Raw genomic sequence first — 118,089 nt, 5'->3', positions numbered from 1 at the left:
AACACCATTTCATTATTTACCCATCGTCACCACCCACCATTGTCACCATCGTCACAATCGAGTTGCAACAGCAACACCTTTTTACCCCACCGAGGATTGTACTAATGTCAGAGTTGGCAAGGCCTTTGTCAATGAACTGCGAAAACAAAGGATAAAATGACCTGTAAATGCAACTAACATGCTCGTCCACACATCCACGGACTGGGCATGAAGAACAATTGTAGGAATCATCCTCATCAAAACCCCATTCTGATCTTGTTATTCTCCATTCCTTAGCTTTACTCTGTCTTCCCGGCAACCCTCCGTGCCTACTATTATTTGTTATTAAAATTCCTCAACATAACTAAACAATTGGACTACTATAAACTTTCATCAATATCACGGTAGCCAGTAATTCACTTAGGCACCGCAAGAGCCATACTTCTTCCTGATGAACAATCAGCTGTAGCTTGTCAAACCAACAAGAACACCGGCCAAAGAATCGCGCGCGTAGGATGTTAGCACCCGCACCCTTGAACAGAGGCTTAGCACCCCATTTTTCCAGATATGAGAAAATGCATTCAACGGACTCCTTCTACTTCACAGCTTCACCAGATAACTAATAGGCCCAAAACATCCCAATAAGCAACTGAGGTAATTAAAAAAGCAATCTATTGTGAATGCTTACCTCTTAGAACGTTTGTGCATTAGAGTTTCTACTATCTTGGACCGAGTTTGAGTTTGAGAGGTGTGTGAGAGTGGAGAAGAAGGAACTTTTCTAGCCATCAAAATTTGGCAAGCTCGCGTGGGAGAGGGTAGGAGTAGCCTTTTTAGAGTTTGTTCAATTCGTCGGTTTGCAATAACTCTCCGCTTTCTTTCCAATTGCCACCAGCATCACTATACCAATTATATCCGAAAATATCAAGATTAAAACAAAAACTTGTTATATCATCGAAATATCGATATATATATCCACAAATATCATCGATAATACACTGATATTTATCCAAATTAATATCGTGATATTTATATACCCATTTCTAATTTCTCAATATTTATCGCGATATATCACAATATATCGCAATGTTTTATACTATGCGCGGATGAATATAAACAATTGGGCGTCATGGACTATGGACACATGGCTAGATATAAGATTGGAGTTAATAATTGAGCACCTTTAAGTAGCTCACATAGCAGTATGTGTTTGAACTTTAAACTGAACATATATTAGTATTCATTTCTCTAGCATCTCATGTGATTTTGACATTGGTTTTTCCCAATTAATTTGCAGTTCTAATATATCCAGTTACGCTATGTGGTTGACCATTGCTAATAACACTTTTGAGATTTGACTGCTATTAACACCTGGTTACCACTCTGGTCTTAGGATATGCAACTGATGAAAACTTTATATTTTGGGTTAATTAGTATTATTCCCCACTAGATGAGCCAATTAGGATTTCCCCCCTACTAGATAGGAAATTAGAGTCTCTCCCCTAAATACACACAAAAAAAAAGTTAAAGTGGATTGACCAAAAAAAATTTGTGTGTATTTAGGGGGGCGACCCTAATTTCCCATCTAGTAGGGAGGAAATCCTAATTGGCTCATCTAGTGGTGCATCAAAATATCAAATAGGATTTTTTTGAGTCAAATGGAAATATAAAAAAAAAGTATGATAGGGTTTGTTTTGAACTTTTGCTTTACAGGACATTGATGAGAGAAAGGAAAATCAATTGTACATTACTTAATAAAGACGTCATTTCTCAAAAGCATGCATATGCGTATAATTCTCATCCATGCAAACCATTGAAGAGCTTGATCGAATTAACCAAAACTCAAGAATACAAAATTTACAAGTAACTCGTTACGTTATATTCCGATTAAGACTAAGGTTCACATTAAGTGGACATTTGGAAGCCACTGCACGCATGATTTTGACTTCAACGAAATAAAATATATAGGATTAATTGCTATATCTTCTGGCTTATATTTTTCTGGAGAAAGCCGATGATTGGTAAGGATTTGATTTGCAAATTTATTTTGCTCAACTTGTAAATCTAGGAGTTCAATTGTCACAAACTGATTAAGCAGCATGAAATGAAGTTTAGACGTTAGATCATTAGTGATTCACTGGTTTAATAGTTAAATGTTAAGATTCCGTGGACTTGGCCTGTAATTGCTTAAAAAGATTTTCAATTGGATCTACAGACATAATTTCAACTGAATAACACGAATGTATATCAAGTATTCAAGGACGATACCAGATGGTTGTATAGTTTAGCCATGATGTCTTCAGTGCAGTCAGTTTAAAAAAAAAGTTATAACTTCGGCTCTATAAAAAAAGAAGCCCTATGGAGTTATAGTAGATCGTAATAAATTAAATAAAACTAATAAGAGTTAAGCTTGTATAGAGCAGGGCCGGCTCTGAGATTGTCGGGGCCCAAGGCGAATTCTTAAAAAGGGGCCTAAGTAACCTATTGTTTATGCTACAAAAGTATTTTAAATGCCTAATAAGCATCCAAAATTAATTAGTGTAGTTGGTTGCTACTCTAATTTTTCTACAATTACCCCCCAGAATCGACTTTGACTCGGGGGCCCTAGGCGGCCGCCTAGTTGGCCTTGCCCCAGAGCCGGCCCTGGTATAGAGTATGAACCATTGAGTACCTTACTACTAATTGACATTGGCTATTGAGTACTAAAACTTGCAATGGGCCTATTAGCATCATGTTTTCAGTGTTTTCACTTAGTTACTCCTACTTTGCTGTCTAGAAAATTAAAAGTGAAAGAGAAACAAAAAAAGGAGGTTTCTTTTTCTTCAGTTTTCGCGTCAATCAATCATAAGAAAGGTGGGAGTGTGGGACTCAGTTAGCATACCTAAATAATGAGTTCTGCCTAGGCTATATGTATTTTCTTAAGAAATACATTTTCAAATTAATTATCTGAAATCCTGGTGTGTGTGTGAAATCGAACGGAAGAGAGCTAATTAAGCAAACTGACATTTGTTCTCAAGGTGTACGGAGCCTGTTGTATACTTGTATGCATAGTACAAAATATCTCGATATATCGTGATATTTGGGGATATCTATCCATATTTCAGAAAAAGATATTTAAATATCACGATATGTTTAGAGATATATACGATTGCAAATATCAATTATATTTCGATAATATTTGCGATATTTGTAATATTTTGTGATATTTGGCGATATTTTGTATATATAATAATTTTATTTAATATTTATCATTATATTTCAAATAAATATAAATAATGTATCATGATATATCAAGAAATATCCACAATATTCACGATATTTGTCGATATTTTAGATATATCCACGATATTTGCATGTGAAATAATGTCAAATATCCTCAAAGAGAGAGATATATCCACGATACATATCCAGAAATTGAATATCGATAAATACCCATATCATGATATTTTGTACTATGCTTGTATGTGGTACCGACTGGGAAAAGAGTAACATTAGATTAGTGAAAGCAAATGTAATACCTTAATCAATCATAATTCATAAACACAATTTTGGACAAAGAAATCCAGGTGAAGCCAACTATTGCATTTTTATCTAAAGGCCGACAGTGAACTTGATGGCCGGGGTATATGAGAATCAATTGCGTTTTTATTTTCTATAAGATGACAAGAGCGATGTAGTACATCATGGCGATGTAGTACATCATAGACTGCCGTGCTAACCTCTTCCTAGTGAAGGCCATATAGCCTGAGCTTGATATATGTTCTCTGCGTTCATGAATCATGTTGTCCTTAGTTATTCTTTCCCATCCGAGAGGGAAAAGTTTCGAATAATTTGTCTACGACCATGATCCCAATGAATTTACTTCTTGTGGCATACATGTTGTTATACTAATAAATGTATCAGGTGGCTGGAGACGCTGTCAACACTCATCGCGTTTTAGGACATGTGGAGGACATATATTGTCATCAATATATTCGCGACACGTATCATTGTCATTGATCATATCTTGAGACTAACTTATTGGATCATTACAATTAGTCATTTCAAGAATCAAGAGTTACCAAATGGTTACAAAATGAACATGAATATATGCATAGATCAATAATAGCTATCAATGCAATATTAAATATCATCAATGAATAAAACACTAAAAATAGATCTCATTCATGGAACACCAAAGGAGGAGGGAATTCTATATATTTCCTCTCCACTCTCTAAACAGGGAGAGAGGATCCTATTCATCTTCTCCACTCTCGATCTTCTCCGTTCGCCATCAATCATTCGATCACAGAATCCAAACAATGAACTACGTTCGACTTGATTCTAAGTTGTCAGCGAACTTGATACGTAGGCAGTTCGATCCTTCGAACTCAGTCGCAACATCATTCTCTCCAAATTTCCTACACACGTAAGGTTCGCCCAATTAGAACTTTTATATTGGAGCCGTCTGTAAATCGAATTACTTGGGAATTCATCTACTCAATCAAAGTTCTATTGATACAATCAATATTTTTATTACTTTCAATTTCCAAGCCCACAAAACATGGTGATGGTTGTTCAGAATAGATCAATCAAAAAGCTTGTTTGCCTAAGGAGAAAATCAATACAATACCAACTTTCTTATTCATTTGGCTTTGTTTCGATCTGATCAAATATAAATTCCAGTCTAGTCATGAGTCGTTACAATTGTTGCCTATTCAATATTGCTTGAGTCACATGAATAACAGTTTAAGTGTCATCTGCATATTAAATTGAAATAGTCTAAAGATACTCAATTTATTTGTTGTCGACATCTCTTAATCCACACACAATTGGATAAGTACGTAGAGAACAATCAGACTGTTGGGGTTTATACCGATACCAATCGATTCCCCACTACATAGATAACTTGTATTTGAACTCAATTCAACTCCAGACAAATTCTAAATATCAACTACAACCTAGCTAACATGCCCAACTCGCTAAATAACTATTAACAATAGATAATAATGTAAAGTAGTAAAAGCAAACCACAACACAAAGATATACCGTGGTTCGGCCAATGATGTCTACTTCCACAAGAGCTAATCATTTTATAAAGTAGGAAGGAAGATTACAATCACTCCTTGCAGTCTCTCACCTTACTAGATCACTCCTCTCTCTTTACAGGCTTGTATCTCTGTAAAGGTTATCTCTCAATCTTGATAGCTTTCAAGATTGGGTTTTATTTTACTTCTGTGTTGTCTCACATGTGTTAGGTTTTACCAAAAAACCCAAACCTATAATGCAAAACTTGCGGTTCCACAAAAATAGAATCCTACCAAAATTAGGCATAGGGGGGCGACTTGCTTTTGCCTCGACGATGTCCAGCGCTTTGAGCGCGAGATTCAGATTAGGTTGTGGAGGCGTGGGCGGCTGTCTTCTTTCCACACAAGTTGAACTGATTTCTCTCCTCTCGTCATGTGAGGGATAACCCCAACAATCTCCCCCTCCCGAACAGTGAGGGGGGATACCTCCATGCAATTTCCAAATCAACAGGAGGAGTCTACTACCATTCCGGCAGTAGCACAACAAACATCAAACTTACCTTTTGGTAAGACTTTGGTCATCATATCCGACCCGTTCTTGTCGGTATGAATCTTCTCGATACACAAATGCTTGTCTTCGACTACTTCTCTAATCCAATGATAATGCACATGTATGTGCTTGGATCTAGAATGAAAACTCGAATTCTTGCTCAAATGGATGGCGCTCTAACTGTCACATAGAACTACAAACTGTTTCTGCTTTAGCCCTAGTTCGTCGAAGAACCTCTTCATCCATAGCATCTCTTTGCAACACTCAGTGGGTGCAATATTAATGTAATACTAAGTGCGTTAGCTCACAAACAATCAAAGAATCGCTCTTTAACCAAGAAACGATGAAATAATTTTATAAACTCAATGAATAATCCTACCACAATTCTTCTAAGCCTTTAAATAGGCATCCTAACCCTAAACTAAACGAGCGGTGAATCCACCGATCCAATCCTACCAAAAATAAACAAAACAAGCGATAGTTCGCATAAAGCCAAAGAGCGGCGTCTTGTGAGTAAACCGAAGCGGCCGCCACGCTTCATCAGTAGCATACTCTAGCTTTGAGCGTGCCCTGCGCTTGCATCAAGGCAAAACTGAGCGCGTGCACCCTCGTACCATTTAAAGCAACTTCTCATACTTTGACGACCCTATCATATTCATCAAGGTATTCTTCATCAAGCATCTATACTGCATCAATCCCCCCTGGTTGGAAGGAATTCCTCCTCGAATTTAAAGCATCCTCATCGTCAGACGAGTCACCACAGAATGGAATGAGATGTCGAACATTGAAGACATCCGAAGTCCGGATATGACTAGGCAAATGCAGGCGATAGGCATTCACGTTAATCTTTTCAATCACCTCCACAGGACCAATCTTGCGATGTTTCAATTTATTATAGTCACCAACGGAAAAACGGTCTTTAGTAAGGACATCCCAGACAAAATCACCCACCTCAAAATGAACATCACAACGGTGGCGATCAACAGTATCCTTATACTTTGCATTGGACTCTAATAACTTCTGACGAACAGTAGAATGAGTATCCTGAAGGTGCTGAGCAATCTCAGAAGCAGTAGAATGAATAGGTTGTAAACCAGGAATAGGCACCAGATCAGCCGCAACGCGAGGATTAAACCCATAGAGAACCTGGAAGGGACTAAACCCAGAACTCCGATTAACTGAATGGTTAAAGGCAAACTCGGCTTGGGCAAGAAGATGAGAATCCCACTGCTTGATCTTAGTACCCACCAAAGAACGTAACAGATTACCCAAGGACCGGTTAACAACCTCAGTTTGGCCATCCATCTATGGATGATAGGCAGTACTAAATTTCAACTCAGTGTGCATCATCTTCCATAAACAGCACAAAAAATGACTAAGGAAATGAGTATCCCGATTAGAAACAATTGAGATAGGCAAACCATGTAACCGGTAAACATCGTGAAAGAACAATTGTGCAATACTGACAACTTCAGTAGTTTTCTTGCACGCAATGAATGCGCCATCTTAGAGAACCGATCTACCACCACAAAAATAGAATCATGACCCCGTTGAGTACGAGGAAGACCAAGAACAAAGTCCATACTGATATCACACCATGGACGACTCGGAACAGGTAAAGACATATATAACCCTACATATATTAGTAGCATGGCCCTTTGAGACTTGGCAAATATGATAACGAGCAATAAATTTGTGAACATCTGTGCTAAGACCCGACCAAAAATAAGACTCAGAGACGAGCCTTAGTGTCTTGTCACACCCAAAATGGCCCTCATTATGCAATTCAGTGATGAGGCGGAGACGAAGGCTGCAGGCAGGAACACAGAGACGCTTACCTTTAAACAAAAACCCCTCCTGTACAGAAAATTAAGATAACTGGCCCTCCTATATATCAGTCAGAACAAGTGAAAAATAGGGATCACTAGTGTACATCTCAAGAAAATAGTCAAACCCAAAAACCGAAGTACGCAAGGACAACAACAACAAAGAACGCCTGCTAAGAGCATCTGCCACACAATTTTGAACCCCAGATTTGTGGCGCAAGACAATAGTAAAATCCTGCAAATAACTAGACCAGCACAGTTGGCGGGCACTAACGTTATCTTGGTTACCAATATGCTTAAGTGCTTCATGGTCAGTATAAAGGAGAAATTCGGAGTGAATCAAATAATGACGCCAATGTTTAAGGGTCTGAACAATGGCATAAAGTTCTAACTCATAAGCACTGTAGTATAACCATTTAGTACCATGAACTTTAACTTTTTTTCCTAAATGGTACTCGAACTTTGAAACTCGCCTATTCATACCACGAACTTTCAATTTGTTTCAATTTAGTACATCAGTTAATTTTCCGTCCAATTTCACTAACGGCGTTAGTACTATTCACGGTTAGCACTATTTACATAGCACTATTCACGTAAATAATGTTTTCACTATTCACATGAATAGTGTTTTTTCAAAAATTCTAAGTTTAAAAACAAACAAAAATACTATTCGCGTGAACAGTGTTTTTTCAAAAATTCAAATTTAAAAAAAACCAAAAACACTATTCACGTGAATAGTGATTTTAATCAAACTTAAAAACAAATTAATTTTTAAGATTGATTAAAGATTAAAAAAATAAATAATAAAAAAAAAACACTGTTCACGTGAATAGTGAAAAACACTATTCGCATGAACAGTGTTTTTTTAAAAAAAATCTTTAATCAATCTTAAAAATTAATTTATCTTTAAGTTTGATTAAAGATTTTTATTTTTTTTAAAAAATCACTATTCATGTGAATAGTGATTTTTTTTAAAAAAAATCTTTAACCAATCTTAAAAATAATTTTTAAGTTTTAAGATTGAAAAAAAAAAACACTATTCACGTGAATAGTGTTTTTGGTTTTTTTTTTTTTTTTAAATTTGAATGTTTGAAAAAACACTGTTTTTGTGAATACTGTTTTTTTAAAATTTGATTTTTTGAAAAAACATTGTTCATATGAATAGTGAAAAACACTGTTAACGTAAATAGTGCTGTGTGAATAATGAAAATGTGAATATTACTGTGTGAATAGTACTAATGCCGTTAGTGAAATTGGACGGAAAATTAACTGATGTACTAAATTTAAACAAATTGAAAGTTCGTGGTACGAATAGGCGAGTTTCAAAGTTCGGGTACAATTTAGGAAAAAAAATGAAAGTTCGTGGTACTAAATAGTTATAAACTCTTCTGTTTCGCACCTGAGAGTTTCTCACTGAAATAAGCGACAGGGTGAGTATGGTGACTAAGAACAACCGCAATACCAACTTTAGATGCATCCATGGTGACTAAGAACAACCACAATACCAACTTTAGAAGCATTAGTACACACTTCAAAGGGAGATGAAAAATCCGGCAGTTTAAGAATTGGTGCCGAAATAAGCTTAGTCTTGAGAAACTGAAAACTCTCTTCAGTTGCCTGAGACCAAAGAAACTTACTACCATGCAATAGTCAGTAATAGGAGCAGTGATAGTACTAAAATGAGGGACAAAGCGGCGATAAAAAGAAGCAAACCCATGAAAACTATGGGCTTCAGTTAAGGTCGTCGGGCTAGGCCAGGAGCGAACCGCCTCAACCTTAGACATATCCACAGAGATACCTACTTGAAAACCACATAACCCGAAAGGCGAACTCGAAGTCAAGACAGAAAACGATATGGCGGCAAAGCAGCAAAGAGTTGAGCTTGGCATAAGACAGACAACACCGCTTGGAGATCCTAGAGATGAGATGATGTATCCTTGCTGTAAATTAAGATGTCATCGAAGTAAACCACCACACACTTGCCCAAAAATGGCTTCAACACCTGGTTCATGACTCACATGAAAGTACTGGGTGCATTAGAGAGACCGAATGACATGACCAACCACTCATATAGGCCCTCCTTAGTCTTAAAGGCGGTCTTCCACTCATCACCAAATCGGATGCGAATCTGATAATAACCAGATTTTAAGTCAAGCTTGGTAAAGATGACATCACCATGTAACTGATCGAGAAGATTATCTAACCTTGGAATAGGAAATCTGTATTTGGTAGTGATCTTATTAATAGCCCGACTGTCAACAGACATACGCCAGGACCCATCCTTCTTGGGAACTAACAAAGCAGGAACCACACATGGGCTTAAACTTTCCCGAATAAATCCTTTATCAAGAAAATCGGTAACCTGTCACTGTAACTCAGCATGCTCTTTCAGACTCATCCGATAATGCGGATGATTTGGGATTTTAGAACCTGGAACCAAATCGATTTGGTGTTGTATATCCCTTATAGGAGGCAAACCAGCCGGTAACTCATCTGGAAAAAGGTCCGAGAATTCTTGTAACAATCCATGCACACACGCTGGCACTGCAATCTTTGGCGTGTTAGGTTCACACATTAAAATAAACACGTGACTAGCACCAAGCATTTTGGTCTTAAAACTGCGCAAAGCCAAACAAGAACATTTTGGCACGGTTGAGGCTGTGGGCACAGGCTCTCGAGTTGGTACTAACACAATTTTAACACCCTCAAACTGAAAACTATGAGTATTCTTCCAACCATCATGAGCAACCCGCCGATCAAATTGCTAGGGGCAACCCAATAACAAATGGCAAGCATCCATAGTAACAACATAACACCACACCTTATCAACATACTTAGAACTAATATAAAAAGAAACCAAACAATGTTTAGTCACTGTTACCTCTGTGCCTTTCTTCAGCCAAGAGAGAGAATAAGGCGCCAGATGTTTCTTAGTGGCCAAGTTAAGCTTACGAACAACTTTAGAAGAGATGAATTCTCACAGCTACCTTAATCAATAACCAGCTTGCAGACCTTTCCAAGAATGGTACAAGTCGATTGGAAAATATGATTGCAGAGCCAACCATCACCCTCAGTCTCCTTAGGCGTAAAACACGGGCAGCGCACCACCAGAAGTTCACCCCTGTCACCAGTGACTAGTTCTTCTGGAATGTCGTTCGAGCCCACATAAAAAATGGGAGCCCCAATAAACCCACCCACGGGATCCTCATCAATATCCTCATTCTCAGCAAAGAAAGTTTTACTAGGAGCAGGCGGTTTTGGACATTTGTTAGCATAGTGACCAATCTCACCACGACGAAAACACTTAACCGAATTAGTGCCATGACCAAGAGCTTCTGGACCCTGTGGCCTAGTGATAGGAACATTGGGAGTGCGGGGAACATGACCACTAACCCTGCGGTTCTGTTGTTTTTCCAGAATTAAGGCACGTTGATGAGCCTCAGAGACTGAAAAAACATCAAACATGTTCAAGGCATCCTGCAGGTTAGAACGAAACCTCCCAATATAACGGGCCACCAACTGATCATCAGACTCTGTCAGTTCGACACGAGACAATAACTGATAAAAGTCCTAGGTTTAGTTATCCACAGATTTAGCACTTTGACGCAAATTCTGAAAGCATTGATATAATTCACACGTATAATTGAATGGTAAAAAATTAGCACTGAGATATTTTTTAAGTTTACCCGAATCCACGATTTTAGACTTACCTCGTTTGTGACGAGTCGTTTTCAACTGTTGCCACCAAGCCATAGCACGACCACGAAAACGAGTTGCCACAAGCGCCACCTGTTTGTCGTCTGGCACTTCTTTGAACTCCATAACTTTTTCCACAGTCCCAAGCCAATCAATCAGTTCGTCTAGTTGTAAGCTACCATGAAACTCGGGCATATCAATTTTCAAACCAGATTCCTAGCGTCTGTTGTCTCTATGTTGTGGAACACGCGGGAAATTGTCCATCTCTTCCAAATCGGCAAAGGGGTTATTATCCTCTGCCTCCAGATCGTCCTCCACCAGCTGTGGTTCACGGTCTCGTGGTTGGTCAGGTTGCCGATTAAGGGCCTCGACCTGGCGGGTTAGCACTGCTACCTGCCTTGAAAGTTCAGCCATTCTATCACGAGCATACACATCGTCCATATTAGCTTCTCTTTGAGGTCTACCACGTCTTCTTCCTGCTTGACGATGCATAATACAGATCGTAACTGAATCTGATACCAACTAATGTAATATTAAGTACGTTAGCTCACAAACAATCAAAGAATCGCTCTTTAACCAAGAAACGATGAAATAATTTTATAAACTCAATGAATAATCCTATCACAATTCTTCTAAGCCTTTAAATAGGTGTCTTAACCCTAAACTAAACAAGTGGTGAATCCACCGATCCAATCCTACCAAAAATAAACAAAACAAGTGATAGTTCGCATAAAGCCAAGAGCACGTGCGCGCTTGCGCGAAGGCAAAACCGAACGCGTGCCGCACTCACTCTACTGTAACATTCTCTAGCTTTAAGCACGCCCCGCGCTTGCATCAAGGCAAAACTGAGTGCGTGCGCCCTCGTACCATTTAAAGCAACTTCTCATACTTTGACGACCTTATCATATTTATCAAGGTATTCTTCAGCAAGCATCTGTACTGCATCAAATATACTTGACTTCTGTAGTGGAGAGGGCAACACACTTTTACAACTTAGATTGCCAAGAAACTGCTCCTCCTGCAAAAGTAACCAGATAACCGGAGGTGGACTTCATCGAGTCAACATCACCTGCCATGTCTGCATTAGTGTAGCCTTCAAGTAAGGGCTTACTTCCACCAAAACACAAACACAATTTGAAAGTGCCTTTGAGATATCTTAATATCCACTTAACACCTTCCCAATGCTCCTTACCTGGATTTGACAGAAATCGGCTTACAACACCAACGGCGAAAGCAATATCCAGTCTTGTACACACCATTGCATACATTAAGTTGCCCACTGCGGACGCATAAGGAATTTTTTCCATTTGACTCTGCTCATGCTCATGCTTTGGACACATCTCTTTGGTCATGCAGAACTAGCCACCAAGCGGACAACTGACTGGCTTCGCTTGATCCATGTTGAATCTCTTCAACACCTTCTCAATGTAGCTTTCTTGAGAAAGCCAAAACTTTCCACTCTTTCTGTGATCCGCATCCCAAGTATCTGCTTTGCTTGATCCAAATCCTTCATCTCAAAGGACTTACTCAAGTCTTTCTTCAGCTTGGATATCTTATTGATGTTTGGGCCAACTATCAACATATCATCCACATACAGCAAGAGCACTATGAAATCCCCATATAGAAATCTTGCCATAAAGGAATCAAACTTTATGTACCACTATCTCGGTGCCTGCTTCAACCCATACAAGCTCTTTATCAGCTTGCATACTAGGTGCTCCTTGCCTTTGACCTCAAACCTCTCTGGCTGGTCCATGTAGACATCTTCTTTAAGGTCTCCATGAAGAAAGGCTGCTTAACATCTAGCTGCTCAACCTCTAGGTTCGTACTTGTGGTCATACCCAATACCACCCGTATAGAAGTCATCTTCACTATAGGAAAGAAAATCTTATCAAAGTCAACACCTTTCCTTTGATCAAATCCCTTCACAACAAGGCGAGCTTTGTGCCTTGGGTGTGGATTGTTCTCCTCATGCTTGACCTTGTAGATCCACTTATTCTTGATAATTTTTCTTCCTTGCAGTTTCTCAACTAACTCATAAGTGTGATTCTTATGCAAATAATCCATCTCGTCATGTATGGCCTTCAACCACTTCTCTTTGTCTGTACCTTCAAGTGCCTCTTGATAGTACATAGGTTCTCCACCATCCGATAGTAGAACATACGTATGTGGTGGATACCTGGTTGAAGCTAGTCTCTCTCTGTCTGACCTCTTTACCCCATCTGCTGGTGCCTCAGGAGGATGCACTTCTGCTTGCTCTGGTGGTGGTTCATGCATTTCATCTGCATTTTCAATACCAATAGGTTCTATCCCATCATGAGCAATATGATTCTCATCATGAGCTTGAAACTCATGGTTCTCTGCATTCTCAATGCCTTCTACACATTCCACAGTAGGAACTTCTAGATCTGAATCAACAAGATCATTGGTGAAAGCCTGTAGCTTCTCACCCTCCTCAAAGTTTGCTATGGTTTGGTCTTCCAAGAACACAACATCTTGACTTCGGATTACCTTCTTATTAATCGGATCATAGAGTTTGTAACCAAACTTTTCATCTCCATAACCTCAAAAAATGCACTGCTTGGCTTTGTCATCAAGCTTGGATCTCTCATTCTTTGGAATATGCACAAATACCCTACACCCAAATACCCTCAAGTATCTATTATCAACATCTCTGCCTGACCATACTCTCTCTAGATAGTCACTATTCAGAGGCTTTGACGGCGATAGGTTGATCACATGCACAACTGTACGCATTGCTTCTACCCAGTAGGTTCTAGGTAGCTTAGAGTGAGACAACATGTATCTCATCCTCTCTATAATGGTACGGTTCATTCTCTCTGCTATTCTATTTTGTTGCGGTGTCTTGGGAACGGTCTACTTATAACGAATCCCATGACTCTGGCAATACTCTCAAATGGCCTAATGTACTCACCCCCATTATCTGAGCGAATACACTTCAACAACTTTCCTATCTCTCTTTCCACCATGCTATGGAATTTCTTAAACACGACAGTACTTCATCCTTGGTCTTCAGACTATATGCCCATACCTTTCTTGACGCATCATCAATAAAGGTCACGAAGTATAAAGCTCCCTCGTGGGACTTCACTTTTATAGGACCACATAAGTCTGTGTGCACTAGTTCAAGGACATTATCCTTTCTGTAAGATGGAAATCTTTGGAAAGACACCCTGTGTTGCTTTCCTACCAAACAATGAGTACATGTATTTAAATGTGTACCTTTAATGTTTGGCAAGACCTTTTGCTTAGCAAGAACTTCCATCCCTTTTATGCCCATATGACAGAGTCTCTTGTGCCACAGTTCGGAGGAAGCTTCTTCTTCTGCCGCATTCACTTCTGCTTTACACAAACTAGCCTGTCTTTTGTAAAGAGAGCAAGTTTTCTTCCCTCTAGCTGCTACAATGGAACCTCTGCTCAGTTTCCATACCCCGTTACCAAACGAGTTTACAAAGCCATCGTCATCTAACTTCCCAGCCAAAATTAGGCTTAGCCGTATGTCAGGGACATGTCTTATATCCTTAAGTGTCAAGGTGTAGCTGACATTGGTTTCTACATGAACATCTTCAATGCCTATAATCTTTGAGACACCACTGTTACCCATCTTCACTTCACCATATTCACCATAGTTGTAGGTAGTGAATAATTCACTGTGCGGTGTGACGTGATAGGATGCTCCTATATCTATCACCCACTTTGTATCCTGGCATGAGGTACTAAGACAGCACATACCACAATCTGACACAATTCCCAATAGGTTGTCGACTAGTGCGGTAGTATCTCTGCCTGTGTTTCCGTTCCTCTGCACCATGTCTTTATGTACACAGTTATTCTTCTCATCCCTCTTCAGTGTTCTGCACTCATACCTAAAGTGACCCTTGGTGGCACAATAGTAATATTTTGTCACCGCCCGAATTTCTAAACAATTACAAAGTCAATATTTGAAATAAATATCTCAAACATTACTATGTTCAATTGTCTAAAACCCAGGCTATGACGGGGCTACAACACATGCCAAAACCTAAAACCCAAATTTTAAAAGAATAAACCCAAGAATTTCCACCATCACTTTATTAAACTATCTTCTGTCCAAACAAAACATCAAACAAACTCTAAGAATAAAAGTCTTCAATATCTTATTCTCATGTTATGCTAAAAATGTAAACTACATCATTACATCCTTCCAATAAGAATCAGACCTAATAAAAGCACTAACGGATTGCTCCAAGCAAGAATCCAGATCACACGCCGCGGTTCCACTGCTATCCACCTATGTTCCCAAGAACACACCCATGTTGCCAAAAGAAAGCAAACATGGGTCAGCAAAATGGAATTTGTTGGTATGAGTAGACTAACCACATAAAAACATTTCAAATCTTTACTTATCCAACTAACACTTTAAATATATCATAATTTAATCATTCTCAACTTGGAAGACAGGTAGTTCCGTCATTTCAACCGGCATAGTTTCTTCCCAAGCAAGACTTCCATCTTATTAACTCGTTATAATAACTTGTTTTAATAACTAAGTAATTGAACTAAAACTTACCGATATCCACTGCTGTATTAGGATAGGACCACGTCCCTGCACAAAATATTATTAAGTCCTACCCTCCTGTAAAAGAAAGTTAGAAATTTTATATAACATATGTAGATATCCTATAGGTATTCAAATGTAACCCCAAACACACTCGCACACTCAAATCAATTTCTCTTATCAATTAATCAATTACTTTTCTTATACACTCACCCTTTAGTACCTACTCCACGATTTGCACTCCACACATTTGCCAAATCACACATTTCTGTGTGCCTCTCTCCCACCGAATACCACAATATCACAGATATCTCTGGGCTTTCATACACATATTTCACAGCCTCTTCGGGCACAAAAACTCAGTTCATTCATGACACATTCAATGAATACCTTAGGTCATTCCCGCCACATTCAAGGAATACCTATCATATCACTAACGGGCCATTCATGGCACATTCAATGAATGCCCTGGGTCATTCCCACCACATTCAAGGAATACCCAACCTTACATTCCCGTACACTCAAGGAATACAACTAACCCGCAAGGCGAATACCTTAGTTCCTCTCTAGGACAGTCCAAACAATCTGGTCATTCATGGCATATTCAATGAATACCCGAGTCATTCATAGCACATTCAATGAATACCCTTTTATAACGCTAATGGGCCATTTATGGCACATTCAATAAATGCCCACCTAACATATGACATCATCAGTCATAAAACTCATTTCCAAAACTTGAGGCGTGGAGAGTTCTAAAAGGGTGCGGTAAATTTGTTTATGCATTATTGAACTTTATTGCATATTTTATTTCAGAGAACTAAGGAGTATCTTGTTTCTTGTATTTTTGGTTTACGCGTTATTAATTATATGGATGTCTAAGTGTCATCGCGTCGTATATAAAAACTGAAATATCACATAGTAGTTAATACACGTACACAAGTATATATAGAAAGGTCTTAGCCTAAAGCCAAGCATGCTAATAGCCCTAGACCTATCCTAATAGCCCAAATCATAATCCGAGTTAAAAATCAAACTGGGTCAACTGGTCAAAGTCAACCCTGGTCAACAATCAAAGTCAACCTGCCAATGGTCAACAGCAGTCAACTAGACCTACACTCCTCTAACCCAAAAGCCCAAAGACTAAGGCCCAAAGTCTAACACTTAAGCCCAAAATGAAATCTAAAACTTTAAATCACTCAAGCCCACCCATTAATATCGGCCCAAGCCCAACAACCAAAAAAAGAAATGAACAAGACGTTCTTCTTCTTCTTCTTCCTCACAATTCGTCATTTCCACCAACTGGCCATCACAAACCACCAACCTAACTCCAATATAAACCCCACGGTTTCACTCCTCACAAAAAACCCAATCCACCGATACCCTCAAATTTCAATTCCCTTATATTGCGAAAATCGCAATCGACGCCATTAATGCTCTGCAAAAGCTTCACTCGCCCCCTCTCCAGCACCCATTCAAACATCAAATACTACCTCAAATCAACACATCTAAAAACCCAACAGCAAGAGTTCAAATTAAACAAACAAGACAGGCGACGCCATTAATGCTCCCTCAAAGCTTCGACAGCCCACATCTCAGGACACCAATAATCGCCGTCAATTCAAATCACTAAAAACGCATAGATACTTATCTAGTTCCACCAAGACATTTACAGTAATCATAATCAATTTATGTACTCATTTTATTTCAAAGGATTGGGGCAGATTTTCTGTAGACAATTTCGAACCAATGAAAACAGTAGTTAAACCACATAATTTTTAATGTAAAATTTATCATGTGAACACAATAGGTTTTCTCCAATTCCTCCGCATACATACAGAGTGAGTAAACACAGAAACTTAACATGAGCAGTAAAGCAGAAAACTGATAGCATTATAACTTTGTCGGTAAACCCAAAACATGCTGTAAGAGTAATAAGAGTAAGAAATTTCATGTTTAAATGAATTGAGGTATTCTTTACTCACCTGTAACGCGCTCCGACTATTAGCTAACTAACAGAAAAAAACTTCCTTTTCTTTCCTCTCTATAAAACTCTCGCTGTGTTTTTCCCTCGAAAACTCTACGTGAGAAAACTCCTTTTTTATTAGTTTTTAAAAACCTCACCGAAAAACAAGGATAACACTTATCTATTTACTTACGTGACTTTTTTCCCTAAGCTGATAGTTATCATATATCTAGTTTAACCTATTATCATTATTCTTATTCTTATTATTATTATACTAGGAAAATAAAATAAAAAGACGGGGTGTTATACATTGCCTCTCTGCCTTAGGAGTTCTAGCTTCACCCCTAGGTTTACTTCTGTCATCACCTCTAGAACGAGATGGTTTTCTGTTTCTACCTCTCCCCTATTTCTCTGTGACAGGGATCTCTGAGTGAGAAGAGCTGCCTTTTGAACTCCTTCTAGTCTCCTTATTTAACAAAGACACGGTAGCCATCTCCATGGTAACGATTCCATCCTTGCCTACTCCGTGTAGAGAGACTACCAATGTCTCCCAACTTTCGGGTAGAGAGCCTAATAGAAACAAAGCCTCAACTTCATCTCCCAAATTAATCTTCATCAAATGCATCTGATTGATGGTATTCTATACTTTGTTAAAATGCTCAGACATTGAAGAACCTTCTTGGTACTTCGTGTTGGCAAACTTCTTAATGACTAGCACTTTGTTTCCGCCCGACTTCCTCTCATAGAGGTCTTCGAGTTTCTTCCATAAGCCAAAAGTTGTAGTCTCTTGGGATACATGGTGAAAGACGTTGTCGTCAATCCACTGTCGAATGTACCCAATTGCTTTTCTGTCAAGCTTGCTCCACTCAGCCGCAGCAATCGATTCCAGTCTTTCTCCTCCATTCTTAATGGGTTGCCAAGTCTTTGCAATAAAGCAAGTCTTCCATCTTGGCTTTCCAAATGGTGTAGTTCTTCCTATTTAGACTTGTCATGCAAGTGTTCACGGAATTGTCCATCTCTACAAGTTATTTAAACTCAAATCTTCTCCCAGGAGTTTTGTCAAACACCTTCCGACCAAGATTTAGATTACACCCAAGGCTAATTGAAACCTGGCTCTGATACCACTTGTTGGGGTTTATACCGATACCAATCGATTCCCTACTATACAGATAACTTGTATTTGAACTCAATTCAACTCTAGACAAATTCTAAATACCAACTATAACTTAGCTAACATGCCCAACTCGCTAAACAACTATTAACAACAGATAATAATATAAAGTAGTAAAAGCAAACCATAACACAAAGATATACCGTAGTTCGGCCAATGGTGCCTACTTCCACAAGAACTAATCCTTTTATAAAGTGAGAAGGAAGATTACAATCACTCCTTACAGTCTCTCACCTTACTAGATCACTCCTCTCTCTTTACAGGCTTGTATCTCTGTAAAGGTTATCTCTCAATCTTGATAGCTTTCAATATTGGGTTTTATCTTACTTCTGTGTTGTCTCACGTGTGTTAGGTTTTGCCAAAAAATCCCAACCTATAATGCAAAACTCGCGGTTCTGCAAAAATAGAATCCTGCCAAAATTAGGCATGGGCGCGGGCGCGCTCGGAATTGTGCTACAATGGGCGCGGGGCAAGCTTTTGCCTTGGACGATGTCCAGCTTGGCGTTGAGCGTGGGTGGCTTCAGATTAGGGCGGGGGGGGCGTGCTCGGCTCTTTTTTCCACAAGCTGAACTGATTTCTCTCCTCTCCTCATGTGAGGGATAACTCCAACACAGACTTCCTCCAGTTTACATCTTACGTGATTGGTGGTTCAAGCACCCGTAAGAAGGAGAAGTAATTTAATGTCAACAGTTTCATTATTTATTAGTCTTGCTTGGCATGGAATACTACTTCATATGAGATATATTGCTTTTTGACTTACCATGACTTTAGTGTTCTTACACCATGGCAATGAAGCTTGTCCTAAAAAGGATGAAAAACTGTGCTGAACAGTTCTTACAATTTGCAAGATGAAATCAGATCACACAAAGAGTCCGTCTGGGGCTTAAAGTCACTACCCTTGCAAATGGGTGTTAATATTTCAACAGGGGTAGGTTTAGTCATTTTGAAGTTTCTTTCCAGTTCCTCATCTTCCTCATCGCAGGTCGTTAAAGACCCCAATTTAAGAGCATGCATATATATATATATATATATATATATATATATATATATATATTTAAAGGATAGAATAACCTGCAGAGTCCATTGATATAAGCTTTTTACTACGTTAGAGATTTCACTCTCTAATTTGGCGAAAGAGCAAATTCAAAGTTTCCTTACTCACAATTTTCGTGTTCGTAAAGTTGAAATAAGGATTCGAACCAACCTAAAGTCTAGGACAACTACAATTTGGTTTTTACTTTTAGGGAACTAGTGAGTAAGTTAATACAAATACTAAGTTTCTTTCCTGCACAAACATTAAAGAAAAACATTAAGATTAGAAATCATGAAACTAAGACAAAATACAAATTGCTAAAGAAAAGGTGGAGAGCTAATCCTCCTCATGTGAAAATAACTTTTTGTTGTTGAATTGAATAGGTTCATTTGATTCTTCCTAGACTCATAGACAAGCCCTAATGGAAGAAAACTTGATCCCTAACATGTATGACTCATCTCTAAGCTCATACATGTTAGCAAATGGAACCAAGCAATGACTTATCTCTAAGTTCATCACTTTGATTCCTAACTAGACACTACACCAACTATCATTTTGGGATAGGATGTAGGTCTAGTTGTTCTTCCTAAACAACTTACCAACCTAACAACAAATATATTCCCTCACATGAGTTGGATTAACTCCCCAAAAGGGAAGTTAGCTCATGATCCTTGGGATAAAGGATTACTAGTTAGAAATACAAAAAGAGAGAGAGAAAGAAGAAAAAGAAAAGTAACTATCTAAACTCACTTGATTTTTATTTATTTTCTAGAAGAAAACCAAAGTTTCCTCCATTAAAACTATTACAAGCTTTTCTTACAAAACTAAAACTAAATTATAAAAATGGCTAAGGAACTAAAATAATACAAGGTAAGGAAAATAAGTCAAGGGAGTAAATGGAGTGTCCCCCCCCCTTGTTTTGTTTTCTTCTCCATTTGAGAGACATCTCATTTCCTCCAATGTGAAACATCAAACCACATTTACTTCATTTTTATCCACCACATTAAAACAAAGTGACACCTTGCCTTTTTTTTACTATTAACACCTAATCTAATTAATTATATGCAAGGTGTCAACTTTGCACCAATAATTTGTCATTTTTGTCTTGACATGCTCCATGATTGATGACTCATCCAATCTTGTGGGCCCATATAGTGGGTCCTATGTGTAGTCTAGTGGCGGTTCGGTCTTTGGGCAATTTTACAACTTCCCGCCTATGCGTAGAGTTCATCGCCTTGATTGTCTGAGCAGCTCACTTGTCGCATTCGGAGTCCTGGTTCAAGAGGTAGGAGCTTCGGAAGTTTGATGCTTACGTGAATTTGGAAGAATTATATATATGTCGTTCCTCGTGCTTTATCGCAGGTTTAAACCATATTTCCATGTTTATGCGAATACGCAAAAGTATGAAAACATATTTATTTCATGATTATTAAACACATAGTTAACCAAATTTATATGTCTCAACGGGGTTTCATAATACACTTTTGGGTGCTTATCACACACTACCCCCAAACAAAGACTTTGCTTGTCCTCAAGCAAAGAAGAGACATTAAAACAGATAAGTGTCCAAAATGTGTAGTCCTAACTAATTAATTCGTTACAGAGAGAGCGGTTGCATTGACCATATGCAACAAGGCCTTAAACCACTAGGAATTCCCTAGTGGTCGAGTTATAGCCTCGTGAGAGTTTTCCAGAGAAGATACTCACAAACTTCATTTATACTACAACGACTCAATGACAGAAACTCGTTTCCTAAATTAATCTCAGATATCCATACATCTCTTTAGCAGGAAACGAGGATTGTTTTCTTTGAAACTCAAGTTAATATGTATTCAATAATTAAAACATCTACATATGATCATGTATGCAGTGAACTTTTCATTGAAATATACTAGCAGGGTTGTTCTTGAATCCTTTGGAGAGTGTACCTAAATGGGTTCTCACAGGTATGTGTCAAAACATAATTTCACTCAAAATTTTTCCACTCAGGTTTTGTTAACTCCAGTGTGCAGTGGGCACACGTTTCCTCACATCTCAATGACAGTCAGAGGAGCCGATGTCGATCAATCACGTCTACTACTTATTATCACACCACCCTACTCCTAATTGAGTTAGAGGTCTTTATTAGGTATTGTGGGGCTTAGGTGATAGTGTACAAGAAAATGGAAATGGATAATCAAAAGTTACGAGTATGAGAGAATAGGGTCTTCATATATTTACACTAGAGAAATCCTTGTTTTCTTTCCTTCTTCCAACTGAGTTTTTCAACCTTGTTCTTAAGCCTTTCATGGATATATATATATATATATATATATATATATATATATATATATATATATATTTTAGATGGCTTAAGAACATGATTCTATTTTTCTTTCCTGAAACAAGTAACAGACTTTTATTTAGGACAAGTCTTTCTATTTATTCTTTCCACATTTCATCATATTTCTCATACTCATCACTTATTTAGGTTCTTTTATTTGGTTTAATAGATGGGCAAGGATTTTTTTTTTTTTTTTTTGGTGAAAGTGAAAGGTTTGATGAAAGGTTCAGTGGAGTGACTAGCGATAAAATTTGTAATAGGTAAGAATTTTTAGCTATGTCGATCCAAAGATGGCCTAAATTCTCGCCTAGGGTTCGGGTGGTGATCAAGTAAGTATATGCGTGATTTTCTCTAATCGGAAAAACTACTTCTCTATGCCATCACACACAAATCACTCATGTCAAGGTTTTTGGTTAAATTCTCACAGGATTTATAGTTTAAGTAACTAACCGTTGGTTCCAGAACTTATCTTGCTATGTACAATCGATGATACTCGATTACATGAATGTTCATAAAAAGATGTATAAACTATTGCATACGTATTATCTTAAGTTTCTTAAAAACAAATCCTAATTCGGATACTAATGTGAGATTTCTAGACAATTTTCATCATTGAAAAGGAAACAAAACTTTGTCACTAAGTTCAATTATTAACATGAAAATAAAAACTATATACATGTTACAATTTGCCTAATATTTGCTGCAGGGTTAAAACACCCCCAACAGAATGATGCTTAGTCCTCGAAGTATCAATAAGTAAAGAGAGAAAGTACCTGAGAACCGTGAGAAAAATTAGGGCTAGATTGCTGGAACAGAAAGGTTGGAGAACATAATATAATATATTATTCAGAAAGAACAATAAAATGTTCAGTAGCACACTAAACATAGCACACGAAATAATGAAAAACAAGAGCATACGAAACATGAAAAACGATAACACACCAAACATAAGGTTTAGCTAGATATGTACAATAGCAGCTCAAGTTTACCATCCAGCAGGATGTAAAGTTCTGGCGTCCTCTTGAAGGAAATGCATTTCCTTAGCATTGCGCCAAAAGATAATAGTCTGCCAAATTTCTGCCCATTCTTCATTTCCAAATTTCCTCAAATGTGTCTTCATATTTTCATCCTTCGGGTAACAACAAACATGCCTCAGGTACCGAGCGGGACGCTTCCATTGCCGAAACCTCAATGAATGAATGATTCTGTTTGCTGGGCACATAGAATCTACCTTGACCCAGTCATGAAAAGTAGCTGCAAACTGTGGGAAATGTGTCTTAATGATTCGGCAAGCGGTGACCGGTAAAAGTATATACTGATCCTGAAAAGTGCGAGCTCGTTTCAGGTTGGAGATAACACAACCTATGATGTTAAATAATTTATGACCTTGAGCTAGTGCACCGAATACGACGCAAGCGGCCTCATTGGCGGTAGAAAAATGCCAATCTCCCATAATGTTGGGGGAGCACAAATAACATCGCAAATCCCCATGTTCATGATCATGCTTGCTAAGGAATGGTGACGCGTCACACCATGCCACATGGCCATTTCTTTCTCGTTTAATCTCAAGACCATCACCGTAAGTTTCACGAAACGCTTGCCACTGAAAGGAACGGTAAAAATTATGATAGATGTAATACCATGATGCAACAGGTTCGTGATATGGAAGATCCAAAGTTAGTGCAAGTTGTTGTTCAGAAAAGATATGAGGTGTGTCACCAACTAGGATTGTGTACCCGTCTAAGTAGAAACCATGCGCATGGTTGAATGCTGGTGTGTCTTCCATATTAGCATAAAAGTATGCAGCCAAACTCGGAGAATAAGTTTGGTTAGGTTGAAGAATTAGGGAAGACCATCCAATGTTTGTAATGTAGTCACGGAAGAGATGGCCATAGGTATTGGAATCCAACATAGACTGAAAAGATTGCTCAGGAATGAGTTTGGGAGATACCATGTTTGATGAAGATGCAATTGATGAAGATGCCATAGTGGATGAAGTAAAGAAATAGGTAACGACAAAGGCAAACTGGATGGATAAATGAGTATGTAAGAGAATAGACCCTCCTGTAAGCACATGTTAAATTATATTAGTTACAACGCAAATGATGACAATCCTATTAAGCATTTCATACAAAAGAAAACACAAAGATAAGACAAAATTGATAATACGACGAAAAATGTAATAACTGATACGAGTATTTATTTATTGACTTAGTAATATTAGAAAATTATGGATTGTTATGTTGATCTTGGAGACGCATATCGTGCACCAGACTGTTTAGTTCTTCCATTTGTTGGCCGAGCTGCATCTGAATGTCCCCTTGGCTGGCAGAGAGTACAGTTTGATTTTCCATTAGGAGAGCGTGATTTTGCAAGGACTGAGAATGATTTTCCAAGATCTCCTCTTGTTCAACATCATGCATTACTTGACGTTCTTGGAAATCCTTAAGAGTTGTGATGATGATATTCAGACGAGCGTGTAGTTCCCTCAAACCATGATGAAGAAGTTAAATGCCTTCCATGGGATTAATAATGTTCAGCATGGCATTTTCATCAAATAAATGGTCAGAATTTGAGCTTGGGTCGTTTTGTTCATCTATCAGAGTATCCGGAGTCCAAAAACCAACGGAGTAGTCTGTTTGGAGTACTTTTATTTGTGCTCTTTGAAGGGGTGTCTCTGGAGAAATTACTGGATAACCCCAATGCATCATAATCTGCGTGACTAAAGTGGGTAGGGGTGCTGACCTTCTTGTTTTTTTGGTGATTACATTCCAGAGGTGTTGGATTAGACAAAAGTCATCTCTTTGAGTCTGCAAAATCCAAAGTAGGTGAAGTTGAGGCTTTGTGACTTCTGATTGGTGTGATGTACCTACCACATTGTGTCCCAACCGGTGGAGCACAACACGTTTGATTCTGTTTCAAAGAGAAGAACAATGTGATGTGTATTTCCGACTTCGTCATGAGATCTGTAGCTCGTAGTAAAGATTTGGCGGAATCAAATGATGACTCTTGAAAAAGGGACTCACGGTATTTATTGGGATTTGAAGTATGTTGGAGATCATTTCCTTAGTCAATTCCGATAGTCGTCCATAGGCATTGAAGTAGAATTTTCCATTTTCAGATCCGCTAAATTGGTAGAACATTAAAACCAATTCTCGGGAATAACCAGCTGCTGAATGATATAGAAAAGGCGTCCATCCGCGACGTATGATTTCGGTGTCAAAATAAGGAGAAAACCGGCCATCTTCGAAAGTTTTTAGGTAGTCTTTCTCAGCCGTTATTTTTCTTGGTTGATCCATTGGTAGTATTACTGAGGGAAGGATAGTGAAAATTGTTTGAATACGAATGACTGAAAAAGACGAGATTTATAGCCAATCTATGAGTCTGTACCAATCTGGATTCTAAGTGTAGTTAATGACCCATGTGATTATGAATAGCATCAATGGGGATCCATAGTAAGTCTTGTCATGTCAGATTTCCAAAGACAATTAATGAGATGGTTCAATGTTAGAAAATATGGAGGAAAGTTTTACAGGGTAGTTAGACTTACACGTAATTTCAGAAATGATGATCATAACTCAGTAATAGAATATGGATAGGATAATCGAGCTGCATGTGTGACAAGTGTTATGCGTACCTTGTAGTGTGTGCGATCTTCTCTGAACACCATGTGTATCAATTAATTAATTATTTTGGTGAGTTTGGGATGGTGTTTCTTTATTATGGTTTTCATTTTTTTTTTATTTATTATTTTTTTTAGAGAGTAAAAGACAACTAATATACATAAACATTTAATACTAAACTTCTCCATTTAATACGTAACCCATACAAATGTGTGAGAATTATTTAACACACCATACTAATATACAAAACGACAGACGGAAAGAGAGATAGTTACATAAATCTAGATGTTCTGGATCATGTTATGCATGAGTGACAACAGAACAATGATAAACACTGTTATCACGAATATTGTGATAGCCCATTCGCGTTGCTCCATCACTCTATTTGATTCATTATGTTTAAGAAATTGAGAATTTGTGAAGAGGGAGAGAAGGGAATGAGTGAAAGTGGAAAAGGAGAGTTGTATTTATAACTTGATTTCTGACCGTTTGGATCAGTCCGTTTGGTTCTGACCGTTGGGCTTTTAGAGTAGGCCCAATGCATCAAGGGACAAACTAATATAGTAGGAATTACAATAATTGCATAACATAAATAATTTCTCATTCAAACCGTCTAGAGATACAAAATTATGAGAAATCAACCGATATATAATGTTTTTATCACAAGAAAACTAAAAATGCAATGCATAAGGGAAATAAATAGCTACTGGGAATCCTCCGGGTTAGCAGAAGATGAACCCGGGTTTCTACGTCGTCGGCCACGACGAACATCTGGCTGAGCTGCTATTCTCTTCCTCGCAATTTGCCTAATATCAAAATGGCGCCGCTGCTGTTCTAAAGGCATATGACTTGTGCTACATATTGGAAGTTGCATCAAGGGGGAACCCCCACTCTCTTCCTTTCTTCCCTTTCGTTCATTTTACGTTTTTTTTTTTGTTATTTTCGAATTTTCTCTTGTAAACAACCTGTTCGCTCACGGATTTTTTGCTGTACTTCCAGGTACCAAAAGTTATGACTGGGAAAGTACACTTCAGGTGATTATAAGAGGTAGGGATCATCCCAGAAATAAAATTTCACAGTGGATAAGAACTTTTTCCGGTCATTACGAGACCAAGATGAAGGGACTTCTTCGGTAACTAAGTAATTTACTATGTCAGCGTACCAAGGGGACGAAAAAATAGAGTACAAGTGTTCATCCGGAAAGAATCACGATAGGTTCGGTATCGGTATCAACATCAATCGACAAGTCGCGGATAAATGGTCCATGAACCACATTTTTCAAACCTTTTTATCTCTAATTTCTAGAGTAAACTCTTGCAAAAGGAGAATCCATCGGATCAACCTTTGTTTTGCATCTTTTTCACTAATAGATAACGGCGCCGCATGGTCAAGATAGACAATAGTTGGAGAACCCACTAGGTAAGGATGAAACTTATCCAAAGCATATACAACGGCGAGAAACTCTTTCTCAGTGGTGGTATAGTTACGTTGAGCTTTATTAAGGGTTTTACTCGCAATAGTAAATGACAACGGCTTATCTTCTCGGCGTTGCCCTAGTACAGCTCCAATAGCATAGTCGCTCGCGTCACACATTAATTCAAAAGGTTTAGACCAATCAGGTGGTTGAATTATGGGAGCGGTAGTTAGTGTGGTTTTTAAAATCTCAAAGGCTTGTTTGCAATTGAAAATGAAATAAAAAACGACATCTTTAAGCAGGAGATTAGTTAAAGGTCGAGCAATCTTTGAGAAATATTGATGAATAAATCTCCTATAGAAACCTGCGTGTCCTAAGAATGTGCGAATGTCTCTGACTGTTTTTGGTATAGGAAGTGAAGCAATTTTTTCTATCTTAGCTTTGTCGACTTCAATTCCGTCCTTTAAAACGTTATGGCCTAAAACTATTCCTTTTGTAACCATGAAATGACATTTTTCCCAATTAAGAACAAAGTTTTTCTCTTCACAACGTGTAAAGACTTTTTCAAGATTTGATAGACAACTATCGAAAGAATCTCCATATATGGAGAAGTCGTCTATGAATACTTCCATAAAACGTTCAACCATATCACTGAAAATGTGAAGCATGCAGCGTTGGAAAGTACCAGGTGCATTACAAAGGCCGAAAGGCATTCGTCTATTTGCAAATGTACCAAATGGACACGTGAACGTGGTCTTTTCTTGATCAGCAGGGTCTATGACTATCTGAAAATAACCTGAATAACCATCAAGAAAATAGTAATATGCATGACCGGATAAGCGTTCGAGCATTTGATCGATGAATGGAAATGGAAAGTGATCCTTACGAGTGACGGCATTAAGTTTGCGATAAGTCAATGCATATTCGCCATTTCACTGGGATACGAGCGGAAATGCATTCATCTTTATCATTTCGCACAACTGTAATGCCAGATTTCTTGGGAACAACGTGTATTGGACTCACCCAAACACTATCAGAGATAGGGTAAATAATACCCGCATCGAGTAATTTTTAAACTTCATCTCGTACCACATCTTTCATGGTAGGGTTTAGGCAACGCTGCGGTTCATGCGACGTCTTAGCATTTTCTTCAAGGTGTATGCGATGGGTGAACACAGTAGGTTCAATGCCTTTAATGTCATCGAGGGACCATCCAATAGCAGAACGATGTTATTGAATGACATTAATTAAACGAGCTTCCTGATCGTCAGTTAATTGTGAAGAAATGATAACTGGGCGGAGTGGGTATTAAAGATTCTTGAGGAAAGTCATCATCCATGCAGTAAACAGATTGATGTTCATCCAGTTCTTGGACATCGGTCGTAGGGTCAAATAATGGTATTGACTCTAATAACTCATTTACTTCTTGTGTATAATCATCGTCCTCAAACTCGGATTCGCTAAAGGAAAGAAATTGGTACACTTCATCTTCTGGAAACGAGTTTGTTAAATACTCTTGCGGAATGCTGTCAACCCTGTTCACCTCACCATCAATATCAGGCTCTGGAATTTGTTTCATCAACTTGAACACATTCACCTCGACCGATAGATTTCCGAAGGACATGGTCATTGAACCATCCCTACATTTAATAAGAGCATTAGCAGTTGCTAGGAATGGACGTCCTAAGATGATAGGAATGGAATCACATGCAACTTCTGTATCCAAAATAACAAAGTCTACAGTATAGAAAAAGTCTTGGACTTTTACGAGGACGTTTTCCACAATTCCTTTTGGATACTTTATGGAACGATCGGCTAACTGTAGAGTCATGGTGGTAGGTTTGAGCTCATGAAGACCTAGTTGTTTAAATAAGTAATACGGAAGTAAGTTCACACTAGCTCCTAGGTCTAGTAGCGCAGTAGCCGTATATTTGTCACCTAAGGTGCATAGAACCGTTGGTCTACCAGGGTCTTCGTATTTGACTATACCATTGTGTTCTGTGATGGATGGAAACTGTTCGGTGAGGAACACTTGTTGAGGAACATTAGTTCTCCTTTTTGTGGTGCACATATCCTTCAGAAATTTTGCATGTTTTGGTAATAGTTTTAAGGCATCGAGAAAAGGTAAGTTGATCGTCAAATTTTTAAAAGTCTCTCGAATTTCAGCAAAATTCTCATCAGGTTTATTCTTTGCTAAGCGTGTAGGAAACGGTGCCTTAGGGCGGAATTTGGAAAAAGGGTCTTCTTGCTTATTTCCTAAATTCTGAGATGTTGACTTTGTTTGATCTGGTGAATCGTCCGTAGGTTCATTATTGGAAATAGATTCACTTTCGGATTCCTTTGGTTGATCATCTGGCATACGTATTTGATTGTCTACCGTTTTTCCAGATCATAGAGTAGTGATTGCATGCACCTCACCTTGATTGGAGGTGCTTGTACCAGGTGCATTAGTAAGTTCAAAGGCTGTGGTTTCTTTGGTTTAGGGTTTGGAACCGCTTGTCCAGAAACACTTCTTCGACTTTTTCTTGCCAATTGTTGAAGTGATTGTTGGATAGACGTTAAAATTTGAGACTGTTGGTTCATGTAAGCCAAGAAAGTCTCGTTTGTCTTATCCGTAACGGGTGGCCCCAGTTATGCAACAGGTAGTAGTTCTCGACTATTGCTTAGAAGTTGCTGATTATAGTTGGTATCTGGATTAGCTGGAACAAGGCTGCGGTTGGTTTGATAATTAGCATTGGAATTATTTTGAAATTAACCTTGTTGGTATTGTTGATTATTTCCTTGGCGGTATGGAATAAAATTGTTGGTAGGTCGAACATGTGGATTAGCGAAACCTGGAGGAGCCCCCATTTGTTGGTTATTTTGGCTTAAGTTTAAATTCGGATGTTGTCTCCACGGTGCATGGGAATGTTGAATGCACATGCCTCCTCCGATTGTTGAGTAGGGGAAACATATAACAAGGGACAATATGCATCGGGATGGTCGGGGACTAAGACAAAGGACACATGGGCGGTGTCAACGTTCATTTGGTTTTGGTAGTTGATCTTTTACTTGAACCGCAAGGGCATCTACTTTTTAGTTAAGGATTCTATCAAATTTTTATTTCGGGATCGGGTTTTACCTCAAAAATAGATGTGGCCTTTGTAACATTGTCCTTCGATGACCTAGACGACTTCGGTGTTACCCGGTGTGTACCTTTTTGCTTGTTTTTCAAGAAAAGTATAAGCTTCAGTAGCTCCTTTGTCCATGAAGCAACCTCCGTTCATTATATCATGAGTTTCTTTTTGATGATCAGACAGACCATTAAAGAGTGAACGAACAAGGACAGGTTTGTCTAGTTGGTGGTGAGGACATTCTAACGTAAGATCGATTGAAACGACTCCATGCTTCCATAAAGGATTCATGAGGATTTTGACGAAAAGAATTGAATTTTTGAAGCATTTGATCGTTTTCTTTTCGAAAGTGTAAAATTGAAGCATGAAAGCTTGAACTAATTTATTTCATGTGTCTATGGATTGTGGCTGTTGTCCTGCTAGCCAAATTGGCGCTTTCTCCGCTAAAGTGAATGGAAACAACCGAAGCAAGAGTTGTTCCTTAGACTTTGGATGGTGAAATGTTGTGGCCACTTGTTGCAGCCTACGAAGATGATTGTAAGGTTTTTCGTGCTCCAAACCATGATATATAGGTAACAAACTAAAAACGTTTGGTGGGATACGAAAATCACCGACAATGTCCTCAAGTTTGATGCAGGAAGAAGGTCCTTCCTGTAATGCAGTATAGAAGTCCGAGAGGGGCTTCTCAGCTGGTGGAGGATCGTCGGCCATAATGACAGAAGTTGATGGCGACGAAGGATCGTGATGAAGGTAATTAACAGAAGAAGAACAATTTTTAGGTGTGAACTTACGCAATTGCTTATCGTATTTTTTTCGACGATAGGTATGTTCGATTTCTTTAGTGGAACCAGACCTTAATCTCATGCAAGCCTAAAATTAGATCTAATTTACAGAAGGAATTTAGTAGTACTCCAATTTTATTATTATCTTAAGCATTAGAGTTGCATCAACGTAGGCCTAAGCTGCTGCTAACATAGCAGTGAAGCTAGGAATACGTGTGCATAAACCAATAGCCAGGTCACAAGAGAGATATGAGGGAGGCTTTCCGTGCGAGCACGGTTCTAATTAAGTAACCTCAATCTTTCAAGTTTCCTAGACACCGTTGGAATATGATTAAGATTTATGGAATTAAAATTTATGCAAAGGCGGTATTAATTTTAACTTAATTTTTTTTTTTTTTTTCTTAAAGATTTATGCAAGGGTGAAAATACAAACATGAAAATACGATCTACTCATACAATACTAGGTGCAGTAGCATGTGAAGATACTCTACTCATACATATATCTATACGAATAGGCAAGCTTATGTCATCGATAAATACTTCCATACGTACAGGCAAATATACATCAGTAATACGTATATGTACACAAATTTGTAAATCGATATTACGTAAACGTATATCAACAAGTAAATTGAGGCAAATTTGAATCACTCATAATGATCGAAATACATTAGCATGCTTAATACAATATAATGACGCAGATAAATATGACAAAACTAAACATGCAAGGTATTATACATAAACTAAAATACGACTCTTGTATTGCATAATAATTCGATTTCGACAATACTCATTGAGATTGCGAGTGTCATATAGAGAGCAACTTTACCCCGTAGGGTTTAGAAACAACTTACCCAACTCAGATTTTAACCCTTGTTGGAATGTTCTCCTCTTTCTTGACAAAATCGACTTATTAGACAATGCCGGTAACGATATCGTGAGAAATACTAAACATGCAATAATAGACACTTATACATATAAATATAGATAACCATGCAAAATAGTACCATTGGTATGTACATATACATTAATATGCAATTCATACCCACTTAATCGCATATAAATATTTATGGGCATATTAACATGATTCATGCATATTTCTAGCCTAAGACATAAATAATAATCCATAAACTAATTTATAATAACTACGTACATGGCATTCATGCAACAAAATAAAAAATTAAACTTTGGAACCTGTAGCTTCCCGCTAGTCCGCCAAAGAAATGAAACAGACGTTTCAAATCGTCGACGTGATTAATCCCAATAGAATAGTCGAATTTGCAGTTACAGGTCCAGAGATTTAGGCCTGGATATGGATCAAGATAGATCAGGGGATGCTGGAGGTAAATTATTAGCACCAACAGAACAAATACACCCGCGGACGCGGGTTAGACCAGCGGACGCTGGCGTGTCAATACACAAGCGTGTCTTTGATGTCACAATGAGTTCAACTTTTCACGTAACTCTTATAATCGCTGAAGTGTACTTTCCCAGTCCTAACTTTTGGTACACGGAAGTACAAAGCAAAAATCCGCGGAGCTTAAGCGGGTTGTTTACTTAGAGAAAATTGAAAATAACAAAAAAGCGTAAAAAGAGCGAAAGGGAAGAAAGGAAGAGAGTGGGGGTTCCCCTTGATGCAACTTCCAATCTGTAGCACAAGTCCTATGCCTTTAGAAAAACCAAGCGGCGCCATTTTGATTTTAGCTTTTACTACGTTAGAGATTTGACTCTCTAATTTGGCTTAAAGAGTTTAATTCAAAGTTTCCTTACTCACGATCTTCGCGTTCGTAAAGTTGAAATAAGGATTCGAACCAACCTAAAGTCTAGGACAACTACAATTTGGTTTTTACTCTTAGGGAACTAATGAGTAAGTTAATACAAATACTAAGTTTCTTTCCTACACAAACATTAAAGAAAAACATTAAGATTAGAAATCATGAAACTAAGACAAAATACAAATTGCTAAAGAAAAGGTGGAGAGCTAATCCTCCTCATGTGAAAATAACTTTTTGTTGTTGAATTGAATAGGTTCATTTGATTCTTCCTAGACTCATAGACAAAAAGAGAGAGAGAAAGAAGAAAAAGAAAAGTAACTATCTAAACTCACTTGATTTTTATTTATTTTCTAGAAGAAAACCAAAGTTTCCTCCATTAAAACTATTACAAGCTTTTCTTACAAAACTAAAACTAAATAATAAAAATGGCTAAGGAACTAAAATAATACAAGGTAAGGAAAATAAGTCAAGGGAGTAAATGGAATGCCCCCCCCTTGTTTTGTTTTCTTCTCCATTTGAGAGACATCTCATTTCCTCCCATGTGAAACATCAAACCACATTTACTTCATTTTTATCCACCACATTAAAACAAAGTGACACCTTGCCTTTTTTTCACTATTAACACCTAATCTAATTAATTACATACAAGGTGTCAACTTTGCACCAATAATTTGTCATTTTTGTCTTGACATGCTCCATGATTGATGACTCATCCAATCTTGTGGGCCCGCATAGTGGGTCCTATGTGTAGTCCAGTGGCGGTCCGGTCTTTGGACAATTTTACAACTTCCCGCCTATGCGTAGAGTTCATCACCCTAATTGTCTGAGCAGCTCACTTGTCGCATTCGGAGTCCTGGTTCAAGAGGTAGGAGCTTCGGAAGTTTGATGCTTCTGTGTGGATTTGGAAGAATTCATATATATGTCGTTCCTCGTGCTTTATCGCAGGTTTAAACCATATTTCCATGTTTACTGCGAATACCTGCAAAAGTATAAAAACATATTTATTTCATGATTATTAAACACATAGTTAACCAAATTTATATGTCTCAACGGGGTTTCATAATACACTTTTGGGTGCTTATCATCCATCGCTTCACATCTTTTATAAAGTTATTGTTGAGTTTTACCTCAAATTCTTAGTGCCTAGCAATAACATGAGTGAGCTACATCAGTTCGACTCAATTTCATTATGGTTGATCAGTCAATCAAACAAAAATTTAGCTCACTCATGGAATCAACAAGCTCTACACTTTGAGTAGCCATTACATACCAACTCACTATTGGTTCAGGCATACAACATGTTGATTACAAGTAACTCACACTAGCTAGTTGGGAGCCTACCATTTTTGTGTTCAGGAATGAGCATTCTAGTTCGTAATTGCTACCGCTTTACCAACTTAATTCATGTGGCCACTAAGTTTACACTCAATCAAGAAAGGCATTAATCATTTTAATCCTTACACATTGCGAGCTCACAATACTTGACATCTATTGTTACTTTATGGTGTAGCTGAATCTTTCGCAGGTCGTTCCATTCTCTACCCATTGCAGGTCGTTTTCACAGTTGCAAATGATCGACTTGCGTAATTTATTACAATTAAACTAGATTGACCGAAAATTGTTGCCATCAAGTGCGTATACCGGTTACTCCAGTCACAATCCAAGCTGGGGGCTACAACAGTTGTGACAACCATGCTTCCGGGCATAGTCAATACAGCTATGATTTGAGCACAATGCCTCAGATGCTAGAACTATTCTACTAATTCCTTTTTGATAGTAGGCGAATTTATAGCAGATCATCAGTTCACTGGAGCTTGAACGGACACTGTTACTTCAGCTCAACCTACTGCAGGTTGATCAAGGTCTAAATTGGGGGCTAGCCAAAACCATCTACGAGATGGGGCTAGTTATTGTCATCTAATCATGTTCAATGTAGTTATTATTTGAGCCCAATTAATGCTCTATGCATCTCCAGAATTACTATCGTTAGTTCATATTAACTCTTTTGTGCCAGCTCGCATTTTTACGGGTAAATTAAACTTCAAAAATAAGCTAGGGCTAGCTATAGTCACGCCAATTCAAGGCTAGCTATCAATTGCGCTCTCCAAATTAGGAGTGCTCACTAGAGCAGGCAGACTCACTCGGGTCATGACGCCTACTTGGGTATAACTCTCACTCAAGCTCAAATGCTACATAGAGTCACCACTTCACACTAGTTGGGGACCTATACTTCTAGAACCGACTTAGTGCAGAACGCTCCCTAGTCCCTTGACCTATGCTCACTCGAGTAGAACGCTTACATAAGCGCTAAATAATCCTTTGACCTACGCTCACTCGAGCAGAATGCTTACTTAAGCACTAAGGGTCCCTCGACCTACGCTCACTCGAGCAGAATGCTTACATAAGCGCTAAATGGTCCCCTAACCTACGCTCACTCGAGCAGAACGCTTCCATAAGTGCTAAAAGGTCCTTTGACCTATGCTTACTTGAGCAGAATGCTTCCATAAGCGCTAAAAGGTCCCTTGACCTACTGGAGCAGAACGTTTACATAAGCGCTAAAAGGTCCATTGACCTACGCTCACTGGAGTAGAATGCTTACATAAGCGCTAAAGGGTCCTATACCTACGCTCACACGAGCTCCAGCATACTCACTGTTCTACTGGGACACGTGTCAAATTATTTCTCTCGATAGATCATTCTTAAGAAAGCACGACCTAACGAGAGAGGGCTGTGTGGGGGACATATATTGTCATCAATATATTCGCGACACATGTCATTGCCATTGATCATATCTTGAGACTAACTTATTTGATCATTACAATTGGTCATCTCAAGAGTCATGAGTTACCAAATGGTTACAAAATGAACATGAATATATGCATAGAGCAATAATAGCTATCAATGTAATATTAAATATCATCAATGAATAGAGCACCAAAAGTAGATCTCATTCAATTCATGGAGCACCAAAGGGGGGAGGGAATTTTATATATTTCCTCTCCACTCTCTAAACAGGGAGAGAGGATCTTATGCATCTTCTCCACTCTCCATCTTCTCTGTTCGCCATCGATCATTCGATCACAGAATCTAAACAATAAACTACGTTCAACTTGATTCCAGGTCGTCAACGAATTGGATACGTAAGAAGTTCGATCCTTCGAACCCAGTTGCAACATCATTCTCTCCAAATTTCCTATATACGTAAGGTTCGCCCAATTAGAACCTTTACAGGACACATCTATGTTTCTGGTTTCTTTCCCCATCCAATACTATACCCGCTCTGAGATCAAACCCACCCCACCACACCCCACCCAAAAAAAAAGGGGGAGAATTAGTTAGATATATACCTGGACATCCAGGCATCCAGCATTATGTGTGGCCGTGTGGGGGATGGGAAGATGTATAGCCACCTGCCGCCTTGGTTGGATGAGCAATATTTTGATTTGCATAGTTTGGGTTGCGTTGAAAGTTGAAACATCAAATAATTGTCATATTTCCTTAGTACTGTGTGGTGCACACTCAGCTTCTGGAAAGGATCGAAGGTGTTTATTCCTTGAAAAAATACATAGCAAACCCTTTCACCTTGTACATTTACTCGTACTTAGATTGCCTCTTTCTCTAGTAACATATGCAAGATGGAAACTTCGGAGAAAAATGTCAAGCGATTGAAAAACCCTAGGCAAGATAGGGCTTGGCTGATTGAAATGAAGGGGATAGTTTTTATTGACTGATAGTATATATGTGTAATTGGGTAGTGCCACAATGGGTGAAAGGACACTTGAGTCTTGACAACGCTTAGATCAGTGGGCCTAATACTCTCAATCCTAAAACTAAAAATTGGTCCCAAGGCCTATTTTCAGGTGAAAATCACTTTTAGAACCAGCATTGTTTTGCAATCACTCTCAAGGACAATTTTCAGGTAAAATAACATTTATTTTTGCACACAAGTAGGGATATTGTATTAAAATAATAAAGAATGTTACATCGCAAGAGGAGAGCTTACAACTTGACAAATCTAGGTGTAATTAAAATGGAAGTAAGGCATGTTCGGAGTTTCTAATCTTGTGATATAGCTTGGTCTAGTAGAACTACATAGCCTCTCTCCTTGGTTCATAGTTGCTCCCTTCTTCGCTGCTAAGTCTGCACCAAAATTGGCTTCTCGGTATGTGTGGGACAATCTCCAAAAAAGAAGATATCGGGTTGCTCTAAGCCATCTTGCTTTAAGTATCCAAGGATAATTGTCCCTACTAAGAGCCATGACAGCAGCTATTGAGTCGCTTTCGATCCATAGATGTAACCATCCCTTTGATACTATTGATTATGCTGCTATTACAATGGCAAAGCATTCCACAACAAAATTTGTGGTGATTCCAAGCCCATGGGCTATAACTCCCATAACTTGGTTCAAGTGGTCCCTGAAGATGATGCCAGCACCACCGATCCCTAGATTACCATTGGAGGAACCATCGGTATTAGCTTTAACTATTCCCGACTCTGGGGGAAACCACATGACTTCCTGAATACGGTTTGGTCTAGCTCTTCCTTTTAAGTTGAGAGAGTGTAAGATAGCCAGGTCATCAACAGTGTTGTACATGTACCCTATGGCTACTTTACCCAAGTTTTTACTTCCTCTAATCACTTCTTTTTTGATAAATGCACTGTTCCAGCTCTTGTCCTCAAAGTATATTCGATTTCTCGTCTTCCATATCTGAGACATGAGGTGAGCAGCGGCAGAATTCCATAGCTTTCTTCTGATAGGGCTAAGAAGTTTAGGAGCAGAGATGATACTTTGAAAATTGATGAGTGGTTGCACCTTGTGAAGAGAAGATAGCCATTCCCATAGTTCTAAAGTGGCTTCGCAGCCCCAAAGCATGTGCTTTACTGACTCCCCCTCTTTTTTGCAGAGTCTACATCTTGATGCCAGGTGTATGCCTTTCTTTTTGATCCTATCATCTGTGGGTATTGCTTTATGGATGAGTTTCCAGGTGATGCTTGTCGTTCTAGGGTGCAAGTATTTGTTCCAAACCCATTTATGCCAATTCACTGCTTAACCTCTGTGTCTGACAGTGTCATAGGCCGATTTAACTGTGAATCTTCCATCTATTGTGGGTTTCCAGATTCTAGAGTCCGCTTCATCCCCAGAAGGCGGTAGCAAAGTGCTAAGGTCTATGCCAGCTCTAGCGAAGACTTGTTGAACTTGGACTGGAAAATTCCATGTGCCCTCAGTAATAACATCTGAGACCTTGGATTTTAAAAGATTCCAGTTGATGCCTTGGATGGATCAATACCAGCCCAGTTATCTTTCCACAATCTGATGTTCTTCCCTTGGCCCACAGACCAGCCCAAGTGAGGCATCATCTCCTTAATAGCCCATCTTATACCCGGCCAAATAGAAGATTTTTTGTAGTAGGTTAGCCAATCTCCTGACGCCATTATGAATTTTACTTGTATAAAGTGACTCCATTCAGTGGATCCTGTGATAAAAGCCCAGGCAAGCTTCATGAGTAGAGCTAGATTGAGCTCCTTGAATTTTCTGAGGCCTAACCCCCCTTCCACCAAAGGTTTACACACCTTTTCCCATTTAAGGGTGACGCCTTTTCTTACCGTAGGATTGCCCGACCAAACAAAATTTCTAATGGCAGCTTCACAATCCTTGATACACTTTGAGGGCCATTTGTACACTGACATGTTGTACACTGGTAGACTGTTAAGGATTGACTGAGTAATGACTACCCTTCCTTGAAAAGAAAGCATTATGCCCGCCCAGTCGCTCGCTGTTCTTTTAACTTTGTCCACCAATCCCTGAATGTTGGCTCTAGTTACCCTGCCTTTAAAGATCGAGGCACCCAAGTATTTCTCAGGAAGGGATCCTTCAGTGACTTTGAAGAGTTCAGCTACTCTTGCTTTCTTGCCTCTATTCATGGCATCTAAGAACAACTTGCTTTTGGATGCGTTGAAATATTGGCCTGCTAACTTTTCATAGGAGGTGAGAAGATTTTTGAGCTGTCTCAGTCCACGGATATCTCCAATCGCAAAGATGAATACATCGTCCGCAAATAAAATGTGAGTGGGACTAGGGCACTTTCCAGTTGCAGTCACGTGCTTAATCTTGCCATAGTTAAATAGCCAGTTAACACCCCTGCTTAGCACATCTTCCGCTAGATCGAAAAGAATGGGTGATGGAGGATCACCCTGTCTAAGGCCTCTACTAGCCTAAAAAAATCCACAAGGTCCACCATTAATCATAACTGAGATGTTAGCACTTTTGAGAAGAGTATAGATCCAAGAGCACCATTGTTCACAAAACCTGAACCTTTTGAGTACCTCAATTAAGAACTCCCAGCTGAGAGAATCAAATGCTTGAGTAATATCTAGCTTCATGCCTACATTTCCTCATCTGGTCTTCTTGTCCAGTTCGTTGATCATTTTCGAAGCTATAGCAATACCCACTGTGCCTGTTCTGCCTTGTATGAAAGCCATTTGTTCTCCGCTAATGATTTTGCTCACTATAGAGTTAATTCTCAGGGAAATAATCTTAGTGATAATCTTGAACAAAAAGTTTCTCAAGCATATTGGCCTAAACTGATTTACATTAATAGCATTTGTTAGTTTAGGCACTAGGACAAGAAAGCTAGAATTCATACCTTTTGGGAGAACATTATCGCAAAAAAATGATATAACTCCATAACTTACATCCTGTCCAATGATACTCCAGAAGGTATGAAAAAAATGCCTTGAAATCTATCTGGGCCCGAGGCACTGTTTGCATCCATGGAAAAAATTGTTGCTCTCACCTCTTCTCTAGTAGGAATGGCTGAAAGAGTGGCGTTATCTGCCTCTGTTACCAAATTCGAAATCAGGTTCATGAGAGCTTCATCCATTTCCACGCCTTGGAACTTATACTTTTCTTGGTAGGCTTCAACAATGTACTCTTTGATGCGATCTTGGTGCTTTAGTAAAGTGCCTTCCTTATTTTTTTTATTTCTGTAATCTACGCTTTTGCAAGACGCATTTGGATAGTGGCATGAAAGTAGGCAGTATTACGTTCTCCCTCGAATGCATCAGACAATCGGGCTTTCTCTTTGGCCATGGCAGTGGAGACCTTGACAGCTTCTTCCATCTCCATAGCATTATAGAATTCCATTTGTTGTAAATTAGAGTTAGAGGGGTTATTTTCTTAGTCCTTGAGAATCTGGACCATTTCTTCTTCAAGTTGCTTAAGGTGCTGAGCATGGTTGCCAAAGTCCTCAAAGCTCCAGGATTTCAGCTTCTGCTTGAGTCTTTTGAGTTGTTTTACCACTTTTCTAATAGGCACATCATAAAGAGGTTCATTCCAGCTTGCTTCAACCACATCCTTAAGAGATTTGTGAGATATCCAAACCTTTCTAAATCGAAAGGGGATGTTATGTGGTTTTGGGATTCGAGTGTTCCAACCCACAATAGGGTTGTGATCTGAGAGCTTTCTAGTAAGAATTTTACTCCTCCATCCAGCATTCCCCTCCTGCCATCCTTGATTAGCCAACATTCTGTCCAGCTTCTGAAGCAATCTTTTTCTACCCCATCTGTTGTTGCACCATGAGTACTTAAAGCCCAATGAGGTAGAGTTGAGGAGAGCATTCGAGTGGATGAAATTGTTAAAGTCATTCATAGCCGATATACAGGGAGAGCAACCACCTTTTCTTTCTGCTACTGAAGTGACAATATTGAAGTCTCCAATAACTGCCCAAGCTTCTTTATTTAACCCAAACTAAGAGAGATCATGCCATAGTGCTCTACGGATACCATAAGAACTGCTAGCATGCACAAAAGAAACGAGAAATTTATTTACTCTTATTGTAATCTGCTGATGAGATAGGCTGACAAGAGTAATGGCCCATTCATTCTTCCAAAATATCCAAGAAATTGCTGACCCTTTAAGGGGTGTCATTATGCAAGAAATGTGCACAAAAGCCATACCTACTTAATATAGGGGGAAGTATATTAGGTGGCTTTATAAGAGGTTCTGCTATACAGAGAAAATCAGGGTTATGAGTTGAGACTAGCTCCTCAATGTGACACCAAGGTTCTTGTCTTTTAACTCCCCTCACATTCCAGTATAATATTTTCATTGCTTTGAGAAGGAAACAGTCCTAGCCCTTGTATTCGGTATAGGCAAATCCTAGACCTTCCACTTGGGCTTGTATCCCTTCTTTGAGCTGACTTGCCATCCATCATTTTTTACCTGATCAGCCCAGTTGCCTTTCAACAGAGTGTCTGCTTCAACAAGATCTGAGACCGATTTAGAGAGGATGGTAGAGAAGTAGCATGGTCAGCTACGCTATCTTGTTGACTGGTCATAGAGGTGCCATTCTAGAAAGCATCATTTTCATGTGCAGGGTTGAGAACCACTAATGCTGAGGAGGAAACTGTATTAACATACCTCTCCTGGGCCTCAACACATCCAAGCTCATTCTCATCTTCTGCTATTATTTGTTCCTTATCTCTTGCATTCTCCCCATAAATGAAAGTGTCTTGAACCTCTTGGAAGCCCTGATCCTCATCATTTTTTTCTTCTGGTTCAACTCTAGTCTGTATAGCTTCAACCTCTACATCAATCATAGCTATGGCTACAGTTGGGGATGCTTCTGGTGGAGTAGAGATGTAGTTTCCATTTGAATCTTTAGTGCCACTGGTGCCATTGGACTGGTTGTTTTTTGTTTTGTTTCTTTTCTTCTTTTTTTGCTTCCTTGTTTCAGGGGATGTCTCTGGAAAAGCAGGTTCCTTTGTGGTTTCTTCTCTTCTAACAATTTTATGGAGAACCTTGCATTCGGCTACCAGATGGCCCACTGATTTGCAATGTCCACAATACTTAGGCATTTTAATTACTACAATGTCCTGCACAAAGGAGATTCCCTCTTCCTTTTCCACCCAAATTTGATTTGGTATGGGTTTGGAGATATCCACATCAACCATAACACTGGCGAAGAATCCAAAATCTCTCTTTAGAGTGTGCTTGTCCACTCCAATAAGGTAGCCTAAAGTTTTGGCCATAGACATTAGAATCTCATAGTCTCAATATTGCTGGCTCAGTTTCGGAAATTTAATCCATAGAAGGGCATTCGTTTTGGTGTGGACAGTAGGGTCGAAATCCGGAGTCCATTTTGAGAGTCGAAGAGTCTGTTCCCCAAACTTCCATGGACCCCCTCCCCATATTTTCCTCCAGTCAGACTCACTTGTCAATCGAATCATGAAGAATCCTTTCCCCAACGAAATAATTTTCCAGTCTCCTTGAGGGCTCCATTTAGTTGCTGCTATGGAGCGAATTTCATCCAGCTTGATTTTTTGCATATCTAAACGCCCCACTAAGCAATACTTGCAGTAAAGGCGTCCCCTTTCCACAACTTTCTTGGGAAGTTTAATTGATGGCATGTTTCCTTTTATTTCTGGTACAGGTAAGTCCTCAACATCAATGTGTTGAGGTTGCACACCTCGCACTTTGTTAGCAAAGGAGACCATACGTTGTGGTTGAGTCTTAGCACAGATTGGGGCAGAAACAACCGACCTTTTTTCTGTTAGAGTTCTCACTTTAGCTTCTCGCACTCGAGGGTGTGGAGGACACTCAAATTCTGACAGGTCCATCTCCAGAGATAGAGTTTCCAAGCAGTCGGGAAGAAACCCCCCCCCCCCTGAAGGGGAAACTTTTAGCATCGTTTCCTTATTCTATATGTGTGAAAGGATAGAATATAGCTAAAAAAAAATTTACCTGATTATGCTTATGCCCTTGAGAGAAATCACTCATAAAATCGCCTCTCTAGCTTCACTCTTGTCACGCTTCACTGATTCTCGAGTGAAAATAACCTGTAAGGACAAATAGCCTGGATTTGAAATAAATATTTTCTGATTTTATCCTTTCAGTCGTTTTGGTATGTTGTTGTATAAACAATGATTGTTCAGACCCAGATAGGTGAACATACTTCATACACTATGTTGATGTATGAACAATGATTGTTCATAGTTCATGTTGAGAGGTATAAACAATTATTGTTTATACCCCAAATATGTATGAATAATGATTGTTCATACTCCAATATGTGTTCTTACTGATTATACATTATATTGAGGTATGAACTAATGAACAGTGATTGTTCATACCCCAAATAGATATGAATAATGATTGTTTATATGAACAGTGACTTGATTGTTCATAACTCATGTTAAGGTATAAACAATGATTGTTCATTGTTTGTACTCCAATAGGCTGGTGTTTCTATTATACTAATATATTATGTTTAAGGTATGAACAGTGATTGTTCACATCCCAAAAAAGGTATGAACAATGACTTTGATATTATAGCATGTAAAATTAGATCGTAACTTTTAGATTGTAGTAGGTAAGATTATTGTAACTTTAGATTTTAGTAGGTGAGAAATAATCTAGACCACCCATGCCATTTCATCACATTTCAACTATAAAAATGGAGGGTGGTGCTCTCATTTGAAAAATGGAATTTGCAATTCATTAATTGTTAGTTTTATAAATTAGTTAGAGTAGTTTTAGTTAGGAGTAGGAAATCAAGATTAGAAAATGGAGGCTTAACCTCCATTTTTCTTGTTCTTCATGTTCTTGAATAAAAATAATTTTTAGTTCTTCATTCTTCAATCTTTCTTGCTTTTTAATTTAAGTCTTCAATCTTGTTTAAAGTTTAAGTTTAAGTCTTCAATCATGTTTTAAAGTTTAAGTAGAAAAATCAAAAATCAAGGAAAAAAACCAAATCCTTTTTCTCATCAATCCAATTCAAACTCCAAAGTTTTAATTCCATGTTTGCTTTTGATTCCACAAGAGTCTAGAGGTGGGAAAGACACCTTTGCTCCAAGCTACACAACAATCAAAGAGAGAGTAAGGTTAAAAAATAGGTTGTGTATTTGTACGTGTCAAAATCATATGGTTCGTGCGTTAAATGTTGCACGAATTAATACGAACAATTTATCATGTGTTATTGTCTAATAATTACACAAGAGCTTCTAGCTCAATTGTTTGTGTACCCCTCTCCTCTTGGGAGAGGTTGCAAATTTGAATCCCACCAAGTGTTGGTTTCCCTACAGGGTTGATGAGCCTTCGGGTAATGTAAGTCATCAGACTAGGGTGCGCTACTCTCAACAGCTACTTCAATATTGTGACAACAAATGCTACTTTTAGCTAACCTCCAGTTTTCTCTTAAAGATGTGCAACTTGCACTAATTGGGATAAGAAGGAAACTCTAGATCAACCTACAACCCTCCTGAGATGCAGTTGTAATCCCAGAAATATAGGCGCTTAATGCAGTTAGAAAAACAAAGGGTTAGATAGACTTACCCCATTACTAGTTGCCAATTAGTGTTACCCCATTTGTAAGATGCAACGGTCAGATTTCTTCATATGAAAAAAAAAAATCATCTCAGAGCGTTGGATCTTGCAATTGGGGGGGTATCACTAATATTTTTGAAAATGGGGTAACACTAATTGTAACTATTAATGGGGGGGTAAGTCTAACTAATCCAAAAACAAATAAGTGACTGTCAGAGACTTCTTACAAACAATAAGAAACCTTGTTTCTCTTAACTGCATTGTGCTTCCAGCAGAAGTTAATCTTTTAACTTCTCTTATTTCGGTGGTTTGTAATCTTCCCGATCACCTGAACTCTTGGATAACAAATACTTGTTCTTAAAGTTCAACTAAAGCTACGTTTTGTTCTCTCTACTATTGCAATTTGGAACGTCACTAGCCTTCTCCCTCTTTCAAAACCCTTAAACTGCAGATCTTAAGCTAAACTTATAGTTCAAAAAATTGGAATAGTCATAATGTGCTTCTTTACCCTGTAAATTTGCAGAAGTTAGTTACACAACCACACTACAATAAATGGGACTTTTTGCTACAATACGTTTTTCTACGCCCTATATATTTGTAGCAAATGTTAACCTTTTGCTACGCTACATAGCGTTGCTAATCTTGTCTAGAAGTACAAATTATTTGCTAGTTTTGACTACACTTACTGGCGTTGCTAAAGTTATTTTATATTAAAAAAAAAATTGTTTTTATATTCCATTAAATCTCACCAGCTACACCTCTGAGCATAGCAAATACTTATTTTTTCTTGCTACGCTTTCAAGCGTTGCTAATATAGTCATCACCCACGCTTTCTAGTGTGGCAAATACTGGCTTGTTTTTTATATGGCAATAAGCGTTGCTGATACTTTGAGGAAAATGTGATTATGCATTTTATGAGCCACCATTGTCTGCTATAAGTTGGAACCCATTTTCTACCGCGCCCTATTATACTTGGCGCTGATTTTTCAGTGACCCTCCCATATTTTTCATGAAAAATTAGAATCAACCACCCAAAATTTCACGAAAAAAAACAATAAAACAAACAAACCCAGAAAAGAAAAGAAAAGAAAGCCCTTTGTTCTGCGTCTAACACCGGCTCCCTTCTCTCTCTCTCTCTCTTTACCCAAAATCTAAACCCAAATCCTCCCATGCGTACGTCTCTCTTGGTAAATGAAGTATCTCCCTTTCTCTTTGCTCTAAATTTCCCCATTTCTCTCATTGTTGTGTGGGGATTTGTTAGATGAATTTTGTTTTGTTTACATTGTTGGGTTTGGATTCAGGAATAGGATTGATGTTGACTTCTGTTACCAGATTTGGGGATTTGATTGTGGCTCGAGAAGTTACAAGGATGGTTAGTTTTTTTCCTTAACTTTTTTCTTAAATTCAATTACAAGCTAATTTGGGGTTGGATTATTAGTTTTCTTGTGGGGGTTTGCCTGTGGGTTTGTTTGATGATTTGTTTTGTTACAAAAGCTCTGCTTTTGTTTTGTTTTAATAGCATCAAATTGATTTGTTTTGTTTTAAAAGCTCATCTTTTGTATACTTTGTACAAATTAGATGGTGTAGCCATATTCCGTTGTTTGTTTGTATTATTGGACTTTTTACTGCCACCTCACTATTTTGTCTTCTTAAAGTAGGACGCAGGAGCTATTCAGGGCACCTTATAAATTGAGAATGCTTTGAGAAATCTTTGGGATCAAACTAGGAAGGTACTCGACACTAGCAATCCATTTTATTTAGATGCTAATATCTAACTATATTGTTTTTTAGGCTGTTTACACAGACTTGGTATTGTTCGGCAGATGTTAGTAGTTGAACCAGCTAAAGGAAACAACTATTCAATTGTATGTGTTCTCTTGAACTAATTAAACTTTAGGCTGTGTTTGTTTTTTTCGGTTTGGAAATATATTTTTGTTCTACGACTTGCTATTGTTTATGCTTTGCTAAAAAAGGCTTGATGTAATGCAACATTTATGAAGATTGGAATTGGATGCACTATCACTATAACTGCTTTTAATTAATGTGACATAGTTCAATGAAGATTGGATGCACTATCACCGACACTGTGAGTCTGCGACACGAATGTACATATTCTAATTAGTAACATATTCTTCTACTCACGAAGCATAGATGTTAGTGTTTTCTATAGGTCTATCAATTGAAGGATAAATCTTGTAAGCTTTTTGGAGGTGTTAGTTATGTTGTGAGTAGGTTAAATAAGTTGTTAGTTTTATGATCAAGATTCGTGAACTTGCTTGGCAGACCATTTAGAAGCACGTCAAGATTCAAAATATTTTTGCAATTACTTAGTTTTTCGGTCAAGTTGTTTTTGTGGTGCAGTTTCATAGTATATACGATTTAGGTCATGTAATTCTAATAGAAATATGCCATGCCTGGGATCTTGTCCTCTCATATTATAATTCACATTATTCTAGTACTACTTAATGTTACATTATATATCATTGTGTGTCCAAAGAAATTTGATGGTAATGGAAGTAACTAGGTTCAGAATTGGATCAAACTAGAAAGCCAAAGTTGTAATGAAGGTAATTTGCACAGCTTGCACTAATGTAGTATATATCTAATCATATTAAACATTGATGGGGCAATGTAATTACCTTGTGTGGAAATACTTGGACTTGGCAGAAGTTGGAATATGGGGCTATATAAGGATGGATATTGGATCTGTATGTGGGTGCTTTGGTTGATCTTGGGGTGTTCTGTAAAACCCCAAATCTTGGGATTTGTTTGGGTCGGATTGAGTTGGGCCTCTACTTTTAATAATGGGTCAATGGTGGACTAATGCATGGCAAGTGAAACAACCCATGAGATTGTGCTTGAAAAGAAAACATACGTTCTTTCTCGAGAACTCTCTGTTCGGTTCTCTCTACGTATCATGAAAAAGTCCAACACATGAGGTTTGTACTTGAGTTTTAGTTTTGGGTTGTCTTTGGATTCTGTTTCTTAGTTCATTTGTAAACCAGGTGAATAAGGATTGGGCAAATACATTTCTTTTGTTCAAGTTGTAGGTTAGAATGTCATACAAGGGTTGTGTAGATGGTACTTTTTTTTTATAATGATAAATAGACTCTATTGAAAGAGTAGTGCAAACCACACAATTGCAAAAAGAGGTATATAATGATTGAATTCGATCCTATGATTTTGTTTAATATAGGAAAAGGATGGGCTAGTCATGTAGTGGGATGGTTATATGTCTCGGTCATGTAGCTGAAGATAGTTCTATCTCGGTCGTTTACAACGTGCTGAAGAGCTCACCGCTTGTTTACATGATACTAATCTTAAGGTTGAGGAGTTGCAGAGCTGGAAAAGTTCTTCTGAAGCAAAACTGGATTTTCTTATGTTGCAGTGTGCCGGTGTTCATGTGGTATGAATTTACCTATTATATATTTTATCATCCATATTTTCTGAAATTACAAATGGAATACTAAAGCTTAAATTCCTAGTCTTGGAGCCGTTATGGCTTTAGGTGTCCTGGTTACACTAAGGTGTGCCATCAGACTCCTAGAATGATATCACTTGGACCTTTGTTGATTAAGGAAGGGTATGCGCTGATAGGAATTAGTTCGAAGAAGATAATTAGTAGCTAGTGATGAGGTTTGGGGCCTACGAAAGGTGACCAAACATTGCCTTTGAAGGCACCATCGGATGCTAGGAACACAAAAAAAATTAAACAGTTGGTTGTATGTCCCCAGTTTGCCATATTATTTTATGCATTTGTATACAATGGTTTCCAAGCTTGTATAGTTGGTGATAAGGAATGTTACATGGCCACACCTGTTTTCTCCCTTTTGTTCTTCTCTCCGTTCTTGAGTTCGACTTGGTGTTTGGTGACATATTTCAACACAAGGTCGTGACTTAACTATGATAACTTTGTGTGTGTGTGTGTGTGTGTGTGTGTGTGTGTGTTGGGGAGTGCGGGTGGTGGTGGTTGTTGGCGGTCTAGTTCACTGCCGGCCTTCATGCTCTATGATACCTAACTCCTAACTTAACTAAGTGATCATGATACCTTGATGGTCTAGTTCACTGACTTCATACTTTATGACACTTTCATGTTCTCTGGCAATGTGACGCTGCTACTAACCTTTTTGTTTTGGTTTGTTGGTCTTATTTGCCTTTGACAAATTGTTTATGTCAATGTCTTTTTTTATGATTACACTAGCGTCAATTGTCGTAGGCACCCTGTTTTTGACTTGCAGGTGCAATAGCCTTGTAACTTTGCATGGGCAGGGAGATCAAAGGAGTTTCCATTAACATGGCCAACTTTGTTACCTACACCAATACATATATACCTTGGTCTATTCGTTCTAGGTTCTTATATATTTCACATTCATTTATCATACTATTGCCACACTTTCTCAAAAGTCATAAAAAATTTCTTATGTATAATAATATGTCCATGCATGCCTATTACATGATTACCGTGTAAAGGTGTATTGTGCATCTACTCTCTATTTCATATCTACTTATAAGAATCTCACTACATTTTTTCAATTGCAGAATTCAAGTGGGCTATAATGTGTTAAAGATGTGGGGGAAATGTTCTGGGTTTTCTTGAAGTGCAAATGCTACAAGTTGGTCAAAATGTGTGCAAGCAGTACGTTTTGTATGTAGTTGATCTATTTGTATGATATGACGGTGTATTTTGGACAAGTTTTTTTGTACTCAAATTTGGATAAGCTTTTTTGTTGGATTTGATATGTTTTGATGGTTTATTATCTTGTGTTGTTTAGCTATTACCAATTTTGAAGCAGGTCACATTTAAAACAACAGTACAAAATTATAAAAGTTTTTGTTGCGCTAAGAGTGTGGCCAATAACAAAAGCAATAACTAGCAGATCGCTTTTAGCCATGTTTGAAAGCGTTGCCAAAGCTTGAATGCTTGATACTGAATTGAATCTTCTACCATCTTTTGCTATAGCCAAAAGTGTTGCCAAAACTAAACTAAATATGAACCTAAACCAACTTACTGCTATGCCTGCAAGTGTAGCTAAATGTGATACTATCAGCAACGAAAATTGAAGTGTGGCAATTGCTCTCTTTTTGCTACACTTTTGTTGTAGCTAATGCCTTTTTCATAAGTAATTATATATTTTAGAAAAGAGAACTCAAAATATTACTTGCTACACTTTTAGAACTTTTAGCGATGCTTCTTCGAGTGGTAATAAGTCAAAATATTAGCAATGCTTTTAGCGTTGCCTATTCTCTTTTGCTTCGCCATTACCTGCAACGCCATCTCAACGCTTCTAAAAGCGTGGCAAAAAAGATTTTGCCACGATTTTGCTATTTTTAGCTACGCTTTTAAGTGTTGCTAAAAGCCTCATTTCTTGTAGTGAACCAAAATCCTAGCGGAGGGGATAAATCTAGTTAAGACTTTGTTTCCATTTCAAAAGGCAAAGTTTTTGAAAACACCTACCAAGTCCTTGAATTCCCCTGTTGGTTCAAAATGTCTTAGAGTAACGTTTACAAATTGGCATGATAAACAACTACACCAAATGATTTTCTCTACTCAGGGAATGAAGCTCAATTAATCTTCAAAGTTTCTATTGCCGAATCATTCCAAACTTTCATACAGCATATTGGAGAACTCGACAGAGTTCCTTGCCCTTTCTTTCTCCTTTAAAATCTTCAAAGAGAAAAATCCATAGTTAGATGCTTTTCTTTCAAATTTGAGAAAGGGCAAAAATGATTTCATCAACTATAGGAAATGAAATCCTGTTGATGATCTTTACATTTCATATTATTCTTAAATTATTTCATATTTGCAGACAGAAATATTAGGAACTTAAGTTATCAATGCAAACATAAATATGGGAATACAATCAATTGATTCAACCGGTTATCAATGGGGACTAAGTGTTGGGCGAGTAAGCGTGAGATAACTTAAGTTACTCTTATGATCCTGTGCTCAAATTTTTTGCCGCTTTTAGTTAAAACTAGTAAGGAGAAACTCTCTTATCTTCCTAATTCTAATTTTTCTTCCTATTCAGGTAAAATCCCTCACTGGTTAACAGTGTGTGTTCGGGAAAGATTAAGGAATTAGATCTTTCTTCTCAATTCTCTTTTTCCCTCTGTTTTGGGTAAAATCCCTCACTGACTAACAGTGTGTGTTCCGAAAATCTTAGAGAATTTGGCATCTTTCTTAAATTCCTTCCTTTTGGGTAAAATCCCCCACTGCGTTACAGTGGGTGTTATGGAAAGCTTAAGGAATTAGTCTTCTTTTCTCAGAGCTCATGATTACTTCCTATTTCGGGTAAAATCCTTTGCTGATTACAGTAAAAGTTTCGGAGAGGAAGTTCCAATCATGGATCTCTATGAGTTTAAGAATCCATCAAAAAAGACCAATGAGATACAGCTACAACCATCTCAATCCAACATAAACGAGGTTCGAGCTGAAGAATCAACACAAAATGAAACGCAGAGATTTTCTTATGCGGATGCTACAAAGCAACAAATTAGGCCGCCAGTGGAATTCCAAGAGTTGCCTATTCCTGAAAAAATGGGGGAATACTCCGCTATCACCATACCGAAAAAGGCTTATGAGAAAGGGTTGCTTTACTGCAAACATTGTTTGGTAGGACGCATAGATCTGCAAAAAGTCTCACTTGATTGAGTTCGAACTATAGCAAATCAAATATGGCAACCAACAGGTGAGTGGCTCATTACACCTATTGGTAAGGGGTTTCTATTTTTAAGATTCTCGAATGCAGATGACCTGAATAGAGTTTGGGCAAAAGGATCTTGGGACTTTGATAAAAATCCTATGAGAATCAGCTAATGACTCCAAATTTCAACCCCGACAGTCAAAGACAATCTCATGGCTTGGTCTAGATTCGTTTACCGGGACTTGGACATGAATACTAGTAGCCTGAATCCCTTATGTCAATTGCTCATGTAGTGGGTTATCCAATGCAAATAGACGAGAACACACTCAATCGAGATTATGGATACTATGCTAACATTTTGGTGGATGTGGATCTGTTGGAGCCAATTCTGAATCAAATCTACGTCAAGGCTAAGAATTTCAACTTCTGGCAAACAGTGGAGGTTGGGAAATTACCAATAATGTGCACGCATTGCAAAATTGTAGGCCATTTGGTCATGGAGTGCAGGAAGCTTAGAAGGGATATGCAACATAACAAGGATAAGGTAAACAAGGATAAAGAGGTGGTTGTGGATGCCACTTCCCCTCCGGAACCTAGTGGAGAAAACATTTACAGGAGAAAGGGGAGGAAAAGAAACTCAAGTGAGAGCAGCAAGCAAGGAGAGAGACTGTTTGGAGACCAAAAGATTCGGAGAAAAATAGAGGGGTTGATGTCCAGAACAAGTTTGAAGGGTTAGACGAAGTGGAGGAAGTTCACGTTATAGAGGATTAGGAACAAAATGTCTCAGACCATGAAGATCTTCGAGGTATTCCTAATGAGCAAGTAGTTACTTATACCCTCCATAATGGAACTGATCAGCACACTGAAATAGAGCATGAGAACTCTTTCACAGGATAAGTCATGGAGCAAGCAATTATGGAATCTGGAATCGAAATCTTTGGCTCTGGGCAGATTCGAGAGGAGGAAGTGATAACTCAAAAGGAGCTCTTAGCAACAGTTGAATCACCACCTCATACCAGAGAGGAGACTCTGATCATCTCGCGCAATGGAGACAGTCCTATCTCTCGGATTCGTACAACTCCAGTGGGAATCACCATAGCAGACACTGAAGCAGAGAATGTTCTGCACCTTCTGGCTCAAAAGCAACAAGTTAGGGGACTAGAGTCTAAACCACCAGATCCAAACTTTCCGCAATCATCGAACTGGAGTGATATGATTGAAGAGGAAGTTGAAGATCAACTTCAAATTAGCAAAGACAGATACAAATCACAATGGCAACTCCAGCCACACACTTTGCCAGCCACTAGGTTCAGATCAAGATCTCGGACTGGGGGTAAGGAAGAATAAGGTGACTTTCATCATCAAACTGAATAAATATCCAATATTCTCAATGAGGTGCATATATTGGAATATTAGAGGTATAGCAAATGACAAGTCTCAGAACTGTCTGTCCAAGATTATCAATAAATGGGAACCAGACATTGTGGGTATTGTAGAACCAATGATTAATCCCAATAATCTTCCCATTAATTTTCTTCAATCATTGGGAATGAGTAGTGCTCTTTACTCCAATCCCAGCTCAGATCCAAACAGAGTTCCTAATCTTTGGCTCATTTGGAAAGATTCAGTTCTAACTCCCACCATGATCCATTTTTCGAATCAACATATTACAGTGATGGTTGACAGTGCTCTCATTACCATAGTGCACGCTCATTGTCTATATGTTCAAAGAAGACATCTCTGGTTAGAACTATCCACCATCAATTCATTAAATCTACCATGGTTGATTATCGGGGACTTCAATGCATACTTAAGTGTCTCGGAAAAGAGAGGAAGGAACAATCCCACGATAGCTTCCATGACTGACTTCAAAGACTTCATGAGCAACAATCAACTAATGGAAGTTCCTAATAGTGGATTTCAACTTACTTGGTGGAATAAGCAAGTTGGAGAATTCAAAATTCTGGGCAAGCTAGATAGGATGTTATGTAATGCGAACTAGGGATCCACATTCCCGAGGTGGAAATATAAGGTTGCTAGCAGAATTTGCTCTGACCACTCCCCTCTAATGGGTGGCAGTATCAGTATCCCTCGACCCAATAACATGCCTTTCAAGTTCTTCAATATGTGGTGCTGCCATCCGAATTTCAGAGAAGTTGTGATGGACAGCTGGCAGGCGCCAATTATGGGACACTCAATCTACATCCTCACACAGAAACCTAAGAGGCTGAAGGGAATTCTGAAGAAGTGGAATAAAGACACTTTTGGTAATATCATATTCAAAGTAGAGGAAGAAACCAAGAAGTTAAAGCAGATGCATGAGCAATTTGAAAATGGGAATGTGACAGAGGATTTCACGATGAACATGGTGGATCAAGAAAATCAAGTGGAGTTTATGTTATAGCAGGAACAAGTGTTTTGGAAACAGAAATCAAGAACAAAATGGGATAACAACAATGACAGAAATACAAAATTCTTTCATGTTATGGCCAACAGAAACAAAATCAAGTCCTTGATTACAGAAATGAAGAATGAGGAGGGCATCACTCTTCACTCCTAGGAGGAGATTGGAAGACATATTGTCAAACACTACTCTGACAAATTCAGGAAGGTGGATCATATCATGGACTGGGAACTCATTCATAATATGCCTCAGGACCTGCAAATTGAGGATAATGACTTACTCACCTCCATTCCAACACCAGAGGAAGTGAAAGCGACAGTCTTTCATTTGAACCCAGACAGCTCTCCTGGCCCAGATGGCTTCTCCAGTTATTTCTTCCATTACTGTTGGGATATAGTAGGGCATGATCTAATAAGAGCCATCTGCTACTTCTTCATAAAATCTAGATTGCCCTTTGGTATTAATACCAACTTCATTGTTCTGATCCCAAAGGAAAAAAATCCCAACCATTTAGGCAAATTTCGGCCTATATGCCTCTCTAACTTCATATTCAAGGTCATCACAAAGATTCTTGCCACAAGGTTGTGTCCAATAGCAGAAAGAATCATCATCAAGGAACAATATGGCTTCATCCCTAACAGAAATTCTCAACAAGCCATTGGTCTAGCATTGGAGCTGGTGAATGAATTGCAGACTCTCAGACATGGTGGAAGCATTGGAATTAAACTGGACATCTCACAAGCCTTTGACAAGATGGACTGGGATTTTCTGTGGGCAGTTTGCAGACATGTGGGATTCAATGAAAGATGGATCATGTGGATACAAGCACTCTTCCAAAGCAACACAATGTCTATCATGCTAAATGGAGGTCATCAAGGCAATTTTTTTGCAGGAAGAGGTCTAAAACAGGGAGACCCTCTCTCTCCATTGCTCTTTGCTATTGTGGAAGATTGCCTAAGTAGAAGCATCAGTAGATTGGTTATGGATAAAAAGATTCAACATATGGTGGTAAATTCCAAGTATTGTAGTCCCTCACACTTAATGTTTGCAGATGATATCTTTCTTTTATGTAATGCTAACATGAGAAGTGTCAAGCAATTTGTCAAGCTTCTTAACAGGTATCAAAACACCTCTGGCCAGCTCATAAATAAGGAGAAATGCAAGATTTTTCTAAGCCCAATGCAAAATAGAAAGAAGATTTTGATCCAGGAGATAATGGGAGTCAAAGAAGGGAGCTTACTAGAGAAATATCTTGGAGTGCCATTGATCATGGGTAGAGTGACAAAAGCGGCATTTGCACCATTAGTGGACAAGATTAGAAAAAGAGTTGCAGGGTGGGTGGGGAAAATGCTATCATTTCAAGGAAGAGTTGTTTTGGCGAGACATGTTCTAAATAGTATTCCAGTCCACAATATGGCAATCTACAAATGGCCACAATCAGTGATCAAAGAATGTGAGAGCATCATCAGGAATTTCATTTGGAGTGGTAATCCTACGGAAAGAAAATCTTTTATGGTGTCCTGGGAAAAAAACATGCAAACCTTTAGAGGAAGGTGGATTAGGCATACGGAGACTGAAAGATATCAATCTCTCAATGCTCATGAAACAAGCTTGGGGACTTCTCACTGAAGAGAATGACTGGTTGAACTTTATGAGAGGAAAATACACAAATCGGTCAGGCACATGGACTGATTACAAGACCTCGACAGTTTGGGGGGGCATCAGATGGGCCCTAAAGGAAATGACCGAACTTCATGGATGGGTAGTGGGTAATGGCTCTTCAATAAATATTTGGCAAGAGAATTGGCTACACCAGAAACCTATTTGCAATTTCTTTCCAGTAGAAAGTAAAATTATCAGGAAGTTTCAAGGCCGACTCCATGAATTCATTCAAGGTAGGCACTGGGAATTTTCAAGCAACATTACACAAGTGCTACAGGCAATCGGTATTAATCATCTCTCTCTCCAACAACCTAATGACTCCAATTAAGGTGGATGAAAGAATATGGTTATCTGATGGCAAAGGGATATTCTCAGTCGCAGCAGCACAAGAGAACATCAGGACAAAAGCAGCGAAACATATAGGTTGCAGGTTCATCTAGAGCACTAAGATACTCCCCAAAATGCAAGGCATCGCATGGAAATTAATAAGGGGGGCTTCGAGAACAAATGATCAGTTACAAAAGAGGAAGACGCACCTTGCCTCTCGATGTTGTATCTGCAAGCAGGAAGAAGAAACCCTCAACCACATTCTGTATCAATGTCCTCTGGCAAAGAGAGTTTGGAATCATGCCCGACAAATTTTCAGCATTCGACCATCTATCGAATCCTTCAATGATATTATGTAACAAAGCAAGCACCATAGCTCATTGATCCTTGATATGTGGAAAGCTTGTTCGCTGACAAGCCTGGTTAGTTTGTGGAAAAATCAGAACAAGGTGCTCTATGATCAAAAGAAATCCAGTTTTTCTACTATTTGCTTTCTCACCAGGAGAGCCATCATCAGAGCTTATCACAATTCATCAGGTACTATGAACAATTGCATGACCGACATGAAAGCTCTGCACACCTTCAATCTTCCACATAAACACAGAAAAGCCCCTCAAATTATTGAATGTTATTGGCTTCCCCCAACCCCTGGGATCATAAAAGTTAATGCAGATGGAAGCTCAAGGGGCAATCCAGGAATGGCAGGTTGGGGAATAGTTCTAAGGGACTACAAATTAAAGGGAATTTTTTGGGGGCAGCAGCAGGGGGTTTAGGCATAACAACTAACTATATGGAAGAAACTTTTGCTATTATAGGAGGAATTCAGAGAGCATTGGATCTTGACTGGAAATATATATGGGTTGAATCAAACTCTTCCTCGGTGGTTAAAGCCTTTCAAGAGGACACAGTGCATTGGAAAGTTAGAGGAAAATGGAAGCAGCTGAAGGAGAAAGCCACATGGATAAATGTAACAGCAACATGGCGAGAAACTAATTTAGGAGCGGACAGTTGCTTGAGACATGGCGCAACATTACAAAGGGGTGAAAGTAAATGGCGGGACACAAGGCCTCTATTCATGAGAAACTTGGAGAACCATTTTACTACCTACTTTCGTTTCACTACTTAATTTTGGGATGTAATAGGTGGGTACACATATGATGTTACTCACAGTAGACAACTTTTACTCTTTATATTCTTTTTTCCTGAAACTTTTCAATTTATTTTTTAATCAATTACCTTTTAGCAAAAAAATATATATATTAGGAACTCAACATAGCTCCTTACAGAGAAACCTGAACCCAACCTCTTAGTTAGTAAGCACTGCTAAACTCCAAGGAATAAAACATCAAACCCATCTACAGTGACTAGACACTGATACACAATGGGAACCTTTTGACACCACAAAAAAAAAAATTATCAACCAATTGCTTCTCAAGATTGAATATTAAGTTTGGACCCGTAAACAGAAACAATAAACCTAGGCCTCCTATGTCTCCCTACTACACAATTGATCCATCTCCTCAGCTTTATTATGGACACAGAAGTTTTCTCTTTTCTCTTCCATTAGGGAGTCTATCAAAAAAATTTACACTCGTTGAATAAATTGTAAGAGATTCCATTTACGAACTTTAACTTTGATGAGAATGTAATATGGGTTTAATAAATTTAATTGATCAGCAGTGGGGGGGAAACAAAGTAAAAGTTGGGCACTTTGAACTGAATTTAGCTCAACTACATGAAGAATTCATGGTCATACCTTTTACTGCCTCACACCTTATATAAACTTCTACGATAGTACAAGAAAAGATTCAACAAAGTAACCAATTTCTTTTACAATTTTCTGAAAACCATCTATTCCCCAAACAACCACATGAGAGGATGTAAGAGCTCATCGAACCGGGAAACAGTTACTTCAACCACTTATGAAACTTACAAATTAGCTCAGGTGACCTTCTCCTATCAAAATAAAAAGAATAAAAAAGAATCATTATAAACAGTTGGCACGATTTATGGCCTCAAATACAAATTCACACTATAGGTGACATTGTATGTGGAAACACTCTAGCTAGCGTGTCTAATGAGATGTCTTATTATGGGCTCCAAAATAGAAAATCATATTTTTCCCACCAATGCTTTGTCCTGGAAGTATTAACTCGGATTCTATGTAGCCGAGGCTGTGATCGACCATTTAATTCTAAACGAGTAAAAGGGCTGTGTTATTTATTCATCTATTTTTTTCTTGGAATGCATTCATATAAAACAGAAGTAGCAGTATAAGTGGCGCAAAAGTGACATACCTAGCAAAACAAAGCTTCCATGAAAGTGGCAAATCCAAGTTCAGAATACTAGAACCATAAACCTCACCAAGTATTTTATCAGAGGCATCAGGCAATACATAACACGGGTTACTAAGGCTTGTATCAACCTTCAAGACTGATGTCACGACCAGTCTCTGGCATCCATACTCTAAGAAGCCGGTCATAAAATGAGCAAGTAGCCACTACAAACCTTTCTCTTTCACCTCTTTGCCAATCTGCTCCATACGCCAAAGAGTTGTGCTTACCATAAGTCTCCATCAATAGAACATTATCATTTTTAGCGCTCATAACTGCAAATCCATTGTGCATACAGGCTGCCAATATTAGGCCTGGAATTGAAGGGTGGTGCTTGATTCTCCACACTCCTCCCCCTAAGCATATTGAACTTTCATTTATGGGCTTAGAGATAGATCTAACATCCCAAACCCTTAGGTTCTTGTGAGGGAGTAATATTCACATCCAATGAATATCAAGCACGTGTCCAGCACAGACATGAAGGCAGATTGACCCTCGATCCTCGTCCTCTCAGCTCACTTCATAGCGACTCAACTATGGCAATCGATCTGACTAATCAGTAGTCAACCGACCTAAAGTCTTCGTCACACGAGCTCACTTCATAGTGACTCGCTACACATGAACGACCTCACCCCAACAGTGATCTCCCAGATTCTCGCTCGCACCAACGGACAATAACGTAAGTCTTAAATACCATCATCAAGACCGGAGCTTCAGGCACGCTTCACCATAAATGTTCTTAACTCGTCATCATGGCCTGGAGACCTGGATCTGACCGGATGAGAGAGAGCCGGAGGTGCAAACCCCTTGCCTATATAAAGAGGATGAGGAACTACGTCTGACCTGTTTCAAGTCTCCCCCCCCCCAGCAGAGAGAACTTGATACGTAGACAGTTCATCCATACGAACTCGGTCAACCATATCTAATCATCCCAATCCCTTCACTAAACTTGTATTTGTAAGGATTACCAAAAGCATCCTTTACATTGGCGCCATCTGTGGACCGAATTTCTTGAAAATTCATCTACTTAAAATTTACATTTCTTCCAACCATCTTCCTAGAACTGCTAATTTTCAAGCCCACGAAGCATGGATAGCCTCTAAGATCAACTGAAGGCTATGGCTACCCAGATGGAAGCCATGAACGAAAGCATCACCCTATTCTGATAGGAGAACGCCGCTCTCAAAACCCAGGTCGAATCCTAGAACCCAAACAGGGTTACCACTGAGGACGGGATCAATGAGGTCAACCAGCAGATTAACAGCCTCTCCCAGCGAATCGACCATAACACCGGGAGGAAGGGCGCCACTCAAGTCGTCCATAAGATGTTGAAGACGTACCGGGCATCACCATTCAAGCTCGAAGTTCTCAATAAAGCTTCCCCTCAAGATTTCATTCAGCCTCGGTTCTCAATATACGACGACAGCACGTGCCCTGGTCAGCATGTAGCTCGCTACATTCCGAGCCTTACACTCTACAATGCACATGAGTTCGACCACTTGCAATGTCGCTTGTTCCCAGCAAGCTTAAAAGACGGAGCTCTCAACTAGTTCTACTCGCTAGGACCAAACTCAATCGACAGCTTTGAAAAGCTCACTGACTAGTTCGCTAGCCAGTACATCCATAACAGACGTAAAACAGCTGACCTTAATTCACTCTTCCAATTGTCTCAGAAGAGTGATGAACCAATTCACACCTTCCTGGGACGTTTCAAGACAAAGCTACTGTCCATGGAGAGTGGTTTTAAAGAGTTGTTCGCCATAGTAGCCTTCTCAAATGCGATCAGGAAAAACACTGATCTCTCTAGGTCGCTCATGAAAGAGCACCCTGAAACATTGGCCAAACTGTACGCACGTGTGGAGAAGTACATTAAGCTTGCTGAAGGCATTAAAAAAGAAAGGTTAAAGGCGCGAGGCAGGTAGGTCGCGATCTCGGATAATGCCCGATCCTCCAACAAGCGACCGAGGCGATGACCAAAGAACGAAATCAAGCCAAAAGAGAGTTCATTGTGCTTACAAGATCTCCAAGTTACATACTGGAGAAAATAAAAAACACAGCATATTACCGACCTGAGGTAAAACGGCCAGAGGACACACCAGGGAAGCCGTACTGCATTTTCCATAAAGCAAAGTGCCATGAGACCAACGAATGCCGAGGGCTCAAGTACTACCTTTAAGACCTCATCGAGGCAGGGCATTTACACCGATATACCCGTTGGCGACCTGCGTCACAAACTCATGGCTTGCAGAGAGTGAAGCCGAACTCCACCACTCCCAAGCAGCCGAGCTCATTCTCATGTAAGAGGACGTTCAAAGGAGCGATCGTGTCACAAACGTCGCCAGCACTCCTCTGACAGAGACACCAATAGAACCATTAACATGATCACCTTCCAAGACGATTCGGTCACATCCTCCAGAGAGAAAAAGAGACGAGTAGGTGCCCTCCAAAAAGTCTACTAGTTTTCCTCACAAGCGGCCCCCATCCCAAATGGCCACAGCTCAGGAGACATCACCTTCACTGAAGCTGACCTCAACAAGGTGTGCCTCCCACATAATGATGCCTTGGTAGTCCACATCAAAATCAACGATTGGACTGTCAAACGCATCTTGATCGATCCAGGCAGTTCGTGCGATATCTTGTTCTATCGCACTCTGAAGGAGATGAACTTGCCCAAATCAGTCATGGTCGATCCCATAGCCCCCCTTTATGGCTTCAATGGGTCACAATCTGACCCAATAGGTGACATCATTTTACCTGTCTTAGTGGGATCATATGAAGACAAGGTCAGCATAAGCACACGCTTCAGTGTTCTAGATGTCAACTCGTCCTACACTGCTATACTAGGACGTCATTGGATCCACAAGATGCAAGCAGTCCCATCAACACTTCATTAAGTGTTGCGTTTCCCTGGCCCCAGAAGCATGATAGAACTCCACAACAACCAGCTCGATGCTCACAACTGTAATAAGATCCACTCAGTTAGCAAACCCGCTGGGGCTTCACTCAAAAACAAAGGCGAGATCGCCAAAACCAAGCTGGCAGAAAACTTCATCTTTGAGGTCAAGACCTTGACCAACACCAACCACCGTGACCTCACTAAAGAGCACACTGGGGGCTCAGTCAAAAACATCCCTCCCAAAGTCTAGACCCCAGAGGTCGCCCCACCCCTTCAAGTGCAAGAGACGCCGCAAGAAACCAAGACCCCAGAGGTCACTCAGCCCACTGAAGCCGTTACTCCGACCGAGATGAAGGAAAAAGTCAACCTAGGAACTGAGGACGGCCCCAAGTTTGTTTATGTAGGAGCTAACCTTGATCCTACTCTCAAAGCACAACTTGTAAACTTTTTATCATTAAATAAAGATGTTTTTGCTTGGTTGCATATCGATGTGCCTAGAATTGATCCCAATATTGCATGCCATAAGTTAAATGTTAACCCTAATGCAAAGCCAGTTCGCCAACGACCTAGGAAGCTATCTCTTATGTTCGAAAAAGTAATAAACGATGAGATCGACAATCTCAAAAAAGTAGGCTTCATTAGGGAAGTGGAATACCCCGAATGGATTGCTAACATAGTAGCAGTCCCAAAAAAGAATGGCACAGTTCGCCTATGTGTCAACTTCACCAATGTCAACCAAGAAACCTCTATAGATGGCTTCCCCTTACCAAGAATCGACCAACTCGTGGACCAAACAGCTGGCCACGAACTCATGTTGTTCATGGACGCCTACAGTGGCTACAACCATATCCCACTGGCAGACGAAGACCAAGAGAAAACATCATTTGTAACAGAATAGGGCATCTACTATTACAATGTCCTCCCATTCGGCCTAAAGAACGCTGGAGCGACCTACCAACGGTTGGTCACTGAAATGTTCTAGGACATGTTAGGAGACACCAAGGAAGTCTATATAGACGATATGGCCATAAAAAACAAGAAATCTGGAGATCACTTAGATCATCTCGAACAAGCGTTCTCCAGACTCAAGCGAACTCAGATGAAGCTCAACCCAGAGAAATGCCTCTTCGACATCTCCTCTGGGAAATTTCTAGGATATCAAGTATCCCAGTGAGGGATAGAAGTAAACCCAGACCAGATTCGAGTGTTCTTGGATATGCTAGATCCAAAAACAAAGAAATAGATACAAAAACTATCAGGAATGGTGGCAGCTCTAAACTGATTCATATCAAGAGCGTCAGACAAATGCCAACCCTTCCTACAGATTCTCAAGAAGGGCGAACAGTTCTCATGGAACAAGCAATGCCACTAGGTGTTCTCTACCCTCAAAGACTACCTTACAACACCACCTATGATGACCAACTGATTGATGGTGAAACGCTAGGGCTGTACCTAGCTATATCTGACTTCGCTATCAATTCAGTTCTCTTCAAAGAGGAACAGAATGCAGAGAAACCAATCTACTTCACCAGCAAAACGCTATTGCCAGCCGAGAAGAACTACTCACATATTGAAAAAGCAGTACTGGCACTACTTTTTTCAGAAAGAAAGTTCAAGCCTTACTTCCAAGCACACCCAATCAAGACAACTCGCATGGCAATATGGGCAGAAGAACTCGGTGAACACCACATTGAATTCACTCCAAGAACCTCCCAAAAGGGGCTGCCGTTCATGGCTTCCATCTGGGTAGCCATAGCCTTCAGTTGATCTTGGAGGCTGTCCATGCTTTGTGGGCTTGAAAATTAGCAGTTCTAGAAAGATGGTTGGAAAAAATGTAAATTTTGAATAGATGAATTTTCAAGAAATTCGATCCACAGACAGCGCCAATGTAAAGGATGCTTTTGGTAATCCTTACAAATACAAGTTTAGTGAAGGGATTGGGATGATTAGATATGGTTAACCAAGTTCGTATGGATGTACTACCTACGTATCAAGTTCTCTCTGCTGGGAGGAAACTTGAATCAGGTCAGACATAGTTCCTCATCCTATTTATATAGGCAAGGGGTTCGCGCCTCCGATTCTCTCGCATCCGGTCAGATCTAGGTCTTCATGCCATGATGACGAGTTAAGAACATTTATGGTGAAGCATGCTTGAAGCTCTGGTCTTGATGATGGTATTTAAGACTTATGTTATTGTCCGTTGGTGCGAGCGAGAATCTGGGAGATTGCTGTTGGGGTGAGGTCGTTCGTGTGTAGTGAGTCACTATGAAGCGAGATCATGTGATGAAGACTTCAGGTCAGTTTACTACTAGTTAGTCAGATCGATTACCATAGTTGAGTCGCTATGAAACGAGATGAGAGGACGAGGATCGAGGGTCGATCTGCCTTCATGTCTGTGCTGGACACGTGCTTGATATTCATTGGATGTGAATATTACTCCCTCACACAGCCCCATCTCAGTAGGTCGTTAAGCTCGTGTTTATCTGTTGAGAGTATGAAGTTAGCATGTGTGTGGAACATGGTATGTGTGATTTGAAAGGTTGCATGTGAGACGCCTCATTTTGCGGGAATACGTGACACGCTAAGGTTAAATAAAATGATTGTGTTTTTTTTGAAAAAAGAACCGGTGGGTGGCTTGTGATATACACCTGGAGAGGTGAAGAGTCATCATTTGCTTCCTTTGAGAATGAGAGCTAAGGTTAGTTTCCGCCATTTTTGTTTCTTGTACTTTCATTTCTGCTCATTTTACTTTTGCTCGATTTCTAGTTTTTGTCTTGGTTTAGTAGTTGTTGTGGGCTTGAAGAGAGGAAGAATAATGTCTGATTCTGATGATACCCGTTGTAACGCCCGTATTTAAAATACGTATTTATTTATTTATGATAAGAGCCCAAAACTGTAGTTTTAACCCCTTAATAATCATACTGTTAGACCAATTATGTGAATAATAAGTAAGAGTTAATACTGATTACGTGTTTTTATGCATTTCAGGGCTTCAAAGTCCATTATGCGAAATGTGCCACTTTAGCGCGAGATAAATGAGCAAAAGTCAGCAGAACTTCCGAATGCCATATCTTTGGACTCAGACCTCGGAATTGGGCCTACCTTATGTCAAAACGACCGGCTCGAAAAGAGCTTTGCAATGGTCTAAGCCTTGACCCAATTAGAGGAGCAAAAGTGGACGAAAAGTCTGTTGAAGCCGAATCTAGCTGAAGAGGCCTTTTTGGACTGAAAGAATTGGGTTTTGGGCCTGATTCTCCGGCCCAAAACATGGCTCCAAGCCCATGCACGATTTTTGGATCTGGAAGTACAAAAACAAAAGCTTGACTCTTTGTTAATGGCAGTTAGGTTAGGAAGCTCATTGTTAATGGTAGATTTTTTAGTAGAGAATTAGGGTACATAGCTTAGAATAGAAAGTAGCCATTAGAATAGCTTCTAGATCTAGATTTGATTGTTTTAATTAAGTTTAATTTCAAATCCAATTCTTGTTTAGATTAAACTATTAGAATCATTACTCTTAATTAGTTTGATTAATAAAATAGCTAGTTGTTAAATTTAGATTCTTGTCATTTACATTTGTGTTAGATCTGATTTCATTTATTGCTTGTCATTCAATTCTTAGTTAGTAATTAGATTTTAATTATTGTTTAAATTAGATTAGTAAATTTCAATTCTTTATATCATGTTTAGTTTAGATTCAATGGGAAATGTTAGTTTGATGAATCAAGGCTAAAACCTCCATTAGAGGGGTTGATGAAGCCTTGATGAAAACTTAGTGGTTAGTATAGAAGTGGTTGTAGAATCTATTCCACTCTAGAAGGTCGTGTTTCGCCATGAGAATGGGTGGACGACCTCACATGCTAGTTAGTATCCGGTAGGAATGCCATGAACACTAGGGATTAGAACTTCGAAATTCTCGCCCGTAAGAAGCGTGAGAATTGAGATACAACATTCTACGCTAGGTTGTTAAGTTGGATTCGAGGTGGATTCAATTCCCTCTAATTTCTTTATCTAGATTCAAACAATCGTATTTCCGTAGCCAGTAGATTAACTTTAGTTTATATTTTATCTTGTTATTTATTATATCTTGTTATTTAAATTAACGTCTTCTTGTTAGCATAACAGTTAAGTAAAGCTCTCATTGACTTAAGATCGATTTCTTAGACTTAGAAAACAATCCATGCTAGGGAACTAGGAGTGGAGCGAACTTCCTACTCCACTTAGTGCAATTCGCGAGAGTAGAAGCTTTGATAATTGAGATAAAAAGATTAGTTTTAGTTTACTTACGTTTTGAATTCATCGTTCATTTCAGTAGGTAAACTATACATTTTGATTATCAAAATGAAGCGCGCCATCATCTTAGTTGCACTTTAGCATTGTTTTCTTTGTAGAAGTAGTCATTTTTAAGTCCCATTAAACCCACCCACCCTTGTTTGATTCATACTGTGGTTGTCCATTTCAAAGTTGAAAAATTCCGGGTAAAAATTACAGCGGCCTTATCCTCTTTTTGACCTGACCATATAGCACTGGACACGAGCCGACCGCCCCATGTGGAGCGACCAGCGCTAAAAAACTTGTAATTTGAAAATTACTCGAGCCGAAGCTAGCATACGTGTTAAATTTTTCGGATTTCGACAGTTTTGATTCGAACTTTAATCTTTCATATTTTTCGTTGTGTTCTTTTGCTCTATACTTTGAACAAGCGTAAACAAGACGCTATTCATAAGCCGAAGCAAGGGCGCAATCAGGTATTCCTTTCTTCCACACCTCGCATCTCTGTTAGAGGTTTATACTAGTATATCGAGAATTGTTTGGAGTGTTGCATGTTTAGTTAAGCTCGACTTAGTCTTGCATGAGATTAAGGTGCGGTCGAACAAAACACCTAACGTAAATACACAACAACGGCAACAAACAAGTCTATCTAGTATACCACACACTACACCTCTAACTACTATTTCACACACACCACCGATATAATGGGGAAGAAAAAGAGACTCCTTTCTCGGACTTCTACAAAGCCTTGGCGATAGCCCCAAATCTTGCATCGTTCTAGCGGAGACCAGGGGATTTGAGAATCCTCTAAATATTTTTAATTTGTTACCCGTTTTTTCATGGTTTAGACCATGAAAACCTTATCGGCATTATCGTAGGATTAAACAAGTCCTAACAACATTCCACCATCCTACGGTTTGGTGCGGAACAAATTAAATTAAGGGTATTCCCTTTCACCTTAGCCGATAAAGGCGTCTTGGTTAAGCTGCCCAAAGCCTAATTCTGTGGACTCATGGGCTAAACTTGTTCAAATTTGTTTATGGAACATTTTTACCCACCCCTAAAAGACGGATTAGATGCTTTCCAAGATTCATTTCTTTTCGACAAAATCCTCATGAATCATTTTCAGAGGCTTGGAATCGTTTCACCGATCTCCTTATAGAGTGTCCACATCATAACTTAGCGAAAAGACACGTTAGTTCGTGCCTTTTCAAAGGACTTCTACACCACCATAAAGAAGTCCTTGACATAATGAATGGGGGTAGTTTCTTAAGCAAAGGAGCCTCGGAGGCTTATAAATTTTAGAGGACCAAACTAAAGTTTAAATAATAATTGGGGGGTAGTGGCGATTACTCTCGCCTCGCTAGTTCTTCTTCAACAGATTAAGGCTACCGGTATGTTTGAGGTTAAATCAGATCGAGCTTAAAACTCTAATTGAATCCCTCACAAAAAGGTAGAGGCCATTTACGTACAACAAAAGCCAATCCCCCGTCATGAATGTAAATTCAAACCCATGTAGTTTACATTTGGAGTCCCGAAAGCATCCCGACTCCCATCGTCCCTATAGCCTATGAGCGGGCTTGTTCCATTAATAGTGAACCTAACGCCCGCTTGGAGACAAAATCCCAACTCGGTTGGAGAAATAACCAACAAGTCACACCTCGAGGGTACAATAATCAATATGTTAGGCCAACTTACGCGGCTTTAACCAAGCTCCACCACGACAAGGGCGTGGGGGTAATTTTAATAATTATAACAACCAAGTGCAACCTCGACAAGGTCAAGCACAAGGTCAAGGTAATTATAATAATTATAATGCTAATAGAGGTATCATTCGGTCAATAATAATTATCAAAATCCACCCATAAATAATTCCGTGAAATAGTTCCAGTCACACCACCCGTGACTACTACACCCACACAACCGGATCGCCTTGACACCTTCATACAAGTGAGCCAAAAACTTTTCCAAACCATGGCTCAATCTAACCAACAGCTTCTACAATCCGTTAATAATTTAACCCAACAGTTGGCTCAAGATAAAGCCCAAACCAAAGGTGTGTTGCCAGGTCACGCAATACCTAATCCTAAAACAACAAACACAGCCTTTGAGGTAACCGATAATACTAGTAATGAATATGAAAATGTAGGTGAGATAAATGCCATCACCACTCTCCGTTCTGGAAGAGTGGTTGATAACAAGGTAACTATGCCTATAGTTACCCCACCAGTAGCCCCTACACCTACTATTTTACTAGATGCGAAATAGAACTGAAGAGCCTACCACCGTAGAGGTACCGATTACAACACAACCTAAGGAGCAGAAAAGCCACGGTTAAACATCCGGTGATACCATTGCTAAATATAGACGAAACCACCGTTTCCACAAAAATTAGCCATGTTAACTAGGGATACAAATTACGAGGAGATTAGGGACGCGTTTTCAAGAATCTAACTATAAACCTTCCCTTCCTCGAAGCTATTAAAAGCTACCACATCATGCTAAGTTTCTTAAGGAATTGTGTACTACTAGGCGTAAGACAAATATACCAAAAGGCGCCTTTTAAGCAGAACAATTCCCAACCTTATCTGAACATAATGGAATTGTTAAGTACAAGGACCACCGGTCGCCCTATTGACAATGCACCTTAGGAGATTCTATACGACGACGGCGTTATTAGACACGGGGGCTAGTGTTAACTTACTCCCATTTTATTTGTATAGACAAATAGGTCTAGACAAGATGCAACCCACTAAAATGGCGTTGCAATTAGGCGATCGGTCTATTAAGTATCCTAAGGGTGTAGTCGAAAATGTCTTTGGTAAAAGTTCGAGGATTTCTACTATCCGGCTGATTTTGTAGTCCTCGATCTGAGGAAATTAAACGACTCTGTCCGATCATTTTAGGGCGTCCTTTCACGGCAACTGCCAATGCGCTCATTAATTGCCGTGATGGTTCAATGTCCATGTCTTTTTGCCATCTTCTTTGTTGAAGTCAATGTTTTTAAAACAAGGACACAGTTACCCGATTCGTCTATGGATGGAGAGGTTAGCATGATCGAAAGCGTTGCTCGAGATTATTTCAACAACACGTTCCTTGATAATCATATGCCCAAAATTCTTTCCTTTGGAAAGTCAGACTCCAACATCTTCATTCCTACACTAGTCGATACACATATTATTGATGAGGGCGGGATAGATGACTTTCTCAAAGATGTAGAGGACTACCATAGTAATGTGGATATGACAAATCTAGATGAGGAATTGATGAGTTTCTTCGAGTAGGTGACAATTCACCCTATCAAGAACTAACTTGCACAAACATCCACCTCGACTCCCCTCCTTCTACCCTTTCAAGGGAATCTCGAGTTTGCACTTTCGATCCTTTTGTTTCTCCCCATGCTTCATAATTTTTTAAATCCTCCTAGCAAAAGCAGATACTTGAGGAAGGACAAACTATTTGACACCTTCATTTGCAGAGTTGAGGCAGTCCCTACACACACAATGAATGAGTTCGATGCTAAAACCACATCCTCATTTGTATGCAGGCTGTCTTTCTACAACTTATCCATATCCACCATATTCTCCACAACCATTCACTTTTCCACACTTATTTAATAGAACACCCACTCATTCAAAATGAAAAAGAAGTCGCATGCTAGGTTAAGTAAGAGGGTTATCCGACCGTTTTCATTCCACTAGGGCGCGTCGTAGGAAATCTTGGTGCTTGATTGTGTTTGGATATGTTTTCTGTGATATTTATTTATGGAATGATCCACAACTGTTTAGGTTGTTGATATATGATCAAGCTGCATATTCATACATATGTTTTAGATAAAGTCTCGAGTATCGACTATAAAGCGACTCAATTTCTGTGTTTGGTGCACTTCCTTTCACATTAATATATTGGTGAGTGCACCATTAAGGTAACCGGGCCCTCCCTATGGAGTGTGTGGCTGTAAGTACCGGATCCTAAGTCCACGGTTCACATAGTTCACGTTTTCCACTCTTGCATGTTTTTCTCGGATTTTTGAGTCATGTTTCTCTATGGTGTGAATTATGTCTTTATTGCTTATTGTTTTTCCTTCTAAAAATTAAAAATAAATAAAAATAAAAAAAATAAAAAATAAAAATACACATAGTAATCTAGGAAGTCTTGGGAATCTGACTTTAAAAGACCCACTGCTAAAAACAAATTTTCTAAGCTTCGTTGTAAAAAATTTGTTTTGGGATGGGGTGTTCGTGTTTCCGTACTAAAATGTTTTATGTCCCATTAGAGTTGCTTAGGCCGTTTTATTGTATTACGATTCGGATTGACATAATCTATTAATTTAGAGTTCATTCGTTCGCATAACTTACGTCATGCACGCACTTCGAGGCGTTTTCCACTATCTCGTATGTCATCTGAAGTCGGAATAGAGTGTTTTATGGATCATTGGATAGGAAATTCTCTCTGATCATTTTCATATCTCATTCTTAAAAATCGGACCCGATAGCGGCGGCAATTTTGATTTCAAGTTAGCGAAAAAATCGAAAAAAAAAAATAATAATAATAATAATAATCAAAAATTTCGATTTTGGGCTTGGGCCCAACCAGCCATGAGGCGGTAGCGCCGCCTTACCTCCACTTAAGCAGTTCGCGTTTCTTCTTCCTCCATTCCGCCATTAACATAAAAGCTTAAACCAAAACCTAAAACAAAATAAAAATTAAAAAGAAAATACAATAAACCGGCCCAAAATCAAATCCAACCCAAATCGACTCCAAACTCCACCCACCACAAACACCACCAATTCAAACCACCAAAACCACCGAAAAATTCGAAATTCAAAACTGGCGCCACCACTCCACCACCACCACTGTTTTGTTGCTTCAACCGGCCTATTAAATCCCACCACCACATCACATTTCAACCCTCACTCCATTCCAAACACTAGATGGCTCAACAACGCCGAATTTTACCGGACAAGTTTTCTTTGCCGACCACTTCTTACCGTTTTTACGGTGACAAAATGGCTAGTAGAGACTGGAGTAGTTTATGGTACTTTCGACCGAAGCCTTCTACCACGAAGACTTGGTCCGGCGGTTCTACAACACCGGGGAGTTGGAGGGAGTAGGATTTTTGTGTTGGTAAGGAAGAAGAGGAAGGAGTTGACTACGGGATTTGTTGGGTGAGATTCTAGGCATTCGCCTAGAATCCATCTGATGCCACTTTACGGGGAGCCCCGGTTTGGCGGGGGTAGAGCCTTTGATGGGCGTGGATCTGTCATCAATGGGAGCTACAATACAAACTCCCATTGTGTTCTCGGACATCCTCGGGACCAACCGGTGGCTACATTTCGGTGGATTGGGTCGGAATGTCCTAGGGAAGGACAAGGTCGGTGACATCAATCTAACCTGCCTCCACATCTTATAGGTACTCGAGGGAGGAAGAAACGATTTTGTATCTTGGAGTTTTTCTTTGAGCATGATTAGGGGGTCGGAAAGTCTTTGGCACCTCTTCTGTGTTAATTACCAAGATCATCTTTGAAGATGAAAGCGACTCCGACGTCGATAGGATTTACATTACCCGCGCACCGTAACCAGCGTATCTATAGGGAGTGTGTCCAACAATTTGGACATTGCCGCGGATAGGGAAACAGGATGAGATAGAGGAGGAGGATGAGGATGAGGAGGGCGTGACTTGCTTTGATACGGATGCCTTCGAGAGGTGTTGGTGCGATGCGAACGCATGGCTGTGCTTCATAGGGGCATCGTTCACTAAAACACTATCTGTGCGGACCTCCGGACTCGACAGGCGACTATTCATCACAACCGAGATCCGCACCCCAGAGAGAGGATGAGAGATGGGAACGGCAGGGCTGAGATGGAAGCCCGGCCGGTTTAGAGTGGATATGCTGCAGACGCTTCCCACCTCATCAGACTCGACTACGAGGAGGACAGACTACGAGGCATGGCGTCGTCGATGAAGGACGACTCTTTCTTTGGACCCCGGGGAGCCGAGCCACCACCACTAGAAAGTGTGCCCTCCGCCACCGATGGCGAGGTGTTTAGAAGTGTGAGGATTGATAGTGGTTGTTATTTTATTTATTTTTGTTGTTTTATTGTAATGTAACTTTTATTTTTCGTAATTTGAATTTTGTAGTGAAAGGTACTCGAATGAAAATTTTAATATAAGGGGTTATTTTCAGTATGTGTGGTTGTTTCATATTGATCCCACCTTCCCAACTTGTTTGGGGGTGGTTTTATCAATTCAAGCTTTATTTTTATATAACCCTAGTGTTAGAATTTATTCATGAGTAAGGTGAAATTATGGCCGTTTAGGCATATCTATGATTGAGAATCATTGTAGGATGAAATCTAGATTAAATAGGTACATTCAATCATAAAATCAACCTACAAGATCTTTGGGTTTGAATTAGAATCAAGAAAATGAGTTGTTTCCGTTTTGGGTTTGGAAATTTTAGGATTTTCGGAAAGCGCCGTAAATACTTTTTGGCAACTTCGATCCGTTTTAGCAACTTAAAACCTATATAAACTTCATACATTCTACACTCACAACTCACACTACATCTAACTTCCATCACGCACCCTTCACACCCGCGATTCCCGCGTTTCGTCTCCATTTTCGCAAATCACCTTTCGGGCCTTTCGGCGCCCTACTCTTCGGACAGAAAATTTTGCTTTCGAGCGCCAGCAGCAAGTCAAAAGCGCGACTTCGGCTCAAACACTGGAATTCCAAAATACAAAGCGCGACTTCGCGCCTAGTTGGGCTTCGGCGCCTAACTTCCTTGGACAGAAAAATTCCAGTTTTCCGCGAGTTGTGCCCATTTGTTTTGCGGTATTGTTCAGGCGTAGTTTTGAGATGACATCTCCTATAATAATATCGAACAGTCTTTCGAAGATTTTTCCAAAGCACTACTACGGTGCTTGGTTTGTGAGGTGATCACATACGTTGGTGGGAAAATCTTATGGTAAGACCGGTGAACTTTATTCTCCAAAGACTTGCATCTTATTTTTATAATAAGCGCATTTTCTTTGAGAGACCGGATGGAGAACAAGTGTTTTCCATCAACATTGACGATGAACCAATGGAAATTACCGGGTTCTTGCTAGCATTTGTTCTTGGACTTGCTATGCATTTGAGATACAAGACCCATGGTGCTATTGGATTCGATAATATGCATGTCTACACTTATGAGTTTTTGCACGCGAGGCTTATGGGGCGGGCATTTTCCGTATTGAGGACCAAGGGGACTATAACGCGTTGCCCTTGGTAGCTTTGTCCATGAACATAGGAACTGTTATGTTTTGGATTATGCTAAACATTTTAGGGAATGGCGTTTTTCTTACGTGAATGGCGCCACTTGCGCCGTTTTCCTTGCTTTAGCCACGGACGCCGGTTCTATGACCTTCCCGAACTTTGATGTCTAGTTTAGCACGAGCCCATACCATGAGGCATAAGTACCTTCTTATGCCTGTTCTAATTTCACGTATTATGCTATGTTTCTTTCCTATTTTTTTGTACACGTTTCGCGGATTGGATTAGGGTAGACACGGTCGCGACCCACCAATAGTATTATTCGATCTTTCCGTGCAATGACTTGGCAAGGGTGGCGGATACAACCTCACCGGGTTGCACCCTACACCCCATCGGACCAAGTGGCACTTAATAGGTTAGCAACCATAGATGATAAATGGCGTGAAGCCCCGGCAAATTATCATAGCATGGCAGGGGCTTGAAGGAGCCTCACTTCTTTATAGAAGTAGAGGATGATGAAGATGACGAATAACAACGGAGTGGAGGTAAGTTTTAGTTTACTGTTAGTGTAATGCATTTTATGTCCCAAGCAATTTAATTATGTTAACCCCATAATGGGTGGAACTCTTATAGAGTTCGTCGGTTTTATTTCCTATATTAGTACGCGTTCTAACCTTGTTTTGCGGATGTTTACTGAATTTCCGCGCGTTCAATGGTATTTTTCCTACCCTCTTTATTTAAATGCTTTGAGGACAAAGCATGCTTCTTGTTTGGGGGCATAGAAACCGCGTGTAATTAAGACATCTGCTAGGATATAAATATGTATAATATGCATTTGTTTTCTAGTTAAAATTTCAAAAATTCAAAATATAAATAAATAAGTTATGCTATACACTTAGGAATATTGGTATTGTTTCTTTCTCCATGCTCTTAACAATCTAGAAGTCTCACGTAGGCTACATTTGCATCGAATAATTGTTAGAAACTTAGGTTAATATATAGGTAATAATCTTTACATCTATCTATAAATATATTACATGAGTATCTATGATTGTTAGCGATAAGTTTGAAATCTAGGCTAGAGTACTTATTCTACAAATCTGTGAGAATATAGCCTAAAGCCTTATATGAGCGAAAACATTTGAGAAATGACACAAGGGGAAGTAAAATCCGGATAGAGAAATCACACGTCCACTTGTTTGATCACTTAAACCATATCCTAAGCGAGAATTTAGGCCCTTTTGGATCGATATAGCTAGAAATTCTGACCTAAGTATATTTTTAAGCTAGTTAAGCCTAATCGAGCCTTTCATTAGCCCTTCCATAAACCACAATTCCTTTACCTGTTGTTACAAAACAAAACAAAAAAAAAAATAAATCAACCTACCCAATTTAGAATAAGTCCGAGAATAGAATGATGAAGAAAGAAGAAGAGAAAAACACGTGTAAACAAAAATTAGTTAGTTGCTTGGAAAATAAAGAAAAGAAGTTTCCATCCAAAGAAAAGAAAAATAAAAGTAGAAATAAAATAAAAACTCCAAAAATAGAATAAAAGGGAGTCAAAAGCCAAAGAAAAGAAAAAGAAAAATATGGCTAAGGATGGAAACAAAGTGTAGAAGCAAAAAGTAAATAACAAGGTTTTCTCTAGTTACATAATATGAAGACTCTATTATCTCGGACTTGTCCTTTTGAATATCCATTTCCTTCCTTCTTAAACCATCTCCCTAATCCCCCGTAACACCTAATAAAGACCTCTAGCTCAATTAGGAATAGGTTAGTGTGATAGTAAGTGGCGGATGTGTTTGATCGACTCCCCTTTCTGTGTGTCATTGAGATTGTAAGGTAAAGTGTGCCTTGCTTGTACTTTGGAGTAGCTTAAACTTGAGTGGAAAAATCAGAGTGTTGTTTCTTGACTATTATTGTGAGAACCTACTTAAGGACGCTTATTCGAAGTTCTCGAAAACAAACCTGCTAAACATTTTATAGTACTACTCATCATTGTGTATATGTTTATTGTAGATGATGATTATTATGCATTTATTAACTTAGGTTTCTGACTTGGTTATTCTTATTCAATTGCTAGAGAGATGTATAGATAGTTGAGCATGAATAAGGAAACAATAGTTTTATTTTCTTAGTCGTTGTAGTATAGATGAAGTTTGTGAGTACCTTCACTGGAAAACTCTCACGAGGCTATAACTCGTCCACTAGGGAATTCCTAGTGGTTTAAGGCCTTGTTGCATATGGTCAATGCAATCGCACTCAGCGAAACGAGAGTAGTTAGAATTCCATTTTTGGTCACTTATTCTAATTTCTCATCTTTGCTTGAGGACAAGCAAAATGCGGTTTGGGGGTGGTTTGATAAGAGCCCAAAACTGTAGTTTTAACCCCTTAATAATCATACTGTTAGACCAATTATGTGAATAATAAGTAAGAGTTAATACTGATTACGTGTTTTTATGCATTTCAGGCTTCAAAGTCCATTATGTGCAGAAATGTGCCACTTTAGCGAGATAAAGGAGCAAAAGTCAGCAGAACTTCTAAATGCCATATCTTTGGACTCAAACCTCAGAATTAGGCCTACCTTATGTCAAAACGACCGGCTCAAAAAGAGCTTTGCAATGGTCCAAGCCTTGACCCAATCAGAGGAGCAGAAGTGGACGAAAAGTCTGTTGAAGCCAAATCTAGCTGAAGAGGCCTTTTTGGACTGAAAGAATTGGGTTTTGGGCCTGATTCTCCGGCCCAAAACATGGCTCCAAACCCATGCACGATTTTTGGATCTGGAAGTACAAAAACAAAAGCTTGACTCTTTGTTAATGGCAGTTAGGTTAGGAAGCTCATTGTTAATGGTAGATTTTTTAGTAGAGAATTAGGGTACATAGCTTAGAATAGAAAGTAGCCATTAGAATAGCTTCTAGATCTAGATTTGATTGTTTTAATTAAGTTTAATTTCAAATCCAATTCTTGTTTAGATTAAACTATTAGAATCATTACTCTTAATTAGTTTGATTAATAAAATAGCTAGTTGTTAAATTTAGATTCTTGTCATTTACATTTGTGTTAGATCTGATTTCATTTATTGCTTGTCATTCAATTCTTAGTTAGTAATTAGATTTTAATTATTGTTTAAATTAGATTAGTAAATTTCAATTCTTTATATCATGTTTAGTTTAGATTCAATGGGAAATGTTAGTTTGATGAATCAAGGCTAAAACCTCCATTAGAGGGGTTGATGAAGCCTTGATGAAAACTTAGTGGTTAGTATAGAAGTGGTTGTAGAATCTATTCCACTCTAGAAGGTCGTGTTTCGCCATGAGAATGGGTGGACGACCTCACATGCTAGTTAGTATCCGGTAGGAATGCCATGAACACTAGGGATTAGAACTTCGAAATTCTCGCCGTAGAACGTGAGAATTGAGATACAACATTCTACGCTAGGTTGTTAAGTTAGATTCGAGGTGGATTGATTCCCTCTAATTTCTTTATCTAGATTCAAACAATCGTATTTCGTAGCCAGTAGATTAACTTTAGTTTATATTTTATCTTGTTATTTATTATATCTTGTTATTTAAATTAACGTGTCTTGTTAGCATAACAGTTAAGTAAAGCTCTCATTGACTTAAACTGATTTCTTAGACTTAGAAAACAATCCATGCTAGGGAACTAGGTGGTGGAGCGAACTTCCTACTCCACTTAGTGCAATTCGCATCGAGTAGAAGCTTTGATAATTGAGATAAAAAGATTAGTTTTAGTTTACTTACGTTTTGAATTCATCGTTCATTTCGTAGGTAAACTATACATTTTACAGTTATCAATTTATTTATTTATTTATTCAATATCGGCTGGATTGGATTTGGGATATGTGGGCCTGGTTTCTGGGCCGGAGTCTATATTGGGATTGGGTTTCAAACCCAAGTATATAATCACATTGTTCTAGAGAATAGGGTTTTTAGAGAATAAAAAAATAATAAAAATGGAGGCAGAGCTAGAAACTCGTTTGCCAGAGGGTGGAGCGCGACGATTCGGACTAGGAGGATTCGTGGAGCTTGGGATTAAGGTGAGTAGATAGTTTTTTCTATTTTACGGAATCCAGAGTTTTACTGGTATACAGACAAAATTCTACTGTCAAATGTTTCCGTTCATTTTCCTATTTTATTTGATGTCGTGTATGTCGTGTTGTAAAAACTTGTTAAAGTGTAGTAGTATTGAAACTTTGAAATCGACATTTAACTGTCGAAGTTTGATTGGGTTGTTAATGGCGTCGTCGCGAGCCCAAGATAAGGGAATGGTCCTGCCATACTGCCTAATTGTTTTTTTTAACTTTTTATGTTGCGGTGGGTTTGAATTGGTGGTTGGACTGTTGGGATGGGTTGTAGGTGAGGGCGTGCTGGGAATTTGGTTGGATTGTTGAAGCTATGAACAGGCGTTCATGGAGGCCGACCCATGAAATCTTGCCTTTATATTATGTTGTTTTGTTTTGTTGTGTTATTGTTGTTTTGTTTTGGTTGAGGTCGGGAGTTTAGAGAATGGACGTCGGGATTGAGGAGTGGGGCTATTCTAGTTAGTCTGAAGCTCTGTAAAAATCGTTAATGGCGGCCAGAGAAATCGCCCCTTTAGATTTGATTAGGTGAAATGTTGTCGTTTGGGTTGGAATGGATTGTGGATGATGGGTAGCTAGTGTAGGGTGTGAGGGGTGTGAGTGCTGTTGAAAGCTCCAAGAAACTGTTAATGGCGGTCTGAAATTGTTTCCAGATCTAGTTTTGGGTGAGGTTTGGATTGAATGATTTGGGGTTTTTGTTTTCATTAAGGTTGTTTGGGTTTTTATGGGGATCAAAACCGATTTGATGAAGTGAGGAGTGGGTGGGTAGCGATTTGGTGGTGGTGGTGGTGGAGAGAAGCTTGAAGAAGATGACCTTTGTTTAGTCGGTTGGGCCTTGGGCGAAAAAAGTTTGTTTCATTGGCGGGCGAAATGTTTAATTTCAGTTTTTAGGCCTTAGCTTGTTAGTTGGGCCAGTTTATTTTGTTTTGTTTGGGCCCGGTTTTGTTTTAGTTTTTGGGCAGGTTTCAGTTCAATTTTTGGACCGAACCACTTAACTGTTTTGGGGCCAGTTTCTAATATTGTTCGGGGCCAGTCCATAAGACTTAATAGAGATCCAAATGGGTCTTTCACCATTTAGACTTTTGGGTTCTAAGGTTTGGGCTTGGCTAGTTGGGTCCGAACCGTTTCCTTAGTCATGAGCCCATGAGCCATGCACCTTGACCTTAGCCATGAACCATGGTTATGACCATGAACCTGTCGAACATGGAAACGACAGTTTGACTTTGGTCATTGACCGTTGACCATTGACCATTGACCTTTGACTCTGACCGTTGACCGTTGACTATAGAATGTTGACTTTTTCCAGTTTTTCCCATATTTAAGAATATGGACAAATATAGTAATAAAATATTGTCGGAAATTATATAACATTGTTTGTCATTATCTAATTAAGATCTGACGTGAGTAGTGTGTAAAACATATATATATTGGGCTTTGATTGTGGATTGTTGACTGTTTAATTGTGTTACGTTTTTATATATTAAATTGCATGTATGGACAAATCAAATGCTAAAATGCTGTGGAAGATTGTATAACTTTGGTTGTCATTATCTAATTAAGATTTGACATTGATATTGTGACATTATATAATATGTTGGGATATATATATTAAATGCAATAGTTTTGGAGAAATAAATGTATAAACGCTCCATTATTTTATATGTGAGATGCTACTATGAGGTAGTATAGTATGTATTGATATTTTCCCACGGGATTATGGCTTAGTGCAATAATATATTGGCACGTGAAAGAATGAAAGTGGTTATGAGATATAATCGAGATATTTCTAAATATTGTGGCTTAGTGCAATAAGATATTTGACCTGCACGTGATATAGTGGAATTATTATGAGTCATAAATGTATGACACCTGAATAAATTACGTAACGAAAATCCTATAACTTAGCTACCACAACTCATGTGATCTGCCCTGTGTGGGCGTGTGCAATTTGATTAGCTCTTATGGCGTTTCAGTGAATCTGAATGGCCCTTCTGGCGTAAGTAATGTGATTGGCCCTTCCGGGCGTTTCAATAAAATTTGAATGGCCCTTCCGGGCGAGAATAATAGTGGCTTGATTATTCCGTTCGCAAAAATAGAACGAGACGCGCGATATTTTATACCGAATAGTGGCCCAGTACTTACATAATGGCTTTCATGTGAGGGTTACCTGGTGTGCGGCATCCCGCTCAAGGTAGTTACGCATGGAGTGGTTCATTATGTAAGGGGAGGCATGTGGATGTACATGTTCGGCGTTGGGAAGCGATTGTGGTAGCCAGGGAAACTAGGTAAGACATAGATACGACGTGATTTTAGGGACACACAAAGAAAGCCTTAATTAATATAACTATGGTAATATGTTGGTTAATGATATATCTTTAGACAGATGATTGTATATGGTTTGGCATAAGGATGGGTCAAACTAATTACTTGGGCAGAGACGACCCACTCTGTAATTGAGCATGAAATGCGGTACGGATATAATATGCTTGGTTGGTTATTTGTTTAGTTAGAACCTAAGGCGCCTTGATGGAGGAACTACATGCCTTATTTATTATGAGTATAGTTTGTTGTGTGGTTAGTGGGAAGTTAAGGCGCCTCAGTGGAGGAACTACCTGCCTTAGTTATTGAACTTAAGGATGTCGTATTAGTCGTGGAAAGTTAAGGCGCCTCGGTGGAGGAACTAACTGCCTTATGGATTGTGTATGTATATGTATAAATATATGTTGTATTTTAGAGCTACTCACACCAGCATTTTTATAATGCTGACCCGATTTGCATGTTTGCTTATCGGGTGTGTTCATTAAATGAACATAGTTGATAAGTCTTGACAGGTTTAGTGTTGAAGAAGATTGGTTGCTGCTTGTGGTTTGCGTTAGCGTCGCATTTCAAGATAGGCTTTGTTTTCCTTTGAGGTGATATAGATTTTCAATTGAGATAAGGTTATTTGCATTTTCATTTGTAAATTTTTGTAATGAAGAGGACTTTTGTTAATTTGAAATCTTTACTGGTTTTTAAATTATCCGCATATTTAAACTGTTTATGGGTTTTTTTGGGAGTTGAGAGTGCGTCATACCTCGAAGATCGAAGAGTCGGGAACAAATATTGTTTTTCCGAATTCTGTCGAAATTTGGGGTGTGACGCTCTGAGGAGGTTAGGGAGGTTGATTTGAGTGAGGAGATAGAGGAGGTTGGTTCTGAAAGTATGGTCGCAGTGGCGAGCAGTTCTGGTGCATCATCATCTAGTGGGTTACCTCCTAGGGTAGTAGATAAGTGAGCTTTGAAAAGTTTTGGTGATTTGAGGCGTGCTTATGGTATTCATTGTAACGATCTGGAGATTCACGAGCTGGGTGAGGACGCTGATGTTTTTAGTAGCGCATTCGTCCCTCGTGATCATAGTGTGGTTATCTGGGAGGGGCAACTGAGAGCGGGGTTGAAGTTATCATTTTCTCGGTTGACGTGTGAGTTTTTAAACTTTTGTGCCTGCCAGTTTATTGGGAACACATGGCATTTGCTAAGGGTGTTCAATCTTTTAAATGAGAGTGGAGAATACAACATTAGTGTTGTGGATATTGTTAAGCACTTTGTTGTGAAACGATCTAGTGCTAACAACTTCAACTTACAGACTTTGACTAGAAAGTCTAGCGTTCTTGATGGAGTTAGTAACGAGCCTTGGGAGAAGAGGTCGTTTCTGATAGTTGGGAATTTTTGCACCCCTGGGTTTAGTGTGGACACTAGGGTTTGTAATTTTACCAGTACGTGTTAGGTTGTATGGTTTAACCACGCCTTTGTTTTGTATGTTGATGAATTTGTGCAATAATGAACTGACCTTTGACTTTCTTATGTGCAGAGGTCGCTATTGCCAGAAAGAAAGGGCGTAGTGTGATAGAGAAGTTTGCTTGCCTGACTCATGCTGAGAAGCGAGAGAAGTTGCATGAAGTGGCCAACTACTTTGTTGAAAGAGGAGGTCGTGGGATTAGGGTGAAGAGGAGGGAACAAAAGAAGAGGTCTAGGGGTGAAGACATTATGGGGCTTTCTAGTGATCAAAACATGAATCGTGAAGATAGCATGATAGCATGTAGGGAAGAAAGGAAGAAGAATGGCGATAGGTCAGTACGACCTAGTGGAGGGGCTGGTGGTAGCGGGAAGCGACTTGAAGTGGATAGGTCCGCTGCTGGTGGAAGGGGGAAGGGGCAGGAGAGCTTCCCCGTTGATGTGGAGGGCATCTCTTTCGTTCCTCGTGAGCGAAAGAGTTCCCTGAAGAGGAAGGCTGAGGAGCCTGTTTCCAGGGCTGTGAAGGTCGCTAGAGCAAGTGAGGTTGTCCTCGGTAGCAGTTCTGGCGCTGGTAGTGGGGAGCGAACTGGTGGGAAGTCAGCTCGTTCTTCCAGATCTAGGCTAGACTTTAGCGTTCTGGGTCTCGGGGATGCTGGTACTGCTGCTGATAAGGTGAAGGAAAAGCTCCTATTGCGAAGGTTAGGAAAGTTCATCTTAGTACTGGTGGGGATGACCTTAAGCGTAACCTTGTTTATGTAAACGAGCGCACTGGCTGGGAGGTGACTGTGAAGAGGTCGAACTATAGTTATAAGTCCGCATCTATAACGTCGTGCTTGCTAGAAAGGATTACGCTGGACTGTGATCGGCAGGATCTAGATTCGAAGGATCTGGCTGAGAACCTGCGAACGTTAGACCGGGCTCACTGCTTGGTAAGTGCCTAACCGCAACCTAAAGATGAAGCTTTGTTTGTATGAGCTTTGTTTGTGCTTCTAACCGTGTTTACTTGGCTGTAGATTATAGCTGGGTACCATAATATGAAGACTGCTGTTCAGTTTGCTGAAATGGAGAAAATCGAGCTGGAAAAGCTGAGGGACGAGCTTGCCAGTGTTCGGGTGGTGCAGGAAGCTGAACAGGGTGAGTTGAACGACTTCAAGGGGCAAGTCACTAACCTTTCCTTGCAGAGAACAATTGCAGAGAACCGAGTGACCGAGCTAGAAGGGAAGTTGACCACAGTAAATGACTTTGTTGATAAGTGCAAGAGGGTGGCAGTAGAGGCTATGGAGGTGTATGAGCGAAATTTCACTGAACTAGAGGAGCTGGAGGAAATGCATGAGCAGCTAAGGGTACAGCATGAACCGTTTAAGGAGGAGTATGCTCGTGTGGTTGTGGGCCAGAAGGAGGTCGCTCCCCCCGTAAATGTTAGTGCCGCTCTTGCTACGGTACCCGCTGCTACTACTCCTGTTGTTGATTTTCTAGTGGAGGCTGAGGTGGTAAAAAACTCTAAAGTTCTTCCCGATTTGCCCTCGCTCCAGGTCACTGCCAGATCTGTACTGGATGCATTTCAAGTTGGTAAATTTAACCTTCCATTGTAACAATTTTAAGTTTCTTTGATCGGTCGTGGGTCTGATACATTAGAACTGATAACTTGGGGAGACCTGGGCAGTTCGCTTCTGTGATGTGTTTAGAGCAAAAAACTAAATGAACTGGTGTCCCAGATTGTTCTGGGCAGTTCAATTGTGACGAATGCTTGCTAGCCAAGTTGGTGTTCTGGGACGTCCCAGCAGCTCGGCTAGTAGACAAACTGGTTTCCTGAGCCTGTTTAGGCAGTTCGTTTATTTATCTTTATGAAATGCATGCTCTTTCTCGTTGTTATGTTTCTTGATGCCTTGCATGCATATTGCCTGATGTTGTTGCATTTGTATAGCTTCTCTAGTTCGGTGAAATTTTGCTTGTACGCCTCCTTAGCCTCTACAACCATCTTGCAAAAGAGTCACCATACAACATTTTTTTCGGGACGAGAATCACCACGTTGACAGCTTGGCGTACCTCACAACTCAAACACCGAACTGTGACCCTAGGAAACTACTTATTGAAATGGTCGACCGACCTGCTTACCAAAATGAGCACGTCCTAGAAATTACCGACCTATGCCCAATCTCTGACACTCAGATGAGTCAAACATGGATGCAACCGGTCATAGATTACATTCAGCTAGGCAAAGCACCAGAAGATCGCACAAAGGCTAGACAGGTTCAATATCAGTCAGGTCGCTACTGGCTCGTCAACGACAAACTTTAAAGAAAATCAGCTGGAGGACCCCATCTGAGGTGCATAAGCCCAAAACAAGGTCAGACGATTTTTGCAGAAATTCACGAGGGATGCGGAAACCACACAGGAAGTTGCTCTCTAGCTCATAAAGCGATCTCACAAGGATACTTCTGGCCATGAATGCAGATCGATGTCAAGAAGTATGTACTCAAATGCATTAAGTGCCAAACATTTGGCCACAACATCATTCAGCCAGCTCAAGAACTGATCAACATTGCTAGCCCTTGGCCATTCCACATGTGGGGCTTGGACATCATGGGTCCATTCATTCCACAGAAGAGAACAGGCTTTTGGTTCGTCCTAGCTGCAACAAACTACTTCACCAAATGGGTGGAAGCGATTCCCTTGGCACATGTCAAAGAAGCTAATGTCAGAAACTTCATTTGGACCAACATCATTACCAGATTTAGCCTCCCCCACACATTGGTGATGGACAATGGCTCTCAGTTCAAAGGAAAACGGTGAAAGAATTCTTGGCTAAGTGGAAGATCGTTCACGCATTCTCCACTCCCCCAGTACGCCCAGAGCAATGGTCAAGCGGAAGCTAGTAACAAAGCAATCTTGGAAAACTTGAAAAAAAAAGAACGAAAAGAACAAAAGCCAGTGGCCAATGCAACTAGAAAACATTCTATGAGTTTATAGAACGACAGCTCGTTCTAGTACAGGCGAGTCACCATTCTCATTATGCTACGGTACTAAGGCCGTCATCCCTATTGAGCTAACAATTACAATGACTCGATCAGAGATCGTCGAATCTAGTCAGAACGATTCCATTCTTGTTCGTGAGGTCGATTTACTTGAGGAACGATGTGACCTAGCAGCCATTCGAGTGGCATCCTACCAGCAAACCTTGAGGAAGACATGCAACAAGCAGATTAACCCTCGAAGTTTCCAACCTGCAACCTAATCTTGAAAAATACTAAGGATGACTCGAAATTAGCACCAACTTAGGAAGGCCCTTATATAGTGGAACGAGTCATTGGCAATGGAGCATATTAGATCAACACCCAAGATGGACATGCACTTCCACGCCCTTGGAATACTTTCTTGTTAAAAAAAGTTTTATCAATAAAGAATGCCATTCCCATAAGTTCTTACTCTTAGTATATATACACATAGTTTTTATTGTGCATCAATGCTTTACAATCTTTCTATGTTATCAAGTCGGTGCACCACTTGCTCTCTAAGAACAGAACGTTCATGCGAACTCAAACGCACTCCAGAGCTTAAACATTCTCCACATTAAAACGCTCACTCGAGCTCCGGGTTACGTAGCCCATAGGCTGCATAGCCTTAACACTTCTCGCTAGTTGGAGACCTATATTTCTAGGGTCAACTAAGTGTAGAACACTCTCTAAGAGCAAAACATTCAAACGAACTCAAATGTTGTCCAAAGCTCAAACGTTCTGAATGACAAAAAAACGCTCACTCGAGCTCAAGGCTACATAGTCCACATGCTACATAGCCTTAACACTTCTCGCTAGTTGGAGACCTATATTTCTAGGGTCAACTAAGTGTAGAATGCTCTCTAAGAGGAAAACATTCAAACGAACTCAAACGCTGTCCAAAGCTCAAACGTTCTGAATGACAAAAAAATGCTCACTCGAACTCAGGGCTACATAGCCCACAAGCTACATAGTCTTAACACTTCTCGCTAGATGAAGACCTATATTTCTAGGGTCAACTAAGTGTAGAACGCTCTCTAAGAGCAAAACATTCAAACGAACTCAAACGCTATCCAAAGCTCAAACGTTCTGAATGACAAAAAAACGCTCACTAGAGCTTAGGGCTACATAGCCTTAACACTTCTCACTAGTTGGAGACCTATATTTCTAGGGTCAACTAAGTGTAGAATGCTCTCTAAGAGCAAAACATTTAAACGAACTCAAACGATGTCCAAAGTTCAAACGTTCTGAATGACAAAAAATGCTCTCGAGCTCAGGGCTACATATCCCATAGGCTACATAGCCTTAACACTTCTCGCTAATTGGAGACCTACATTTCTAGGGTCAACTAAGTGTAGAATGCTCTCTAAGAGCAAAACATTCAAACGAACTCAAACGCTATCCAAAGCTTAAACGTTCTGAATGACAAAAAATGATCACTCGAGCTCAGGGCTACATAGCCCACAGGCTACATAGCCTTAACACTTCTCGCTAGTTGGAGACCTATATTTCTAGGGTCAACTAAGTGTCGAATGCTCTCTAAGAGCAAAACATTCAAACGAACTCAAACGCTGTCCAAAACGCAAACGTTTTGAATGACAAAAAATGCTCACTCAAGCTCAGGGCTACATAGCCCACAGGCTACATAGCCTAAACATTTCTTGCTAGTTGGAGACCTATATTTCTAGGGTCAACTAAGTGTCGAATGCTCTCTAAGAGCAAAACATTCAAACGAACTCAAACGCTGTCCAAAGCTCAAACGTTCTGAATGACAAAAAACGTTCACTCGAGCTTAGAGCTACATAGCCCACAGGCTACATAGCCTTAACATTTCTCGCTAGTTGGAGACCTATATTTCTAGGGTCAACTAAGTGTAGAACGCTCTCTAAGAGCAAAACATTCAAACGAACTCAAACGTTGTCCAAAGCTCAAACGTTCTGAATGACAAAAAATGCTCACTCGAGGCTACATAGCCTTAACGCTTCTCGCTAGTTAGAGACCTATATTTCTAGGGTCAACTAAGTGTAGAACGCTTTCTAAGAGCAAAATATTAAAACAAACTCAAACATTGTCCAAAGCTCAAACGTTCAAAATGACAAAAACGTTCACTTGAGTTCAAGGTTACATAGCCCACAGGCTGCATAGCCTTAACACTTCTCGCTAGTTGATGACCTATATTTCTAGGGTCAACTAAGTGTAGAACTCCCTCTAACAGCAACACGCTTACTTAAGTTACAACACTCACTTAAGCTCAAAACGCTTTGTAGTATCTTATGTCTTCCTAAGACAACAGGATATGCAGTTCTAGGTCAAATTCGTACGAAATTATATGCAACAAACATTTTAGACAAAAGTAAGATCATACTTCAAAGTACACATGCATTTTATAAGTGCAAATACGAATTGCCTGAACACACTCAGGAAACCAGTTCTTTAAAGCTACCGAACTGCCACTTATGTGGAAACCAGTTCATCCTGACCTCAAAACTAAAGCGATAGATAAGCGAACTACCCATGTTATCAGCTCTTAATGTATCTGGGCCGAGCCCCAACCATTTCAAGAAACGAACTGCCCAGGCAGACCCAGGAAACCAGTTCTATTATTTTACAACCACTTACACACTCTAAAAATTAGATAAACATTTAAAGAAACCTCACCAAGGAAGAAAAAATGCAGAAGCGATGGTCAAGCATCAGGAGTAACATGCTTATCTTCAGCAGGCACGACAGCTCAGTCAGTAGGAGCAGTACTGGTAGACAGAGCGTTACTAGCATCTCTAGGTACAACAAGCACACTCGTACCTAGAGCCCCGCATTCACGCTCTCTTTTCAATTCAAAGTATGTCTCCTCCAGCAACGCGTAATCTTGGCATACTCTGTCATATGCCTTTATAGCATGACGAGCAACCGACTTGCATTGCTTGGCGTACTCAATTACTGCTCCCAGTCTTTCTTGCACGACAACCATCAAACTGACCAGCAACGACCTCTCGGACACAACGTCCTGATGCAACTTCCATAATTCAACCAGTTCCTTCCTCTCAGCCTCTCGAGCAAGCTGCATTCTCAACAGGTCCTGCTTTATCCTACCCACATCATTTTCCACATTTTCCATAACTCAAGCAGAGTGATTCAACTTATGATACCCAGTAAGAAACTACAACAAAAACATACATGTTACTCTTGCCAATAAAATAAAAAGGGACTAGAGAATAGTAAAATAAAGCTTACCAAACAGCAAGCCATATCCATCGTCTCCATAATCATATCCAAATCTTGGTCTTCTAGCATCTCGTTGTCACCCTTCAAGATAATCCCTTCCAAAAACAGTTAGCTATGGGTGCCGACCCGAAGCTGCAGTCAGATCGTTTTACTGCACGCCTCTTCCCCGTCTTCCCAGCGTAGATGAACTGTCTCCCCAGATCGCCATCCTACCCCTTCCAACACACCAGCCCCAGAGCTCTCCCCATCAACAGCTTTTCCCTTACTGGCCACAGCACGATCGCGAGCACCCAGGTCGGCCCCACCCCTTGAATTCGGGTCCCTGAACACCACACCTCCAGTTTGCTTGCGCGAACCAGAGGTAGAGCGACCCACATTTTTAGATCATTTCGTGGCCCTCGTTTCAGAAGAGACTGCCTTCCACTTACCCAGATCGCGTGAACGGCGTGGCACAAATTCAATCTCCTCCATGACGAGCGAAGAGGTCTCCGTCACCCCTCCCATTGGAGGAACCAAATAGTCAAAATCATCACCATCTGCCCTAGACATTCTACACACCATTGAACAACACAACTTTCAGCAAAAGACGCACGTAACGCTTACATATCACAAAAGAAGAGCAATAAGAAGAAATCGGAAACTAACCTGAAGCACGCAACAACTTTCGTAAAAACTTGGACAAGAGCTTTGGCAAGAACTTTGGCAAATGGCTTGAGGAAAGTGATGAACCAGTACCCCTAAACCTCTCACAAAAAGTCTTTTAAGGTAAACCATTTCACTTCTCAAGACATACCATAAATACATTGGAACCCTAACCGACGTGCCGCGTGTACCGCTATCCTTTCAAATTCCAAAAATCAGGGAGATTACCATTTCTGGCTCACTCAAACGGTTCGCATCCTCACGGGTGCCACACACGTGCTAATGCCCACTCTAACCAGAATGCTCTAACATGAATGACACTCACTTGAGTTTAGAGGCTACATAGCCTGGACACTTCCTACTAATTAGAGCATGCAAAGCTATACAAATACAACAACATCAGGCAATATACATGCAAGGCATCAAGAAACAAAACAACAAGAAAGAGCATGCATTTCATAAAGATAAAGAAACGAACTGCCTAAACAGGCTCAGGAAACCAGTTCGTCTACTAGCCGAGCTGCTGGGACCTCCTAGAACACCAACTCGGCTAGCAAGCATTCGTCACAATTGAACTGCCCAGAACAATCAGGGACACCAATTCGTTTAGTTCTTGCTCTAAACACATCACAGAAGCAAACTACCCAGGTTTCCCTAAGTTATCAGTTCTAATGTATCAGACCCACGGCCAATCAAAGAAACTTAAAACTGTTACAACGGAAGGTTAAATTCACCAACTTGAAGCGGAGCCAGTACAGATCTGGCAGCGACCTAGAGCAAGGTCAAATCAGGAAGAACTTCAAAGTTTGTTACCACCTCAGCCTCCACTAGCAAATCAACAATAGGAGCAGTAGCAGTGGGTATCGTAGCAAGAGCAGCACTAACATCTACGGGGGGAGCGACCTCCTTCTGGCCGCAACCACACGAGCATACTCCTCTTTAAGTTGTTCATGCTCTACCACTAGCAGCTCATGCATTTTTTCCAGCTCCTCTAGTTCGGTGAAATTTCGCTCGTACGCCTCCTTAGCCTCTACTTCCACCCTCTTGCACTTATCAGCAAAGTCATTCATTGTGGTCAACTTCCCTTCCAGCTCGGTCACTCGGTTCTCTGAAATTGTTCTTTGCAAGGAAAGGTTAGCAACTTGCCCCATGAGATCATTCAACTTGCCCTGTTCAACTTCCTACACCGCCCGAACACTGGCAAGCTCGTCTATAACACCCCTATTTTTATTCTCCTTTTTAATTAAATATATATATAGTTAAATAATAATAATAATAATAATAATAATAAAAATAATAGATAAAAATAAAAAGGATAAAGATTAGAAAGAGATAAGGTAAAGAGGATAAACTCCATTCCCTATTTTTAAGGGGTTTTTGAAAAAAAAAAAAAAAAAAAACAAGGGGTTTTACACAGGAGTTTATGAGAGTTTTAAAAAGGGAGAGAGAGAGAGAGAGAGAGAGTTTTACACAGAGTAAAAAAAGGAGAGAATGGCAAAGATTATTATGATTTCTTTCTGACGATTGTTACGGGGCGTTATTCGTTCTCAAGTTTTTATTCCTTCACGCCGCTCGTAAACACAACAAAGGTGAGTGGACCTAACTTAGTTAGATTTTCACATTAATTAACTACATTAGTGAGTGGTTTATTTTTATTTATTTCTTATTCAGATACATTCGCACCTAGGTTTTGTTCTTGTGATAGTCACAAAGTAGTGATTGTAACAGATGGTGTGAGTATTTCTTGATATGGTTTTCACAGGTAGAAATTAATGTGGGTATTCCACACTGGTATCCTGTTGGCTAAATTTATGTGTATATGTATTGATATGCTTACCTGGTGGTTAGACTTTGTATTATATTGGTTGATTTTATTTGCATTGCTAAGAATTGGTTATTTGAAATGGTGAAGTTGAACATTCAAAATATAAGAAGTTATGACACATGACGTCTATGGATGGATTATAATGAAACTCTAGAAAGGGTACGGTTTTGATTATACAAGAGGTATGATACACCCTTAACTTGTTGCTCGCTTAATAATTATACAAAACTATTAGTGTCAGATTTAGTGTAACCTTTATATATATCGGTTTTGAATGAACCTACAAGTCAGACTTATACAAGGCTATAAGCCTAACCTCCACATTGGTTTTAAACTTATATCTTGATTTTCTTTTAGTATAAAGGTCTTACCTGAGCAATGAACTCTTCTATTAAATTAGATAAGTACTCATATATAGGTGTATACTTTGTTGCAAAACTGATGTGTTTTGCTCATGTTCATGTCATGAATTTTGTCTGATTTGGAGACGAATTTCAGTGTGTTTAGAGATTGATTTTGGTTTTCTTTAAAGCATGTTAAGTAAGTGTTATCCACCCTCTTTCAAACTCAAAAAGCCCCATAGCATTTCGGTTTATGTAGAAGGAAGTACACCCTTGGGAAGTTGGCACGTCAGAATTTTCTAACTACAGAAATCCGGTCTGTGTCTGGTTTGGAATCGAGTTTTCACATAATTAGGGTCAAATTCAAACTCTTACCAAAACATGAAAAAGTGATTTTTCTGAGTCTTCTTTCCAACCCAATTGGCCTCGTTGCATTCCGAGGACTGTGGTGGTAGATATGATGTCTGGAAGTTTGGTTGACAGAAAACGGTGCGTCAGAAATCAGTTTCTGCGCAATGTGTTCAAGTCCAGTTTTAATTTAGTTAGAGTTTGAACTAGATTTTTATGAAAACTTGAAAAAGTAATATTTGGAAGTCTGTTTTCTATTCCAATTGGCCTCATCGCATTCCAAGTCTTGTGGATTTAACTATGGTGTCTGGAAGTTTGACTGACAGAAAATAGTGCGTCCAAAATCAGTTTCTGCGCACTGTGTTCGAGCTTAGTTTTCAAACATTTAGAATGAGATTGACTAATTTTGTAAAACATAAGAAAGTAAATTCTGTGTGTTAGCTTTTCAATGCAAAAAGCCTTGATGCATTTAGACACTGGTGGAAAGCGTTGTGTCATTCAGAAGATAGTCCATCAGAAATCTAATTTGTTGAAAATTAGGATTTTTACTAAGTTTGAACTATTTTTACTCCGAGATAGAATGACATTGGGACTTTGAGTTCTACATAAAAAAGTAAGTATTTCTATCCTAGTTTTCAAATAATCAAGTGGTGTATCATTTGGATGGCTATAGGAAACGTTATTGTTTTGGCAAGTTACCTAGATAACCTACCATGTTTTCTTTTTAGGGGAGCTCTAATTAACTTTTATTATTGCAATGAGATAAATGATTTTACTTAGACATATGAGTGTCTTGAATCTTGATTGCTTAATTTCACATTTGTATTATATTCCAAGTACAATTGTTGCATATACACTAAATATTAATATAGATTTATATTATCACATATGACATGTTACATTAAAGTTGTGTTTAATATATATATAATTGAGGAATGAAAGGGAAATGAAGTGTGCAACCTTAAAGCATGAATTCTTATTGTTATTTGACTTTGACAATGTGGCTGATAAGAACTACGAAGGCTTGATTCTAATCTTGAAAGATTTGGATACATAGGCAGCTTTGAGCAAAAGTGCAGCCACTATATTATATTATATATTATATATTAGTTTTGTGATAACTATATGTGAACAATGTTAGTACTTAATTGTGTACGTGATTGTGGTTGTTTAAAATGTATTCACGAGATATTTAACTAATGCGTTATTCCTTATTGAACCTTTTGATATTAATAATTTATATAATTGATAATGAGGTGAGTTGATTAGTTATTATGTTTGGAATCTTTAGTAATGAATTATTGTTTGAGACAATGTCTATTTTGTAATGAAAATATTATAATAAATGAGAACTCTTGAGTGTTAAAATCCGGTGTAAAAGTGTCCGATGAAAATTTAATGTGTCGCCCATATTTTTAGATCTCTCCACGCCTCTTTGATGAAAAGAAATGTTTATGACTAATGATGTCATGTGAAAAGCCGGCTTAAAGAGGAACTAAGGCATTCACCTTGCGGGTGGGCTGTATTCCCTGAGTATACGGGAATGTAGGTATGGATATTCTTTGAATGTGGCGGGAATGACCCAAGGTATTCATTGAATTTGCCATGAATGACCTATTAGTGTTATGATGGGTATTCCTTGAATGTGGCAGGAATGACCCAAGATATTCATTGAATGTGTCATGAATGACCTGATATTTTGTTATGACCAAAAGAGGCTTTGTGTATGTGTATGGAAAGCCCAGAGATGGCTATGACTCACAAGTTACGAGTTTACAAGATGAAAATATGTTTCCTAAAGGTGATATCCCCGCTTGGGACATATGTCTTGTAGTGGTACTCAATGTGAGTGAGGCACACGGATATGTGTGATTTGGCAAATGTGTGTAGAGCAAATCATGGAGTAGGAACTAAAGGTTGGGCTATGTCTTTTAATAAATGAGTCATCGAGATAACTAATAAGCAAAGTAAAATATTGATTTTACGTGTGCTGGAGTTATTACATATGATGTATATGATTTCTTATGAGAAATGTCTATGTGATTTGTGTGAGTTGATACTCACGAGGGATGAATGTACTCCCTAGTTGTGACTTTTTTCTCGTTCTCATAAGTAGACGAGTGATATTAAAGTAAAACATTGATTTTACATGTAACTGAGTTATTGCATTTGAATATTTATGTATTATGATGTACATGATTTCTTACAAGGAAATGTATATGTGGTTTGTGTGAGTTGATACTCACGAGGGATGAATGTACTCCCTATTTGTGATATAGTTCCTCATTCTCATCAGTAGACAAGTGGTTTTTAAGAAAAATATTGGCTTTAAGTATGAGCGAGTTGTTGGATACGATTGGTGATATATTATGATATGATGCATATAATTTCTTACGAAGGAATGTGAATATGGTTAGCGTGATATGATGGATATGGTGGTGTGATATGCATATTAGTTAATATTGGTGATATATTATGATATGATGGATATGGTGGTGTGATATGAATGTTAATTAATATTGGTGATATATTATGATATAATGGATATGGTGGTGTGACATGAATGTTAATATTGGCGATATATTATGCCAGATTATATATACCCATGATGGTTGTAGTGAGAGTGAAATAGATGCATACTATAAATGATTACGTTTGGAAAATCTAACTTTGTTTTGCAGGAGGGTACGACTTATTAACTTTTTATGCAGAGACGTTGTCCTACCCTAAGACAACGTGCTGGCTTAAAGGTAAAGTGTATCAAACTCATATTTAAATAAGTTATCATATGTGTATGTAATAAGTTGAATGTAAGTGAAAATTATATTGTGAGTTATTTTGGAAAGTGAGCATGATGAATATAATACTGTTATATGAGATTTCTTGGAAATGTATATTGGGGTTGAAATTTTACTTGGGAAGAAACTGCATGCCGTTTTGAGAATACAGAACTAACTTGTCTTCCAAGTTGAAATGATTGAATAGTATATTTCTTTATTCGAAAGATATGAACGTATTGCTATTTTATATTTAGTCTTACTCATATCAGCAAATTCAATTTGTTGACCCATGTTTGCTTTGTTTTGCAACGTGGGTGTGTTCTTAGAAAGAAAAAATTATTGATTTGGGTACTGAAGTATAGTGGATTTTACAATATGGGTACTGTATTATTGTTTTTTGCAAAATAGGGTACCGTAGATTTCAAATATTGCTAAAATAGGTATCGTCTACGTATACTGTAAAATATGTATACGTATTTGATGATTTGGCTAACAAAGTGCTGATGTGGCAAATAGAATGCCTAACAGAATGTCTACACACTATACACAGTATTCACTCACGCACGTCTCACGCATAGTTCAAGATTTTGGAATTTGTGGAATTTCGATAAGTGGAAAAACCAGACCATGATCACAAGGGATGAACGCGCTACTAAAAACATCAACGTCCTCACCCAGCTCGTGAATCTCCAGATTGTTACAATGAATACCATAAGCACGCCTCAAATCACCAAAACTTTTCAAAGCTCGCTTATCTACTACCCTAGGAGGCAACCCACTAGAAGATGATGCACCAGAATTGCTTGCCACCACGACCACAGATTCAGAACCAACCTCCTTTATCTCCTCACTCAAATCAACCTCCCTAACCTCCTTAGAATGGGTATCATCAGAATCTGACATTATTCTTCCTCTTTTCAAGCCGACAACAACTACTAAACCAAGACTAAAACTAGAAATCGAGCAAAAGTAAAACGAGCAGAAACGAAAGTACAAGAAACAAAAATGGCGGAAACTAACCTTAGCTCTCGTTCTCAAGGGAAGCAAATAAGGACTCTTCACCTCTCCAGGTGTATATCACAAGCCACCTAACGGTTCTTTTTTCAAAAAAAACACAATCATTTTATTTAACCCTAGCGTGCCATGTATTCCCGCAAAACGAGGCATCTCACCTGCAACCTTTCAAATCACACGTACCACGTGCCGCACACGCACTAACTTCATACTCTCAACAGATCGCTAAACACGAGCTTAACAACCTACTGAGATGGGGCTGTGTGAGGGAGTAATATTCACATCCAATGAATATCAAGCACGTGTCCAGCACAGACATGAAGGCAGATCGACCCTCGATCCTCGTCCTCTCATCTCGTTTCATAGCGACTCAACTATGGTAATCGATCTGACTAACCAGTAGTAAACCGACCTGAAGTCTTCATCACACGATCTCGCTTCATAGTGACTCACTACACACGAACGACCTCACCCCAACAGCAATCTCCCAGATTCTCGCTCGCACCAACGGACAATAACGTAAGTCTTAAATACCATCATCAAGATCGGAGTTTCAGGCACGCTTCACCATAAATGTTCTTAACTCGTCATCATGGCCTGAAGACCTAGATCTGACCAGATGCTAGAGAGCCGGAGGCGCGAACCCCTTGCCTATATATAGAAGATGAGGAACTATGTCTGACCTGATTCAAGTCTCCTCCCAACAGAGAGAACTAGATACGTAGGCAATTCGTCCATACGAACTCAGTTAACCCTATCTAATTATCCTAATCCCTTCACTAAACCTGTATTTGTAAGGATTACCAAAAGCATCCTTTACAGTACTCATCATAGCTTCCAGTAAGTAGAGTATTAGGATCTGCAGGACTCTTTGCAATGCAGCAAATACCCATCTTATGAGTCTTTTTGTTTTGAAAGGCCGAACTTGAAGGACTCTCCCAGAAATCCCAACAACTGAATCTACAATCATCTGATCCAGTGTACACCAGATGGGGTGTTGGAGTTATCCCTCACATGAGGAAAGAAACTGAAGTTCTGTTTGCGTGAAGAAGTCGGAGTGCACGCGCGCTCAGATTGGTCTTGCCCAAGGCGCGCACGCGCCCATGCCGTGAACAACTTCTAGTACTTTCAGGGCGCGCGCGCTCGACATTGGCCTTGCCGAGAGCACACCCATGCCCATGTCTATATTTGCATTCTAATTTACTACAGTAATCGCAAATTTGGAAGGGCAGTATATAAACAGAAATAAGGTTTTGGAAAACCTAAGCAATACAATTGAAACCCAATTTTGAGAGCAATCAAGATTGAGAGAGATAACCTTTATAGAGAGACAAGCCTGTAAAGAGAGAGGAGTGATCTAGTAAGGTGAGAGGCTGAAAGGAGTGATTGTAATCTTTCTTCCCACTTTATAAAAGGATTAGCTCTTGTGGAAGTAGGCACCATTGGCCGAACCACGGTATATCTTTGTGTTGTGGTATGCTTGTTCTTCTCTTTACATTTTTATCTGTTGTTAATAGTTGTTTAGAGAGTTGGGCATGTTAGCTAGGTTGTAGTTGATATTTATGGATTGTTGTCTGGTGATTGTTGTTAGTCCTACTACAAGTTATATGTGTAGTGGGGATCGATTGGTATCGGTATTAACCCCAACAAGTAGTATCAGAGCCTTGGTTAGATTAACCTAGGGTGTTATCCAAACCTAGCCCAGAAGGTGTTTGAACAAATTTCTTAGAGGAGGTTTGAGTTGAAAATAACTTGTAGAGATAGACCATTCTGTGAACACTCGCATGACGAGTCTGAATAGGAAGAACTACACCATTTGGAAAGCCAAGATGGAAGACTTGCTCTACTACAAGGACTTGGCACAACCCATTGAAAATGGAGGAGAAAACCCACAATCGGTTGCTGCGGCTGAGTGGAGCAAGCTTGACAGAAAAGCAATTGGGTACATTCAACAGTGGATTGTCGACAGTGTCTTTCACCATGTATCCCAAGAGATTACAACTTTTGGCTTATGGAAGAAACTCGAAGACCTCTATGAGAGGAAGTCGGGTGGAAACAAAGTGCTACTCGTTAAGAAGTTTGCCAACACGAAGTACCAAGAAGGTTCTTCAATGTATGAGCATCTTAATGAAGTACAGAATACCATCAATCAGTTGCATTTGATGAAGATTAATATGGGAGATGAAGTTGAGGCTTTGTTTCTATTAGGATCTCTACCCAAAAGTTGGGAGACGTTAGCAGTTTCTCTACATGGATCAGCTAAGGATGGAATCATTTCCATGGAGATGGCTACCGCGTCTTTGTTGAATGAGGAGACTATAAGGAGTTCAAGAAGCAGCTCCTCTCACACAGAGATCCTTGTCACAGAGAAACGGGGGAGAGGTAGAAGCAGAAAACTATCTCATTCTAGAAGTGATAACAGAAGGAAATCTAGGGGTGAAGCTAGAACTCCTAAGGCAGAGAGGCAATGTTACTATTGTGCCACCAAAGGTCACTTCAGGTATGAGTGTTGAACACTGAAGAGGGATGAGAAGAATAACTGTGTACTAGAAGACATGGCAAAGAGGAACGAAAACTCAGGCAGAGATACTACCGCACTAGTCGATGATGGTCTAGTGGGAAGTATGTCGTCAGGCGTGGTAATCTTGTCTTAGTACCTCATGCCGAGGATCTGAGTGGGTGATAGATACAGGAGCATCCTATCCGCCACAATCAAGACGGGGATTTTTTCACTACTTACAGCTGTGGTGAATATGGTGAAGTGAAGATGGGCAATAGTGGAGTCTCGAAGATTGCAGGCATTATGGATGTTCATATAGAAACCAATGTCGGATACACCTTGACACTCAAGGATGTAAGACATGTCCCTGACATTAGACTAAGCCTAATTTCCGCTAGAAAGTTAGATAATGATGGCTTTGTAAACTCGTTTGGCAACGGGGTATGGAAATTGAGAAGAGGTTCCATATAGTAGCAGCCAAAGAGAAGAAAACTTGCTCTCTTTACAAAACACAGGCTAGTTTGTGTAAAGCAAAAGTAAATGCGGCAGAAGATGAAGCTTCCTCTGAACTATGGCACAAGAGACTATGTCATATGGGCGAAAAAGGCAAGGAAGTTCTTGTCAAGCAAAAGGCCTTGCCAGACATCAAAGGTACACATTTAAATAGATGTACTCATTGTTTGGTAGGAAAGCAACACAAGGTGTCTTTCTAATGATTCCCGTCTCATAGAAAGGACAACGTCCTTAAACTAGTGCACATAGATTTATGTGGTCCTATAAAAGTAAAGTCCCACGGGAAAGCTTTATACTTTGTGACCTTCATTGATGATCCGTCAAGAAAGGTATGGGCATATAGTCTAAAGACCAAGGATGAAGTACTTGGTGTGTTTGAGAAATTCCATAGCATAGTGGAAAGAGAGACAAGGAAGCTTTTGATGTGTATTCGCTCAGATAATGGGGGTGAGTACATTGGGCCGTTTGAAGAGTATTGCCAGAGTCATGGGATTCGTCATGAGCAGACTGTTCCCAAAACTTCGCAACAAAATGGTATAGCCGAGAGGATGAATCGTACCATTGTAGAGAAGATGAGATGCATGATGTCTCACTCTAAGCTACCTAGAAGCTACTGTTAGAAGAAATGCGCACGGCCGTACATGTGATCAACCTATCGCCGTCAAAGCCTCTAAATAGTAACTATCCAAAAAGAGTATGGTCAGGCAGAGATGTTGATTATGGATACTTGAGGGTATTTGGGTGCAGGGCATTTGTGCATATTCCGAAGGATGAGAGATCCAAGCTTGACGACAAAGCCAAGCAGTGCATTTTTCTGGGTTATGGGGATGAGAAGTTTGGCTACAAACTCTATGATCCGACTAATAATAAGGTAATCCGAAGTCGAGATGTTGTATTCTTGGAAGACCAAACCATAGCAGATTTCGAGGAGGGTGAGAAGCTACAAGCTTTCACTAATAATCTTGTTGATTCATAACCAAAAGTTCCTACTGTGGAACGTGCAGAAGGCATTGAGAATGCAGAGAACCATGGGCTTGAAGCTCATGATGATGATCTTATTGCTCATGATGGGATAGAACCTATTGATATAGAAGATGCAGATGACGTGCATGAACCACCACCAGAGCAAGCAGAAGTGCATCCTCCTGAGGCACCAGCAGATGGGGTAAGGAGGTCAGACAAAGAGAGACAAGCTTCAACCAGGTATCCACCACATATGTATGTTTTACTATCTGATGGTGGAGAACCTATGTACTATCAAAAGGCTCTTGAAGGTACAGACAAAGAGAAGTGGTTGGAGGCCATGCATGATGAAATGGATTCTTTGCATAAGAATCACACTTATGAGTTAGTTGAGAAATCGGAAGGAAGAAAAATTTTCAAGAATAAGTGGATCTACAAAGTCAAGCATGGGGGGAATAATCCACACCCAAGGCACAAACCTCACCTTATTATGAAGGGATTTGGTCAAAGGAAAGGTATTGACTTTGATGAGATTTTCTCTCCTGTAATGAAGATGACTTCTATCCAGGTGGTATTGGGTATGACCACAAGTATGAACTTAGAAGTTGAGCAGTTAGATATTAAGACAACTTTTCTTCATGGAGACCTTGAAAAAGATATCTACATAGACCAGCCAGAGTGGTTTGAGGTCAAAGGCAAGGAGCACCTAGTATGCAAGCTGATAAAGAGCTTATATGGGTTGAAGCAGGCACCGAGACAGTGGTACATAAAGTTTGATTCCTTTATGGTGAAGCAAAGATATAAAAAGTCTACTTTCGATCATTATGTGTTTGTTTAAAAGTTTGCATATGGGGATTTCATAGTGCTCTTGTTGTATGTGGATGATATGTTGATAGTTGGCCCGAACATCAACAAAATATCCAAGCTGAAGAAAGACTTGAGTAAGTCTTTTGAGATGAAGGATTTGGGTCAAGCAAAACAGATACTTGGGTTGTGGATCACTCATGACAGAAAGAGTGGGAAGTTGTGGCTTTCTCAATAAAGCAACATTGAGAAGGTGTTGAAAAGATTCAACATGGATCAAGTGAAGCCAGTCAGTTGTCCGCTTGGTGGCCAGTTCCACATGACCAAAGAGATGTGTCCAAAGGGTGAGCATGAATAGAGTCAGATGGAAAAGATTCATTATGCATCCACAGTAGGCAACTTGATGTATGCAATGGTGTGTACAAGACCGGATATTGCTTTTGCCGTTGGTGTTGTAAGCTGATTTCTATCAAATCTGGGTAAGGAGCATTGGGAAGGTGTTAAGTAGATATTGAGATATTTCAAGGACACTTCCAAATCATGCTTGTGTTTTGGTGGAAGTAAGCCCTTACTTGAAGGCTACACTGATGCAGACATGGCAGGTGATGTTGACTAGATGAAGTCCACCTCTGGTTATCTGGTTACTTTTGTAGGGGGAGCAGTTTCTTGGCAATCTAAGTTGCAAAAGTGTGTTGCCCTCTCCACTACAGAAGCTGAGTATATTACAGCCACTAAGTGTTGCAAAGAGATGTTATGGATGAAGAGGTTCTTCGATGAACTAGGGCTAAAGTAGAAACAATTTGTAGTTCTATGTGACAGTCAGAGCGCCATCCATTTAAGCAAGAATCTGAGTTTTCATTCTAGATCCAAGCATATACATGTGCGTTATCATTGGATTAGAGAAGTACTCAAAGACAAGCATTTATGTATCGAGAAGATCCATACCGACAAGAACAGGTCGGATATGATGTATAAAGTCTTACCAAAAGGTAAGTTTGATGTTTGTTGTGCTACTGCCAGAATGGTATCACACTCCTCTTGTTGATTTGGAAATTGTATGGAGGTATCCCCCCTCACTATTCAAGAGGGGGAGATTGTTAGAGTTATCCCTCACATGAGGAGAGAAACTAAAGTTCTGTTTGCATGAAGAAGTCAGAGTGCACGCGTGCTCAAATTGGTCTTGCCCAAGGCGCGCACGCGCCCATGCCGTGAACAACTTCCAGTACTTTTAGGGCGCGCGCGCTCGACATTGGCCTTGCCGAGAGCGCGCCCGCGCCCATGCCTATACTTGCATTCTAATTCGCTACAGTAACTGCAAATTTGGAATGGCGGTATATAAATAGAAATAAGGTTTTGGAAAACCTAAGCAATACAATTGAAACCCAATTTTGAGAGCAATCAAGATTGAGAGAGATAACATTTACAGAGAGACAAACCTGTAAGGAGAGAGGAGTGATCTAGTAAGGTGAGAGACTGAAAGGAGTGATTGTAATCTTCCTTTACACTTTATAAAAGGATTAGCTCTTGTGGAAGTAGGCACCATTGGCCGAACCACGGTATATCTTTGTGTTGTGGTATGCTTGTTCATCTCTTTACATTATTATCTGTTGTTAATAGTTGTTTAGATAGTTGGGCATGTTAGCTAGGTTGTAATTGATATTTAGATTGTTGTCTGGTGATTGTTGTTGGTCCTAGTACAAGTTATCTGTGTAGTGGGGATCGATTGGTATCGGTATTAACCCCAATATGGGGTTGGTGGGTATCAAAGGAAGTCGCCCAGACCTCAAAGTCATGTGCTACCCAGGTTTGTTGTACTTTCAGCTGGGCCTCTCTAACAGTAATTATAGAGACAGAGAGCCATCCGATGCAAGCCCTACTGATATGGATGTAGCTGATGGGTTCCAGTCAGCATCGGACACATAGAAGAGCTGACTTTTTCTCCAACAATTTCTATCAACAGGTCCCCTGCGCATCATACAAAATGCAAATGTGAGTACAAAGAATCATAGCTCTCTGAATTAAAAATGTATTGACTTCATGAAATATAAAAGCAATAGATTATAACAAAGAATCAATTGCTTTTAAGGCGAGTAAAGATGGCTTCGATAGATTATAGTTTTCGCAACCTTCAGGTTACAACTATAAGGAGGAATATCAAACCTTTTTACAGGTTTATGTTTGTCACATGCGTACTACTCTAGTACTAATGTCTAAATCAAAATACTTAATATCAAAATTATACTTGACAGTAAATGCATATGCATACACCAACAAGGGAGGAACGGGTTACAATGGAGGAGATGAACATGTTGCAGAAGTAGGTGTGTGTGCACAACTGAGCTCTGCACCCACCTTTTGCACGTACTTTGTGACTAACAATCTAGAGTGCATAGACTAGATGCCTTACGATGAAATACATGACTAGAGTACTAGTTTATTTTTGTTAATTGCTATTTTAGCAGTTATTTAACAGTTTTGCTTCCCAAATTGGAATCCTTGTGTCCCAAGGAATTTCTTACGTAAAATTAGGCATATTCCCCAATGCATTCAGAATATTTTTATAAGAACATATTATTTTCTTATTTAAAGTGTGTTGAGTTATTTTCAAAAAAACAAGTGATGAAGTTTGGAGTGACTTTGTGGTGGTTTAATCCCTTTACCTCTTTATGGGATAGTTGTTTAAGTAGAGAACTTTAGTTCCACATTGGAGAGGAAACACTAGTGGATAGTGTTTATAAGTGAAAGTTCCATACTAAGGGCGTGCCCTTAGGGTACAAAGATTTTTGGGTTAGGAGGGAGGACTCACACAAATCCACACACGTGCGTGCCGAACTGGGCCAGGCTCTGGCTTGAGGCCTCTTTTCCAATCCTTATCGGGAAACTGAAGCATTCCCCTACAATTCGGATCTAAGTGCTCCACGTTGTTTCTCTATAAATACTCCTATAACAGCAACCTATAGTATCTACTAAACAACTACGTTTTGGGAAATCATAAGATCAGTATCGTGGTTCTTCCTTTTCTTCTTTAGTTTATCTGCAGTAAACAAAGGAGAGCATAACTGGCTGTTGTATCCTGGAGGTTGACGCGCTTTGTCTGCATAAAGAGGAACAAACGTGAAACAACCTTAAAGAAAGCGTTTTGATTCGTGCCTCAACCAGCCTTCTTTATATTCACAGTTTGTTCTTGTTGCAGAAATTATATTCCAATAATTTTAAAGTTGTTTGACAATGGAACATGAATAAGGTAATCAGTCTTGGTCCCATAACAACAATAGCCATAATTGACCGTTCAAGTTTGCTGGTGAGCACTTTAAGCGGTGGAAGGTGAAGATGATGTTCTATCTGACCCTAGTGAAAGTGGAAACCGTTCTAACTGAACTGATTCTTGATGAAGATGTCCTACTAGAACCTATGCTATCTGTTGCTATTAATAATTGGATTGCTGCTGATTTCAAGTGTAAAAATTACATCATGAACTCGCTTGCTGATGATCTATATGACTTATACTCTAAACTTCCATCTTCTTCTGATGTTTGGGGAGCCTTGCAAAAGAAGTATGATACTGAGGAAGCTGGCTCCAAAAAATACGTTGTAAGTCGTTATCTTAAGTTTCAGATGGTAGATGACAAATCTGTTATGTCTCAATGCCATGACCTACATATTATTGTTCATGAGATACTTTCAGAAAGGATGAAAATTGACGGGCAATTTCAGGTTGTTGTCGTCATTGATAAGCTTCCTCCCTCTTAGAAGGATTTCAGGAACATACTAAGGCATAAGTCTAAGGAGTTTTCAATGGAGAGTCTTATTATGAGACTCCATATAGAAGAAGAATCACGGAAACATAACCTTAATGAGGAAGTTTCCATGTCATCTGCTAAGGCTAAGGTTAATGTGGTAAACCAACAAACCAGTAAGACTAAATCTAGTTTGAAACCTAATAAGAAAGCCATAAAGAACAAACTTGTTAACAAGAAAGCTCCACAAAATTAGAACTAGAATCAGGTGCATATGAATCAGAAACCACCCGTTGACATGTCAAAAGTTGTCTGTTATACTTGCAAGAAGAAGGGGCATTATGCTAAGAACTGTAAGTTTCGTAAAGTCAATGAGGCTAATGTTACTGAGGAACCTTTTGTTGTTATGATAACTAAGGTTAATTCTGTTAATGTCTGTGAGGGGTGGTGGGCTGATATTGGTGCTTCTAGGCACGTTTGCTATAATAGGAACTGGTTCAAGAGTTATACCATAACTACAAAGCAGGAAGTTCTACTTGGTGATAATCATGCAACCAAGGTTCTGGGTACTGGTGATGTTGAGCTGCAGTTCACTTCTGGGAAGAAATTGCTGTTAAAGGATATGCTTCATACTCCTGAGATTAGGAAGAATTTGGTTTCTAGTTTTATTTTGAATAAGGCTGGTTTTCAGCAAGTTATAGGTAGTGATCAATATGTGATCACTAAGTCTGTGGTTTTTGTTGGTAAGGGTTATGCATGTAATGGGATGTTTAAGTTGAATGTTGTTGATTTGAATAAAACTTCTACTTCTGCTTACATGATCTCTTGTTCTGTTAATGTTTGGCATAGTAGATTATGTCATATTAATAGGAAGTATGTTAAGAACATGAGCATCCTTGGTTTAATTCCTAACTTGAATGATGATTTTGCACACTGTGAATCTTGCACTAAGGTGAAAATCACAAAGAAGCCTCACAAATCAGTTGAGAGAAGTACAAGTCTGCTAGACTTGGTACATACTGATATCTGTGAGATTGAAGGAGTTCTGACTAGAGGTGGTAAAAGATATTTTATTACTTTTATTGATGATTGCTCGAAGTTTGCATATGTTTATTTGCTGAAGAATAAAAGTGATGCGTTTGATGCTTTTAAAGCGCGCTTATATACTTGAGGTTCAAAATCAGCATGAAATACAAGAACATTAAAGTAATTCAAAGTGATAGAGGTACTAAATATGGTTCTGCTGATTTTGACCTTCTCTTGCAATCACATGATATAATCCATGAGACGACAACTCCTTATTCACCTGAAATGAATGGAGTAGCTAAACGTAAGAACAGAACTCTTGAGGAATTAACTGTTGCTATGTTACTTAGTTCTGGAGCACCCTCAAATTTATGGGGTGAAACTGTTTTGACTGTATGCTGTGTGCTGAATAGAATTGCTAATTCTAAGACAAAGGCTACACCTTATCAGCTATGGAAAAACAGGAAGCCTAATTTGAGTTACTTCAGAACATGGTGATGTCTGGCTTTTGTAAGGAAGCATGATCCCAAGATCTCAAAGCTTGAGAGCAAAGCTTATGAGTGTGTCTTTCTAGGCTATGCTATGAACAGTAAGGCCTACAGGTTTCTAGATATGAAGACTAATGTCTTGTTTGAATCATCTGATGCTGAATTTCTTGAAAACAAGTTTCCATAGCTATCTAGAAAATAGTGGGGGTGCGTCTTCCTCCAAGGCACCTACTTCTGATGTTTCTGACACTTATATACCTGGATTACATGACTGAGACATTGTTACAGAATCTGAACCGAGAAGATGTAAGAGAGCAAGGGTTGTTAAGGAACTGGGACCCGATTTTGTCACTTTTACTTTAGAAGGAGATCCCTCCTCCATTGAAGAAGCTCTCGCATCTTCTGACTCTAAGTTTTGGAGAGAAGCCATACAAAGTTAGCTTGATTCTCTCATGGATAACAAAACTTGAAAGCTTGTTGTTTTGCCTCCTGGTTGCAAGACTATAGGAAATATATGGGTTTTAAGAAGGACGTTTAAAACCGATGGTTCAGTGGACAAGTTTAAAGCAATGCTTGTTATCAAGGGTTTTTAACATAGAGAGAACTTTGATTTTTTTCGACACATATTCACCTGTTACAAGGATAACATCCATTAGAGTATTATTTTATGTTGTTGCTGTTCATAATCTTGTTATTCATCAGATGGATGTTAAGACAGTTTTTCTAAATGGGGATTTAGAAGAGGAGATTTACATGGATCAGCCAACAGGTTACGTGGAACCAGGTAAGGGTAAAAAGGTATGCAAATTACTTAAGTCACTTTATGGGTTGAAATAGGCACCTAAATAGTGGCATGAGAAATTTGATAACTTTATCATTACCAGTGGGTTCAAGATAAATGAAAATGACAAGTGCATTTATTATAAGTACTCTGATGGGATATGTGTTATTATATGCTTATATGTTGATGATCTACTAATCTTTGGTTCCAATTTACATGTTGTGAAAGAAACCAAGAACATGCTATCTTCTAACTTTGATATGAAGGACTTAGGAGAGGCTGATGTAATGTTGGAAATCAAAATTACAAGATCGACTGATGGTATATAGCTGGATCAGTCACACTACATTGAGAAAATGTTGAAGAAGTATAACTACTTCAATTGCGTGGCTGTTAGTACTCCTTTTGATCACTATGTTAAATTATTTGCGAATAATGGTGAACCTGTGAATCAGAATGAATATGCAAGTATCATTGGTAGTTTGAGATATGCTACAGATTGTACTAGACCTAACATTGCCTATGCAGTAGATGTTCTTTGCAGGTATACTAGTAATCCTGATGCTAAGCATTGGCGAGCAATTGATAGGTTAATGAGATACCTAAAGGGAACCATTGATTTGGGTATTCATTATCAGAGATATCATGCTGTTCTTGAAGGGTATACAGATGTTAACTGGAACACTCTCTTAGAAGACTCTAAGGCCACCAGTGGCTATGTGTTTAGCATTAGTAGAGGTGTTGTATCTTGGAAGTCCAAGAAGCAGACCATTATAGCACAGTCTACCATGGAGTCTGAACTGATTGCTTTGGCTGGTGCAAGTGAGGAGGTTGGTTGGTTACGAGATCTTCTCACTCATATTCCGGTTTGGCATAAACCGGTACCAGCCACTTTGATACATTGTGATAGCTTTGCTGCTGCTATCGGCATTGTCCCTGATAAGTTTTATAATGGTAAATCAAGACATATTCATCGTAAACATAGCACTGTCAGGGATTTTATATCTAAAGGTGCAGTGACTATTGATTTTGTGAGATCTGATGATAATCTAGCAGATCCATTTACCAAAGCTTTGGCCAAAGAAAAACTGTGGACTACTGCCAGAAGCATGGGACTGAAGCCAATCAAAAGATGAACATCTATGATGGTAATCCAATCTAGGGACTGGAGATCCCAAGAACTAGGTTCAAATGGAAGAACGTACAAGTCATAGAATGTTAGTTGTGAGACATGCATTGTTACTTATCTATCCCGTAGTTGGATAGCAAAATGTATGAAATCCTGTAGCGATAAATAAAGGTTGAGGTTTTCTGGGAAAAACTTTTAATGAAGTTCTATGGTCCTTATGGGTGGAGTGCATAGCTACAGGAGCACTCTTGATAGACTCACCTAGTGAATGTGAAAGTAGAGGCCGCTTTCTATAAGAATGAGGGCTGATTCTCTAGATCATTCATGAATCCAGGAAGAGAGCACAGGGCCTTTAATGTGCAGAACATGAAAGGAGAACACTGGATATGTTTTGCGTGATTATAACTTATTGTATACTCAAGACCTAAGTTTAAGACTTAGTCACTTATGGCTCTTATACTTTGAGTAATTTTCACTATGTAAAGGTTTAAGTCTTGGACACCTTCATTTATGAATAACATGTTGATACTGATATTGATTACCCTTAAGTATATTTTCTATTTTGTTTTAATAAAAAATAAGTGGGGGATTGTTGAGTTATTTTCAATAAAACAAGTGGTGAAGTTTGGAGTGACTTTGTGGTGGTTTGATCCTTTGACCTCTTTGTGGGATAGTTGTTTAAGTAGAGAACTTTAGTCCCACATTGGAGAGAAAACACTATCGAATAGTGTTTATAAGTGAAAGTCCCATACTAAGGGCGTGCCCTTAGGGTACAAAGGCTTTTGGGTTAGGAGGGAGGACTCACACAAAGCCACACACGCGCTAAACCGAACTGGGATCTGGCTTGAGGCCTCTTTTTTATCATTTATCTTCTTTTTGGTAAACTATTTCCGGATAAGTTTGGAAACATAATTGGATATGGATTGGGAAACAGAAACGTGATGGACTTGTAGAATCCAATCCTTATCGAGAAACTGAAGCAGTTCCCTACAATTCGGATCTACTAAGTGCTCCACGTTTTTTCTCTATAAATACTCCTATAACAGTAGGCTATAGTATCTGCTAAACAACTACTTTCTAAACTACATTTTGGGCAATCATAAGATTAGTATCGTGGTTCTTCCTTTTCTTCTTTGGTTTATCTGCAGTAAACAAAGGAGAGTATAACTGGCTGTTGTATCCTGGAGGTTGACGCGCTTTGTCTGCACAAAGAGGAACAGATGCGAAACAACCTTAAAGAGAGCGTTTCGATTCATGCCTCAACCAGCCTTCTTTATATTCACAGTTTGTTCTTGTTGTAGAAATTATATTCCAATAAAGTGTGTTGATTTTAGAGTTTATCCCAAATCCCATTCCCCACCTAGAAAATCAGGGCTTAAATCAGCCTTAATTTCATCATTGTGGTGATTCAAAAGTTGCTTCCACCTTCAAAACCCATCACCATATGAAACAAAAGTAAACTAATAGAAACTTTACATATAAGTGAGGCAAAAAAAATAATAGAAATAAAAAAATCAAATCGTATATTCTGTTGATATAGCTCTCAGTATCATAACAATAAAGAAAATAGAAAATAGCTTGTGGAAATTTCGTTGGCCTTCCGCATCTAATTTACCTTTAACTAAAGTTCAATCCAAGGTAAGCATTCTGGAGTAAAGAAATTATATGATAAAGGATGTTGAATCTATATATTACCTCCATTTTGTTGTTTATCCAAAGTACATCCTAAATTGTTTACTCCGGGGTAGCCATCAAAGATCGGCTTGAAGCGAGTAGTGGAACAACATTAGCTCCAATAGGATTCCATTTTATATCAGAAATACCAACAGTCTCCACATGATGAAACAAGTCGAGATTGCCCTGATGAGCATCAATAGCAAAAAGTGATATGCTTCCAGAACGATTAGGATGATCACCTTCTTGTAATGTGTATGTAGAAACAGCTAGAACATGGTGGAATGAGTCATGCGGGCAAAACTCTACTGCATCAATTGTAAGATGCAAGAAGAGAATCTAATCAACTAAGCTTCTTCTTTATTCCATTCTTTATTCCATTAATGGTGGTTACACTGTTCATTCTCTCTCTCTCTTTCCGTTTACATGCGAGAAATAGAAAAAGTAAAGTGTGTCAATATGAATCTGTCCTTCTCTCTTTTGTCTCCACTCCTTTTATAGTTGCTCTACATGTGTCCATCCAATAGCTTTTTGACATGTGTCCCTCCTTGTCTTTTTTTCCTTTGTACCTGAAATTTATCATGAATATATCGGTCATCATGCCGATATTGCATTAAAACTTTATTGAAATAATGGCAAATATCGGTATATACGATATTTGGCCACCACATCGCCCCCTCTCGAAATTTTCAAATTTTACAAGTGAAAATTTGAAGATTTCGAGAAGCAATAGAAAATAAACTTCAAATTCGTCATTTTTTTTTATTATTTTTTTATTTTTTATTATTATTTTTTTTTTAAACTGTTCATCGACATTGTTCATCCGATATATTCTTTTATCCGATACTTCGCATCCGCATTTTGCATATACACTATTCATCCAATACTATTCTTTTATCCGATACTGCACATCCGATATCTGATATTGTGCATCTGATATATCCGATGTTGTGCATCCACCGATATATAATTTTGAAATGAAATTTCCTATACCCCAAAAAAGGAGTATCAACTGATACTTAATTATATAACTTTGAAATGAAATTTCCGATACCCAAAAAAGGAGTATCAACTGATACTTAATTATATAACTTTGAAATGAAATTTATGATACCCAAAAAAAAAAGGAGTATCAACTGATACTTAATTATATAACTTTGAAATGAAATTTCTGATACTCCAAAAAAGGAGTATCAACTAATACTTAATTATATAACTTTGAAATGAAATTTCTGATACCCCAAAAAAAAAGGAGTATCAACTGATACTTAAATATATAACTTTGAAATAAAATTTTTGATACCCTAAAAGAGGAGTATCCACTGATACTTAATTATATAACTTTGAAATGAAATTTCTGAGACCCCAAAAAAGGAGTATCAACTGATACTTAATTATATAACTTTGAAATGAAATTTTTGGTATCCCAAAAAAGAAGGAGTGTCAACTGATACTTAATTTTATAACTTTGAAATGAAATTTATGATACCCCCAAAAAGAAGGGAGTATCAGTTGATACTTATATCATATATAAACTTGAAAATTTTGATATCCGATATGACATCTTTATACGTGAAAATTTTGAAATACGATATGACATCTTTGTAAATGAAAATTTTGACATCCTTGTATATGAAAATTCTGAAATCCGATATGACAACTTTGTAAATGAAAATTCTGACATCCGATATGACATCTTTGAATATGAAAATTCTGACATCCGATATGACATCTTTGTATATGAAAATTTTGACATCCTTGTATATGAAAATTCTGTCATCCGATATGACAACTTTGTAAATGAAAATTCTGACATCCGATATAACATCTTTGCCAATAAAAATTTTGACATCCGATATGACATCTTTGTAAATAAAAATTCTGACATCCGACATGACATTTTTGTATATGAAAATTCTAATATTTGATATGACAACTTTGCCAATGAAAATTTTGACATCCGATATGACATCTTTGCCAATGAAAAATCTGACATCCGATATAACATCTTTGCCAATGAAAATTTTGACATCTTATATGACATCTTTGTAAATGAAAATTTTGACATCCGATATGACATCTTTGTATATGAAAATTCTGATATCCGATATGACAACTTTGCCAATGAAAATTTTGACATCCGATATGACATCTTTGCCAATGAAAAATCTGACATCCGATATAACATCTTTGCCAATGAAAATTTTGACATCCGATATGACATCTTTGCCAATGAAAAATCTGACATCCGATATAACATCTTTGCCAATGAATTTTTTTTGACAATGTGCCTAATATCAACATTTCTGCGGATACCATGACTTTATGTGCCTAGTATTTGCCTTGGATTTTGATACTAGGTCTTTTGACGATATGCCTAATATCAACATTTCTGCAGATACTAGGACTTTATGTGCCTAGTATCTGCCTTGGATTTTGATACTAAGGCTTTTGACGATATGTCTGATACCAACATTTCTGCGGATACCAGGACTTTATATGCCTAGTATCTGCCTTTGATTTTGATACTAGGGCTTTTGACGATATGCCTGATACCAACATTTCTGCGGATACCAGGACTTTATGTGCCTAGTGTCTGTCTTGGATTTTGATACTAGGGCTTTTGACAATATGCCTGATACCAACACGTCTGTCGATACCCGGACTTTATTGACAATATGCCTAATACCAACACGTCTCCGGATACCAGGACTTTTTGGCAATATGCCTGATATCAACATTTCTGCGGATACCAGGACTTTTTGTGCCTAGTATCTGCCTTAGATTTTGATACTAGGGCTTTTGACAATATGCCTGATACCAACATTTATGCGGATACCAAGACTTTTTATGCCTAGTATCTGCCTTGGATTTTGATACTAGGGCTTTTGGCGATATGCTTGATACCAACATTTCTGCGGATACCATGATTTTTTGTGCCTAGTATCTGCCTTGGATTTTGGTACTAGGACTTTTGACGATATGCCTGATACCAACATTTCTACGGATACCAGGATTTTTTGATGATATGGCTGATACCAACCTTTCTGCGGATACTAGGACTTTATGGGCCTAATACCCACATTTCTGCGGATACAAAGGCTTTAAATTGAATTTGAAATAGAGTTTGAAATAGGATTTTGATAATTAAATTTTTTGAATTTGAAATAAAATTTGGTTTTCATAAAATGAATTTTTTAATCCGAAATGGTATTTTGACAATATAAATTTTTAAATTTGGAATAAAATTTGATTTTGGTAAAAGAAATTTATGAATCCAAAAAGGGATTTTGACAATTAGAATTTTTGAATTTGAAATAGGATTTGATAAATGAAACTTTGGATAAAAGAAAATTTTGAGCTCTTAATCCAATCTTCAATCTCCAATTGATCGATCCATATTGTCATTAAAAAGTCGCCCCCAAGCGATAATTTCATATCGGTATTTTCTTCACCTTAAAACATTAATGAAATATCAGAGATATAATTTTTGTCCCCAAGACCCCAAGTGATGAATATATGCCGCCCCCAAGTGATTATTCTATACCAGCTCCGAATTATTGACCTATATCGGCCTCGACAATATAAGATTTTGGTTGAGATTGTCTCCAAGTGTTTGGTCGATATGAAAAGTCAGCTCCTGTGAACTATTGTACCTCCAACCCTCCAAGTGATCAATTGGACACCCAGTATTGAAATATCAAATTTATATCAGATTTCCATCATATCGGATTTCCCTTAATACTCCCATATATCCTTAGATATATATTATAGCTATACCCTCTTGCTCTATTTTTCAAGGCTTTACAGAGTCTCCAACTTTTTCTAAACTCTAATACTAATTACGGAAAAAAAAAATCCCAAATCTTTAGATATATATTATAGTTATACCTTCACCAATCTATTTTTTGGAGCACTCTCGAGACTCCAATTTTTTCTAAACTCTATTACTAATTATAAAAAAGTTTCACAGAATGTCCAACTTTTTCTAAAACATATAGCTAATTACGAAAGAAAAAAAACTAAATTGCAAAAAATAATATTTTCAACCAAAAATAATTTTCCTAAAATTCTTACGCTACAAAGAATAGTTTCCACACTAATCTCAGACGAAGTTTAACATAACAAAGTTTCTTTCTAGAAAATGATAATGAAACAATGAAAGAACAAATGAAAAAATGAATTGAGTTGCTTGAACATTTACTTTATGCATTTGTTAACCACACATGTAACTGGAAAAAAGGGGAAAAAATAAACTAATCATAAAATAAGTAATAATGTACACCAAAAACAAATAAAATTGTATTGTATGCAATATATATATGGGCATAACAAATAAAGTTGAATCAATTTGAGGTGTAAAATTTAGTCATAGTTAAGGATTTCAAAAACCACATGCCACAATAATTACGATATATTCTAATTAAATTTATGAATTTTATAATTTCTAATTTTAGCGGAATAACGAGATTCAGTTAAAATGGATGTTGGCTTAAATAAATTATATAACTATTGATTTAGTTAAAATAGACGTTGGGCTTAAATAAATTATATACCAAACCAAAACAAATTACATGTGAAAAATTAAATTATATAAAAAAAATAACATCACAAAATATATAATAGCAATTGGCCAATAATAACAAATATTTTCAAATATATATAATACTGCATGAAACTAACGTCAAAGAACAATTATCGAGAAACAGAAAACTAGATGCAAATGTATTGAAGTAACCTCAAATAATATTTAACAAGAAATCGGAAATTGGATGCACATGCAAACATTAAACTAATAAACTAATCTTAAAAATTAATTAATAGACAATCAGAATATTGATACAACTGCATTAAACTAACTTCAAAAAATAATTAACTGAAAATCAAAACTTGGATGCAAATACATCAAACTAACACCAACAAATAATTGTCGGAAAATCGGAAACTGGATGCAAATGCATTGAACTAACCCTCAGAGATTAAATTACGGGGAAATCGGAAATTGGATGCAACTATATTGAACTAACCTAAAAAAAATAACTAAATTGCAAAAAGCAATATTTTCAACCAAAAACAATTTTCCTAAAACCCTTACGTCACAAAGAATAGTTTCCACACTAATCTCAGACGAAGTTTAACATAACAAAGTTTCTTTCTAGAAAATGATAATGAAACTACGAAAGAACAAATGAAAAAAAATGAATTGAGTTGTTTGAACATTTACTTTATGCATTTGCTAACCACACATATGACTGGGAAAAAAGGGAAAAAAAAGTAAACTAATCATAAAATAAGTAATAGTGTACACCAAAAACAAATAAAATTGTATTGTATGCACTATATATATGGGTCTAACAAATAAAGTTGAATCAATTTGAGGTGTAAAATTTAGTCATAGTTAAGGATTTCAAAAACCACAGGCCACAATAATTACGACATATTCTAATTAAATTTATGAATTTTATAATTTCCAATTTTAGCGGAATAACGAGATTCAGTTAAAACGGACGTTGGCTTAAATAATTTATATAACTATTGATTTAGTTAAAGTAGACGTTGGGCTTAAATAAATTATATACCAAACCAAACCAAAATAAATTACATATGGAAAATTAAATTATACAAAAAATAACATTACAAAATATATAATAGCAAAAAAAAAAAAAAAACCCCCAATAATAACAAATATTTTCAAATATATATAATCTTTGGATGAAACTAACGTCAAAAGAACAATTAATGAGAAACAAAAACTAGATGCAAATACATGAACTAACCTCAAATAATATTTAACGGAAATCGGAAATTGGATGCACATGCAAGCATTAAACTAATCTTAAAAATTAATTAATGGACAATTAGAATATTGATACAACTGCATTAAACTAACCTCAAAGAATAAATAACGGGAAATCAAAACTTGAATGCACATACATCAAACTAACACCAACAAATAATTATCAGAAAATCGGAAACTGGATGCAAATGCATTGAACTAACCCTCAGAGATTAAATTACCGGGAAATCGGAAACTGGATGCAACTGTATTGAACTAACCTAAAAAAAATAACTATAAATTGGAAACAGGATGCAAATGCGTGAAACTAATCTTTACAAATAATTAATGGGAAATCGGAAACTGGATGCAACTACACTAAACTAATTTCAAAAAATAAATTTGATGCAAATGCATTGAACTAACCTCAAGAAATAATTAACGGAAAATCAGAAATTGGATGCAAATTCATTGAACTAACCTCAAACAATAATTAACGGAAAATCAAAAACTAGATGCAAATACAACCTCATCGAATAATAAACAAGAAATCGGAAACTGGCCGGATGCAAATGTATTAAACTAATCTAAAAAAATGATTAACGGAAAATCGGAAACTAGATGCAAATGCATTTAACTGAGCTCGAAGAATAATTAGCAGTAAATTGGAAATTGGATGCAAATGCATTAAACTACAGCAAAGAATAATTAACAAGAAATCGGAAACTGGATGCAACTGCATTGAACTAACCTCAAAAAATAAAAAACATAAAATCAGAAATTGGATGCAAATGAATTGAACTAACCTCAAAATATAGTTGTGTTATATGTTGTGGGAATGTCTCGATAAGTATAGTTTTGCATTTAAAACGGTATTTATCTAATCTTTTTTCGTATAATTGGGAACACCTTGCTATTCAAGTAGCTTCAATATGAACTTTATCTTATTAGACAATTTCATAAAATTTCAATCAAACTTCTATTATTAAACAACAAATGAAGTTGAAGGGTTTTATCAATGGCGAGGCTTTTTTTTTTTTTTAATAGAGAGTACGTGAGGTTTTCATGTTATAAGTAATTTGGATGAGTAAACAATATAATATATGTATATAATAGTTATGCATATATAGTTGAATATATTTTTCAGAATAATTAATATGACAAGACCCGTTCGTAGATAATCTTTGAAGATCCCACATAGTGAGTCAGGTATATAATTTAAAGAATAATTAACGGAAAATCGGAAACTGGATAATGTTTGATGATCCAATATAGTAAATCAAGCATAATTTATTTTTATGTCATGTTTGCAAGGACACTACATATGGATAAGTAGAAAGTTGGTATTACACACCACATTGGATAATTAAAAAGAAATCGAAAACTGGATTCAAATACATTGAACTGAGCTCAAAGAGTAATTAACGGAAAATTAAAAACTTTATGCAAATGCAATAAACTAAACTCAGAAAGTAATTAATTAGAAATCGGAAACTGGATGCAACTGTATTAAACTAACGTCAGATAATAACTAATGGGAAATTAGAAATTGGATGCAAATACTTAAAAAATATTTAACAGCAAATCGGAAACGGTATGCAAAAATGCATCAAACAAACCTCAAATAATAATTAACGATGAATCAGAAACTGGATGCAAATGCATTGAACTAACCTCAAAATATAATTAACAGGAAATCAAAAACTAAATGCAACTGTATTGACCTAACCTTATAGAATAATTGACGGAAAATCAGAAACTACATGCAAATACATTAAAATAACCTCAAAGAATAGTTAACAGAAAATTAGAAATCGGATGAAATTGCATCGAACTAATTAAAATCTCAAAGCATAAATAATCATAAATCATAAACTAGATGCAGATGTATTGAACTAACCTTAAAGAGTTATAAATGAAAAATCGAAAGTTGTATGCAAATATAATGAACTAATCTAAAGACTAATTACTTGAAATATAGAAACAAAAAAAATGGATGTAAATGCAATTTTGAACTAACCTCAATGAATAATTAACGGAAATCATAAATTTGATGCATTTGCATTGAACAAACCTCAAAAAAATAATTAAAGAAAATCGAAAACTTGCTGCAAATGCATTAAACTAACCTCGAAAAATAATTAATGGAAAATCATAAATTGGATGCAACTGTATTGAACTAACCTCAAAAAATAATTAACGGAAAATAGAAAACTGGATGTAACTGCATTAAACTAAAATCATATATTAACTAACAGGCCGAAAAATCAGAAATTGGATGCAATATCCTTGATGAATATTTAACGGAAAATCAGAAACTGGATGTAAATGCATTAAAATAACCTTAAAGAATAGTTAACTAGAAATCAAAAACCGGATGTAACTACATCGAACTACCCTCAAAGCATAAATAACTGGAAATTGATTGGAAACTAGATGCGAACTAACTTCGAAAAGTAATTAACGGGAAATCAGAAACTGGATGCAGATGTATTAAACTAACATCAAAGAGTAATTAACGGAAAATTGGAACCTTAATGCAAATACAATTAACTAATCTCAAAGAGTCATTAACGAAACATTGAAAACTAGATGGAACTGCACTGAATTAATTTTAATGAATAACTAACGGAAAATCGTAAACTTGGTGCAACTGCACTAAACTAACCTCAAATAATAATTAACGGAAATCAAAAACTTGATCTGACTACATTGAATTAACCTCAAAGAATAATTAATGGAAAATCGGAAACTAGATCCAACTACATACATTGAACTAGCCTCAAAGAATAATTAATGTAAAATTAGAAACTTGATGCAAATGCATTGAACTAACCTCGAAATATAATTGTATTATATACAGGGAGAATATAATATCTCGACAAGTATAGTTTTGCATTTTAAGTAGTACTTATTATAATTATTTTATTATGATTGAGAATGTCTTGCTATTTAAGTAGATTCAATATTATCTTCGCCACATTGAGCATTCTCACAAAATTTCAATCAAATTTCTATTATTAAACATAACAACCAAAATAAATCGACGGGTTTTACCAAGATTTGGTGCTTTCGTTTGATAGAGAGTGGTGCAAAAAATTTAAACAAGTGATTAATATAATTTTCATATCTCATAACTATGAATAGTTGCTAATATTTTTTAGAATAATTTAATATAACGACACCCGTTCGTAGGACGGGTTCGAAAGCTAGTTGAACTTTATATCGCTAAGACTTATTGACTTTATATCGGCTATCTTCTTTGTTCCTCAAGAAAAACAGATAAATCAACAAAACCAAATCTCAAATGCTTAACCAAACCTCTGAAAAATTCATTTTATTCATATTGGCCTTCCTCTTCAATTGTTTCTTTCATATCGGCCACTAAAAAATTTCCTTGTATCTGCTAGCAAGTGTCAAATTAATTAAAACTTCAAAAATTCACCAAATCCTTATCCTGTATCTGCTTTTACCCAATTCACCCAATTCACAAAATCCTTATCACAAAGTCCATTCTGCTTGATTTTGGTTTTTCCTCAACTCTCAATGGAAACCAAGCAATTATATCAAGCTTTAATATAACCCCTCTTCTCCAACAACCTCAAAATTTTATTTTCGAAACAGGAGTATCCAAATACTAGAAATTGGGCTCTAGACACTTTCTTTAGTGTCTTTTTTGTCTAGAGAAAGACCAATATTATCTTTTGATTCTACTCCAATTTTAACAACATGTCACTTTTTGGGTGTATTAACTGTTTTTAAAACTTCTTATTTTTCCTTTTTACCCCTTTCATTTGTAGCGCCAATTTCTTCCACAAATAAATAATCTGAAAATCTAATGTGCTGTAAGTGTAGGTGTGTGTGTCAATCGAGGCCACTCATCGAGGGCAAGGGTGCGTGTGTATTGCTCCAAGATGTACTGCAATCAAATAATACAATTGTCTTAAAAAAAAAACCCATTTGTCCTTTCACAATTTCACAATTTGAATTACATCAAACAAAGCTTAAACATGATATTCAAAAATTATCGGAGATGCATTTTAAATTGTTAAAGTTTGTATTGAAATTAGTTGTAATCAACATACATTTTTTTCGTTTTTTGAAGTTGATGTTTTCCACATTGTTTTGGTCTCTAGAAATTCATCTCACTTTTAATTGGAAATTTGTAGATTTTGGATGAATTTTAGTTATTTTGATTAACCCACTACTCTTTTGGTAACCGGATTTAGTTAAGTAGTTTTTTTGTTGGTAGTTGGCTTCTTTAGTTGGGACTAATAAAAGAGGTCAAAATTGTAAAAGTCAGCCTCAAATTTGAGACAGATGTCAAATTTCAGTTTTTATGGAGGAAAAAAAAAAGTTTGTTATTTCCTCTGAACATAAGAAATTTGCGTATGTGTACCTATACCCAATTTTCTGTATCCAAATAAGGAAGTCCAATATCGATATTGCATATGCCCTCAAGAGTTAGGATATTGAAATTTTATCGATACCTACTATCGACTCCAAAAATGTTTTTCTCCATAAATGTTGTCCCATATGATCAACTCTTCTCCGCTCATTGATGTCGAATTAAAGAATGAAAAATCGAGACTTATTCTCATTTTCCATCACCAAATTTCTTGAATGTCTTCTTCCAAACCCAATCATTCACTTCTGAAACACCCACGCCAAATTTCTGAAACTGATACTCATATATCTGTACGAACAAAGCTTGTACTAGTATCGAAAATCAGGGAGTTGGGTATCGAAGTTGGGTTGTTGTCTAACTCGATCTCAATATCGAAATTTTGCTGTATTGAACTTGGTTGTTGAGGTTGGTATCAAACTTTCTAAATTTGGTTTGGTATCAAATTTGTTTGTTGAATTTTGATTTAGTATCGAACTTGAAGTTGGGCATGGGTGTCGAACTTAGTCGCTGGGGTTTCGGTATTGGAATTTCTGTTGATAGGTATCGATATCGGTTATTTTGCTGTGGGTATCAGTATCGGTATCGAACTTTTGTCTGTTTAGAAACGCATGACGCCCCCAAGTATTGGTTCAGTATTATCTTCGAAGTTGGGTATCGGATTTTTTGGTTCAGTATTGTCTTCGAAGTTGGGTATCGGATTTTTTGTTGTGGGTATCAGGCATGGACTTTTGTTGGGTATCCTCCAGTATCGGTTATGAAATTGAACTGCATAAATTCCCAATATCCGCTCCAAGTTAAAAACATATGTTACCCCCCATGTAAACGAGTTATATCAGTCCCCAAATGATTTATCAATATCGGCTTTCACCAAATTCACAAAAAAATTTATCTCTGTCTCATTTCTTCAAATACAGCGAACCCCAATAATTATCTCAACCGACCATCTTCCCAAACAAGATTCATCATCACCACTTCATAACCAAATAACCCATTATTAATTTATATAATAGAAAATAAACTTAGAGAAAACAATTTAAGGTGGTTTTCAAGAAACCAAATTTAAGGAGTTTAAGAAAATTTTAGTTTGGATACCCCATCTTTTCCATCAGAATGCATCAGAGTGTATCATCACTCTCATGAAGCTTTAATAGTGGAAAGTAAGAAACATTTCATTGACCAATCAAACTCTCCTTCATCAGAACGTAGATTCGAAATCGAAGAAGAAGAAAAGCAAAGTTTTCTTGTCTTCGATGCACAGACGGCGCCAATGTAAGATGCAAGTAGAGAATCTAATCAACTAAGCTTCTTCTTTATTCCATTAATGGTGG

The 118,089-nt window shown here is 38.4% G+C and overlaps 1 protein-coding gene, 1 long non-coding RNA gene and 2 pseudogenes across 3 annotated transcripts; 1 reads left to right on the top strand and 3 right to left on the bottom strand.

The window, feature by feature from the left end:
• Positions 1-37,130: 37,130 nt before the first annotated feature.
• On the bottom strand, positions 37,131-37,685 carry LOC147517038 (uncharacterized). Its single transcript, XM_086593452.1, has one exon. It carries the CDS (start codon positions 37,683-37,685, stop codon positions 37,131-37,133), a length of 555 nt encoding a protein of 184 aa, XP_086449578.1.
• A 7,474-nt stretch (positions 37,686-45,159) lies between these two features.
• LOC147517037 (uncharacterized) lies at positions 45,160-48,791 on the top strand. Of its 2 annotated transcripts, XR_015213786.1 has the most exons (4): positions 45,385-45,507; positions 45,794-46,000; positions 47,332-47,541; positions 48,675-48,791. It is a non-coding gene; the product is annotated as an uncharacterized LOC147517037 (long non-coding RNA). The 2 variants fall into 2 exon arrangements; XR_015213787.1 differs by lacking the exons at positions 47,332-47,541; positions 48,675-48,791 and adding an exon at positions 45,160-45,331 and having other exon boundaries at positions 45,437-45,507; positions 45,794-46,924.
• Positions 48,792-56,925: 8,134 nt separating this feature from the next.
• On the bottom strand, positions 56,926-107,191 carry LOC147517035 (uncharacterized; annotated as a pseudogene).
• LOC147517036 (small nucleolar RNA R71) lies at positions 65,757-65,851 on the bottom strand (annotated as a pseudogene).
• Positions 107,192-118,089: the final 10,898 nt, after the last annotated feature.

Source organism: Coptis chinensis, chromosome 2 (assembly GCF_015680905.1).
Source record: "Coptis chinensis isolate HL-2020 chromosome 2, ASM1568090v1, whole genome shotgun sequence".
NCBI classification, from domain to species: Eukaryota; Viridiplantae; Streptophyta; class Magnoliopsida; order Ranunculales; family Ranunculaceae; genus Coptis; species Coptis chinensis.
The sequence above is the reverse complement of the archived record's forward strand: the minus strand, read 5'-3'. Positions and strand labels throughout refer to the sequence as shown.

Bases quoted from the DNA above. Each gene is read 5' to 3' on its own strand.
- LOC147517038 (XM_086593452.1), bottom strand. From the start codon at position 37,685: ATGCTTTGGGGCTGCGAAGCCACTTTAGAACTATGGGAATGGCTATCT.